Source organism: Arvicola amphibius, chromosome 2 (genome assembly GCF_903992535.2).
Source record: "Arvicola amphibius chromosome 2, mArvAmp1.2, whole genome shotgun sequence".
Classification (NCBI taxonomy): Eukaryota; Metazoa; Chordata; class Mammalia; order Rodentia; family Cricetidae; genus Arvicola; species Arvicola amphibius.
The window spans coordinates 69,484,310-69,628,488 of NC_052048.2; positions in this window are offsets into that span (position 1 = coordinate 69,484,310).

Consider the following 144,179-nt stretch of genomic DNA (forward strand, 5'->3'; position numbering starts at 1 on the left):
GCATTGTCCCTTGGCTTCTCAGTCATCCCTCATTGTCCGCCACGTCCAGAGAGTCCGGTTTGATCCGATGTGTTCTTCAGTCCCCAGTCGAGCTGGCCTGGTGAGCTCCCATTAGATCAGCCCCACCATCTCAGTGGCTAGGTCCACGCTTCGCAGTCCTGACTTCCTTGCTCATGTTCTCCCTCCTTCAGTTCCTCATTTGGGCCTTGGGAGCTCAATCCAGTGCTCCAATGTGGGTCACCGTCTCTATCTCCATCCATCGCCAGATGAAGCTTCTAAGGTGATATGCAAGATATTCATCAGTATGGCTATAGGAAAGGGCCATTTCAGGCTCCCTCTCCTCAGCTGCCCACAGGGACTAGCTGGGGACATCTCCATGGATACCTGGGAACCCCTCTAGAGACCAGTCTCTTGCCAACTCTAAAATGGCTCCCATAATTAAGGTATCTTCTTCCTGCTCCCTAATCCTTCACCCTTCCTCCATCCCAACCATTCCATTCCCCCAGAGTCCGCCCCATCCTCCCCTCCTCACTTTTCACCCAATTAAAAAATGGGGCATTGAACTGAACAGAGAATTCTCAACCGACGAAGTTCAAATGCCAAAAGACACTTAGGTCATGCTCAACCTCCTTAGCTATCAGGGAAATGCAAATCAAAACAACTTTGAGATACCATCTTACAACCTGTCAGAATGGCTAAAATCAAAAACACTATGATAGCCTTTGCTTGCCGAGGATGTGGAATAAGGGGTACACTCATCCATTGCTGGTGGGAATGCAAACTTGTGCAACTACTTTGGAAATCAGTGTGGCGGTTTTCTCAGGAAATTGGGGATCAACCTATCCCAGAATCCAGCAATTCCACTCTTGGGAATATACCAAAGAGATGCCCTATCCTACTACATAAAGCATTATATCCAACGATGTTTCATAGCAGCATTGTTTGCAATAGCCAGAACCTGGAAACAACCTAGATGCCCTTCAATGGAAGAATGGATAAAGAAAGTGCGGAATATGTACACATTAGAGTACTACTCAGCAATAAAAAAACATGACATCTTGAACTTTGCATGCAAATAGATGGAAATAGAAAACACTATTCTGAGTGAGGTAACCCCGACCCAAAAAAGATGAATTTGGTATGTACTCACTCATAAGTAGATTTAGACATAAATAAAGGTCAGTGAGCCTGTAATCGTGATCCTAGAGAGCTAAATAAGAAGGTGAACCCAAAGAAAAACATATAGTTATCCTCCTGGATATTGGAAGGAGACAAGATTGCCAGGCAAAAATTGGAAACTGGGGGTGGGGATGGGGTGGGGGTAAGGGGAGATGGGAGATGGTCACATGATTCTTCACCATGGAAGACAGGAAGTCTTAGCTTCACTGAGCACAGACAAGAGCATTTCCCCAGGGTCTTCTCTCTGAAAGGGCACATTTCTGTAGGGTACAAGATGAGTAAAAGTGACCTCTCCTGGTAAATAGCAGGGCAGACATAAAGGAAGGGGGTAGAGAAAAATTGGGGTGTTCATGCTCATTCTCAATTAAGCAAAGAAATAAACAAAAAACCACCTTCCCCTGTGATTGGCAAGCACTTTCCACAGTTGCTCACCACTGCCATAGACACAATGCCCATCCCTCAACATCTGAAGCAAACTGAGATATTGGTGTCCTAAAAAAAGTATAGCAGTAGGAATCATACCCCTTGGGGCCACTGAGGCAGTTGGTGTGTGGAGAGGACATCTACTTCTGAGAGTCTTCACCTAGGATGTGAGGAGATAAATACAGGGATGGTCTAGTGGAAAGTGGACATTAGGTGGAGATGTAAATTTGGAAAATATTTATGGGGTTTGTCTTTTATGATTGTTTCTAAAATTTTTGACAATCTCTTACTACTTATCTCTCAGCTATTTTTGTTCATTAAAAGTATTTACTTTATTAGAAAATCTTTATTTTACCCTTCCTCCTCACTCTAGGGCTAAAAAGCTGCCACACTGCACTCACTGTTTCACCTCTTTCACACTGTGTCCCTTTAATCCACGCATGGGTGTAAAGTATAAGTTGCTGGTTATGGTCCACTATGCTATTTCCTATTATTAGTGATTTGGAAGAAGAAGGATATGGAAGATACTGCAGACAGTTTTCTGTGTGGAAGATTCCTTTTTATTTGCCACACACGAATCTCAAGAACCTTCCTCTGATTCTTGGATCTGAACATTCTCAATACTCAGTGATGCTAGCAGAGAATCCTAACCTTGACCCTGAAGCAAAGGAGTATAAATAAAGAGAAGCATCATTGAAAACATGTGGATGGAATGCAAGTATCATGCCCCGTGAGAAGGCAATCGTCAACTAAGAGGAATGTGAACAAAAGAAGACGCCCAAACTCCTACTGCCTCTGCCTATTGCCTGTGTGTTCAGGTCTCCTTCCTCTTGGTCCCTTTTACTTTTTCTAATATCAGTAGAGTATTTACTTCTCTCTTTCACTGAGAAATCCCATGTCAAGGAGTTTATTGATTTCAGACTATCCACTTTCTCTGATGATAACATGTGCTTGTTTCTTCTACGACATGAGCTGAACCCTTTCTAGGGTCTTCATCATTCTTCATCTCCTAGTAATCTGACTCTCAATCATCTGGAGTAGTTTGACATCCAGAAAACAGAAGATTTTAATAACACTATCTGAGGAAAGAGTATTTCTGTGAATGATAGGAATGCATATAAGGCCAAGAGTAGGGTTTGTAATTTTTTCAGGAAATTTTTTTTCACCTCCCTTGGGTTTGCTAAGAAGACTTGCTCTTTCCAAATATCATATAAGATTTTTCTTCAAGTTCCATGAGCTTTTGTTTTTGCCTTAGTTTCTTCTTCATTATTTATCTGTCTGGGATATCAAGTCTATAGATGCTTCAAAGTTCATATCAAAATGAATTGCTTCTAGAATCGACCCAGGAAACTTACATTTAATTTAGCTGGTGTAAGTATGTAAATTCTTAGTTTTAAAGTATAGTTGAGAAAATGTGTTAGAAATAGTACCAACATTTAAAGTTATATAGGGAACTGAGGTTTTAGAACAGGCAAGAGTCAGGTATGTTGTTTCTGATGAATAATGGCAAATTGGAGCAACACAGGCAAGACGAGGCAATCTAATGGGGCCACAGGAAAATGATACAGTACAGATGGGAGGAGTAACTGAATAGAGGCTACAGAAAGATCAGAGAGAGCATTGTATAAAATCAACATAATAGTCCATTGTTTATAAAGGACCGCTTTACTTCAGCATAATGTAGTGCCCATTAGACTGCTTGTGCTCTCTTACAAGGTGGTCATTGTCTAGGCTTAAACTATTTCCACCTAATTTTCATTGGAAAAAAGTCAGTTCCATGCAGATGTGCTTAAAAGGGGTCAGTTCTTTGTTTTGTTTCATTTGCTTTTTGTTAGGCTAGGACTTTCTTTAGAATTTGATCATCACACTATTGCTGGTATTGCATAGCTTTCTCTGTAGTGTGGTTATAAAAGTAAGTTCATAATTTTAGAAATAAAGTCTTAAAAGTTACGGAGTCTCTTCAAGTAATCTAATTATAGACATAATATTCATCTTCTAAAAGGATACATGCATTTAAATATAATACTTGAAGATCTATAACGTAAAAACCTTGTATCATTATTAGCTTAGGTAGACAAAGCCTCTTAGGTAGAGGCTCAGTAGACAAATTAACATTTAAAAAATGTCAGAAGACTGACTTCAGAGGATGAAGTTGCAGGGACTTGGAGGTAAATGGTGATAGATATGATCTAATTCATTCTAACCATAGATTAATTCTCAAATTAATAAAAGATACGTGAAGGGCTAGAGAGATGCTCAGCAGTTAGGAGTGTGAGCTAATCTTGTAAAGGAGCAAGTTTCACTTCCCAGCATCCAAGTTGGGTGGCTCAAATTGACTGTTACAACAGTTCCAGAGATCTGATGTCCTTTTTGGCCTTTATACATATCATGCACACACAATGCATGCATGCATGCATACACACACATGCACACCACGAACACACACACACCAATAAAAACAATAAAATAGAAATAAGAAATTCTTCCACATAGGGTGGTTAAGGGTAATTAGGACGATAACTTCCGTATATTTGGAACAAGCTAATACTGGCAAGTGAGCAAAGAATGGAGCACATCTCAAACCCTTGGAAAACACTGTATCCCTGAGGAAAGAAACAGTTTAAAATTAAAAGAACTCAAACTACTGAGTGGTGATAGCTACTCAGTAAGTGCTGCCTTGCGGGCCTGAGGAACAGAGGTTCCAATCACCAGAAGCCCCTAAGTTTGAACTGAGGGGGTTCACTAGTGAGCCAGTGATGGGAATTCAGGGACTGTGATCCCTGAGGTTCTCCATCCAGATAGCATAGCCTATATGAAGAGGCTTTGTCTGTATAAACAAGGATGAGGATGGCATGGCACTTCAGAGAAGCACCAAAGGCTATCATTTTCCCTCTGCATGTGTGTATACTTATTATACCCAGCCACACAGGAATATGGATGTGCACAAGCACAAGCCAAAAATAGACTTTTTTAAAAATGTGAAACAAAATCTAATGAGAAACTTAGAGTTCCATTCAATAAAATGTCTCTTGGAGGACTACTGAGAAACTATAATAAGTACCGATATTTGGCTATGAGAAAATTTAAATTTTTCTATTATGATTATATTACAGATAAATAGTGTTAGCAAGAAGGCTCTGTGGATAGAAAGACTTTCAAGTGGGCCTTATGACCTGATTTGCATCATTGAGATTCACTGGTGGAGGGAGATAACTCTGCAAGTTGTACTCCAACCCCACCACACACAAACACACACAGACAAGCACACACGTGTATGTGTACCCACACTCCTCCTTCCCCATTAAACAATACTATTAAAAATCTATATGTATATATGTATATATATATATTTAAGTAGAGAATGTCTCACACTATTTATTTTTATGATTTAAGTACTATCCCATACTTATATAAAAATATTTTCGTTCTTACGATATTTAGGGTAAAATATTATAAGTTTAGCTTTCAAATAATTAAGAAAAAAATAGGCAAGAGTTAGACTGAAAAGAGAGAACCGAAGCAAGTATTTTAAATTTTAAAAATTAATGACCAAAAAAAGAAGACTTAAGAGCAAGCATCTAGAATTGTTTTCCAGTATGTTTGTTTTTTCCCTAAGGAATATTCTAGTATAGTATACAAGCTCCTATTCAATGACAAGACATGTTGCCTTTCTTACCCCTAACATAAAGAAATACAGAAGATAATATAATTATGTAGAATCACATAATCATATAGGTATATCAAAAGACACTGTGTAAATGTAAGTAAAGCAATGTGTACCAACCGATGATCCTCTGACAGTGATGCTGTCATCCTTCTGCCAGAGCTTTTGAAACTCAATCATACATAATCTCAAAAATACAAGAAATATTTAAAGAAAACCTCATTCTCATCTTGTCTTTAATTGAAATAATATATCTAGTAAACTTTTGACATGTAATGTCTATAATTGCAATAAATAACACCCTTGCTTCACTGCTGACTAACTAGACAAGAAGCTTGCTCAATTTCTCTGATTCCAAGTTGGCCTTGGGATACTTACATCTCATTCTTGGCAAGAAAGGGACTATTCTTGGAAGGACACAAGCCTAGATTCTAATGTTTCCCCTGTCAAAAGATAAGAGATCCTCTTTGTACTTTTTTATCTATCTTTCTCCTTGTGTCAAATAATGTTTCTTGTAATGATATTTAGAATAACTAGTGAGAATTAGGCCCTTTACCCAGAGCCCAGTACCCTTGTTCCAAGTATGGCATATGTGGAGAGTTACTGGAAGATGCTGTATCAGGCTCTACATCAAAAATATCCTGGAGCTCGTGCTTTTTGAACATAGGCCAATCAAACACACTATTTTAAGATACAGTAGGCATATGTCCAGGGTATTACTTTAGCCCTTGCGTCTTATTTTAAGGTGATCAGAAAAAGTGACAGAGATAAAACAAGGTTATATGCTCCATGTAAAATAAGACAGAATGACAGACTTTCAAGTCTCTGAAACCAATAAGCAAAGCTATTAAGGAACTAGAAGCTGATGTTGATTACTGTAATTGAGGCAGTCACATACACTCATTGAACTGTGCATATCTTATGAACTGTGTCATTATTGGGGCCAATAAAGCTTTTATCAGAAAGCTGTCTCAATTTAATTTGATTTCCATCTCACACCTTGAACTTGGGACTGTTCCTTGTTGTACATCATGTTAGCTGCAATGCTAGGAAAAGTACTCCAATTACATATTTTATAAAGACTGTTGTTCATTGTTAATTTTTTGCTTTAGAGAAAACAAGATATAATATAGAATGTTCTTCATTCAGAAAAAACCAAATTTCATGCTTCAGTCTCATTATCCCCATGTTTACTCACAGAGCTTGTTCATGTCAGCCTAACTTTGTACTTCTGAAAATGGTTTCATGCACCTTTTAATAGGAGATTAAAAATAATAAGCACTTCCTTTTGGTTATCAATTATTCTACAAAGGAAAATATAGAGTTATAAGTAAGCATATATTGTCACCTTTTTTACATGGTGCTGGGAATTGAACAGGGGATTCACACACGCTAGGCAAATGCATAAATACTTAAATATCCAGCCTTCTTTTTACTATTTACCTATAAGTCAGAGTCTCTGTAAGTTCCCACAGACCCAAAATTTGTCATACTCCTGTCTCAGTGCCCTGAATAGCAGAAATTATAAGCCTGTGACACTAAGCCTAGCTTATATATTCATTTTTTCAAGAGAAATAAAGGAGAAAACAGAACGAAATTAAGAAATAACACAATAGAAGTCCATTTTTTATTATTGAAAATAACTTTATTTTTCTTTTATTGAAAACATATTTTTCATCTAATATATTCTAATTATGTTTTCCTTTCCCCCAACTACTCCAAGATCCTATCCATTTCTTTTCCCATCCAAATCCACATCTTTCTGTCTCTTGTTAGAAAATGGGAATCTAAACAAAAATAATAATTAAGGTAAAACAAAAACAAAAAAATGAACATGACAAAACAAACAAACAGAAGCAAAAGAGTCAAAGAAAAAGCACAAGAAGCATATAGATGGTGAAGAGACACACATTTGTACCCACAGGCATGCCACAAAAGCACAAAATAGGAAGACATAACATATGTTCCAATGACCTGTAAGGTTAAAACTAATAAATAAATAAGCCTTGAGAAAGCATTATGAGACAAAGAACCTCAAAAGACACCATTGAGTTTGTTTTTTGTTGCCTAAATACTGCTCGGCATGACACCTGACCTCTTAAGAGAGGTTTGTATCTCAAGTGAGACTCCACTGAAATGAACTAAGTGAATGGTTATAAATTGGGATTATCTTCTGGGTCAAGGATCTGGGTTAAGGGTTCGGTACTTGTCAGAGCCCTGGGATTTTATCTAACATAGATTTGTGCAGGACCTTTGCCTGCTGCCTCAGTCTCTATGAGTTATATGTGCATTGGTCTTGCTGTGTTTAGATGGCCTTGTTTCTTTGGTGTCTTTTATCTCCTCTGGCTCTTACACTCTGAGCCCTGAGGGAAAAGGTTTGGTAGAGTCATCCTATTTAAAACTGAGTGTTCCAAGATCTGTCACTATCTGCCCATTTTGTGGCTCTTGGTCTCTGTATTTGTTTCCATCTACCGCAGGAGGAAGCTTCTCTGATGATGATTGAGCAAAACACTGAACTATAAAGTGTAACAGAATATCATAATAAGTCATTTTATTTCTACATTCATTTAGTAGAATAATAGTATTTTTTTTCTTCTTCTAGGTCCCTAGCCTATCTAGTCTCAGATTATTGGCTATCCAAACACTGCCATGAAAGGGTTCCATCCTTTGGACTGGTCTTAAATCCAACTTATCAAGGTATTGGTAAGTTACTCCTATAAGCTTTGTGATACTATTAAACTAAATGCAACTTACAGCCAATTCATCTTAGGAGATAGAAGAATTTGTAGCTGGCTTGGTGTTGACTTTTCTCCTCTGGTAGCATAGAGTACCTTCGGAGTATAACCAACATCTATGCACCAAATACAAGGACACACGTGTTCATAAAAGAAACATGATTACAGTTTAAGTCACAGCTTAAATCACATATTGACCTTCACGCAGTGATGGTGGATAGCTTCATTACCCCATTCTTGCCAATAGACAGGTAAAGGACAAGAACTAACAGAAATGCTGGAGGTTGTTGTGATATTTGTACAGTGTGTGAAGATGTATTTTCTGTGAGTGGTATAATAAAAAGCTGATCTGCCAATAGTTACACAGAAAGTATAGGTAGAATCTCTGAGAGAGATCAGGAATCTAGGTGCATACAAACCACCAGAAGACACAGAAAGATGGGGTAATTTAAGTTAGAAGAGTTAGTTAGGAACAAGCTAAGCTACAGACCAAACTTTCATAATTAATAATAAATCATTATTTGATAATTGGATGGCAAGGCAGAAAAACATTCTGTTATATGAGCTAACTGAAATAAATCAATATGCGTTTAGGATGGTTGCAGCCCTAGGTACTGATATCTGTTCTTGTGGTTTGGGGGTAAATGCTCCATTCCTCAGTTTCTGCCACCCTCTCTAGAAAGTGTGGGGGCTGTTGAGCTGCCTAGTAAGGAATATTTTTGAGAACCTGCTATGTGTAGCCTCTGGGAGTCCTAAGTAGAGTGTGTTTCTAAGTATTAGGAGCTGACACTGAGAAATTGGGATGGGCTAGTATGGGTAGAGTGACTAAGAGGATTCATAATAGGGAGGAAAAATGGGTATATCATTAGGATCTGTGTAGAATCCTGGGAATATGGTCAGAGAGAAAGGTAGGCCTCAACCGGTGGTCTGCTCTGGAACTTGGGAAAAGACTGGGTGATTGGAATTGGAGAACAGGAAAATAATAAAGATCATGTATGTGATCCCAGCCAAGGAGTTCATCTCTTCTTGATCTCTGTTTTATAAAACAAGGGTCAAGAAACATTTTTATAACTAAATCAACCCATTTAAAAATGAAGACAGAAAGTTTAGGTTTTGTGTCCAGTTGCAATATCCCTATATTCAGATCAAAAATTCAGATTTAAGGCTTAGAAAAAACTGTTACTCATTGGAGCCTGGTTCAAATTTGAAAATAATAGTCCAACATAAGACTGCAAAGATCCAAATTCTAATTCCAGTGATTGTATCTAGAGCAGAGGTAGGGTCCATAACCATGTCTCCCATTCACATGCAAGTCCTTGATCAGTATGAGATCCATGAGTGGATCCCTAGTTCAAAGCCGTGGGTGAGTGTCATATATTGTTATAATTCTGCATTTTAAGTTAGTTCTAAGCTTTTCTCCCATATGTTATTTTTTAATTGTAAATTCTTCTAAATTTTATCCTGCCTTTTCCTTCTCTCACTCCAATCTAACATATGTGTATTCCCCAGGATTAATCCCTATTCTTACCTATTAAATTTTTAATTCCTCTTTTTTGATATCTGCTATCTTCAATCATCTAATCTTTCTTCTTTTTCTGCTTCACTGTACACGATTTCTTAAATATCATTATTAGAATTATAAGTTCTGAATTATACAGTTCTCTCAAACTTAGACTCTTAGAACATTTATTTCTATTTTGCAGCTGCTCATAGATGAGAATCAGACCTCAAACAGGAGATCTCACCTGAGTCCACATGCACAGTGTACTCCATGACACAAAGGACAGCACTGTAATGGAGATCCCCATAAAATGTGAACAAGTGCTATTGCACTCCTGCTCAATATTTGATGAACCCTTATCTCATGATTCTATATCCTTGTCAAACATGATTTCTTTGCTCCTTTCATCCATTTCCACATTATATTTATTGATAGACAGGATAGAGAAGCCTTTCATTTAGGTATAAAAGCTTCCATTGGAGGTAAGAAGCCTCTCCAGCTATCTTATCTTGCTGATAAGATAGTGTGGTGACTATTGGAAGTTAGATTCATACTTCGTGCATATGAATAGTCAAAGCTCTTTGAGAACATTGCAGAATAAACAGATGAGACAATAAAACATAAATAATGTTTTTACAAAAGATAAAATATAAAACATTTAAAATGTGAAATCCCTTAAAACAAACCTAGAAACATGCCTTATAATTTATAAACATCATAATATGATTTTTATATCAATTTAAAAATACCAGCAACTCAGCAAGAAAACTTTAAAGGAATGTGATTATATGGTTAACAGTAAAGGAAATACATTTTTTTAAACATAAAAATTCTGGCCAAGTTGTTTAGTAACTGTATAATAAATCTCATAATATAACATTTACAAATTAAGCCACACTGTATCATATGGAAATATTCTATTTTTCTGCTCTGTTTTACTATAAATCTATAACTTATTAGAAAATAGTCTATCAATTCCATAAAACTGTGCTGAGTCTGTCACACTGGGAAAGGTCTAGAGGTCTAATTGCAAACCCATGTGAGAAGGACTAAAGCAAAATAGAATTTCTATACATAAGAGGAGGGCAGATAAATTGGTGTCATACTTGCTCTTCTGTAGGGAAATTTGATCATATTTATCAAATTAAAAATGTGTGCTCCTATTGCCCTAGAATGTTCCCTCCAAGTATTTATTCCACAAATGTAATTACATGCATCCAAAACTAAATAATTATGTTTAAGGTCATTGAAAGACTGTTAGTAATAGGAAAGGAATGGAAACAATGCATATAAACATCAGAAGGAAAGAATATGTACATGGAATCTTTGCTCATTTAAAACCAGGTCTGTGCTCTCTGAAGCAGATGTGTTCTGGAACTCATAAGACTTGGATTAAATGTAACATAACAGTATATTACATGATATTCCTGAACAGAGGCAATTTAGATACTATCTATCAATTACATCAACATTATGCAGCAATATGTTTGGAGAAAGGTGCATTAGATGATAAAACATTAAAGTCACAAATATTTTTTTTCTTCCTGTCAGTAGCTAATCAGTGTATTTAAGACAAGGTGAGATGTTGCTGGTGTTGGGAAAATACAGAGTCAAAGATGACCATTTACTCATTCCTCAAAAGTACTAGCTCTAGATACACATGGTTATGTCTTTGGTTAAAACGACAAAAGGAACTTTACAGATGCAATTAATGTAGTGGACACTCGTAAGGCACTGTGTCATACCATTTCTAGATTGGCCCAATCTAATTTATTATCTAAGAGATTATATACAGAATAGAATTCCTGATCAGAGGAGAGTAGGAAAGGATGACAGACACGGCAGAAAAAAAAAGTCACAAAGAAAGAAACTATATACCTCTTTCTGCCTGAGAGTTGGAAGTTACAAAATAGGACTCCCTCAAAAGAGAATGACAGGCAGCAAGCAACTGAGCTCGTGTACAAAGTAGTCCCACTCTTGCAAGGTAAATGGACAGAATCATGGCTTGACTGCAGAGGTGCCATATCTCTATTTTAAAATGAAAACAAACAAGTGTGTCAAGATGTTTTATAAAGCCATGATTATATTTAAAGGCAAAATACTCTTTTTGTTTAAGGCATTCAGGGGAAATATGTTTTGTACATAGTGGTTCCTAAGATAAAACTGTGGTGCATGATTCTGACACAAGAGTCTGGTAACAATTTCAAAAGCTATTATTCCACACTAATAAAGACCTGATGTATGTTATCCAAGTGTATGTGTGTGTTCTTTCATCTAGGTATAGAAATACAGTTTTAATCACTTACATTGTTAGGTTAGACCTAACCAGAACCTGTATAATTTATCAATTGTATCATTATAATTCTACCAATTGTAGTTGTTATATCTGTAAAGTCCCTCTCTTCATTTAATTCAATAATATAAGCAAATGCAATTCCATGTCACCCTACAAGTCATACTTATGATGAATTAGCTCATGGACATATTTTATTTTTTATTTTTATTATTTTACTACTTTAAAAAATACCAAACCAAATTCCCACTTCCTCCCTTTTTCCAACTCCCCTCCCACACCCTCCATACACCCTTCCACCCACTCTCTCCAATCTTAAGAGAGGGCAAGGCACCCTGCCCTGTGGAAAGTCCAAGGCCCTCCCCACTACATCCAGGTTAAGCAAGGTATACATCCAAAGAGTATAGGATCCCCCAAAGCCAGTACATGCAGTAGAGACAAATGCCAGTGCCATTGTCATTGGCTCCTCAGTCTGCCCCAACTGTTAACTTCATTCAGAGGGACTAGTTTGATCCCATGCTCTTTCATTTCCAGTCCAGTTGGAGTTGGTAAGCTCCCATTAGCTCAGGCACATTGTCTCAGTGGGTGAACCCCTCATGGTCCTGACTTCCTTGTTCATACTCTCCTCACTTCTGCTCTTCAACTGGACCTTGGGAGCTCAGTCCAGTTCTCCGATGTGTTATTTTTTTCCTCAAACATATTGATCTATAACCTTGGTGTACTTGATTAAGAAGGCCAAGTTTAGATCTAAAAAAAGGATATATAGTTAATAGTTTTATAAATACATTCACAGAAGGATAGAGTGATAGATCAATATAATGATAGATAGATGTTGATAGACAAATGATACATCTGAGAAATTAAAAAATATCTGTCTAATAAATGAAAGGACAAACACCACTGTTTTCCCTTTCCGTGATATGGATTATATCAGTAGCCTAGGCTTCTGAGAAGATCAACTTTATGACCGCTAAGCCTTCTTCTTTCCCAGTCTCATTTGGTTCTTATGCTGCAAAACATAGAAAAGAATATATTCACATACTCTGCTCTCACAAAAGTTAAAAGATACTTGACTGTGAAAGTGGCTCACTGGTCCTTGGCCCCAAGTCAATGCTCAATAAAAGCTTGTACCAGTTTCTTCCAATCAGCACTGTAAATCTGACTTCCTCTGCACAATGGACTGTCATAATTTATGCCTACATTCCAAAGAGAAAACAGTCAATATACTGGGCAAGTCTTCCCGTTCATTTCTCATAAGGCATGCATGCAATTTATGACCCTTCTAACTTATCATCACTCTAAGAATGTATTGATTTATTTTTTTAAACTGCATAGCTGGCAGCTGTGATTTGTGATTCCAAGTGAAACTGATATTTAAACACTCCAATTTATTTCAGCTTTCATATTTGTAAGAGGTCAGTGATTCTCATTATCGTACCCTACTTTCAGTAGGCATTCAGTTGAGACAGTCTGGAATTTTCAGCCATTGTGTTGAAGGGATAAATGAGCAACTTTTTATTTACCAAGATTTCTAAAGATTTTTTCAATACAATATTCTCATTCCCTTGTTTCAGTGTCACACTAATTTAGATGATGTAGCAAAGAGTTTTGGAAAACATAATAGAGATTTTCAATCACCTGACCTGGCATGTGTAGTGATGAGCAGTGGGCTGTGTTTCTGCCGCCCAGCTGCCAGCTGCATGGCTAGCTTATACCCCAAAATAACACACAAACTGTATTAATTTAAACACTGCCTGGCCCATTAGTTTCAGCCTCTTATTGGCTAACTCTCACATCTTGACTAACCCATATCTAATAATCTGTATACCACTATGAGATCGTGGCTTCCCAGGAAAGATTCAGCGTGTCTGACCTGGCGGCTGGCTCCATGGCATCTGTCTCAGAGAGGAGAGGCATGGCATCTGACTAACTTCCCTTCTTCCCAGCATTCTGTTCTGTCTACTTCACCTATCTAAATCATGCCCTATAAAAAAGCCAAGGCAGCTTCTTTATTAATCAACAAGAGTCCTCCATCAGGCATGAGAGAGGCAGTAGGTGCAGAAGACAAAGCAATAGACATTTAAAACTGACAGATTATACACATTATTACAGGTGTTGAAAACAGAGTGGGGGGATTAGCCATGAAAACAGCTGTCTTTCAGAAGCTTAACCCAATTCCCAGCTACAGACAGCAAAGCAGTAAAGACCATTAACCATGAGGAGCTAAATTTCATCAACAATAAGGGTGAGTTAAATTGAGTCATTTTGGCATCCATAAAGAGGAATATAGCTCTGTAGACATGTGGTTTTCTCTTCTATTCTTTGACACATATCTCTTATTTTATTTTTTTTACCAATATTCTTGGTTCATTTCTTTGCTGATTACTTGGTTGATGGTTTGGCTTATACAATAAATTCAGAGATACAAAGCTAAAATGCCTGAACATTTTATTCACCTAGGAATAAAAATATGTAATGAGTATCATATTTAAGACTTATTTTATTATAGGTGCATGAGTACTTTGCCTGTATATAAGTAAATTCATTGTATGTGTGTCTGGTGTCAGAAAAGGCAAAAAAAGGGCAGCAGATTCCCTACAGATGGGGTTACATATGACTTCAAGCCATCAGTGGGTGCTGTGAATCAAACTTAGGTTCTCTGCAAAGCTGCAAGTACTCATAAATACAGTGTAATCTTTCTGTCCAATTATGGTCTCTAGAAATTATTGCTCTAGAAAAAAGCTACTTGAATTTTCTATGTGCTCCCTGGATACTTTCAACTCTCTTTTAGTGTCTTGACGGGAGGACTAAGTGTTGGTGATGTGTAATATGTTAGTTCTTGACTTGCTTGGGTGTAGGAGTTAGTAGCAGTGTCTAGAGCAAATGGGTAAAAACGAGCAGCTGGCAGCTGCTAACTCTAATTTGGGCAAGTGCTAAGAGCACTTGCCAAATTTGAAAAACCATCTGCCTGAGAGCTGTATGTGTTCCCCTCATTAGAAGTGTTGGACTACCCAAAAGTTCATCCTCTGAGGAGAGCAAATTACTTTTTTTGGGCAACAAGGAACTGTGAAGTTTCCTGAGCTCCTAACTTTGTCCTGCTGGTTAACTTATCTCAACTGTCATCTGAACTTGCAAACTTGGGTGTCGGGTGTTTTACAATTTTCTAATGTGCTTCATTCTTTTACCCTTTAGTATCTTTGCAAATGAAGAGTCCCAGGAAGCTTAGGCAATATAGGGCTTTATTTCTTAGGAGTTGGTTTATATTAATAAAAATGTACAAAGCAGGTAAATTTCATGTATAAATTTATTTACTACCAACAACAAAGAATATTTATAGATCTTATATATCATTGTGAGTTAAGTATTATTTATAAGGGCTTATTTTTTATTTTAATTATGTGTCTGTGCTTGTGATGGTGGGGGGGGGGTTGCATATACATGCAGTGCCTGCAAGGACCAGAAGAGGGCATTAAATCACCTATAGCTGGAGTTATAGGTGGCTGTGAACAGTTTGACCTGACATGGGTGCTGAAAACCAAACTCCATTCTTCCGCAAAAACAGCATGTACTCTTAACTGCTGAACCATCTCTCTTAATAGTTCTATATAGTTAAGGATATCTGGGGAAGATTTGTTTTATGTGTACTTAAATTTTCAGTATAAAATCAAATTGATATCTCAGGAGCAGGAGGGAACTCCCTAGGGATTTCACACTTTCCTAATCTCTTAAAGCCATTAGACCAGTAAGTGGCTCAGTGAATAAAGGTGATTAAGATGCAATCTTGGCAATCCAAGTTTGATCCTTAGAGTTATGGAAACATGGAAGGAAAGAAACAGCTCCACAAGTTAGTCTTCTGACTTCTATGCACATGTAGAGAGAATGGGGGAGAAGAGAGAGAGAGAGAGAGAGAGAGAGAGAGAGAGAGAGAGAGAGAGAGAGAGAGAGGATAAAGAGATAGAGAGATAGATCCAATTGGGAGAGGATTATAAATCAAAATCTGAATGAGTCTGTAAAATCATTACTTTTATATATGTCAGCTAGAATGTGTTAATTTTTAATTTTCTTTCCCAGCATTAATAATTTGGACAAGTGTGGAGAATTGGATAATCCTGACAAAGTCAGGAAAGCTGATTATTTCCCACTACAGGAAGCTCTGCCCCACCTTATAAGATTTGAAAGTCCTACTGAACAGTTCCCTGGAGAGAGGGGAGCTTACTATCATGACACCATATAAACTACCTGCCAAAAGCATCAATCCCTAAATAACATTGCAGTAAGGGTTCAGACTTCAGCATACTAATTTTAAGGGAGCAAAATACAACCCACAGCATTAGTCACCACTTCTACAGCAATGATAACTTTCAGCTAGTAGTTATGATATATTGACTCCCTTAATCATCGTTATTACCCACTTTCCATTATTTTACAAGGCAGAAAAAGAGACTTGGTGATGCCTTTGTATAAACTGCACAGCTAAGAAGTAAGGGACTCAAGAAGTGAAGGAAGGCTCTCTCAGCAGCATCCCAAAGTCCTTATTTCTATAACCGATTAGTTAATTCAATATTAATACATCTGGCAAACTTTTGAGATCAGCATTTCCATTGACATTGCACCACTGAGGAAACACATTGTAAATGGAAATACAAAGGCCTTCACAGGCTTAGAAGAGAAATCAATGGAAAACTTGATGGACAAACAGAACTTATGTAGTCATCTGATGCCTTAATTTAAGGAAAAAAGTACAAAAATAACTCAAATGGCCATTGTTAACCTCTGGAGGTGCCAATGACCATTAAGGTGCACAAACATACTGCTTTACTGTCCTTGTGTTTCAAAGGTTATCAGGAAACAGAAATTGCCAATAGGAAAAAATAACCTATTTCTCCTTTCAAAACTCATTTGTCTGGGTAGGATTTAGAGGATGTCCTCTGTCTTTCTAGCATCCCTCAGTGTATAGAATTATGGTTATAGGGAATCAGACTGTCCAGAAATATGCCTCAACACACTACATACATTTTCAATGAGCTATGGGTACTTTAACCCAATTGAACATCTCTAGCAATTCATTAAGTGGCAAACACTGAACAACAGTCGCCATTGGTTAGATTCCTTCCTTTGTTAGCCAATCCTCTTCAATTTCACAATCACCTTTGCTGTAGTTAAATGGAGGAGGAGCATATCTGAGCTTTGAAAGAAGATAATGTGACTTTTTATTGAATTTTCTCCAAATGAATACCTACAGAAATCATCTTTCCATTTCATTATCCTTTGAATTGTATAAAATATTCCAACATCCTCTTCACCTGAGTGAGAAATGTCACCTGAGGGAGAAATGCCTGTCACTTCTTATAACATCCATAGCTGTGCTCTCTCGCATCACCAGCTATTCATCTCAAGCTATTAAATGTTGGCGCCAATAATATTAACAGCCAAAGGTTAAGGCTTTTAATTTCTTGCCTATTAATGGATGCTTCGGTATTGAAAGAAATAATAATGGGATTTCAGAAAAGTAGCGCCAGCAGGGATCTCAGAAATTATCAAGTTCAATATCCTATTTTACAAATGAGGACACAGACATCCCAGAGGGCTCGCCTGACACTGATGACTCATGACACACAGGCTCTGGGACTCAGAATGCCATGTTGACCATTTCTGTTTCCCTCCATATTTTCTTGTTGCTCCTGCAATTCTTCCCTCTCCTATGAACATTCTATTCACATACTTGACATCCCTGGCACATAACTCTGAGTTCTTTGCTAATTCCTTGTTAAATAAGAAACTATTCCTAGGTGAACAGCAATGCATCAAGTTGTTCTCTGAACTCCACATGCACAATATGGAGAAAACAACTCCCACCACAGCAATCCATATATGAAATTTTAAATATTCAAAAATAATAAAACCCATGAACATACATCAAAACTTTATGACTTCCTAAACACTTCAAAATGTTTCATTATATTTATAATTAAAGATAATATACGTTATTGATCTTTTTCAGGGAGGAGGACCTTACTCTCCTCTGGTTCTCCAGCCATCTAATGATCTCAAGTGGCTGAAACAAAAGCAAAGTTTTCATTTCCTTTCAAAACAAATATTCACATATAAACAACAGGAATGAAGATTTGTGTACTTCTCTCTACTTCTTTATTTCTTTCTTCATTGATGATTGTGTATTTCATTTTTTAACCCTTATTGTGTGTGCCTTTGTGTATGTGTATTCCATGTCCCATAGCATGCAAGTGGAGGACAGATAACAGCTTATAGAATCCACCTTGTGAATTCTGGGGATTGAACTTGGGTCGTCAGTCCTGGTGGTCCTTATCCACAGAGCCATCTCGTTGGGCTTTCATAGACATTTTTAGAACAAAGCATTCTGAAATTGGATTCTTCACCCTCAGATTTCCCAGACCTGTACTAAGCTAAAGAACACTGAGAGTAAATTCAGCAGTTAGGGAATTGATCCCTTTATAATAATGCAAAATTTAAAAAGAATCAGGATAAATTCCATTCAACCCACTAGTAAAGCTCTCTGATGTAGAACAGCAAAGTCAGTTAATTCACTGCTGTGATTTCTACAAATTTGGGTAAAAACTAACTAGTGCAATTCTCAGTTCATCATGAAAAAGATGGATGGCAGAATTAAAAAAAATCAATAAATAAAACAGAGCCCTAGTAAAAATACTCAATACCCTATTTTTAGTTATAGTGGCAGATATTATATAATATAGCATAGGATATACTGTTGTTTGCTTGTTTTATTTTCTCTTTTGGCTCTTACTTTTATGCAGTCCACTACCCATGTCCCAAATAAATCACACATAGAGACTTATTTTTTCTTACTAAAACCCCACCTGGCATGTTTTTAGCCAGTTTTTCTTAGCTTATATTATCCTGTCTAACTTTTCTCTCTGGGGTTTTACCTTTTTCTATTTCTCTATGCCTTTTCTTTCCTACTAATTCCCTGTTTGTCTGAATGTGTGGCTTGATCTCAGCACCCTCCTCTCCCCCTTTTTCTTACTTCTTGATCTTCTCTTCCCAAATTTCTCCCATTTATTCTCTCTGCCTGCCAGCCCAACCTATACTTTTCTTGCCTCACTATCTGCCATTTAGTTCTTTATTGGACATCGGGTGTTTTAAGCAGTCTGACTAACACAATTTCACAGTTAAACAAATGCAACATAAAAGAATGCAACACATCTTTGCGTCATTCAAATGTCCACAGCATAAACAAATGAAAACATCTTAAAAATAACCCACAACACTGTGCATCCTTTTTAAAATTTATTTTCATTTAAAATATGTGTTTGTGTCTATGTGGTTATGTATGGGGTATATGAACTTCAATATTGTGCCCACAAAGGCCAGAAGTGAGTACCACATCTTTTGGAACTAGAGTAGCGTGCAGCACAAAGTGGATGCTAACAACCAAACTTGAGTCCTCTGCAAGAGCAGTATGCATTTCTTATTACTAAGTCACCTCTCCAGCCCACATCTTGTTTTTCAACCAAAAGAATCCTACCTACAACCAAAATAATCCCATCCACATCTCTTCTCTTACAAGACTCAGCAAAGATTTCTCTCCTGGCAATATGGCATAAGGCATTCTTCAGAGTAACTGTCTGATGGAAAACAACTAAGAATGCCAGATGTCCATCTGAAAACATCTTCCTAAAATATCAGACTGATGACAAAATGATATGAAAACATTATGGCAAAAATCTACATGAAATCTGGAACTCAAGCATAAAAGTCCCTTTATCATAAGGAGACAGCAAAATTCATAAAACAATACGAGAGTGAATATTTCTTTGAAAACTGCTGAACTCAGGAAGACAGAATTTATATCCAAATCCCAGACCAAGCTGAATACAGATTAATAGGAGACCTTCACCACTTTAAACATACAACTCTATAACATTATCCTTAAAGGTACCAGAGACCCAAAAGTGGATCTCTACTCTCTGTCTCCAAGGACTTACAGGGAGAGTGCCTTATAGTTGCATAGTATGAGAAATGAGAGTCTCTGAGATACTGGGAACACCACTGGCACCCATCTTAATCTACAGCTCCATTTTCCACAAGCAAAATTCTTTACAGAACTTTAAAGGACAGTTTCAGCTTCATAGGGAAGCACAAAAATCCAGGATACCAAAAACAATCCTGAATAACAAAATAACTATTGCCAGTATCATTGTTGCACTACAGAACTACAGAAAACAACAACAACAAAAAGCAAACAAAGAAAGAAACAACAACAAAAACCCAGCAAGGCATTGGCATAAAAACAGATACACCGATTCATGTAGCTAAACTGAAGTCCCAGGAATAAGCCCACATAGTTTTGGACACCTGATTTTTGAAAAAGAAGCTACAAGTATGCACTGGCAAAATAAAAGCATTTTCAACAAATGGTTATGATCAAACTAGATGGCTGCATGTGGAAGAATGCAAATAGATCCACAGTTATCACTCTGCATAAAATTCAACTCTAAATGGATCAAAGACCTCAACATAAGACCAGATAGACTGAATCTGATGGTTGGAAAGTCATTGGCACAGGAAAAGACTTTCTGAACAGAAAACTAATAACATAGACACTAAAAACCTCAGGAAATTAAAAGCTTCTCTATGGCAAAGGATACCATTATTTGGACAAAGTGGCAGGATGGAAAATGGGAAATGATTTTTAGCAACTACAAAATTGACAGAGGACTAATATCTCAAACATCTGAAGAACTCAAAAAAATAGCAAAGAAACAAACAACCCATTTTTAAAAATGAGAAACAGATATAAACAGAGAATTATCAAGGGAGGAAATACAAATGACTGAGAAGTACATAAAGAAATGTTTAGCATCCTTAGTCATCAAGAAAATGCAAATCAAAACTAGTTTGAGATTTCATCTTACACCAGTCAGCATGACAAAGATCAATAAATCTCTTGCTCATGCTGGCAAGGATGTAGAGTAAGGGAAAAACTCAACCATTGCTGGTGAGAATGCAAACCTGTACAGCCACTATGGAAATTAATGTGGTGATTCCTTAAGAAGATGGAAATGATCTACCTCAACATCCAGCTATACTTCTCTTAGGTATATAACTGAAGGATCCTTCAGCTTACCATAAAGACTTATTCGATTCATTCCAGAAATTAGAAACAACCAAATGTCTGTAAATGGATAAATGACTAAAGAAAATGAGGTACATTTATACAATGGAGTATTACTTACTTATTACGAAAACAAATTATAGAATGTATGGGTAAATTGATGGAGCTAGAAAAAAAAAAAAACCCTGGATGAGATAACCCAGATCTTGAAAGACAAAAATGTATGTTAGCTATTAAATATACAATAAGCAGTCTATAGTTCTTATAACCACGGAGTCAAGGTATAAAGTAAGGAATTTGAGAGAGCATTGGATTACACTAGGAAGGGGAAATAGATAAATACTTATGGATGGATGGGGATTGACTGGAATGGAAGGATTAAATAATGGGGGGGGGGGTAGGAAGCATGCCGAGTACCTTCTAATACCATGAACATGTTTGTGGGGCTGAAGGCTCTAGATAGATACCTACTTACCAGCCCAATTTCTCCATGTTCCATGAATTGTATAGGTTTTATCTACAGCAATATGGCATTATGGTATTACTGTCACTTTTTGGGGAGCAACCAATAGCCTTGGCAATAATTTAGACTGCTCAGGGTTCCCATGGAGCCTTTTTGGCCAACAAGTAGTTTATATGTAACCTATTTTCAGTACTGGAAGCGTCGTTTGGTGATGAGAGATGTCCACGTGTGGCCCCATCTCCATCATTATTTGGTAATTACATTTAGATCACCTTCATATATGCATATTTTTAAGAAGCGTCTACTTTATTAGGTTTTTATGAGACTCCTCAAATAACTCTTAGTTTTTGCTGTTCCTGCCTGTATGGCTCCTAAACCCCACTCTTCCTGCCCCCATTATTTGATTTCAACAAATCTCAGACTGCTCTGAGCTTCTGTCTCCCTCTGCCTTATATTACTATCTTCACTCAGTCATATCACTCCTATCTCCACCTCCCTTATGCTGGAATTAAAGGTGTTGGATCCCAAGTGCTGGGATCACCTTTGTGTAAGCTCTGTTTCTATTTTAGATAGATTTAATCTTCTGTAGACAAGCGTGGCTTTGAACTAACAACAGAGATTCCTTTGCTTCTGTTTTCTGAGTCCTGGGATTAAAGGTGTGTCCCACCACTCCCTGGCCACTAGTGGCTTAGCTCTGCACTCTGATCTTCAGGCAAGCTTTATTTGTTAAAACAAAATCTCACTGAAAATTTGTTTGTTTTTATATTATCAAATTTTATTTTATTATTATTTTAGATGTCTGCTTGTATCCTAATAAAAGAGAGAAAAAATGAGTTGATTCATATGGTAACAAAATGGGAAATATCTGGGAGGAGTTGTGGAAGAAAAAAGCATAAACAAAAGATACTTTATGAAAAATCTATTTTCCACAAAATATGTTGTATATATTTTAACCAATTATAATCTATAAATTAATAGTTTAATAATTTATAAAATTAAATTCAACAATAAGGGAATGAACTAAACACAAAGATCTTTGAAGAATGTTGTTTCTGACCTGGTCATGAAGTTCAAACCACAGTTAGCAAACACAGTTGCTGAAGTGTTTTTGATGAGAAATGGCTCTGTGTAGACTTTCTGTGGCCAGCCAAATAGGATCTTTGATAGAAAGACTCTTTTTAAAGCACTGTCCATCCCTGGTGACACACTGGCGGTGAGGAAGAGTATTGGGAAAGTTGGGGAAGACATACAGGGACTTCGAAATCTTCAGCATGACATGGAGCTCTGAAGTGCTTCAGGAAGACCTCCCTAGAACATAGAGAACATGATTTGAATGGGGAGGGTGTTGTATTTGACCTAAGCTTTAATTCCTAAGAGATTTCTTAGCCCTTCTGTGTCCTTGGAAAGGGCTATGCCCAAGAATCACTCTTCCCTCAAATGCTTGGTAACATACAGGGCTCTCTCTGTACTAATTATACTTTCCGTTCTGTTGCTGTGATAAAATACTGTGACAAAAAACAGTCTAGGGAAGACAAGGATTTATTTGGCTTACACCTTCAGGTAACAGTACATCATTGAAGAAAATCAAGGCAGGAACTCAAGCAGGAGCCTGAAGACAGTACTACATGCTCTTCCATAAAACATTACCTCTAACTAGAGAAAGCAAGGAATTCCAGGAGAAACTGAGGAGGAATGCTGTCTGATGGATTGCTTGCAGCCTTATGCTCAACTAGATTTCTTAAGTAGCCCATGGTGACATGCCTAAGAATGATATCACCCACAGCTAGCTGGGCCCTCCTACATTAATTAACAATCAAGAAAACCTTCACAGATATGTTCATGGACCAATCAAATCTGGACAATCCCTCAATTGAGGCTTTCTTCTTAGGTGACTTTGAGTTATGTCGAGTTGACAATCAGTCCAAGTAAAATGGTCTTTATCTTTGCCAACCTGTGGTGGGTATCACACCCATGTCTGTCTGCATACATAAGCCCCCAGCTTTCATTCCTTTTTACAACATAACCAACATTAGTGATTACTCCATTTCTCCTATGGTAAAAGACTGACTAAATGCATCTCCTGAAATATATTGTATATTTTCTTTCATGAGTAGTGAATAGCAAAATTCTGTAAATGATATAGAGACTTTTAAGACATATATCAAGTTCCTTAAACAATGGGTTCATCTCATACAGATGGAAAGGATATGTTTTGCTAGAAGTAAGTAGATTCAATCCTCAGAACAATTTTTTTAGAACATTTCCATATATATGTGTGTGTGTGTGTGTGTGTGTGTGTGTGTGTGTGTGTGTGTGTGTGTTAGTGTGAAGCACATCTTATTGGTTAAAAAAAAGAGGCTACAGTATAAGAAAGAATATTGAAATGCATGTGCACTTGGGATCAGGCCAGCATTAAAATATCTGTCTCTCTGGCTAACCTGCTGAGGGATTTGGAGTGGGCTAATATAATTGTTCTTCCCAGGAGAACTTTGTATTCCTTCAGCTGAGTCCTGGCTGTGTTTCAAGTCACATATCTTCTCCCAGGCCTTTTTCAAGTCACTGAGTGTTTGGTTCCAATCCAGGGATCTCTCTTCATTTTTCCCTCCTGGCAGAGCAGAGAATAAGCTGTCACAGTCTGCCTCTGAAATCATGGCTTTGTTAATAAACTATGTGGAATCTAATTTGTGAATCCATGATGTGGAAAATGGGTTGATCAGGAAAGTGTGACATTGTGTTAGTCACTTGTTTCCTCATTTGATAGATCCTTGTAGATCATAGATATTTGTTAGGAGTTCTTCCTGGAAGCATATATCAGTGGTACTAGAGTGGACATGAGAAAGATCTCTGAGATGCACAGCAGCAAATCTAGGAAATGTAAATTAATAATAAATATTCTGAAATCACTCTAACAAGTAAAATTCTAACATGGGAAAATCCATGTTGTCTGCATTATGGCCCACCCTCTGCATGATCAGATTTCAATGTTTTACTCTCTCTAAACAGTCTTTTGACTTTTCAAGTTAATAAATCTGAATGTTCTGTCTAGTCCAGTAGAATACTGATTGACTTTCCCCGTCTCATGGAGAAATCAAACTTGCCTCAATGTCCAACCAGTTCTTTTACTCTGTACCTGCTTGTTGTTTTGATTGTCTTTATTTTGACAACTTTATTTGGATGTATTTCACATATTAGGACAATCTAACCCCCTTAATGCATGCACCTCAATACACACATGGTTGCGCAACTATCTCCAGCCACAATACAGTTTCAGAATATTTTTCAACCCAGGACCCAATAGTTCCCCAGACTCACCAAGCCATTCCTCCTTCACAGACAACCATTTATCTTCTTACATTTTTGTAGATATGTCAATTCCAGATGCTTTGCTTGAACAACTACAAAATATATAGTTCTGGGACAGGCTACATTTCTTTTTCTTTTTAAAAGATGTCCTTCTTCCATAGGCACAAGCACATATGTAACATGTATATATACACACACACACATACACACAAACAAAATAGTAAATATAAAATTGAACATTCTTTTAACAGGTAAAAAACATAACTCTTACTATTGCAACTGTGAACATGTTAGGTTGCAATTGACTGCTGGAGTAAGAGAACCAGGAAGCTATTATAACCAATTTAAAATAAAGGTCTTTGTAGCATCCATTTCTATTTTCTCTTTCCAAAGTCCAGATATTAAATTTCTGTAAGATGAGCACATCTAGTCACTTCTTTAACTCGAACATGTACCAGGTATACACCCAGCATGTTTAGTGAAAAAGGGAGAAAAGTATCACTAGTTAGTTGGTACCTCATAATAAGAAAACCCCTAAACTCTTGTTAGCATTGGGCATTTTAAAAGATATTTCAACTTTATATTGCTTGTGGCTTCATCATTTTACAAATCAAAACTTTAAAACTTACAGAACATGAGGCTTAAGGCCAGAGTTAATACTACTCAGGTCTCAGTCAAGCCCGTGAGATTTGAGGAGTAAGTTGTCTGTGGGGCCTCAGGCCTCCTTCACAGGCCCGATGGCAGGAAGTGCAGGGACCTGAGAAATTGGGTGAAAAAGCTAGAGTGTACCTCATCAGCTGGGTGCTGGACTCTACTTCACTTTCAGCAATACCCGAGTCAGTTGTCGGGGGGGGGGCGGGGGAGTAGGGGAAAGTACTTTGTGTAAGCTCAAAAATTCTTAGAGGGACACAGTAAGACTGAGTCAGAAGATTCTTGGCTTTGTGAAATGTGCTGATGATAATTTACCTTTCATTTGAGCAGAGACCATGACATTGGGTGCAGAACCTACACTGCACAACCCTACAAGAATCTGAGGTCATCCAGATGCCCTCACTGTCTGAGCAGTAATGAACAAGTTAGTCCTCTCAATCCTCTCAAATGCTTCATTGATCCCAAGAAGTAAGCAAATTGCCAGGATTTTCTCAAAGCTACTTCAGCTTTTGCCCAAGTCCAAACACTGCACGTTTTTCTGGCCTCTTCTCTGAGTCACAGTCCTTCCTGATCTTGAACAAAGATTGAGCATGAAGCAAATTCCAAAGAAGAAGCTTAGTTTTACTACCTACATACAAACATCAGGAAAATAAAGAGCCCTTTCGTGCATTTTGCATGTAGGTAAGTATAGTTTTTATTTATTACTTGGAAATTTCCTATACAAATAGAATGTGCTTTGATCGTCATATTCAGCCTTATTTACCCTTTTCTTTCCAACTCCTCACAAACCCCCTCATGTTTCCCTCCCAACTTTATGCTCCAGTGCATGGCCCTACACTTATGCACATACTGGCAGTACTAATTAGACTCAGTTAGTTATAATTATGTGTGTACTATTTTAGTTTATTTTTATATCATGAAAATTTTACCATGATCATTTTTCACATATACTAAGAAAAATACCACTTTTAGCAACTAGCCAATATTCTATTGTACATTGACCCCACTTTTCAGATGATCAACATTTTATCACTGGACATTAATTTTTCCATTTTATCTAATGTTATAAATATTGAGAAGAAATAGTATTTTCTAAAACCCTCACAAAATTTAAACAGCCAACAAAACCCAAATATAAATTTAATAAGAAAAAAATGTAAGCTTAAGAAAGAGATTTGCTTTCACCCTGTCCAAGAGAGTATCCACTACTCAGCTGTGACCACTGAGCTCTCTTTGGACTGCTGATTCAGATACAGAATGAAAATTGTCACTATCGGGCTTTTTTTTCTGAATGTTAATCAGTTTAATAACTACAAGTGGTATGTAGATCCTGAGGACACGGCAATTGCTAGCTAAAAGATCTGCTTGTGTGTAAATATCCCCATCTTGTGGCCTCTCAAAATATTGCCTCTAAGTGAAGTGTTTGAAGCTACTGATTAGCATACTTTTTTTGTCTTCATTGCCTCACACTGTGCATGATGACTGTAGTTTGTAGAAAGTATCTGCTCATCTGAAGATGAATATTTCTGAAACATAGTTATTGCTCATGTGTAAATGAGATCGCCATAGGTAGGCAATGTACATGAGCGTGTCGCCTTTGCTGTGTGAGGTAGTGTAACCTTTTTGGTGACTCTTCATTAAACTAATACATAAAATTAGGCTTTTCTTCCTTAGTCCCAGTATTCAAAAGATCTTTGTTTTAATTCTTAAAAATATATTTTTAAAACTCTCATCTCCCTAGGTTACTCTGAGTCCACAAATACATATGTTGACCTGCCACTTCTACAAAACCATTCAGTGACTTCACTAAGTTGTACTAGTTTATCTACACCGTTGATTCAGCTCTTCTAAATCCTTCCTTCAGTTGCCTCACACAATTCTGAAAAGCATCTAAAGAAGGAATTCATACACAAGCACATGCACACACACATATCCATGCACAAATACATATGTGCATGTTCAAAAATATACCTACAGAGAAGCCCTTTCTCAAAAAACATATATATATATATATGTATATATATACATACATATGTATATATACATATGTATGTATATATATATATATATGCCTACACGTGCTTACACCAAAACACATCTATAGACATATATATCCTTATGCATTATGCTGTCAAGGTATGTATAAATATTCACATGCACATTTAAAATTAAAATTTTAATATTTGAATTACTTTTGATACCTGGCAGGAATAAAGATCTCTTTTCTCCTTAACTTAATGAACTTGGAGCACATTAATGACTGGCCAGAAAAGAAGACAAGCGAACAAAACAATACCTGCTTCGCTACTGACAAAACAGCTCCAGAATGTGGCTTTGTGATACATTAGTGATGAACTTCCAATATTGAAGTCAGAAATTGACTTTTACTAAATCACAAATTACTATGGAAAACTGTAAGCCTCTTGGCTATGACTTGTCTCTGTAAGAGAAACAAGATACAGAAGCCAATTAGAGGGTCCAGAGTGTTGGCAGTGAGTCCTAGAGAGAAGAACCAGCTGAAGGGTAGGAGGGGCACGCATCACAAGCCAACCATGAGAGACTCAACGCTCTCTAAAGTTTCTACTTCAGTAAAAAGAATGAAATGTGGGTCATATTGCTTGATGAAACCCCTTCTAGAAACTGAAAAAAAATAGTCATAAAAGTAGAAAAGAGTCAGTCGCATCCTAAGGCACTAGTCAGATGTTCACATCTGGGGCAAAGTGGATGAAGATTCATCTACAGGCATTCAAAAATGGCTATTCACTCATCACCAAAGCTCTACAACACAGCTCATGGTTCCCAACTGAAAGATATTCAGATTAAGTCATGATAATCAAAGCTACGGAAAAAAGAACATAATAGTGTTGTCAACCGTGTTCTCAGAAAGTGCTTGCTTTGGTACTGTGGGGACCTCTGCAAACCCAGTGGCAACTTGTTGGGAAGACAGGCAACTGTTACGGGAGGATGTGGGTCAAAGAATTCCAAGCTAAGTCTAAAAGATTCCAACCTCAGGTATGTAATGCAGAAACCAGAGAGTGAGCCCTGGGTGGTCTAGCAGTTTTCTCTGGGTACCCATATGGTCATGGCCTAAGCTGGTCCAACTTCTTAAAGGTCATTGTTTGATGGAGGTACCTCATCAAGAAACTACATAAAGGAAAAAAAGAATCAATAATTATGTAGCATCATTACATCAATAATAATGTTATAAAATACAAAATATAAAACATTTCATTCACAGCAGCAATGAAAATACCAAATCTTGACTGTAGAAATCCACCCTGAGGGTTTTTCTCCATTTCTGCTAGAGATTTTACTACAGGGATATTCATTGTAGAGGTGTTACAGCCATCCTCAAAAAGATGGTGATAGATTTCTCTACACGTATTATCTCAGCAATTAAAAATAAATGAGAACTTTTTATTGTCTCTTCTACCAGTCTTCAGGCCATGAAATAGTATATCTCAGACAATGTTATTAGCTTTACCTAGGTATCACTCCAAGACTTGCAATTAGAAGTAACAATTTACATACAGCCAAAATGCAGGCAACTCAGCCAGTTGTGATAGTCTTTCCTAAGAAAAGTCACCAAAAAATCTGCTTTGATTTGAGTCATTGAAAGTGAGCATTCACTACCAGTATGCTGGGAGGTTCACCTGACAACCTGTGCTTATGGAGGGCTTAACACTCTATGAAAGATTTAAGGTGTGAGTATGTAGTTCTATTTTTCTATTTTTTTTTTGTTTAAAAACGTGGTGGGAGTCTAAGAAGATTTCTCAGCAAGAATTTTTTGCTGTGAAAACATGAGGACTTAAGTTCAAATCTCAGACACACATGTAAAAACCATGACAGAGTAATGTATATGCCTATAAATCTAGTGTTCTTGAGGGTAGAAACAAGAGGATCATGGGAGCTTTCTGATGTTCAGCATAGCTCCAGGTTCACTGAGAGACTCTATGTGAAGAAAAGGAAATGAGTAATAATAGATCAGGAAACCTGGTGTCTTCTTCCACAAGAGTGCATGGGGATGCACAGTCCAAACACATTCATAAACATGTATCACACACACACACACACACACACACACACACAAACCACATTCTCATCTATCTATCTATCTATCTATCTATCTATCTATCTATCTATCTATCTGCCTGCCTGCCTGCCTGCCTGCCTGCCTGCCTGCCTGTCTGTCTGTCTGTCTGTCTGTCTGTCTGTCTATCACCTATCTATCTCTATCTATCTAGCTACTATCTATCTATCTATCTATCTATCTATCTATCTATCATCTATCTATCATCTATAATCTATGTATCATCTATCTACTTTTGTGTGCCTGTCAGACAGAGATAAAGAGAGAGAATACAAAAGAAAAGGAAAAATAAGAAAAATTATTTAATTGGGTGTGTTCTGTGTCACGTAATTAAATCCTGGAGTAGTCTAGTCCATGTCATGGATGTTCAGGGAGAGACAGAGAAGTGAGATCCAGCCCTAGAATAGTGATCTGAGAATTGTAGCTTCTCTGTCTAAGAATTGGGAGTCAATGCTTACTGTTTCTTGCTTAAAACTGGCATCAAACAAGCATCTTATAAAAACAAGCATCTCAATCCATCAAACGAACAATACAAAGGTTGTCTCAAGCTTAGTGTATAGCAGAGATAGTATGGGCAGTAAATATGTTGGGTCAACTATCCATTTCCTGAAGGTTGCATTTAGCCAACCAGCAGATTGTTTGTGGCTCTTGAAAGAGGCAATGAGCTAGTCCTCTTGCAGAGACTATTAGAAAATCTGGCTCAGGTAAGCATTCTCTATGCAGAATGCTCAGGTCTGTTGTGTTGCAGGGTCAAATCAGCAGTAACGCCTCAGAGCAGTGAAAGGCAAAGGTGAATGTGGGAGAAAGTGAGGGTGACCTCATCCAACTCTCCCTAGATCCTTGACGTCCTGCTTACAGAGAAGACGGAGAGCCTAAAAATTATCTAGGAAAATTAGAAACAAGATTGTGCTTAGGGCATTTGTATCATTTTCAAATATTTCCCCTTTGTCTTTTGTTTTTCTTCCCTCCCTTTTTTCTTTAAATTTCTCTGTTGTCTTCTCCACCTTCTTCTAACTCCCCTTCTTCTCTCTGTCTCCATTTCTTTCCAGCTATGTATTATAGCTAGATACTTGAAATGTTCACTCCCTAACTCCTAAAGTGGTGGTATTAGGAGGTAGACTCTTCTGAGAGTGATTGGTGATAGGAACTGAGCCTTACGCATGACATCAGTGCCTCCTCAGCAGAAATCTCAGCATTGTCAGTGTATTTTTCTGCAATGTAATGACACAATGAGCAGACGGCAGTCTACATTAGGAAAGATGGCGTCATCAGCGTTCGAGCATCCTGGCGCCCTGATCTCAGACTTCCTGCCTCCAAAAGTGTTTAAAAATAGTATGAATAACCACTGTTTATAAGCCACTCTGTCTATTGTACTTTGTCAAAGCATCATGAAAATACTGAGTCAATATATTTTCCATGATCTGTTTCTGTATTCTTTCAGGATATACATTGTAAAATATTTGTTTTCAAACTGGAGATGCAACAGAATGAAAACTATGTACCTTCAATTTCACTCAATGTTTGTTGAGCTTGGGAAATTCTCTCTTCCTCCCTCCTATCTTCCCCTCTCTCCTCCCTTTCCTCCCTCATTGTTTATATCCCTCTCCTGTACTTACTAAAGCTACTTTAATTGATCATGGAGCACACCAAGGATAGACCTTTGTCCACATATCCATTGAATATTTCTATGTGTTTTGCCCTCAAACCCTCAACTTGTCAGTTTTTGACATCCAGACATTCGAGTGCAACAATGTCAGCTGGTAAGAGAGCTAAGCAGACAGTTGGTGGCACTGCTTCTCAACAGAAATCCCTATGCATTAGGAAAGGAACACTTCTTGCTTTATTTTGAAAAGATTGTATAAACCCCAAGGACATGACAATTGTTGCAGAAGTTGATGTCTAAATCCTCAAAAGAGAGACAAGTAGAGTGGGTCTTAGAAGTTACAAGTTTAATTAATATTCCAAATAGCTTTACTTTGTGATTTCTTATATTCCAGTGTATCATTTAAAAGAGAAGACAGAGTAACAGGACTTTGAACTTGAGCATAGCTTTGGATAAAAATTTCTTTCATACTCATTTCTCTGTTCTGAGAGACTCTTGGCTGTAACTGTTCTTCTGCCAGCTCTCCTTTGAATTTCTAATTGTTGTGGAGATTGTCAGTCTGTTGGAGAATTTATTGTTATGTGTGTTGATTTTCAGAACAGTCTAGAATTTATTATTAATCTATTTCCTATCCAAGAGGTATATCAAAATGAATCAATAATTCTGGCAAACCAATAATTGGTAGAAAGATAGAGAGCTAAAGAAAGGTAGAAAATCAAGTAGATAGGGAGAAGCTAGATGGTAGAAAACTAAGAAATGAATGTGTTTATTGACTTGTTTCTAACGTTTGCTAACATTTCAGTCTTACCTACTGATGAATAAGGAGAGGACTTAGAATACATAACCTAACACCCACATCCTGGGCTTTATAGTTAGTTCTTCATTTTTTTTGTTGCATCAACACATCTATGCATTCTTTTTTTTTTGGTTTTTCGAGACAGGGTTTCTCTGCAGCTTTAGAGCCTGTCCTGGAGCTAGCTCTTGTAGACCAGGCTGGTCTCGAACTCACATAGATCCGCCTGCCTTTGCCTCCCGAGTGCTGGGATTAAAGGCGTGCGCCACCACCGCCCGGCTATGCATTCTTGTATTAGAGATTAATCCATATTATATTTTGATAAAGTTCAGTGTGAATTAGATATATTTATGCAAATACTTCACAATACATTCAATAACTGAAGTGCAAGGTTCATTTATGATTTTAATGTAAACTATATGCTGTATGACTCTCTGTCTACCAGTTCTCAGCAAGCCAACTTGCGAATAAATATGTAGTTGAATAACCCAATTCTTTGTCAAGATGTAGACCATAAAAAAATCAATAAAAAGGAACCAAAACAATTTAGTACAGTTCCTTCTCCCACGAAATTCCCCATTACTATAATCATTCCCAATTAAAATTAACCCCCCATCCTAACATGGTGCTTCATTTTGTAAACTGCCATTTTCCTATGTGCCAACTCTGTCTCCTTTCTATTCAGAAGAAGATATTTTTCTACCATCTAGCACCAATGAATGTTCTAACAGACTGATAATCTCTGCAACATTAGGACTTTAAAGGGGATTTACTAGAAGTACAGTTACCGCCGTGTGCCGTGAGATATCTTGAGAGATAAACCTGAAAGAAAATGTTATCCCAATCCATGTTCAAGTTCAAAGCCCTGTCACTCTGCCTTCTCTTCTAAATGATACTCTTATATTATAAAGAAACCCAAACTGGAGCTATCTCCTGTCTTTATCTCTTATTTCCTGTCCTCTGTCTCTCTGGAACAAATTAAAAAAAACTATATACTTAGAACCTGGTCTTGAGGTCCAGAGCTGATATTTTTACTTTCAGTAGATATAACATATAAAATCTATGTGGCTAAAGCCTCACTCAAGTTATCACAAAATTTGACTGAAAATCATTATTTCCAAGGTTCAACTGCCAGGGATGTCTTTTATGTGTAACTTGGAAAATTAGTGTTGTTTGAGTTATAGAATAAAGTAAAACCATGAGATTTGCTTCCAAAGGGAAAACAGCTTGAATGAGATTCTAACTTTAGAAACAAGATACAGGAAGAAGAGAGGGAAATTCTCCCAGATAACCATCTGTGGACATTAGCAACACCCAGTAAGGCATTGACAGTTGTAACAACACTGTGAACTCTGGTCCAAGATTCATTTAGCTAGCTGATTCTCTTGCTACATCTTTACAGTTAACTTTTTTTCTCAGTTTTAAACTTGTAATAGAAAATTCAAGCCAGTGTCTTGATCTCTGATTAGATGACAAAGCTTGACTCCACATAGGAAATGAACAGTTTCCAAACTTCAAGGCTTTAATTAGGGCTCAGAAGCAGCATGGGCAGTTCTCTTGGCACAGTTTAATAGAACTGAAAGAGTGAAATCACTTTACTTTTCTTTAACAATGAGTGTTATTAGTGACTACAGTTTTCTCCTTACTTTTCTTGGAAGTATATATGTGGTGTACATGAGAAAAAATATCCAAAGCAAATGAAGCATGTGTAAGTTTATGGACTATCTTAATCTGGAGCCACGTGAGAAAGTAGTCTCAATTGAGAAATAGCCCAGATTAGTTAAGTGAGTGGGTTTGTCTGAAGGGGATTATCTTGACTGTTAATATGGGAGGGTCCAGCCAGTGAGATCACAGTCTATATTAGAAAGCTGGCTAAGCATGAGCCTCCGACTACATCAGATATTAGCATTCCCGTGTGATTTCTGCTTCAGGTTTCCCCTTGGCTTTCTCTAAAGATGGACTGTGACCTGGAAGTGTGATCCATAACTTTACTTTAGATAATGGTATTTGTCACATCAAATAATGAAATAGTTATTAAAGAAATTAGACTCAGTAACTTGCAGTTTTTTCATCTCCTAGTCTGAGGTAATAGCAGAACCAAACACTGAATTTTCAAGGCTTACAAAGCATAATGCACATGTAAAGTCATCTTGGTCTATGCCCTAAGGTTATGAAAAAATTCGCAGCATGGGAAAACTTATAACAAAAATAAATTCATGATTCTGGATGGTGAGAAGCTAAAAGCCTTGAACTCCTTCATCTGATGGGAGACAAGAGGAAAACACTAATAAAATGTCTCGACAGTAAGTGAAGGCTAACTTCACAACTTCACAGAGACAAGTTCTTGCAGTAGGTAAACCATGGTTGTTAGACCACAAATTCACACACACACACACACACACACACACACACACACACACACAGCCACACACATACACACTTACACACGCAATCATCCATCTTTTGTTCCAGGAACCCTCCTAAATGGTCCATTTTCATTAATCCTCAACATGAATCTTGGTAGAGAGAAGTCATACTCAAATTACTACAGGTGTTTAACATATTTGCTACCTAAACTACCATTGGGCATTCTTGGTACCCTCTTTTATCAAACTGGCCTGCATTAACTAAAACTTCCCTGTATTGTTTCTACATTATAAGAATTAAATACAGAGATAGAAAGATGGAGAGAGAAAGACAGAAAAACACCACTGAGTTCAGGTCCAAGAATTTACTGGCTTGGGGGTATTATAGTCTTCACTATTGTTCAGTCGATACCACATGTGTTTTTGCAGTTTATGTTTTTTCCTTTTTTAAAAATAAAGTCTGTAAATTCTTTGCAACATTTTACTCTGGATAAAATGAGCAACTCTGACTTATTCTAAGGCTAATATATGTTCAGACTTCATGCCTGACAGGAACATTGAACAAGAAGTTAATATTGTACTGGGGGATTTTATGATAATATGAAGATGATTGCCAAGTTCATAGTAATTGCTCTGAGATGCAGGTAGTATCATCTTCACTATTAAATTTCATGAAACATCAGTCTGTGTTTAAACCTGTAGCCAAGAGTTTTGTCTATGTGAAAGCAGGACCATCCAGCTGCTCAGATGCCATGCTCTCAGGGAATCTGAGGCAAAACCATTCTTCTCAAAATATTAAATTTCCATCATACTCTGTCACATCTCAGGTTGCTAAGTAACGATAAGGTGAATTGTGTTAAGGTCTGGAATGAACCACCAAGTCTCATGTATTTAAGGTGTGGTCCCAGGGCAGCAGTGTTAAGAAATTAATGTATACAAGTGCTCTATCCTCTAATCAGAGGTGCTTGAATTTTAAGGGATTTGAATCATGAATGAATTAATACATTTTTGGAGTCATATAATAATGGGCTATCTGTGGATAAATTTTTAGGTGGTAGAACCTTATTAGAAGTGAGTTTGAGCCGGGCGGTGGTGGCGCACGCCTTTAATCCCAGCACTCGGGAGGCAGAGGCAGGCGGATCTCTGTGAGTTCGAGACCAGCCTGGTCTACAAGAGCTAGTTCCAGGACAGGCTCCAAAGCCACAGAGAAACCCTGTCTCAAAAAAAAAAAAAAAAAAAAAAAAGAAGTGAGTTTGTGGAGATATGGCTTTGAAGGGTATATTTAGTCATGAGCTCCCTGGCACTTCCTTCATCTCATAAAATGAGCAGCTTTGTTCTATCATTGCTAACTCCCAGTGTATTTTACCACCTGTTGATGGGCCAAGTGACAATGAACTAAGAACCTTTGAAACTAGAAAAAATAAAGTGTTCAACCTTACAATACATTTTGTAACAGCAATAGGAATAAGAAGTTGTATGACTTGAGTCAAAGCAAATCTGGAAAAGGTGACCAAGACAAGACTGTCAGAGCTTAGAGTAAACTTACTGAACCAATAGGTCTGCCCAAGAGAAGAATCACCTTTAGAGGATATTGTACAAAGGAAAGAAGCCTCTTCTAAACTCAGGCCAGCACATACAGCTCAGGCTGAATTTCTAGGTTGGTGCAACAAATACCATTTCATAATGTATTTAAAGTCTGGAGGTAGATTTGAAGATAGAGATTGTAAATTTAAGTTTTAGTCTATCATTTGACATTTAAGTAGACCCAGAGATAGAATTTTTAGAACCTGTTTGTTCTCTTCAGTATAATTGGGGATATTTATTTCTGTTGATTCTGAAATTTATAATGTCAGGAAGGCAGTTATTTCTATCCCTATTTTCCATATGATATCAAAACGACTAAGCATAGAAGTAATCCTTTGCAATATTCTGCATGTACTGTGAACCCCATAGCATGGACAATGTGAGAAAGTTTTTGAATCTGCAAAAATGTGGTACACACAGAAGAGTGCAGACTCATCAGTTATTAGTTGCTACTAGCAAAATGTTGATACAAGGCAATTAGGAAATGCAGCACAATAGTCCATTAAATTCCTAGGCATCTGGAGGGAGCTCTGCACTGAGACACAAAGGGCAGAATATTGAAATACTACTCAGAAAGGAGAAGATACAAAGCATACTATGTTATCAAACATGTTTAAACTTCATAGCCCAGACAAATAAAATATTTGGGATCCTACATGTAAATATAAATTGTAAGAGAAACAAAATATTATTGGTCTTTGGAAAGCCACATTTTCAGAGTTATTGTTTATTTCATCTGACATTAACTGGTTGGTTAATCAGCTTTCATATTTCTGAAAATACATGATAAAATATCTCTCATATCTCTCAGTTCACTAGTGCAGTCAAGATAGACTGCTGAGATTTCTAAGACAAATGAATCAAGTACCTTATTAAAAGATTGAAAGATGCTTCCCAACGGGGGCTAATTGATGGACACAGATCCATGAGAGATGAAGTATATGTGGTTTGTGGGTTTAGAATAATTATCAAAACAGCCCTGAGCATGAAGAAGTGAGGATAGCTTGTTAGTCTTGAACATTTTGGATCTCCTTTGCTGTTTTACTCCTGGTTGTCCTTTCTCAGAACCAAACTTAGGTCTCTTAGCCATTCACATTTCTGTAATGATCCTCCATCTACCAACTTCCATATTCTTTAGTTTTAGTTTTCTGGGTTCCAGCCAATTTAATTCCTTTGGTAAAACACAATAATTTTTGTATAAATAGATAAATTTGTAATAGAACTATTCCTTACTCTCAATAGTTTCTTAATGTTTCTACTTGTAGAGAACTAAACTCTAGAAAACATTGGGAAGAGTCCGGCTGGAAGGCTGTTCCTCCACTGCCATCACCCACTGGATACTGTAACCTATAAGACCCACTCAGTCACCCAAACCCACTGAACCCATCACCTTCCTCATGGCCAAACATGCACTGCAAAATCAGTAGGCCCTAGGGACACAAGCAGGGTCTGCACCAATTGGAAAAAGTCCTGAATGACTGATGTCTCAGCTAAACTGCCCCAATCCCTAAAGCCCAGGGTACATTCCCTGTTTCTCCCCCTCCATCTCAGTTCCAGCAGCCAGTGAACCCACTACCTTCACGTTGGCCAAATATTCCTGCAAGATCAGCAGTCCCTAGAGGCACATGCACCATCTACAGCAATTGGAAGAAGAGCAGCATTCTCTCAAAGAGCCTTCTACAGAAATATCAGCAGACCCTATAGGTACAAGTACCACGCACAACACCTAGAAAAACAGGGACATGTAAAGGCTACACCAGTTGTAAGAAAGGCACATCCCACACGAGTTGGAAGAACAGACCACATAGAAACAAGTAAAGCCCACACCAGCCAGAAGAACTGTACAATATTCTGGATCTAGACAACCCTAACCTTACAAACCGCAATTAAGACAATCCTACTTGACCTGAAAACCAGCCAATCACATGAACCGTGGTCACTCAGGGAAAAATACAATAAGAAAACAGACAATAAAGGAATTAAAGACCCGTTTAACAAAGACTTCACAAAGGTCAACACCTGTAACACTAATATTCCAAACAGCAATATAAAAGTACATTAAAGAGGCATGGGACTGAACCAGCAACCTGGGTCAGAGCAAGCCTCAAATAGAGAACTCTATGAAAGCAAGAGCAGATTTAGACCAGGGTCATTTGTGAAAGAAGGGCTGAGCCAGCAACCTGGGTCAGACCAGACCTGAGACAGCGAACTCCACAGAAGCAGGTACAGGGGAGCAACCGCTGAGTGAGTGGGCCAGAGACAGAGACTGCTGCAGGTCCAGATGTGAATCTGGTACCTTCAAGGGAGTAGGCCTGAGTCAGGACATCTGTGGGTCCAGGAATTGGTCTGGGACATCAAAGGAAGTAGGCAGGAATGAGAAACCTCCACAGGCCTGAGCATGAGTCTGGGACCTTTGATGGAGTAACCTTGAGCAAGGTCCTCTCCAGGTCTGGGCATACCTGAGCCTGGGAATTTCTAAGGAGTAGATTGGAGTGAGAGTCCTTTACAGGACCAACCCCAAGCCTGGAACCTCTGCTGGAATGGATCCTGACCAGGGACATTTACAGAAAGGTCTGAGCTGACAACCTAGGCTAGAGCAGGCTTGAAACAGCAAACTCCAAAGGAGAGGACCAAAGCCCAGAAGTGCTGAACGACCTCCAGGAACTCAGAGTGCCTAACAGGGTAACTAGAACTGTGGCACTGACTGTACCACCCTGAGAAACAACCATCTGAGCCTTGGATTCACTGGCACCTAGAAGATTAATCAACAAACAGACAGCCCAAACAATACCTATTAGAGGAAAATATGAGTAATAGAGGTAAGAACACATGCAACACCACAAAGAACAACATGATACCAGTAAAACTTAAAGACGCTACAACAGCAAGACTTGAACAACCAAGTATAGATGAAGCAGAAGAAAATGACCTAAAAAGTAACTTCAGGAGAATGATTGAAACTCTTAAAAAGGAAATGAGAAATTCCCTCAAAAAATGGAGGAAAAGACAAATAAAAAATTGAACAACATCAGCAAATCCCTTAAAGAAAACTAAGAAAAAAACAATCAAACATATGAAAGAAACTATTCAAGACTTGAAAACTAAAATAGACACAATAAAGAAAACACAAGCTGAGGGAATTATGGAAAAAGAAAACATGAGAAAACCATCAGGAACTACAAACACAAACATGAACAGCAGAATACAAGAGCTAGAAGAGAATCTCAAGTGTGGAAGATACAATAGAGGAAATAAACTCATCAGTCAAAGAAAACATTAAATCTAACAAAAGCTTAACACAAAATATCCAGAAAATATGGGACACCACAGAAAGACCAAACCCAAGAGTAATAGGTATAGAAGAAGGAGAAGAAATTCAACTCAAAAGCACAGAAAATATATTTAACAAAGTCATAGAAGAAACCTTTCCCAATATAAAGATATGCCTATGAAGAAACAAGCAGCTTATGGAACACCAAACAGACTGGATCAAAAAAAAGTCCCCTTGCCATATAATAATCAAAACACTAAACACACAGAATTAAGAAAAAATATTAAGAGCTGCAAGGGAAGAAGGCCAAGTAACATATAAAAGCAGACCTATCAGAATTACACCTGATTTCTCAGTGGAGACAATGAAAGCCAGAAGGTCGCAGTCAAACATTATACAGACATTAAGAGTCCACAGATGCCAATCCAGACTACTATACCCAGCAAAACTGTGAATCACCATAGAAGGACAAAACCAGATATTCCATGACAAAACTAGATTTCACCAATACCTAGCCACAAACCCAGCCCTACACAAAATACTAGAAGGAAAACTCCAACCCAAGGAAGTTTGTTACATCGATAAAAACACAGACAATTGATGGTCTCATAGCAGCAAATCCCAAAGAAGGGAAAAACACACAAATTAACATCACCAACATGAAAACTAAATTAACAGGAGATAGCACTCCCTGGTCATTAATGTCCCTTAATATAAATGGTCTCAACTCACCTATAAAATGGCACAGGTTAACAGATTGGATACAAAAACAGAATCCATCCTTCTTTTAAATACAAGAAAAACACTCAACCTCAAAGACAGGCATTGCCTCAGAGTAAAGAGTTGGGAAAAAATATTCCAATCAAATGGACCTAAGAAAAAAGCTGATGTAGCTATCTTAATATCTAACAAAACAGACTTCAAACTAAAATCAAGCATAAGAGACAAATAAAGACATTTCATATTAGTCACAGGAAAAATCAAGAGGAAATCCCAATACTGAACATCTATGCCCCAAATACAAGGGCACCCTCATATGTATACGAAACACTTCTCAAGCTTAAATCATACATTAAACCCTACAAACTAATAGTGGGAGACTTCAACACTCCACTTTCACCACTGGACTGGTCAGTCAGAGAAAAAATTAACAGAGATATAAGGTATCTAACAGATCTTATTACTCAATGGACTTAACTGACCTGTATAGACTATTCCATCCAAACATAGAAGAATATACCTTCTTCTCAGCACCTCATGGAACCTTCCCAAAAATTGACCAAATACTTGGTAACAAAACAACCCTCAACAAATACAAAAATTTGGAGTAACCCCATGGATCTTATCAGATCACCATGGCTAAAAACTAGAATTCAACAGCAATATACTAATTCTAGGAAGCCCACAAACACATGGAATGAAGGCGTATGTCACAAACAATCCCACACCAGTTTGGAATTATGATTAATAGAATGGTTATTTATTTAAAAGGGAAAACTTACAGATCACCATCCCAGCCAACAGCCTTCTGCACAATCAGGAAGGGAGCCTAGTGGCCGGAAGCAGAGCCGGAAGCCAGAGTGTGAGTGGAGGGAAGTGGTCACAATTTTAAAGAGAGAGAACCTGCCCCAATGGGCTGGTATCTCAGCAGCTATTGGCTGAAGGAGCAGAAGGAGCTCCCGCAACAATGGAAACTAAACAATGCTCACCTGAATCATCAATGATTCAAAGAAGAAATAAAGGGTAGAAATTAAAGACTTCCTAAAATTCAATGAAAATGACCACACAACATACCAAAATTTATGGGAAACAATGAAAGCAGTGTTAAGAGATAAGTTCATAGAACTAAATGCCTACATAAAGAAGCTAGGAAAATCCCAAACTATTGAATTAACAGAACATTTGAAAACTTTAGAACAAAAAGAAGCAAACTTACCCAAGAGAACTAGATGGCATGTAATAATCAAATTGAGAGCTGAAATCAACAAAATAAAAACAAGGAAAACAATACAAAGAATCAATGAGACAAAGAGGTGGTTCTTCAAGAAAAACAACAAAATAGACAAATCTTTATCCAAACTAACCAAAAGGCAAAAAGAGAATATCCAAATTAAAAATATCAGAAATGAAAAAGGGGATATAACAACAGACATGTGTAGTGAGAGGAACAGTGGGCTGTGTTTTTGCCCAGCTAGCTCAGTTGGTAGAGCATGAGACTCTTAATCTCAGGGTCGTGGGTTTGATCCCCAGGTTGGGTGCCATTCTTTAGTGAGAGGAGCAGCGGGCTGTAATCCTGCCCAGCTCCCAGCCACCTGGCTAGTTTATGCCCCAAAATAACAACACACAAATTGTATTCTTTTAAACACTGCCTGGCCCATTAGCTTCAGTCTCTTATTAGCTAATTCTTACATCTTGCTTTAACCCATATTTAATAATGTTTGTAGCACCACAAGATGGTGGCTTACCGGGAAAGATTCAGTATGTATGACCTGGAGGCTGGCTCCATGGTGTCTGTCTCACTGAGGAGAGGCATAACATCTGACTAACTTCCCTTCTTCCTAGCATTCTATTCTGTCTACTCCACCTATCTAAATCCTTCCCTATCAAAAAGCCAAGGCAGTTTCTTTGTTAACCAATGAGAGTCCTCCATCAGACATGGAGGATATACAGAGAATCATCAGGACATAATACAAAATCCTGTACTCCACAAAATTGGAAAACGTAAAAGAACTGAACATTTTCTACATAGATACCGTATACCAAAATTAAATCAAGGCCAGGTGAGCAATTTAAATAAACCTATAAACTGCAAGGGAATAGATGCTGTCATAAAGAACTCTCAACCAAAAAAAGCCCAGGGTCAGATGGTTTTGGTGCAGAAATCTACCAGAACTACCAAGAAGAGCTAATACCTATAATCCTTGAAGTGTTCAACACAATAGAAACATAAGGAACATTGTCAAACTTTTTATGAGGCTACAGTTATCCTGATACCAAAACCAAATAAAGACTTAACCAACAAAGAAAATTACAGGCCAGTCTCATTCATGAACATAGATGCAAAAATATTCAATAAAATACTGGCAGATTGAAGAACACATACAAAAAATTATCCACCATGATCAAGTTGGCTTCATCCCAGTGATAGAGGGCTGGTTTAACATATGAAAATCTATCAATGTAAGCATCATGTAAATAAACAGAAAGAAAAAAATATGATCATTTCATTAGATGCTGAAAATGTATTTGACAAAATCCAGCACCCTTCACTATAAAGGTCTTGGAGAGATCAGGGATACAAGGAACATATCTAAATATGATAAAAGCGATATACAGCAAACTGAGAGCTGACATCAAAGTAAAGTAGGGAAACTCAAAGTGATTCCACTAAAATCTGGAATAAGAGAAGGTTGTCCACTCTCTCCATATCTCTTCAGCATAATTCTTGAGGTTGTGAGTATAGTAATAAGACACAAAAGGAGATCAAGAGGATTCAAATTAGAAAGGGAGAAATTAAATTTTCATTATTAGCAGATGATATGATAGTATATATAAGTGACCCCAAAAATTCTACCAGAGAATTCCTATAGCTGATAAATACCTTCAGTGATGTAGCAGAATACAGAATCAACTCAAAAAAGTCAGTAGCCTTCCTATATACAAATGATAAAGAAGCTGAGAGTAAAATCAGAGAAACATCACCTTTCACAATAGCCACAAATAACATAAAATATCTTGGGGTAACATTAACCAAAGAAGTGAAAGACCTGTTATACAAGAACTTTAAGTCTTTGAAGAAAGAAATTGAAGAAGATACCAGAAAATGAAAATATCCCCCATGCTCTTGGATAGGTAGGATCAACATAGTGAAAATAGAAATCCTTCCAAAAGCAATTTATAGATTTTATACAATCCCCGTCAAAATCACAACACAATTCTTTATAGACCTTGAAAGAACAATAATCAACTTCATATGGAAAAACAAAAATCTAATGATAGGCAAAATAGTCCTGTACAATAAAGGAACTTTAGGAGGCAATACCATACCTGACATCAAGCTCTATTACAGAGCTACAGTAATAAAAACTGCTTGGTTCTAGCATAAAAACAGAGAGGTTAACCAATGGAATCGAATCAATGACATAGATATTAATCCACATAACAGTGAAGACCTTATTTTTTAAAAAGAAGCTAAAAATATACAATGGAAAAAGAAGCATCTTCAACAAATGGTGCTGGCATAACTGGATATCAACATGTAGAAGAATTTAAAATGGCCAAAAGATACTTAAGGAATTGTTCAATGTTCTTAGCTATCAGGGAAATGCAAATCAAAACAACACTGAGATACCATATTATACCTGTCAGAATGGCTAAAATCAAACACACTAATGATAGTTTATGCTGGAGAAGATGTGGAGTAAGGGGGACACTCATCCATTGCTGGTGGGAATGCAAACTTGTTCAACCACTTTGAAAATCAGTGTGGTGGTTTCTCAGAAAATTGGGACTCAACCTACTTCAGGATCCAGCAATACCACTCTTGGGTACATATCCAAAAAAATGCTTAATCACACTACAAAAATATTTGTGCAACTATGTTAATAGAAGCATTATTTGTAATAGCCATAACCTAGAGACAACCTAAATGTCTGTCAATCAAAGAATGGATAAAGAAAATGTGGCACATCACACATTAGAGTACTACTCAGTGGTCAGAAATAATAACATCTTGAATTTCCCATGTAAATGGATGGAATTAGAAAACACTATCCTGAGTGAGATAATCCAGACCCAAAAAAAAGAATATGGTATATACTCACTCATATGTGGATACTAGATATAAACAAAAGATATTGAGCCTAGAGGAAACAAGTTCATGAGCCAAGAGAAGCTAAGTAATAAGGTGAAACCTAAGAAAAACATATATTGATCCACCTGGAAAGTTGAAATAGACAAAATCACCTGACAAAATTGGTAGCATGGGGGGGGGGGAGAAGGGAGAGTAGAAGGGGAAGAGGAGGAGAGAAGGGGAGGAGTGAGGAGAACTTGAAGGAATGGGATAATCGAGATGGAGGAAGGACAGAAATGGGAGCAAGGAAAGAGATATCTTGATTGAGGGAGCCATTATGGGGTTAGCATATGTTATAAGAGTTAATAAGAAGCCTGAGCTAATGGGCCAATCAGTTTATAGTTAATGTAGACCACTGTGTGATTTCTTTGGGACTTAACAATTGCAGGAACCAGGCAGGACAGAAACCCCGAAAACAGGAGGGCCTTAGACCTTCCCCAAAGCAATGTGCCTTACTCTCTCTGAGGACTGGATGTGGAGGGCAGGATGGGTTTGTGGAGGGACTGGTAGGAGGGCATTTATTGGGAACTTGGATTGGAATGTATAATGAAAAAAAGTAGTTTGTTTTCTTTTTTAATAAATAGATAAGTGAATAGAAAAATATGCAGCAAGCTGACAGCCAACATCAAATTAAATGGAGAAAAACTCAAAGCAATCTCACTAAAAACAAGAAAAAAACAAGGCTATCTATTCTCTGCATATCTATTTAATATAGTATTGGAAGTTCTAGCTAGAGCATTAAGACAACAAAAGGAGATTAAGAAGAAACAAATTGGAAAGGAAGAAATCAAACTCTTGCTACTTGCAGATGGTATGATAGTTTATATAAGTAACCTTCAAAACTTCTGCCAGGGAACTCGTACAGCTGATAAACGCCTTCATTATTGTGGCCATATACAAGATTAATTTAAAAAAATCAGTAACCTTCCTATATGCAAATAATAAATGGGCCAGGAAAAAATCAGAGAAGCAACACCCTTTACAATAGCCACAAATAATATTAAATATCTTGGGATAACTCTAACCCAAGAAGTAAAAGATCTATATGACAAGAACTTTAAGATGCTAAGAAAGAAATTTAAGTAGATTACAAAATATGGAAAGATATCCCATGGTCATGGAAAGGTAGTATTAACACAGTAAAAATGACAATCTTTTCAAAAGTGATCTACAGATTTGATAAAATTCCCATCAAAATCCTAACACAATTCTTCACATAGCTCAGAAGAACAATACTCAACCTCAATGGTAAAAACAACAACAAGAAAGTCCTAGGATTGCTAAAACCATGCTGTATAATAGAGGAATTTCTGGAGGTATCAACATCCCTGACTTAACGTTCTGCTATAGAGCTATTATGATAAAAACAACTTGGTATTGGCATAAAAACAGACACATAGATCAATGGAAGCAAATCAAAGATCCTGACTTAAATATACACACCAATGAAAAACTAAATATTGACAAAGAAGACATAATTGTATAATGGAAAAAGCAAAGTGTCTTTAACAAATGGTGCTGGCATAACTGGATGTCAATATATAGAAGGTTAAAAATAGATTCATATTTATTGCCCTGCACAAAACTCAAGTTTAAGTGGATCAAAGCCCTCAAAATAAATTCAGTAACACTGAAACTGATAGAAAAGGAAGTGGCAAGTTGCCTTGAAAGTGATGTCACAGATGACTACTTACTGAATATAACATAGACACTGATAATGTCAGTAAGTGGGACCTCCTGAAACCGAAAAGCTTCTGTAAGGGAAAGGACACTGTCAATAACACGGCAGCCTACAGAATGAGAAATGTTCTTTTCCAACCCCATATCTGACAGGAGCTAACCTCCGAAATATATAAAGAATTCAATAAACCAATAAAAAAGGGGTTAACAACCTTAATGGAGAATTCTCAGCAGAAGAATGTCAAATAGCCAAAACACACATACAGAATTGCTCAACATTCTAAGTTATCAGGGAAATGGAAATCAAAATGACTTTGAGATAACTCTTATACCTATCACAATGGCTAAGATCAAAAACACTGATGACATCTTATGTTGGAGATGCTGTGGAGGAAGGGGAACACTCCTCCACTGGTGGTGGGGTTGCAAACTTGTACATCCACTTTGGAAATCAATATAGAAATTTCATAGAAAATTGGGAATCAATGTACGTCAAGACCCTGCTATTCCAATTTTTGGCATATATCAAAGGATGCACAATCATACCACAAGGACACTTGCTCAATTATGTTCACAGCCAGAACATGAAAACAACCTAGATACCACTCAACCCAAGAATGGATAAGGAAAATGTGGTACATTTACACAATGAAGTACTGTAAAACACAATGACCTCATGAAATTTGTAGGCAAATGGATGGAACAAGAAATAAATCATTCTGTGTTAGGTAACCCAGACCCAGAAAAACAAACATGGTATGTACTCACTCATAGGTGAAGTATAGGATAACCAACCTACAAACCACAGCCATGAAGAGTCTAGATAACAAGGAAGGCCAAAGAGAGATGCACAAACTTCCCAGAGAAAGGAAAGTGTAAAGTTTGCCAAAGAGTTGGTAAACTGAGTGGGAGTTGGGAGAATGGAGTGATGGGAACTAGGGGGAACATTTTCGGCAGGCTGGGTGTGAAGGGAGGGTTGGAGGCAGTATGAATGGGGAGAAAAACAAGGGATATCTTGGTGAGGGGGAAGCTGGGATTTTGGAAAAAACCTGGTTCCAGGGAAACCTCTAGGAACCCACAAGGATGACCCCAGCTAAGATTCCTAGCAATAGTGGAGAGAATGCCTGAAATGGTCATCTTCTGTAAGCAGATTGGTAACTTTCCTAAGTGCAGAGATATTCTGACCAGTAACTGATGGAAGCAGAGGCAGAGATCCACAGACAAACACTGTGCTAAGCTCTGAGAGTGTTGAAGAAGAAAGGGAGGAGATTGTATTTGCCACGGGTGTCATGATGGGGAAAACCACAGACACAGTGGACCTGAGCTCACGAGAGCTCTTGGACGCTGAACCAATAGTTAGGGAATCGGCATGGGACCAACCTAGGCCCTGTGCATGTGTGTGACGATTGTGTATCTTGGTTTCTTAGTATTACTTCTAACAGTGGGAGCAGTATCTCTCCCTGGCACTTAGCTGACTTTTGGTAACCTGTTCCCTATGCTGGATTACCTTGCACTGCGGGGACATAAGGGAAGGTACTCAGTCCTACTTCAACTTGCTGTGCCATGCTTCCTGCAAGTTCATAGGAGGCCTGCCCGTTTCTGAATGAAGATTAATGAGGAGTGGATGGGGAGGGGGTAAATGGCAAAAGAGAGCGAGTGGGAAGAGAGGGATGAAGGGAAATGTCTGATATGTAAAATAAATGCAAAAAATGTTATTTAAATAAAAAAACTTAAAAAGAAAACTCACATTGGTCATTTCTTATAATTAATATAATAGTCACCCTATAAGACATTTACTAACCAGAAGGGCTTGTGTTCAACATTTTACAAATGTTATAGCATCAGTTCAGAGTTGAATAGTCAGAAGTCCCACAAATGATTGAAGAAACTACAGCCCTGATGCCAGTGATATTGGAGGGAAAACAGCAATTTTAAAATGACTTCATGCTGAGAAGATGATGACTAAATTTGAAAAGTATGTGCATGATCAAAGAATTATAACAGTTTGGAGCTTTTTTTTTCCCCTTGTTTTGTTTTTTAGGTAAAATGGCTGTCAAAATAGATTTATAAATCAAGTTATCAAATGCAACTTGAAAGCAATTTATTTGAGGAAGAGTGGGCAAGTTGAAAATCACTAATCTGGATAATTAAGAAAAAGTAGTTTTCTGTTTTCAAATAGTTAATGGGCTATTAAGTGGCATGGGGGATTTCATTCAATCTCTGTATTCGAGAGAGAGAGAGAGAGAGAGAGAGAGAGAGAGAGAGAGAGAGAGAGAGAGAGAGAGAGAGAGAGAGAAACAAGAATTAAGTCTCAGAGAAACAGATTTTAACCCAATTCAATAAAAAGTCTCTAATCAATGGAATGGTCAAAATATGAAGCTATTCTCTTCCTTCCTACCTTCCTTCCTTCCTTCCTTCCTTCCTTCCTTTGTTCTCCCTCCCTCCCTCCCTCCTTCCCTCCCTTCCTCCTTCCTTCCTTCCTTCCTTCCTTCCTTCCTTCCTTCCTTCCTTCCTTCCTTCCCATTTTTCTTGTTTTGTTTTGTTTTTCAAGACAGGGTTTTTCTGTGTAGACTTCCCTGTCCTGGAACTACTCTGTAGATCAACCAGGCTGGGCTTGAACTCACAGAGATCCACTTACCTCTGCCTCCTCTACTTGGATTAAAGTTGTGTGCTGCTACCACCACCCAGCTAGGATATTCTTTCTTTAGTTCATGTTTGTTGGGTTTTCTACTTCCCCAAGTGCCCAATTTCAGCATTTAGGACTGGCTGACACCTACAAAATTCCAGTCTTCAATCACATTTCAAATTCCTTTGCATTTTTTCCTATTGTTCTCATCCTAACATTAAACACAACAAGTCTATTCTGTGCCTCTGGAGATCTGCCTGCTCTGTTGATTCCTCATCAATAGAATCATGTGTGATATGATTGGTTTCTTTCACTGTGGTTAAGGTTTTTGGGATTCAGTCACGCTGTATCAAGAATCAACACTTCATTCCTTTTCAGATGTGTACTATACTTTCAAAAGAACACTCAATTTTTGTTTATCTTTTATTAGTTGGTGAAAACTCAAAATTGCTTGCATCTTCTGGCTTTTCAAAATTATGAAAATTCATGTATTTTTATTTTCTTATATAAACACATAGAAATTGAATGGCAGGTCCAGTGGTAATAATTTTAACCACTTGAAAAAGAGATTATCTATTCAAATGGCTACATTATCTCCCAAACCTTTATTGTTATTTATCTAGTCATCTTAGTAGGTATAAAGTGGTAATCCATTTTGGATCTCCACTTTGGAATTTGGATTTCATGTTCCTAATGGGAAATTGTTGTGGCATTTCATTTGTATTTTAATGAAAAGAGCTTGCCTGAAAAACAAAAAAGTTAAACAGCAACATTTGCCAGCCTTACAGACCAGGCAGCAATGACACACACCTTTAATCCCAGTAGTTACAATGACACACAGTTTTAGTCACAGTAGGCACACTACCTTGCCATAGAAAACAAGTGGGAGTGGCATACACCCTTAATCCCAAAACTATAGGGAAACAAAGGATGGGAGGACACAGCTGTCAGTCTCAGTCCTATTCTGAGGGTCCTGAAGGCAGTATAGCCATTTCGGACTGAGGTAGAGGTAAGAACTGTGACTGTTTTGTTTTTCTGACCTTCAATTGAAGGTTGAATCCCAATTTCTGTCTCTGAGTTTTTATTAATTGTGCACCAGTTAATGACATCTGGAATCTTTTTGTGTGAGTTTTATTAAATATATGCCATTTGCAAAGAAATATATATCAGTCTCTCTGCCCATATTTTGCTTTGTTTTTTCTCAGCTCTAAGCAACAAATTCATGGTTCTGTGCATGCTCAGACCCTGTCAATCTTCATTAATTTTACTGCTGATCTTTTTTGTCAGTAAGTTGTATATATTCTGGGTATAAATGCACTTTCCTACACAGGGTTTGCAAATAAATTTCCCTTTTGGAAAGTAGCATCTCCTCTTTCCTGATAATATTGTTTAATATTTAATTTTTGCTGAAGTTCAATTTGATTGCACAGTTGTTCAGACTTTGGGTGTCATATATATGAATTAATGTCAAATATTATCTCACTGAGTTTTACTTCTCTGTTTTTTTCTTATACTTTTCAGCTCTTGAATTTTAATCAATCATCTATTATTGAATTAATTCTTATATATGAGACAGTACTGTGGTTGTATTTGATTAAAAAAACCTATTAGAGAGTTTATTTTAAAGTAAGACTATGTAAGTCAAAATATGGATCTGTTTAAAGAAAAATTTGAAATATAGCACAAGCCTCTTTGTATGTAACAACAAATGTGAAATGATATAATATAATTTAATTAATCATCTCTTAGGTTTTCTTTCACATCGAGTCATGTTGACTTATACAATAATAGTCACTAGGGTGAACAATGAAATTGTTGGCTTTAGAAAATTTCCAAATGTATGATGAATTCATAGATTTATCACCTCAAATTCACCAGCGGTTCATCCTCGACTGCAGCTCACCTTTCCGTGTAGTAAAGTGCTTGATGTGCCGTGGACCACACTGTTTATGAGGCTTGGGATATGTCTAGGAGAAAAGAATTTGCTGGGCCAGTGATAGGGCTCATGCTTAGTGACTAAGCATAAGAAGCAGAGTTTAATCCCCAGGATCCACATGATGAAAAGAAAGAAGCAACTCTTTATCCTCTGATCCCATATATATGTTTTGATACACACACACACACACACACACACACACACACACCAAATTAACATTTTTTAACAAAAATGACTTCCCAAGGGTACAAAAGGCCAAAGAGAGAATTTAGCAAAATACACTGTAAAACATCATTAAGGTCAGAGAAAGAGAGAGAGAGAGAGAGAGAGAGAGAGAGAGAGAGAGAGAGAGAGAGAGAGAGAGAGAGAGAGAATCATATGATCAAGAGGTGCAAAAGTCTTTACCAGAAACAGAGGAGGAAGATTATTGCATGTGGTCAGTTTCTAGATAGATAGACGTCTGACTTTGGTTCTGGCTCTTTGAAGGTGACCTCAAAACCCTTACAATTTCCTGAAAATGTCTTTCATACATCAAAGTCCCTTGCAGCATATCTTACGGTTATGATGACAAAGTTGATCATTACTGTCGGAGATTTAGGGTTCTGGGTCATGTGATATCAGTACCACTTTTGAAGTAAAGGTGCAAGAGATTGAATCCTAGCAGATCTATTTACAGCAGGTACACAACAAAGCTGAGTGAAGTGCTGAAGCATGGAAGCTCAGGTGTGCCTGACAAGTTGACCTCACTTTGTATGTGTTGTCATGCATTTATGCCGGGAGGGTAGAGCATCCTAAGGACAATGAAAGCTTTATTTTGTAAACCAGACTAGGTCTTGTGCATTTATTTTTAGTTAAGTCCTTATGGAAGTTCTATAGAGAAACAGACATAAGTACAAAAGGCATTAAATGGAAATTGCCTCATTCTGTTTTGAGACTCTAAAGTCTCATGACCTGTCATCTGCCCTCTGAAAAGCTTGAAAAGCCAGTGGAACAATACAGCCACAGACTATAGGGATAGATAATGTGGGAAGTAGGAGTGGGTGCTACTCCCAGTCCAGCATGTTAAGTTTAGATATGAAAGAGTTTCTAATGTAAGTTCTGGACTCTAAAGTCCTGAGAATCTGGGGTCATTATCAGAGGGCAAGGAATATGGGTATTCCACCTAAAGAGGATATAAGTCGCCCCTCTGTTTTTTTTTTTCTATACTAAGTTGGTCCCAAATAGAGTGAGTAGCAGGCATGTGATAAAGATACTTTCAAGCATGCAAGTACTCACACAGCATAAATTAATAAATATTTTCAATAAATTCAAGAATATAAAAACCTAAATAATGTCTTCTGAAATAAGTGTGTTTTTCTTTGCCCAATCTATAAATTAAAGTATCTCTCTCTAACAGAAGCATCTAGAAATGATGTCATAACATGTCTTGGGTATCACTTAGCATTTTTGTCAGTAGGACCTCACTCTGAGCTAAATCACTGGTCCTTTATCTCTGTGGAAAGATGAGACAGAGAGAACCTGCTAAAAGATAGAAAGTTTACCGAGGGGGAAAGTATAGTAATCTCAAAGAGTGAGAGTAGACTATGGTTTACTTGCATTTTAGGGCTTTATACTATTTCTAAAGTCTTTAGATATGGAAACTTTTCATAAGAAGTATTTTCATGTCTGGGTGATTGACAGCTCATATGAAAGAAGCCAGTGAGATGTCCTTGAGGTTTTCTTACCAGAAAGCCTTGAGCTTGATAGCAATATTATGACCTTCTAGTTTTGTCAATATCACATCTCCACATAAGGCAGTAATAGACTCAGTTCTCATTCTTTTGGCCAATGATCAGATCCTACACTTTTAATGGGTGGCTTTTCAAACTGCTCATAGTGAGGCAGACATCTATCGCTAGTAATCCTGAAGCCTGCTAATATCTGACTAGCCACTTAGCAGTATCAAGTTAAAAAAGAAAAGTTATTACAGGCCACTGTAGTTTGTGGGCAGAAGATTATTCATAAAGGTAAAAGCAGAAACATGGCAGGGGTCTGTAGATGGAGCAACGGGGCTGTGTCCTGCCACCCGACTAGCACTACCCAAAATAATTACACAAAAACTGTATTCATTTAAACACTGCTTGGCCCATTAATTTCTGCCTCTTATTGGCTAACTCTCACATCTTGACTAACCCATATTTAGTAATCTGTGTAGCACCACGAGGTGGTCGCTTACCAGGAAAGATCTTAACCTGCATCCAACTCAGAGAGGAGAGGCATGGCTACTGACTATGGTGACTGCCTGAAGCATCTGCCTATAGCGATGGTCTATGGTGATTGCCTGAAGTGTCTGCCTGGCTCTGCTTTCTTTCTCCCACAATTCTGTTCTGTCTACTCTGCCTACCTATGTTCTGACCTATCAGATCAAGCAGTTTTCTTTATTAATTAACCAATGAAACAACAGATATACAGATGACCCTCTTCCATCATTTCCCCTTTTTCTGTTTAAACAAAAAGCAAGGCTTTAACTTTAACATAGTAAAATTACATATAACAAAACAGTTATCAAGCAAGAATTACAGTTACAATATTTAAATCTATTTTATCTTTATCATAATAATGGAAAACTATAACTATAACTAACCATTCTTCAACTCCATCAAAGACTCCAGAAGGATATAATACTACCTAAGTAAACAAGAAATATGTAACTTTCAAACTCTAGAAATGACAGAGACAACTCTCTGCCTGGACAGTCACCCAAAGCTCCTCTGTACCGTTGGGGCATCCATCTTCGGCCTATAGGCCCATAGTATCCAGCAGACATTTCCATGAAGCAGGAAATTTCAAAGACAGTTCAGTCATTTTCTGCTGTGTCCTGCAGAATGTCTCGCAGACTCTTTTACGAATCTGGAACGCCGAAAGACCATCTCACCTTTAGGCAAGTTTAGCAGTCTTCTCTCTGAGGGTTCTCTGTGTCCAGTTTATGCAACAGTCCAGGCAAGAGCAGTTTGTTGCCCAAATGGCTATCAAACTCCATAAGGAGCCTCTTCAATGCCCATCTTCCTCTTGAAGTAGATTGGAGCTGCCAGGAGCAAACGTGTCTCATTGTCATGAAAAGCCCTAAGTTATTAAAACATTAAAATGCCATATTCTGTAGTCTTTGAAAGATATGAAGAATGCCTATCTAATTGAAATATATCTCTATATATCTAGAAAATCTAACTTACTTGACTATTATCAATGATTATCCATTAACAACCTATATTTTCTAATTAAACATTGCATTGTCAAATGAAGCATACAATCACAATACCCTAATCAAGATCAGAAATACATATACATATAAAAATTGACCTTAAAATCTATACCAATGCAAATTATTCATATCTACATCATATCCCCCTTTAAATGTAAAAGAACATTTATAAGCAATATTTGGGAATATGGGCACAGTTATTTCTCTTCAAACTGCTTCATGCTGAGTAAGGGTGCTGTTAATCAGATCTTTCATGGTGTAACCTGTCTGCCAGGTTCATCTCAGTAGGCAGTTGAGTGAAGTAATTTTTTGAAGGTGTTCACGGTGACCTTTCAGGAGGGTGTGGTCTATCATACCATATTGGGATAGAAGCAATCCACAGGGTCTCATCCTCTGTGAAAACAAAAGAAGACCCTCTCCAAAGCATCATATCCTTAGATCCAAATTCTGAAATCAAGATACCTTTAGCAAATATATGCAGGTTCGGTTTGGCAGCCCATTTAATGAAATGGTTTTTGTTCTTAGCTACTTCACAGTCAAAAAATTCAAAGAAAACACAATAATACACAGAATCCAGGCTCTTTGAGAATTTTCCAATTTTACATGGCTTATTTTGTTTACTCTGTCTCTTTAAAGACTTTACCCTTTTTTAAGGCATTAACTTTATTCTCTATATTTTTTTCTTCTCTCTCAAGCCTATGTACACTCATCCAACACTGTGACCCATTTAAAGGTCTTTTATGTCTCAATCCATGCTATTGTGAATTTGTAATTCTTTACTGTTCAGGAGCACTTCTTAAAATGCTAAACGCTTCATAAAAACTTAAGTTGCACCATGTAGAGGTTATACTGTACCGCCTGTGTCCTGTCCAGTCTAAACCTTAACTGCCCTGTTATTATGGTAATTATGATAGTTCCTGCCTGAGACCAGCATAGTTCAGCATGGCGGAGCTTCTCTGCTGGTGCCTCTGAGCCATGTGCATGGCACTGCTAACATGGCCAAGCTGCTTGTGCCTCTGAGCCATAGCATGAAATGACCCCCTTTTAGGCACACAGTGAGTCTAGTTGGCATCAAACAAATTGTAGCACTTTACTCCAAATGCTCCATTCAAAAGCTCTGTCTCCCGCAGGAGCCAGACAGAGATCACAATGGCGGCACAGCCCAGAAACTGGTATTTCAAAACCGCCACTTCTTAGTAGAACTTATCCCACGGCCTATCCAGGCAGAAAAAGCTGAGCCAAAGGCATGGTCTCACCTACTTTGTTCCCGACCCCTAATGGGCCCAGAAATGCTCCATAGCCGGAGTTTGCACCAGCGGCAGAACCCAGGAAAATGCATTTTAAAATGACGGTGGTTTTTTTCTGCCACTATTGCTGAATAAGGAAATCTCTCTACAGCACATCCTAGCAAACAGCAAAAAGCTGTGTTAAACTCTCTCTCTCTCTCCTTTTTAAGCCTTGTCAGGTTTTTAAGTGGATTTAGTCCATCACGTTGGAGCGCCACTCTGTAGATGGAGTGGCAGGGCTGCATCCCGCCACCTGGCTAGCTTTACCCAAAATAATTACACAAAAACTGTATTCATTTAAACACTGCTTGGCACATTAATTTCAGCCTCTTATTGGCTAACTCTCACATCTTGACTAATCCATATTTAGTAATCTGTGTAGCACCACAAGGTGGTCACTTACCAGGAGAGATCTTAACCTGCATCCGACTCAGAGAAGAGAGGCTTGGTGATTGACTATGGCAACTGCCTGAAGCATCTGCCTATGGCGACTGTCTATGGTGACTGCCTGAAGTGTCTGCCTGACTCTGTTTTCTTTCTCCCACAATTCTGTTCTGTCTACTCTGCCTACCTATGTTCTGACCTATCAGACCAAGCAGTTTTCTTTATTAATTAACCAACGAAACAACAGATATACAGATGACCCTCCTCCATCAGGGGTCGAAAGAATTGTACACTCCACAGCCCACTTTGAGACGAAGAAAAGTATCTTCTTTTGAGGATCTCATGAAAAGAAAGGTTTTGTTTGTACGATGAAGAAGGATAAAGAAGAAACACGCTTGGTTAATATGTGACTTAGGTTGTGTGTTCCTCTAGGTAGATAAGTTGGACCCACTTAGTATGTGACATGCTTTATGTGTCAAAAGTAGAGGAAAGATATATATATGTGTGTGTGTGTGTGTGTGTGTGTGTGTGTGTGTGTGTGTGACTTGTATTACATATGAGTCACTCTTTTTCTGAGTAATCGAGATCATCTCACTTAATATGGGATCTACATTACATGACAGAGGCCACTTAAACCTGACCTTAGTTAACTCCACCATTTAAGGTCTAGTTACTTGAATAACTTATTACTGGGAGTGGTGAGCTTTTTTGACTATGTGTTATGACATTTATAAGAACTATTTGGGGAAATCAAATTTGAAATTGATGTCAGAAGTAAGAAGAGTCTTGATGGGACTTACCTCTTACTAGCAGTTTGTATGATTCCTCATGCTACCTGAGAATAAAATCCTAGTCCCTCAGCCATTTCATAACTTCAGCGATCATGTTCTACAACAAGAGAGTGGCCTGACACAAGAACAGATTAAAATTATCTAACATATAAACATATTGAAATAACTCCGATACTAGGAGGGCTCTGGCTTCTCCTCAACTCCCTGCTCCTGTGATCACTGTCCAAAGAATTCAGATGAAACACACAGAATAAAGTACAGGTAGACTATAGACTGAGTTTATTACAAAGTAAATAGGGTGTACACTTATAGGATGAGAGTAAATGGTGGTTAATGGTGTTCTGACAAAAAGTAAATAAAATGAAATGAAAAACCCCAAATACCAAAAACTCAGAAATGGAGTGAGAATAAGCAGTGACCAGAGAGACCATCATGCTAACTGAGGTTAAAAATCTTTCTTGAAGTTTCTACAAAATATACATTTCCTTAGGGGTGCTTTTCTTTTTCTCTGTCCTTTTCAAATTCTTCCCTCATACATTATATTCTGACAACAGTTTCCCCTTGCTCCAGTCTTTCCCTACCTCTTCTCTCCCACAGATCTACACCTTCTCTATTTTCCTTTAGAAAAGAACAGGTCTCTCAGGGATATCAACATAACAAGATATGGGCACAAACCTTCATACCAAGGCTGGATGAGGCAATACAGTAGGAAAAAAGGGTGCCAAAAGCAGAAAAAAGAGTCAGAGACACCCCTACTCCCACTGTTAGGAGGCCAAGAGCACCAAGCTATACAACTATAACATATATGCAGAAGATCTAAATCAAACCCATGCAAGCTATGTGACTGTCACTTCATTCTCTGTGAGCCCATATGAGCCCCACTTAATTGATTCTGTGTATTGTATTTGTGTTCTTGTGGTGTCCTCAAACACTTTGACTCCTATGGGAGTACAAATTTGCTTAGCCACTATAGAAATCAATATGGTTCTACAGAAAATTGGGAATTGATCTACCTCAAGACTCAGTTGTATCACTCTGGTGATTGAACTTTCATTGATGAGGGAGATAGTAGTGTATCTTTTCCAGAAATCTTTTTCTAGATGAGAGTCTTGTCATCTTTGGGCAGTTTTTAATATTGGATCTTCAACCATGATCAGAGTCATTATTCAGATTCTTTGCTCTATTTCTTAAGGAAAAGATATTTAACTGAGTAGATTAAAAAGAATAAAAGAAAAATGAAAGTCTGTAAAATAGCTATACTTTACAAGGAAAAAAACATCTTTCCCTCAGAGGGCCTCAGCACAGTCATGTTATATCTGCCTATCATCCCTATGATGGGTACACTAAATCTGAAGGAGTGGCAGTTTATTTAAATTTAGCATAAGATTGAGAGATTAGTACAGGGGAAGTGTGAGATCTAAATCTTAGGTTCTCAGATTTCATAGAAATGCTGTGTTGGTCATCTTGACTCATGATAGAGAGAAAGGAGACAAGCTATGCGTTTGGGAAGAAACTGTTCCACAGTGAAAACAACAGAGAATGATCAGCAAGACACTGGATACCAACTTTGGGCCTACACACACACATTCACACCCACCCACCCCCATACACAAGACAAGCCTGGAAACATTTATGGGCACACACACCCAAAGATGCATACACATACATATTTATCCATGTGCATACCACACACTTACATGTATAAAAAAAAACCTTAAGAGTATTACTAAGAATATAGAAAATAAGAGTCCAAAACTAATTCTGAGGGAGGAAGATTTCCATCCTTAACCTTCAAACTTGATAATTTCTAACTAGTTATGTAACATCGTACTACCACAAAAATATTTGAGATCAATCCTAATGTGTACTTTTCTTTTCTTTATCTAGATTGGTATCGAACTTGAGATCCTCCTGCCTAGGCATCTAAAATAGCTGAGATTACATGGATATTCCATGTCACTTGACTTATAATATTCTGCTTTCTCTTGTTGGTGATAATATTTAAGATGAAAAAGTATAAAATTATATAAAACACAAAACATGATTATGCTTTATCTTTTCTTTATTTTTTACCCCATTTTCTAGACAAATTCTAAAGAGTAGAAAGGTGAGAAGAATGAAGGTATGAAATTATTGGTTTGAGGCATAGCTCCAAAGAGCAAGACATCTGAACGGTTAGTGTAGTTAGGCAAGTAGAGCATAGGTAGTTTTATTGAAAGAAAAGGGTGTCTTAAGGCAGAAAACTCTGTAACTGAGAGACACCAGGAGCTGGGTGTGGTCTATGCCTCAGAGTCTGCACTTTAAGAAACAATGACCCCTTTCTTGTGTTCCTCTCTTCAGCAATCACAGTATCACATTTTCTTTCCCTTGCAAAGTCAATGCTTAACATAAATTTCAGGGTATACCTGCTGAAGTTGATCTCCTGGGAAAGGATTTTTAAAAGGTGCCAACTCTCCACCTATTAGGGAAATAGAGTTATAGACAAAAACAAAACAGAACAAACAAAAACTCTACCAGGCCCAGAATGGGTGGCAATTCCTTATACAAGAAACCCCCAAATCTTTTCTTTTTTCCAAGTAGAACATCTTCCAGGTCATATTTTTCTATTTTTGTGTTTGAATATTATTTCTGAAGACAATGTGAGACCCATTCAGGAAAGGTAATATTAGCTTATCTCAATCTAAACTTATACACATTCTAACCTTTATCTCATAGCTTTCTTAAGCTGTAAAGTAGATACAAGCTTGACACAGGGGAAATATTTTACACCCTCTCTTTAATCAATTCACAAAAAAATGCATTTTACCCTATATTAATTTGTTTTCTAATTTCTTGTAATGCATAGGAAAACCACATGCAGAGGCATTAATAAGTCCAAATATAACTGGAATGTGGTAATCCATGATGCTTGTCACTACAAACCCAAGGAACAGAGCGAATTGAATTTTTAAAGTATAGAATATTCAGTGGGTAAGTACCTGGCAAGCTAGTGGATGCTATCCCCAAATCTTCTTTCTTAGACCAGCTGTAGTTAGTATGTCTTATGGAGAATGTAAACAAAAGTCCCAGAAAAGAAGTTGCAACTACAAATACTAATTGACCAATTGGAACATCAATGATGAGAAGGTGCCAAGTCCCACATCACAAAGCAAATCATCATAGGCTATTGTTATCGTTCTTAGCAGACACTTATTGTCCACCTCTGTCTGTGATGTAACATCTGTATGGCTATTAGTCAGAGAGAGACTAATCATGCCACACCCACTTGCAGCCCTCTCTCTCCACCCTCATGGTTGATTCCCATCCCTGGGTCTACAAGAGAAACAGACAACCTACAATGGAGCCCTTTTGTAAATCTGCTAGCCTCTAGTAGCCTAATAGACTCCTTATATGCCTGGATTCCAGGAGAATGGCAGGCACCCAAATTCTTAGTTTCTGAAAGGATTTTGAAGACCTCAGGTTAGCAGACACTGAGACATCAGAAGGCTTATAATATAGAATCTAAAAGTGAATATAGAATATAGACATTCCCCTACCACTGCCTTTTGTCACTTATTCTAAATAGTCAACAATACTTTTAAATAATAAATTGTTTCTTTCTAAGCAACGTCTTTTACTGTGGAGGATACAGTGTGTGAGAATGAAAATTATGGAGATTTCTGAACGGTGTTCCTTTGGTTCTCTGGTTTTGTTTTTAGCAATAATTTCTTGAGCCTGTTCTGTGTGCTTTGCATTTTCTAGGTTGTTGTGGGAATATATGCATACACCAGTTGTTGGGTCCCAGTGGTGAAAACATAGGTAAAGTTTTCCCTGAAATGCATATTTTAAAATGTCAGTAACAACAACAAAAAGAAAGAAAAAGAAAAAATCCCACATTGAATAATTATAGAAACAATCCGTTTTTGAAGTTAGGATTGTGTCTAGAGTTTCCTTTAATGAGCATCTTAATGAGAATCATTTAGTTTTCTGTAAACTGAAATCTACCACTCAAGTTTAAGTTAGAACATGTATAGGAGGAAAGAAAGAGAAATGGGCCTACAAAACAAACAACAGAAGACAAAAGGAACCTTCCCATTTGGAAGGGTAAATATTCAGCAGGAGTGTTTTATTCTTTGTCTCTTAGCTCTTGCCCAGCTCCTACAATTTCCTTTTGCTATAATGTGCCTTTAATGAGTGAAGATATTCATGTCCCTTCTTGTGCCATCACACTATTGATATAATAGTCCCCAAGAAATTGGAATGCCCCCAGGAAGCAAAAGGCAGAATCCCTGGTAACAGGCAGAGAAGGAAGTTACCTCCCAAGCAGAATTTCCCACAGTTCTGACAATATGTTAGATCAATTTGCCAAGATAATAATAGGTTCATAGTAGAATCAAACACATCTTACTTTAAAAAGAGAATGAGTTATTAGGAAAGAGAGATTCAGTAGTGAGAGTAAGAGTCCCTTCAAGATGTGTCTCAAGGAGAAAGAAGACCCTTCTTTTCAGTCTCAAGAGGTGTTGCTTTAGGCACTGAGACATGGTGGGAAAGGTGGGGCAGGGGGCATTTAAAGAACCTTCAAATCTCAAGAGCAAAGGTAGCGTCTGATTGAAAGGTTTTAGGATGTCCTGGGAAGCTTTATAGCACAATACTTAGCCTGGGCTCCCCTATGTGCCAAGGGAACCAGAGACAGATACTAAGGATCACAAACTTACTCTATAATTGAGAGTCAGGAGTATATAAATTATGTTCCTTCCAGGGAGAATCTGAGCCCTGATCTACCTAAGAAGGACTATGGGAGGGATTATATGATAAGCTTTAGCTTTGGGGTCGTGTGTTTGGTTTAGATCCAAATTATTTCCTTTCAGGTGAGTGATACTTTAACTCTTCCTCTCAGTTCCCTTCTATGTGTTATCTATATGAATGATTGAATCTACCTGCTAAGTTAACTTTTTGTTGCTGGGTAGATACTCCCAAGGTTGACCCAGCTAAGGACCTTTTTTAAGATTGTAAGTTGCAGGTTTGTTATGGTTTGAATATGATCTGAATGTGTCTGTCTCTCAAGTATTTCAGGAATTAGCAGGTGTGGAGACCATTGAGAATGTACCCTTCCCTCATGATCAGCTCTAGACTCCACTTCCAATTTTCCTGGTAACAATAGAGAGGGAAATGTTACAACTGATCCTCCTTAACATTTAAAAGGCTATATGAAAAGGTAGAAATATCAAGGTATTGTTGAGATTCATTAAAAGAAAAATACTTCTTTTTGGGGGGAAAAAGGAATCAGAATTCTGCTTTTTACTATGGGTAGAAACTGGGGAATCTTACCTGCCTTAAAGGCTAGAGTCTCTTCCTTAAGAGTTAATTCATCTGGGACTGTCAATCACCTGGCCAGAAGACTACCCTATAGCAAAGTTGCTTACCTTATGACAAGCTAAGCAGATAGGAGAAACAATTTTTGCTTAATGAAACAATGTTTTCACTCCAATATGGTGCTTACACAGCTTCAGTGCTAACCCTTCTCACTTTGTTGAGCTCTAACTCAAAAGACACTACTTTTTCTTTTCCTTCTTTCTCTTTTTCAAATCCAGACTGAAAGCTTAAACAGATTTCCCCTGGCATTCTGGGATTTCTCACTTGTTTTATTAATCTCATCCTCCACTTCTACCAATGGAGCAGACCTTCATTGCTGAATATGTCTGAGTTCTTGGACCTTTTCTCACAAGTCATGATTTTCCCTCTTTCTCTTCATCTCCTTTCACCCAACAGATGACAAGATTTATAGCTTTCCTGCCCTGACAATTTTCTTTCCCACTCTAAAAAGAAGAGTTCCTTTTTAGTCCAATTTTAATTTTTTTATTAGTGAGACTAAGAACTCATCTAGTAGAAACTTAAATACACCAATAACCAAGGGTTCCTATGTTGCAGTCTTGTCTCACAATATGGCATTGTGGACGGTATGAACTTTTAAGTGGTGGGTTCAATACAGATAATTGAGTCTCGGAAGGTATAGATTCAGAAAGGATTTCTTTAATTTTTATGAGAGAGTGATTGTTATGAAACAGTAAAACTGTCTTCTTCCAATTCTGATTTCCTGCCTTAAGAACACTTCTATACATGCTCCGTTGTGATGGTTTTCACTATCATCCCTATATGAGGGTACATAAGGGGCACCTTAGTCTTGTGTTTTCAGCCTCCCAAACTGGAGAATAAAGAAAATCTTTTTCTTCATAAAGTATCTAACCTCAGGTATTATTATAATAATGGAAAACAGATAAAAATAATATCTGAACTCTGGTCCTGATGCCATTTCATTCTATTTACAGTCAGAGATGAAAGCCACCTCTGATCTCCATGGAAAATGTTCAGAGAATTTCACCAACCTCAGAGGGAATGAATGCTCTTGCTTCTACATAGACTCCAATTCAGGCTCACTTTTACCACCCATGATAATGCTGAACCTTATTATTACTTTATCCAGCCAAATGTTTTTGTTCCATCTTTTAGTTTTTCTAAATGTAGATTCTGCTACTGCTGAAAGAGTGTTAGAGCAGAAAATATGAAACCAAATTCCAGCTACCTGAACTAGCGTTTTTCTCTTCTCAGTGTTGAGGATTCATACTTATGCATGTCAAGCAAGCACACCATCACTGAACAACAACCCCAGGCCTTTCATAAATTTTGTATGTCATAATAGAGCCTCACTGAGTTCCCTGGGTGAACTTACCCTACATTTCAGTCAGCTTTGAACTTCAACTCATCCTGCCTCGGCTTCCTACATAGCCAGGATTATAAAATATACCTCCAGATCTGGCTTGCAGCTACTCTTTTTTCCAGCTTCTCCTGTCTCATGTCTCTCTACTTACGTGAAGTTGAAGAGCACACTGAAGGCGTAGACCAGATAACCTTTTAAAAAGTTCCTTCAAGTCATCCTTCTTCCTGAAATTTCTTATGGACTCTACACAGATCAGAATATGCTGTTTGATTTTTTCCCATTAGGAAAACAGTAGATCTTGTATTTTACTATTTTTACTTAATTTTCCTCCAGTACTGAATTCATGTCCTTTTTATAATAAACAAATGACTGTCTACACCAGACACTGTCTGCATGTGATATGTAGTTTTTCCTCACTACCTGCCAAACTGTCAAAACAATCCTCATAAATTAACTGTCAGTGCCTTCCTTGGTGTTATTAACAAAGTACCCAGGATGAAATCTCCAGAGATTTTTGCTCAAGGATGAAAGTAAGAGGAAAAAAGCAATTAAGTGTCTAAGGAAGACTCAGTGCTCATCAAATTTGTAATTCCAGGTGGTAATTACATCACACACAGAGTTGCAGATCAGTTGCTGTTGGTTTGCCTTCCCAAAATTTAATAAGACACATTAAGAGTGGCTCCCAATAATTCTCTTCATTGAATGAAAGGGAAGAAGTCACACCTTTAAGGATGATGGGAGAAAGGAGTGCTCATGATCTCTTTGGCATGGCACTCATACATTTCTTTTTTTTTTTTTTTGGTTTTTCGAGACAGAGTTTCCCTGTAGTTTCTAGAGCCTGTCCTGGAGCTAGCTCTTGTAGACCAGGCTGGCCTCGAACTCAAGAGATCCGCCTGCCTCTGCCTCCCGAGTGCTGGGATTAAAGGCGTGCGCCACCACTGCCCGGCACACTCATACATTTCTAATAACATCAATTTCAGTTGAGCTAGAAGCAGGAAAAGCACAATACCCTGACCCTTGTGAAGGGAGGATAAAGACCTTGGTTACACAGTTTGAACTGTAGCATCCGTGGTAACAGAACAGTGAGTACCAGACCTTCATGTTGGGGCATGAATCACTCACCAGACAAAATATTTAGTGATCTCCAGGTACTTCTATAGCAACAGACATGAAACCTGGTATAGGTGTGGCATGACTGAATTTCATACTGAGGTTCCAAACAGGATAAAAACAAACTGTGTCACCTTCTAGAACTATTGCCACATTAGTCAGCCATTTCTGTCACTGCTCTAGTTTGATATCTGTAGCTGTGATGAAATATTCTGACCAGAAAGAATTTAAAGTTTACTTCAGCTTAGAATTCAAGATCAGTGTCCATCATTGAAAAAAGCAATGGTAAAAACTCAAAGGCTGGTCTAGTTGCTAGGACACACAACATAATTCTGACCAAACAACTCAATTCACAGCCAAGAAATACAGCAGGCACCAAGGAGAGTCCTCCTTACTAGATAGTTTGCAGGCAGGCTTATTCTCAGTTAACTCCCTTATATAGTCTAAGACAGTGGTTGTCAGACTTCTTAATGCTGGCACCCTTCAATACAATTCTTCATGTTACAGTGACCCCACTATATAGCTTTTATTTCTACTTTACAGTTGTAACTTTTATGCTGTTATGAATTATAATGTAACACATAGGTTGAGAGCCACTCATCTAAGAACACCTGACCAAAAAATGGTGCCACCCACAGTGACATAAGCCATCCTATATCAATGAACAATTGACACAACTCTTCACAGACATGCCCAGAGGCCACTCTGATATAGGCAATCTCTCAATTAAAATACCATTGTCACATGACTATCTAGAATCAAGCTGACATTCACTGTGGACCAAAATCAGGTTAATTGAAAACAACTGACTTTGGTCTATAGTTTCATAGGTTTTGACACATGCTTGGGTGAGTCGGTTAATTTTAGGCTTGTGATAGATAGGACAAGTATATCATCATGGCAAAAGCATATAGCTAAATAATTGTTCATCTTGTTTAGATAACAACCAAAGAGAGAAGATAGTTTTCATTTCAATATCCCCTACAAAGTCATATCCTATTACTTATCCATTTCAAATAAATTCAAATAAAAGACTCCCCAACTTTTATAGTGTCTCCTAATAACACCACCTTCTATGAACCAAATGCCCACAGATGAGCTTTGGGGTCACTCAAGATGCAAACTATAGCTCCTCATCTTACATTGGTATGAGAATAGTTTCAGAAAGGGCTTATAGACATTGAAATTTGTAGAGCAGGACTCATGAGACCCTATGTGATCTTCCATTTACAAAATGTGTGATTTCCCACAATTCATTTTGGTTCCCTGGTTTCCCTCCAGCCCAGTCTTCCCCTACTTATTTTCTCTGCTTTTAATTTTTAGTCTAAAACACTTTTGACTTTCACAGGAATTGGTAGCTTCATTGGATTTTACAAATATCAAATAAATTAAAAATTAAAAATAAATCTGAAAAATTTAGTAAATGCCATATTTAAGATGCTGTTGAGTTTGCTTTTGCCACACTTTAGTATGTGAATATGCTCCAAACTTAGTTTAAAGCATTGTAATTATTATGTTTTCTCCCTTGCTAAGTCAGTACATCATCTTTCTTTGCCTCTACTACCTTCTCACACAGTGGGGCGACAATATTTAAATTAACCTCTTCTGTTCTGGCCAGAAGCCCAGAGAATCCTTGTTTCTACTGGCAGTCCTCTCTTGATCAGAAGTTCTGTCTTGGATAGTGGCCCAAAATGTCAGAATTTTTTTGGCAAGGGGCATTGGTTCATGTCCTGAATTTTTGACATGTTAAATGTCTCTTCTCTTTAATAGCAATCTAATGAACACATCTGCTTGAAAGCTATATGTGAGAAGATGCTTTATTGGCTTTTAAATATGTATGGGGACAACTGAATCAAATTACTCAGGTGAGAAGCTCATAGGCTCCTCATGATTGGGTCAGCTGAGAGCACTATCTCACATTTCCACATCTCAGTACAGTTACTTCAAAGAACAATATTTTGTTGGTGGAAAGGATTATACCTCTAAACAAATGTCCTCAGAAAGGAAAAGATACTTTCTTAGGAGCACCCTTCAATTACCCAAGAATCCTAACCATTTGGGGAACCCTGTCTTAGGACCTCCATATTTTCTGCTTCTTTAAGCTCTGTCTATAATAATACTCCTTTAAAAACCCACCCTTCTTTGTCCCTAAAGTTTTTGTTAGTGGGTAATTTAATGAGCATGAATGCCCATTATTTTCACCCATGAATTAAGGCCATAAGTCCACCTGAGACATGAAAATATTCATGATATTATGATTAACCAATAAATCTGGCTACTATTAATAAAAAAGGGTTTGCAGATATGATTAAATTAAGACTTCTAAAAGCATGAAGTTAGTCTACTTTATCCAGCTGGAGTCAACACATAGCTGCCCAGTGTCCTTATGAAAGGGAATAAGAGAAAGATTATACAACAGCATGGGATGTGACAGAATATGAGCATGATTAAGGACGTCATGTTGCCTCTTCAAAAATGAAGCTGAGAGAAGAAACAAAGAGACATAAAGACTATAGTCCTAGAAGAATGGGAAAGTGAACAAATGGATCATAAATGGACTGTCTACAATGGAGTGAAGTAATTTCAGAAAATTGACCTAATGAAAGATAGAAGCATAAGTTTATATTATGTTTTGCCCCCATTGGGAGTAATTTCTTACAACAGCAATTCTGAAACTCAAGGCAGCCTATACATATGATTCAGAAGTTGTATTTATTCCTAACCAGCATGGTGGATAACCAACTTCTCTTCTGAAGGATGATCTTTACACTCAGTGTAACATGACTACCTCATCTCCACATTCACCCTTTCCCAGTTGGACCAAAACAAGTACCTTACTTTGTGAGGGCAATTCAAGGTCAGTTACTTCCTGGTAAAAGGATAAGCAAGGTTGCCTGGCAGTGGTGTCACAGTGTCTCCAGCACTCTGGAGGCAGAGACAGGCAGATCTCTGTGAGTTCGAAGCCAGTCTAGTCTACAGGAGCTAGTTTCAGGACAAGCTCCAAAGCTACAGTGAAACCCTGTCTCAAAAAAGCAAAACAAAAAAAAACAAAGAAGGATAAGCAAGGTGAGCTTAGATTACTGATACACATAAACAGAGTAAGGGATAATACATCCATGAAGCATAATGTCAGAAAGAAATTACTATTTGCTATCTCAGATATATGAATGATGGGATATATGTATGCATGAATCTATGAGATGCATGTCCTTCCTATACATCTTCCCAACCCTAAGCACAGGTCCATCCTGTATTTGATAACAGTCCACTATCAGTCAGAATAATGATCAAACTGGATTGCTGCTCTTAGGAATTAGCATCTTTCTCCACCTCTTCTCATAACAACCTTGTCCACATATGCCATCTTGCCATAAATTGCTGTTCTTTTTATTATTATAATTAGAGTTTTCCTTATCAACTTGCTACAAGTTGTGGTGATTTGAATAAGAATGTCCCCCTATGTTCATATATTTTAACATTTGGTTCCTAGTTTGTTAGACCATTTAGGAAGAATCAGGAGGTATGGCCCTGTTGGAGGAGTTATGTCACCATGTGCCATGTGTGTATGTGTAAGAGAGAGAGAGAGCTTTGAGGTTTCAAATGCCTATGGCAGTACCACTCCCCTCTTTTTCTTCTTGAACCTGTGATCACTATGTAAGCCCACAGCTTCTGCTCCAGTGACGTGCATGCCTAACAGCGGCCATGCTTCCAACCATGCTCTCTGCCATGATGGCCATGGAATAACCCTCTGAAACTGTATTCAAGTGCCCAATTAGGTGATTTTCTTTTATAAGATGCATTGGTCATGATATTTCTTCATAGCAATAGAATAGAAACCAAGATGCCAGTGAAATCTTGGATTCCTTTTGAGTTTGCATTCTTGATGAAAGAATTTTAAGATTAATTCAAAAGGAAAATTGATAATTTTATTATCATTTAAGAGGAAGACAACAGATCATGCAAGCTATAAATCTCCACAGCTACTGAGAGGAAAGAGGTGGAGAAGAGAGAAAAATAGGGGGCTTTGGATTCCTGTTGGTGGAGGCTGCTCATTCATTTTCCAGCTGTCCAGACTAAAAATAACCATACAAAACTGTATTAATTAAATCACTGCTTGGCCTATTAGCTTATGCATATTTCTAGCTAGCTCTTATATCTTAAATTAATCCATTTCTATTATTTTATATTTTCCATGAGGCTTGTGGCCTACCAGCAAAGTTCCGGCTGGGTGCTTGCATCTTTCTCTTCTGTTGGCAGCATGGCATCTCCCTGACTCCATCTACTTTCTCCCAGCATTCATTTTAGCTTTCTCACCTAACTTTACTCTGTTAAGCAACTGGCTGAAAGCAGCTTCTTTACTAATTAATGGCAATAAAACCTATCCACTGCATGCAGAGAGGAATCCCACATCACCTCTCCTTCTCTGTTTAAATGAAAAGGATGATTTTAACTTTAACATAGTAAAATTACATATAACTTAACAAGTACCAAGCAAGAATTACAATTATAATATTTAGATCTAGCCAGGCGGTGGTGGCGCACGCCTTTAATCCTAGCACTCAGGAGGCAGAGGCAGGCAGATCTCTGTGAGTTCGAGGCCAACCTGGTCTACAAGAGCTAGTTCCAGGACAGGCTCTAAAAAAGCTGCAGAGAAACCCTGTCTCGAAAAACCAAAAAAAAAATATATATATTTAGATCTACTTTATCGTGTATCATAGCTAAGGAAAACTATAATTATAATTATCTGTTCTTCAACTCCGTCAAAGAACCCAGAAGGATATAATATTAAATAAGTTAACAAGAAGTGCATTGTAAGCAACTTCCAAAATTCTAAGATTGACAAAGACATCATAGTGCCTGGACAGTCACCCAAAGTTTCTCTTCAATATTGGGGCACCCATCTTCAACCTATAGGCCCATAGTATCTGGCAGATGTTTCCATGAAAGCAGGAAATTTCAAAGACAGTTCTTCCTATATTGGCAGTTTGTCAGTCACTTTCTTCTGTATATTGCAGAATGTCTGACAGGCTCTTTCATGAAGAAGAAACCCCAAAGGACTGTCTCACCATTAGGCAAGTTTTCAACAATCAATTTTCTGTGTGTCCTGCAAGTCCAGTTCACACAGCATACTGTCAAGAAGCCCAGGCAAGAATAGGTTCTTGACCAAATGGCTAGCAAACTCCATAAGGAGCCTCTCCGATGTCCATCATCCTCTTGATGTAGATTGGTGCTGCCAAGAGCAGATGTGTCTCATTGTCATGAAGAGTCCTAAGTTATTAAAACATTTTAAATGCCATTTTATGAAGGTCTTTGAAAGATTTATATGTTGTCTCAGTTTTCTGTCCCACCAGGTCCCCTCACCATTTAGTCCCAAGAACACACAGAGGTCTACATTAGTTATCAACTGATTGGTCAAGTAGCTCAGACTTCCTATTAACTCTTATAATTTATATTAATCCATTATTCTTGTTTATGTTAGCCAAGTGGCTCGGTACCTTATTCAGCAAGGCAGTCACATCTTGCTTCTTCTGTGACTGGTCATGACAGCAGATTAGGACTTTCTTCTTCCCAGAATTCTCCTGTTCTCACTGACATGTCTCTACTTCCTGTCCTGTTGTCCTGCCTATACTTCCTCCTTGGCTACTGGCCAATCAGCATTTTATTAAAATACAATTGACAGGGTACAAACCATTGTCCCACAGCAGGGTTTAGCTCTATACTATTCTTAAATCCAGTTAATCTGACATTCAAAAGCAACCATCACTGGAATAGAAGTAATGAAGTCTCCCCTTCCAGTGGTGTTCAGGAGTCAGAGGATTTATCAGGAATTCAGTGCTCATCAAACACATTAGAAAGTAGCTATACACTGGTAGAGATCCAGTCTCTTTTTGTGCTAAGTCAACTAAGGTGGATTGGGAACATTTTGACTAAGTTGCTCTGCTGATAATGATGGAATATGCCTCTAAGCAAACACTTAGGAAAAGAGAGACAATAGCATAGTTACTTCAAAACCATTCTGAGTTCCACCATATCTCAAACAAGTAAAAAATTTGAAGTGCTTCTGAACCCTCATCAAGTTTAAATTTATTTCCTGAATTATTGCAACCAGGTTGGAATGGAATTTTTTAAAATAATTTTTCTATAATTAAATATCTTTTTGCCTAATAATGCGGTACTTAATTTTCTGTAAATCCAAAGATTTTAAGTTTTAAGCTTCAGTATTTATAGTTTTCAATATAACTTCTATTTTTCATATGAAATTTTGATATTACTACAAGACTGAAAATGTACAATATGATAGATATAATCAGATTTTTTATCCAAATTAAACCAATTTTGTTACACCATTTTCTGAGCATTCATTCATTCTTCCTAATTTATCTGGAATCATTATAAAGCAGAGTTTTACAAGTCTACATTCTCCTAAGATTGTCTTGTCTGATTTTTGTTTTGATTTGATTGTTTTGATTTGGTTTTGAAACAGGGTTTTATGTAGTGTGGACTGGCCTCAAAATCACTATGTGCTCAAGCATGACCTTGAACTTTTCATTCTCCAGTTTCAAACTCTTAGGAGCTGGGATAAAAGGCATGAGTCACCAACCTCAGCTCAGAGTCCTCTAAATTGGGCTGCACAGTACTTTTTCACTCTAGATATCTGGTCCCTGATATGATCCAAGTCACTTTGTTTACATCATTGTAATAATATGAAAAGTTTATAATGTATTTTGTAATTGACATGTCAGTGTGTCCCTTATTGCTCTCATTTTAGAAAATGTTCTTGTTTATTTTCTACTTTTTTAATGGACTTTAATTTGGTTGAGAATTGACAGTGAAATTCAGGTCAGTGTGACTGAAAAACCTGATATGTTTAATCATTACATAATATTAATTCTATCTCCCAGTTCTTATTTCTCAGCAATGAACAGAGAGAAAGTAAAGTTGGTGGGGCATGTTGCCTTAAGAGAATGCATATTCTAAAGTATCCCTTAATGTCACTGTAAGAGAAGTGCAATGTGCATATGCATCTCTGTGTGTGTGCACCCAACTCTGTGAAACATGTATATGTGGATGCTTGATTACCCATATGTGAAAGCAGTCACACATCCATGGCATATGTGTGGAAGTCAAAAGCAAGAGTGAGTTCTCCCCTTTCCATCTTGCTTAAAATACAATCTCTAGGTTAGCTGGCTTATGAGTTTCTAGATATTTTCCATGTCCACCTCCAATCTCCCCATAGGGTTACACTTGTATTATAAATACTAATTTTACTTTGATATAGGATTTCCCTCTATATACCATTGGTTAATAAAGAAGCTGCCTTGGACCCATTACAGAACAGAATAGAGTAAGGTGGGAATTCCAAGCAGAGATAGAGGAGAAAGTAGGCAGAGTCAGTGAGAAGCCAGGTAGCTGCCGAGGAGGCAGACACCTGGGAATTTTACCGGTAAACCACGAGCCTCATGGTAAAATATAAAATAATAAAAATGGGTTAATTTAAGACATAAGAGCTAGTTAGCAATATGACTAAGTAATTGGCCAAGCAGTGTTTAAATTAATAAAGTCTGTGTGATTATCTAGGGTCTGGGCTGCCAGGAATGAATGACTTGTCTCAGTCTACAGTACTTCATCTGGTCTTCTCTGCTCTAAACTCAGGCTGTTAGGTATGTATAGCAAGCACTTTTATCCACTAAACCATTTCTACAGTACCAGAAACAACACATTCTTATTAGTCATTCTGGAATCCCAGATCTGTGGTGTATGACTTGGCATTCTTTGCCTCAGTTCCTCAATCTTAAATTAAAAATGCTTGCTCAGATAACTTGCAGATGTGACTTATACATTTGATAACTCAGTACATTCACAAGTAGAAGAAAGGAGGCAAATCTCCCACATTTGTCCTGGTCATAGGTAGTTAATTGATGTGTACTGTGGGAATATTTATTGCCATTAGAAAGAAATAAGCTCTGCATAACACAGCATTATTATGCATTTATACAAACTCTACTAATTAGCATGAACAAACAAGAAATGCATATCCTGGGAAAAGACTGCCATTTTTTTCTCTCAGTAGTGTATGTTAATGATCAAAATAATATTTTCAAATTGCCCTGTATCTCTCTTCCAATGTTAATATTATAATTTGGCAAGTTTTTAAACAGTTGATCTGTATTTCTGTGCAAGTAGGCTTCCAGGGAACCCAATGTAGGTCAAAAGTATCTAGTGATTTAAGACTTGATGGCAGATATTTGTCACACAGTGTGTATGTGAGGGGGATACTTAAATGGACAAAAAGGCAAGTATTGGTGTCATTTACTTTATATTTCAAATTATACCTTTGTTCAAATTCAATTTTCGAATTCTTAAGGGAAAAATAAAGTATGTCTTCATTGGTAACAGGACATCTTTGATCATTCTCTTATTAATTTTGCTTGGAAGAGATGAAGAATACGTACATTATCAATAATAAAATCCATGCCTATAGTTAGCTGAGTTTCTTACTTGTCAACATCTGTAGAGGTTTCCTTTAGAAGAAGGAATGCATTTATAGTGTATGTGTTGATTGGAGGATGACCTCATTCATTTTCTCACACTGTGATGAAACAGAACAGTGAAAAATAACTTGGGAAAAAAAGGGTTTTGTTTATCTTACAAGTTCAGAGGTACAGAATTCATCATGTCGGAAAACACATGGCAGAAAGGTTGCTGATAAAATTTCCACCTACACAAATAAAACAAAGAGAGAGCTAGCAAGGCAGGGGTGAAGCAGGAAGTGACATGAAAATATATCTTCTCTCAAAGCTCAATCCCACTGACGTACTTCCTCTACATTGTGCCCCTTCTTAAAAGTTCCATAGTCAACCACCCAAATAGCACTGGCAACTAAGGACCTAATGATCGAGTACATGAGCCTATGGAAGACATTTCTCATTCAAATTACAACGATTAAGATCAAGATGTAGATATTTCAAAAAAGAGCTCATGGATTTATTCAAAGTCAAACTTTTGGTATTGCGAGTTGATTTTAGGAGAAATGGTCTTTACCAAACCTCTTTAACGTTAGGCCCTTGTTGGATATTGTCTTAGAGTTTCTATTGGAAAACAGCATAACCAAAAGCAACCTGGGGAGGGAAGGGTTTATTTCACTTTACAGTAATTAGTCCATCTTCCAAGGAAGTCATGGCCCAAACTCAGAGGAACTCAAAGGCAGGAACTGATGCAGATACCATGGAGCAGTGCTGCTTACAGGCTTTATGCCCAAGTCAAGTCTAACTCAGCTTTTTGGTTATATGCTTTACATCACCTGCCACAATAGACTGGCCCTATCACATCTGTCACTAATTAAGAAAATGCACCACACACTTGTGTGCAGACCTATCTTGGTTGTAACATTGTCTCAACAGAGTTCCTCTTCCCAAATGACTCTAATTTGTGTCAACTCGGCATACAATTAGCTAACACAGAAAGTTTCTTATTAAAATGTAGCAGAAAAGCATGATGATAGTCACTTGGGGGCCATGAAGGCATGTATCAAGCCAGAAATTGTGCAATCCTGTTCCTATCAGTGGCACAAAGTAAATTGCATGGGGACTGATTCTATTACTTGTACATCAATTACATACTTCAGACAGGAATGTCTGTAGGAAAAATATCTCCACCAGAAAGGTCAGAGCAAACATATGAATTACCAACTTATTATGGTTGTGATGACAACATTATTTATATAATAAATGATAACCTACATTTAATACAGTTTTTCTTGTTTATAAGTTGGAAGAAAATTCATTGAAGTTTTCCTTACTAGGGAGAGTTATCATCCTCAAAGGAGATAAGAAAGAATGATATATTAACCTCATGGCTTACGAATAGTCATCCATTGTTTGACTATAGAACAATCACTTCATCACATGTACTATGGTCTTATCTAAAAGAAGCCCTAAGACATAAGAAAAGGACATTGTAAAAACATGAATAAACTTTTCACTTTAAAAAAAGCATTTAATTATTTGAGAATTTTATGTATGAGTACATTGTACTTAACATAATTTTCACTCTTCCATTTTATCTCTCAGCTCCTCCCATTGTCCCTTCCCACAATCCCTTCTCAAATTTATGACTTCTTATATAACAATAATTATTATTGCAATGCACACACACACACACACACACACACACACACACACACACACACACACACATATATATATATATATATATATATATATATATATATATATATATATATATATGCAAATCTAAACTATTGAGTCCAATTAATGTTGCCCATAGGTACATGGGTTTAATGGTGACTACTCAGAGTTGGGTGACTTATCAGTGGTCCATCTCTGAGGAAAACTTATTGTCCCTTTCTTAGCAGCCAGTGACAGTTTATATCTCTTTATCTAATGTTGGGATGTCCTGAATTTTTCACCTGATCATATTGGTATGTTGCCTGGTGTCATCCTGTGTAGATATTGTGCAGGAAATTTTATTTTGAATGTTCATGGTAGCAACATCCTTGTCAAGTCCAGAAGACAGTTTCTCCACACAGTCCTGTGGATTCCTGGCTCTTTAATATTTTTTCTGCTCTTTCTTTGATGCATCTGAGTCTTACGTATAGGGGTTATGTTATAGATGACTTATTTGGAGCTGGACACTCCATGGTTATTTATTCTCTGCACTTTGGGAATATTTGGTTCTTTGTAATAATCTCCATCTACAGCAAAGAAATTTCTTCGATGAGGATTAGGAACTTCACTTGTATGAGATTTTAAGAATGAGTATTAAGAAAGAATTGGAAGTGATTGTTGTAGGAGGATCAGGCTGCATCCTGCTACACGGCTAGCTTAGCCCCCGGAATAACCACACCAAAATTGTTTAATTAAATTACTGCCAGGCCCATTATAGCTAGCCTCTTCTTGGCAAACTCTCACATCTTGATCTAACCCATTTCTCTTCATCTGTGTACACCACAAGGTCATGGCTTACTGAGAAAAATTCTAAACAGTGTCAGTCTCAGGCAGGAGTTTCATGGTGTCTCTCTGTCTGCCTTTTTCCTCCCAGCATTCAGTTCTGTCCTCCCCACCTACCTCAGCTCTGCTCTATCAAAAGGCCAAGGCAGTTTCTTTATTCAACCAATAAAAGCAACACAAATACAGAAGGACCTCCTACACCAAGTGATATTCATTTAGCAAAATGATAGTAGTAGCTTTTACCTGGGACCTATAACTTATCCAGACATAGGTACTTGGCTAACTGGGCTTACAGTAGCAGGCATGACTACTCTCTTTCTGAGGGCATCTTAAGTTCGATCAAATAGCTACTGGTTTCCCCAAATGTGTAAAAGCCTCTGTGGCACTGTTAGAGATATCTTACTAATCCAGTCATCACTCAGATTCTCAGGTTCTACAGCTCAGTAGGACTGTTAATAGCTTTTATCCCTTGGTAGTTTGCAGAGCACATTTGAATACAATGAGATCCAGCCCTTATGGAGGAAGATTCCAAGTCAGTACACTGATTTCTCCAAGTGTTGTGACATCAGTATGGGGTGTTTTCAGCATGTGATCATATACTCAAATTCAACCCCAAATCACTTGTTTATATCCATAATAGTCATGCCACTATTGTGGTCTGTCTTGGATTATGAAAATAAGGTATTGGCTAGGAGAAGAAATGAAAGAGAAAAAAATACATTGTCACAGATGTAAAATTTGGGCGTATGTGTACCCACTGAATAAAGACACAAAGATAGTGGAATTATAGTTGGATAAGTGTCAGGAAGAAACAAGAGGCTATATATTGAAAAAGGGATTAGTGAAAAATTTAGATATTTTAAAAAATTGTTATCAGTACTTCACTATTTATTGATTTATTTTGATCATGCTTTAAGTTTAGCAATATAATTTCCATATTAAATAATATAATAGAAATAACTGATAATATTTTGATAAGAAGAAAAATGGGAAAATTCAGGTTACAAACTACTCTTCTCAGAACACAGATTTTAACCATCACATTTTTTCTGAGTTGTCAGTGTGACATGTATATTCATTACTAGTCAAGACTACTTCAATTGTGTTAATTAGTGGTCAATGAAATAAAAAAGCCCAAAATTTGCAGTCACTGCTTCAAAGAGATTACATGTTGGATCTTTTGAGTGCAAATGACTTTTGCTACTTCAAGGCACAGAAAGTTATATCCACACATCTACCTAAGAAGCAAAGCAATTTTGCTGGAGTTGAGCAAGGTTAGTTTTAAAGGAAGGAGTTCCAGAGGAAAGTGGGAGCAGTTTGGAGCATACAAAAACCTGTGAGGCAACAAATCTGCTCAAATATCTTGTATACAAATATTCTTAAATTCTCTTTGTGTTACTAAACTCAGACCTATGTAACTCTCAGGAGATCTGACTACAGAATGTCTATATAATAAAATGAAAAGAGCTTCTCGCTTTCACTCCACAGTCTAATAAGGGTTTGTACAAATTCAAGAACCAAGTGTCAAAAGACTATGTTGTATTAGTTAAGAAGGAAGGCTCTGGAGAAAAAAAAAAACAGTAGGCCAGGAATTCTATACCATTAAATTCAACCTGAGCATCACGAACTGCAAAATGAAGATAATGCTCATGGTTATCCTGGAGGTGGAATGGCGTCTTTATAGAAATTAAATAAGTAAATCTCTGGCAAGGACCAGGACACACAACTACCATATCATTTGTTACAGATGTTAGTGTTATGAATGGGTAACATATGAGGTAAGGGATGGAGGTAAGTGACTGTCACTGTGTGTCTGATAACTCGTGAGTTAAGGGAATAAAATATATTTTAAAAGTCATGCAAATTTCGCTCTTTCATATTAATTCACAAAGGAGTCCTTTGCAAAATGAAAAGTTTTATATGATGGTTTAACAATTCCTGTTCCAACTCAAAAGTATCCTTAGAGTTTAGTTTACAGATGACAGTCACTCATAACTATAAACTGGATGAGTGTGTGAATTTATTAATGAATAAAAGTATAATTAAACTCTGTTATTATAACAGATGCTATACCAACATCAGAACACTAATAAATAACTGATTTAATTTTGAGGAAGAATACACTTTGTTGTACAAGATATAGTCACATGACTATCTAAACCAGCAGCTATATTTCCTATCTACTACTTGCTCAAGAAAACAGCCCTGTCATAGTTGTTTGGGGGAGTAAATGAATGAAGTATTCCCTATGTCATGGAAAGAACGCCTGCCCAAACTCAGCAGCCTAAATCCAGAACTGTTCAGGGATCTGTCTAATTATTCAACCTGGCCTAGTATCCCATTTTTATAAGCCAAATGCTGCTTATTAATAAAATGGGAGATGGTAAAAATGGTCATTTCTTTCCCTTTGTTTACCTTTCATGTGTGCATGTGTTGTACATGCTTACATATGGATGGGGTGCTGGTGCCTATGGAGGCAGATGACTAGTGTCAGGCATCATCTTTGATAACTCTTCCAGTTTATTCATTGAGGTAGATATAATGATTCAGTCTCAGAGCTCACAGAAATGGCTACTCTCCACAGATAGCATCCTCCAACGGTACTCATCTCCACTTTCCAAGGATGGTATTGCAAGTGTGTCATCATGGCCACCTAGTCCTTTCATGAACTCTGGCCCTTACCCTTGTACTGTGTGTCCTTTAACACCAAGGACATCTTCATAAGCTTCCAAAAATAGCTTAGTTTTCAAAGTTTATCACACAGTGTATATCATAGGGTATTTGTTCAGAAAAGATCTGTTGCTTCATTTATAAAACATCACTGACATGTAGAATACACAGACAATAAAAAAAACAAAAAAAGCGTGTATGAAATAGGACAAATTTAAACACTCCCTAGAGAATGGATGAATTGATGATTATTTTAATTTTAAATTTACTACTAGTAGTAGTATTAATATTTCAGTATTTTGAGACATTGTGTCATCATGTATATTTGACTTGCCTAGTGAAACTCTCTATGTAGACCAGACTGGCCTTAAGCTCACAAAGATCTATCTGTCTACTTCTGACTCTCAAGTTGTTGATAATTATTATTTATATGTGTAAGGGTAGTTTTCATGCATATATGTCTATGCATTGCCCACTGGAGGCCAGAAGAAGGGGTCTAATACCCTGGAATTGAAGTTAAAGAGATTTGTGAGCCACTCTGTGGGTTGTGGAAACTGAACTGGTCTCTGCAAAGCAGCCAGTACTATTAACCAGGCATCTCTCCAGCTCCTTTTTCAATTTTTTGATGATATCATATTTACATCTTTATGGAAATTCTTTATTGGCCAGAAATACAAAGTGACATATTAACTGATGGTGAAAAACACTATCTTGGATATGCTTCAACATCGGGGCTGAGAGTATTCCTGAGGATGAAGAAAAATGGATTAAAGACTACTTCAGATACTTGTTCACAGGTTTCCTGTCATCTTTGCTTCCAGATGTGTTTGAGATTTTCCATAGTGAAAGTTAAAAGGAAGAATCAGTGTGCCACACATAAGCCAAAGAGATATTGCTGGGAGACCAGGCTTCTCATCATCTCTCTCATCTGTCCTAATGTCTACCCCACACTAGGCATTGTGTTCAGTGAACGGCAGATGATAAAGAAGTGCTTCCTGAAAAATAGGAAGAGTAACTCAGATTTATTTGGGCTTTGTTTCGTCATGTGTTTTGAAAAAAGTGGGGGACACATGTCATATTCTTCTAACCATTTTGCTTATCACAATCACAAATTGTAAGTACCTTGAAAATAGCACAAGTGATAAGCAGTGACGGAGGAGGGGACATGCAAGCAGAAAACTTCCCTCAGAAAGGTGAAATTTAAATGAGGTATTGAAAAATCGGTTAGGATTTCAAACGAAGTCATAAAAAAGAGACAAAAGGAGAAATGAAAAGATGAACCATGTCACACCAAAAATACATCAAAGAAAGCCCCAATCAAAAGGGACACAGATCTTTAAGGAGATAAAAAGGACGATCAAGAAGAAGTAAATGATTCAAATTATTTTTGAACTGCTGTAGAAATGATCTAGGAAGGTATCTCCTTGAGTTTCCAGATTCCTCAAACATCTCTCAAAGACGTTGATTGTAAGGCATCTGAAATTTGCAGTTTTAAAGCTTGGCAAGAAATCCAAAGTCAAGGTTTTGAAATGGGTATGTCCCAAGTGAAGCCTAATGACAATCCTTGCATTGTAAAAACTTCTAATTGCTTGTTGGAAGTGTTTGGTATTTCTTGCTTTGTAGCTGCGCAAAGTCAGTGCCTTTTCTTCTGTCAGAGAAGACAGGACAATAGTAACATAAGATTAGGATTCAATAATCTTCAGTGGCACTACGCCATGAATGTACTAATCTCATTGATAGGAATCTTATTTACACATTTAAGAAACTGACTTCATAAAGTACATGTCTTGAAAGCATAAGGGCCACAATTTAATCCTCAAAAACCATATTAAAAATTCTCACGTGGTAGCACATGCTTTTAATCCCGATGCTGGGGAGGTGAAGACAGGGGGCTTCATGAGCAGTCAGCCTAGCCACTTAGCCTGGTGAGTTCCAAGCCAAGAGTCAATAAAAATAGTGGACAGTACCTGAGGACTGATTCTTTTTTATATCCTCTGCCCCCAAGGCATACACACATGTGTATATTTGCAGCCACTGACTTAGTTTCATTCCTGTCACTGTGTTAAAATATCCTGAAATCAGAAGCTTCAGGATGAAGTCCACCATTGTCAGGAACTAAAGGCTATAGATAGACACTTGAAGCATCTAATCATGTTACCTCCACTCTCAAGAGCAGAGAACAATAACTTAATGCATGCTTGTGCACCAGCTTGCTTCTTCCACTCGTACACAGTTCAAAGTCATCTTCCTAGTGAATGGTACCACCCACAGTGGAAAAGCCTTCCTATTTCAATTAACAGAATCAATGTAATCCTCCATAGACATGCATATAGCCAAACTGAGCTAGACAGTATCTTGTTGAACATTCCCTTCCTGGGTGCTCTTAGATGGTGTCAAATTGACATTATAAGTAACCATCACAACCTATACATACATGTGCCTACACACAAATGAATACACACACACACACACACAGAAGGCATTATAATGGAAATTGATCACTGTTATATTTTGTTTTGTATCCATTTGTCTATTATCCCTCCTCTGCATGGGTGAGTATGTATGGCAGTGTATGTCTGTGTGTGTGGGGGTGTGCATGCACCCGTGCTCGTATACATTACTGAATGCCCATGGGTCAAAGTTTGCATGCAGAGGTCAGAAGACAACTTGCAGGAGTTAGTTCTATCTTTTCACCATGTGAAAGCCTGTAACTCAAAAGCGGGTAACCAGGACTTGGCATTAAGTTTCTTTATCCACTGATCCATTTCACCAACCCTCAATCATATTATTAAAGATGAGAGTAAGATGTTTTCACTGGTAACAATGCTAAAGCAGAAATCTTTCCAAAGTGAGGAGCATGCTGTCACGTAACACATCTCTTGAAGCAACTGGACTGTTTGGGCTCTATCTATAGCTTGTCCAATACTCATCCAGGTAACCAATTTATGCAACTGGAAAAGCTCTTGAAGTATGAAATAAAAGTAAGTTTCAAATACTTTGAAAACCCCAGCTCTGGATTCCAGAATATCTTTTTTTTTTTTTTTTTTTTTTTTTTTTTTTGCCAGTCATCCTACCATTGATATTTAATTCACTGGTCCAGCACAGATCAGTTGGAAATCCCATGACTGTTGTGTGGAAAGTTCTCTGAATGTGGCTGTAACTGAGTCTGGCAGCCAAAGTAGGAGACAGCACCCACCTTTCTTCTTTGCTGTCAGCTGGAGGAAGCATTCGCCTATAGCCTCCCTCCTACTCAGTAGCTCCCTCTTCACTTTCTTCCCACCATGCTATGCAGCAAATCTGTTCGCTGTCTGAGTGAGACCACAATGCATGAGTGTCTTATAAAAGGAGTGGGTGATGCTTTTAAGCAGAGTAAAGACAGTCTAATTACCTCAGAAGTGTCTCAGGAAACCGAGGCTTTCTGTCTGCCTTGAATATTCACTGTTTCTTAATCAGTAGAGTCTGGTTGGGAGAAGTTTCTGAGTTTCCAACCACAGAACTATTACTGTTTGTGTAATCTAAAATGATTCCAGAAGCACAGGATTTGCGACAAAACTTTGAAGGTCTGTTGTTGTTTTAAGTTTTTGAGCCTAATAATTAGTTTGCAGCCCAGTATGGTCTCTGCCTTATGATCTTCCTTGTGCCTGGCTTTTCTGAGTCCTGGGAATACAGGCATGAGCCTCTATTTTGGCTCCAAAATATTTTGAAACCAATTTTTCCCACTAAACACTGTGGAGTGTTTTTACCTCTGTAAAAAAAAAAAAAAAAATGATCAAAAGTCTATCTCAACGGTCCACCCAATCCAGAGCCTGATATGAAGAAAGAATTCTGTCACTTAACTAGCTTAAATTTAAGAGATGAACTCAACTTCATCATAACATACTAAATACCAGTACTAAATAGAAAATTGCTATAAACTCAGTGACTGAGTAGCCTTTATTCTCAGTGCTTACTACTTGTCACAACTGGGCATTGATATGGACTGAAGATTAACCCTGGTTTAATTGCTTTAATTATCAACTTAATATAGGTTAGATTCACCTGAGAACGGACTCTTAACTGAGAGATTTCCCGGGTTAGACTAGCCTATGGCCACATTTGTAAGAAGTTGTTTGGATTATTCAGTGGTGTAGGAGGGCCCAGCCCACTATGTGTGGCACAGTTCCTCTGGCAGACAGTTGAGGCTGGATAAGAAAGCTAGCTAAGAACAATCACGTGATAAGATACTCCATGGTCCCTACTGTATAACTTAGCTGTGAAATGAGTTCCCTGATTGGAAACAATGGCACATGAACTAGCAAGTGGTTCAGTTCATAGGTTCCTGCCTTGACTTTCTTCATGGTAACACACGACACAGAAGTATAAGCTAAATAAATCATTTCTTCTCCTAAGTTGCTTTTGGGCAGAGTTTTTATCACAGCACCAGAATGAAACTAGGGCAGAACTTTACCTCAAAATATGAGACAGAAAAGAAAACAGAAAAGAGGAAGTTGACCCTCTCTTCTCTACATCTCAATGTAATGCCTTATGGAAATACATAACAAGAAGTCTGGAGACACTGATATTAGAAAACTGTGAGGAAATCTACCCAAGCATGTTGAGAGTAGATGTGTTAGACTTCTCATTTCTGTGACAAAAACACCCGACAAATCAACCTGAGGGAAGAAGCATTTATTTCAATTCCTGATTTCAGAGGCTTCAGTCCAGGTCCTCTTTGACCCATGTCTCTGCACTTGTGATTAATCAGGACATCATGATAGAGGGAAGCTCTTTAGCCTACAATGACAAGGAAGCAGAAAGAATGGCTGTACCAGGAGACTTTATTATCCTTCTCTTTTTCATCCATCCATTCCCCCGAATATTTGATGGCCCACTCATATTCAGGGTTAGCCTTCCCTCCTTAATTAATCATCTCTGTAAACATTCTCAAGAGCACACTCAGAAGTGTATGTCATAGAGGTGCTTCAAAATCTAGTCAGGTTGACGACTAAACTTACTTGACAGACAAATAGATCACCACAAAACATATATAATCTCCAATAAAAAATAGTGAAGCATTTAAAATTCTGCCCAACATGATATCAATAATCTACACTTAATTAAAATAAAGCCAATTTCTTTCCCAACAGCTTAACATTTCAGCAAACCATGAATGCTCAAACCCAGGGTTTCTTCTGACATTCCAGAAGGCTTAGGCAGTAGTAGCATGAAACTAGGTCGTGGGCAAGATATCAAACCCTTGTTAACTACTCACGTTCCCAAGGCCACAACAACAAAATCTGACACTGTCAACTTCTCAGGGGTCAGAGTGGTGAACTCTGAAAAGGAAACCTGGTCCAGACATTTTTCAAGCTGTGTTCTGTAGTGATTTGCATAGTGACACAGCTATCAAGGAAAGATCTCCCAGGAGCCTCTGTGAAGCCAAGGCAGTCGCTCAGGTGTAACCACTAGTGTGTGAAGAGAAGTGATCCCCATAGTCAGCCTTCCAGTAGATTCTGCTTCACCTTGTCAGAGTCTCTCACATTCATCACGGAAAGCTCTGGCCCTCCTTCCTGGGACCATATGCTATGCTGCTTCCAAGCCCTCACACTGCATTTTTCATTAGGCTTTTAAAAGATCTATAATAACAGGATAAGGAAGACTTAGCCTCCCATCCATATTAAAATGCTTCAAGCAGAGTGGAATTGAACCTTGGGGAATTGTTCTAAGGAAGAAACCAAGTGCAATTTCTCTCACAGCCACTTAGGTCTTCTCTGCCCCCAAATTGCCAGCTGAAAACAAATTCACCAGTCACCACAAATATTAGCAACAGATAACATGCAGCATCTGGCGAGGGGCCAGAATACTTCACAAATCTGAGTCAGAAAACTCCAGGGATTCCTGAGGAGATGAGCTGGAATGCGCAACCCAAACAGGGAAGCGAGAAAGCAACTCCATATGGTGCCAAGATGGCCAGACAGGGATTGGCTAGGAGTGGGGGTGGCATGGGGCTTTTCTTCTTAGTACCATCCAGAAATCACTGATTCAGAGAATGCAATGGCTGGAAAGACTCTAGCATCAGATAAAAAAGAATAACCTTGGGGTTGACCCTTTGTTACATTTCAAAACAAGCCTGTATCCCAGGGATGCTCCTTTTGTCTCTGCTAGTAAATGTTGGTACTATCATTTGCAAATGGGGATATGCCATGACACACAAAATGTACAAACACAGAGACAAACAGACTGAGCTAAAGCCAAGAGTTTGGCTCATTATATTACATTATAAACATTTTAATGTTTGAATTCAAATGACCTCATAATCACAGGCAAGGAGAATGAAAATAATTCTGGTAGCCACAGCAAATTCAACTCGATCTTTACAGGTGACTATAAAATTGTACATAAGGTATATATTTAATATAGTGTGTCTGGATTCAGCTGTCTCTGGGCACGAACAAGAACTTCAGTGAAGCACAGTGGTTGGTTTTGACAAGAGTTTCCTTCTTTTCCTTTTTGTACTACTCTTCTTATTGCTGTGGCCAAATACCCACCAAGCTGCTAAAGAAAGGAAGGTTTTGTTTTGAATCACAGTTTCTTGACACAGTCCATCATGGCAGGGAACTCACTGCAGTGGGAGCTAGAGGCTGCTGTTCATATTGGAGCTACAGTCAGGCCATAGAGAGAGCCCAGGCTGGTGTTCAGCTTGCTTTCTCCTTTTTTACTTCTTTTCAGTCTTCAATTCAGCCCATAAAATGGTGCTTTCTACATTTAATATGGGTCTTCAACTAGCCTAATGAAGAAACCTGTGGCTTGTCCCATGGGGGAGCCTAGATATTTTCAAGTTGATAATCACTAACCATCGCACTATCTTGGTTTCTTGCATATTTATTTGTGTGTCTTGAGCTTACATTCCCCGTAAAAGCTCTGACTCAAATATTTACAGCACTTACCTCTCAGAATACTCACAAGAGTGAAAGTTCTAAGAGATGTTCAGTATATAAGTTTGATCACAACCAGGATGTATAGAAGCACTAACCCCACAGTTGGTGATGAGGGAAGGCAAAGAAGGTCACTGGCAGGCTGTCACATCAATGTGACTAACACCTGATGAGGTCTGGGGCAAAAAGATGTCCCTGATACCTCCAGTATATGAGAGGCATGACAATAGCCTCTTGTGTGATGCTAAGAGCTATGAGGATCCCTGAAAAAAACAAAAAAACAAAAAAAAAAAGAAGGGAAAAAAAAACCCACAAAATTGGGTCAGACAACATCACATAAAAACAACACTCTTCAGGACTGCACTGAACTAGACTCATATTTCAGATAAACTGAAGACTATAAAATAATTGCACCTGACACTTCAGCCTAATACCTCGTTTTGGAGATACAGAGAGAGTAAGCCCTAGCAAGTCTCCTATGCTACAGGGACGGCCCTGCTGAGAAAGAGTGGGACCTTGGATGCGGGAAAATATTCAGAACTATCTGTGCTTGAGAACTTGGAACACATGTACTCATCTGCAAGGAGAGTGATCTTTGCCCTATTCCTGGATCCTGGCAGCCTTTCTCTTCCCAAGGGGTTCCTAGGAAAAGACTTTGTCAAGACAGGTATTACAGTTAAAACTCATTACCTTAGAAGCGTCAGAAGTGCATGTCTTGCAGTTATACAGGTGCTGGCAGATTCAGTGTTTGCTGATGGCCCAAAATCTGGTTCTGACCTAGCAGAAACCATTGCAGAGTCAGAGCAAAGCACCTTTCTGAGGTCTGTGTAATAGAGCACAAATCTTGTTTGTGAGGGCTGCTCTTTCCTAACTTACTTATCTGAAAAGGCCCCATCTCATAAGACCATGATATTGGGAGTTAAGTTTAAATAGCCAAGATTAGAAGACACATAAATAAATAGTGAGATCCAGAAGATAGTTGCTGAGACGTTAAAAAATATAGGTCCTCTCTACATAAACTGAAAACTAGGGTTACATTTCAGCTTTGGTTGTGTGAGTAATTCATTGTTTACCATAAAACTATAGCACATGCTTATGAAATTGCTAGGATTGAATGTGGGGGATGCTTGACAGATATCTGGTAACATGATAGAAATACAACAAAAGAGAGTTTATTATCATGGGGCAAAGTCCTGTGATGTCCCGGAAGATGATCCAAACCAGTGTTTGAGATGGCTCCTTGGAGCTTAGAGGGACAGGGGTGTTTTACAGGACTTGTGATGGAGATGCAAGCACTTTCTTCACACAATGTCAGGGAAAGGTTCAAAACCTTCTGAGACAGGGATGAGTCAACAGGGCATCTATTATCAAATGCAAAAGATTATAAATAGCCTCTTAAAAATTAATTAATTAAATTAATTATGTAAATGTCCTCCTTAAAAGCTCTAATAAATTAATTAGATTCATTATGGAGAGAGGTGTTCAGCAATATTTAAAGATCAAGAAAACTGTCACTGGTGATTTGAAGAGGGAAAATCATTCTTCTTTGTGGGTGTAACCTTTGGCAAGTTCCTATGCTTTGTTTAAGGCACCATGCCTGTGCACATATAGATGTTTCTAACTATTGAGCAAGACAGAGGCTAAGGAGAAAAGAGGAAGAGTTAATTTGGAAGAAGACATGTTTTGGAGATGGAGTAAATAAGAGGTGGATATGATCATATTTATTGTGTACATGCATATTGTTAAAGAGAAAAATAAATATAATTTTGAAAAGGAAAACTAAAAACTAAATGACTTCATGCGAAGACTTTAAGCCCTGTACAATAAAATCTAAAGATGTTTCTCCTTTGCTTTCTCATTTTCTGAAATGTTCATCATCTTTCCTTATCTCTTTCATTCATCTCTCAATTCAGACTATATTACATATTTTTCTGTTGCTGTGATAAAATGCTGATCAGAAGCAACTTAAGGAAGAAAGCTCTTTGTGACTTATGGACCCTGAGGGCTAGAGGCCATGATATCAAGTATAGCATGGCAACAGGAAAGGAAAACTGGTTAATTACATTTTTAACCACAAGGAAGCACAGTGCATTAAGTAAAAGTGAGGAGAAGCTACAAACTCTGAAAAACTGCCCTAGTGACTCTGATGCTCCGGATCCTGAAAATCTGTAACTACCCAAAACCGTGACACAAGCTGGGGACCAAGAATTCAAACACATAGTCTCTGGGCACATTTCTCATTCAAACCACAGCACTTGTATTATCACACGTGATAGCTGCTAGTCCATGGAGCACTAGCCTGGTTTCTAGTCATCGCTTGCCTACACAGTTCTTGGTAATCTGGTTTACCTGCCCAAGTGTTGTTCTCACTGCTCTCTCCCCACCCAATCCTTAATGTGCAGCAGCTATACTTTACCAGAAATGAATCCACTCAGTGATGATTGACCTTTACAGAACTGTTGTTTTTTTCTATGCAGTTCCTACCTCTTGAGGCTCTGGTTCAGAAGAACGTCACACTCTAGGTGAGAATGATCTATTGTGTCCCTCTGTGTGTGCATGCACTGCACAATATAGTTCACCATCTCAGTTAAGTCCTTCACAGATGATCAGTGGTTTGGCAGAACATGAAAGAAGAATAGAATGCTTATTCATAAAAGGCATTTTCAGGGCTGTGGAGGTGGCTCATTTGGTGAAGTGCCATTTATGAATAGTATCTGAGTCTGTATGCCCAGCACCCACTTAGAAAGCATATTGGAATGTACCTATAATCTTTCAATTAGGAAATTACAGTCAAGACCCCTGGTGATTGCTGACCAACCAATGCAACAGAGCAGTAGACTTCAGGTTCAGTAAGATAGCTTGTTCCAAAATAGGAGGTCCAGATTGCTTGAGAAAGGCAGCTTCTATCAACCATTGTCCTCCACTTGCATGGCTTACATGTGCTCTGTACCCAAACATATGTGCATACATACATGAACATGTCCAGTCATATCCCTAAATTATTTTTAAAGATTTATTATTTTATTTTATTTTATGTGTATGAGTGCTTTTCTGCATGTATGTTTCTGTACCATGTGCATGTCTGGAACTATCAGAGGTTAGAACACCATGTCTTATCCCCAGGAAATAGAATTATAGACAATTATGAAGTACCATGTTGATGCTCAAAGTCTAACCTAGGCCCCCTGCAAGAAGAGCAAGTATTCTTAATTGTTGACCCATCATTTAACTGCAGCCCCACCAAAACAATTTTTAAAAAGCTTTTTCATGGCCAGTATAGTAGCCAATGCCCATTATGCTGATTCTTGGAGACTGAAGAGAATAGATTGTTATACATGCCTTTAGGCCAGTTTGTGATACAGACTGAGATCCAGGCCAGCATGAACAAACAAAACAGAACAACTCCTCCCCACATAAATGAGAAGGAGAGAGTTGTCAAGTGTTTTTTTCTCTCAGAATGAAGAGATGAAGTACAGTCTTCTCTTTACTTCCTAAGAACCTAGGTCTACTTGCTACTTTGATTCTGATCACTCCTTTCTCCATAGGGATAAAACCAGACTCCCTTAAGAAACAAGAAAACTGGAAATTCTTCAAAGTTTTCATATTAGAAACCTGATCCAGTCCGCAAAGGGGAATGGGCCATGTCTCTGTGGATTGAGCTTGCAGCTGGGGAGGAAGGTAAACTGTGGCTGGTATGTAAAATAAATAAACAATGACGGAGAAAAAGAAACACTTGAGGAAGCTGTCAGACCTTGATGGAGCTTTGTAGCATGAGACAAGTATAGGGAGAGAAATCAAAAAGGCAAAAAAAAAGGCTTTTAAGGAAGTTTTCTGTGAAATAAATGTCTCTACCAGGCTGTTCCTCTAATAAGGAATGGCTGCTCTTTTTTGTCTGTTTAGTGAGTGGACTATTATGTAACAATAATAATTATTATTGTTGATACAGCATGAAAGCAGAGCTACGAGAAGGAGGTGAGCTCTGTGTGTGTTCCAGGAGCATAGCTACTATTCCCAAGAGGGTGAACATTCTTGATGTGCACACGTGAGTCCCTGAACCCAGAATGAAGAGTGACTGTGACGTAACAGATAAAGAAACAGAGTTCCCGGAGAAAAAGATAGAGAATCATTTATTGGATACTACATGGGGAGACAAGAGGGAAAATCAAAGTGAAGAGGAAATAACAATTTATTACTTATGAAGTGGCTAATGTGATTAGCTTTTGGGTAGTGTGTGTGTAGAGGCAAGCAGCTGGAGACGGCTTTTTGATCTTTGGCTGCCTGTCTGGAAGATCACACATAGGGTGGGGGCAGCTCTCAGATCTGCAGCTCTGGGCACAGAGCCTAGCTCTTTGAAGTGATTCCCTTTCCACATTTCCTGCTAATAGACAGTGAAGAAGGAGGCCGTGTCCCTGGGGGTAAGAGGGGCCTTGAAGTTTCCTCAGTCATGGGAAATTAACAAAGATGACCATAGGCAAAGTCGTAGGTGGTGCAATCTGCCTTCAACTTTGCTCTGATTCTTCTTGCCTCTATCTCGACTTGGGTGAATAGAGGGCTTTGCTAGGCTTTCTGATTGTGGATAGATCTCTAATCAACCTAGATTTTAGCCCATGCCACGGCTTCCTGCTCTTCTGTCAAAACTGTCCTGAATGCTGTCCACAAGGGGCTTGGTATGAACTGAATGTGTACTCTGCTCCAAATACATACAAAACCTTATGGAAAGTAGCTATGTGCCACTTCGTAGTTTAGGGCTTTATCTCTGTATTTACCTGTTCTAAAACTGACAAATCAATTAAAGAATACAAATGACTACTAGGATAAGTATGGGGCTGATATACAGGCCAGAAAACAAGAATAAAATAGTAATTCTTTGCAAATATTCTTTATATTCCCCACATCTGGGCTGCCCTCTTTAACTTCCAAATCTCTCCATGCTTATGTGCCTGTCTTTTGCAAAGGGGGTAGGTAGAATAAACACATATCAGTTCCAAACTGTTAAAAACCAAACATTAGGGGATGTGCACAAATGCACCCTCTAAGAAGCTGCACCTTGCACTAAACCTTTTGCAGGCTGTTTACTTATGAGAACTACCATCATTTTAAAGATGCTTGGATTTGTAAATCCTGAGTCTAATAATACTTTATGTTAGATTATGTTTAGTCCCCTAAATAGCCAGTCCTTGCCTACTTCTGTATCTGATATAACATCCAATAATAAACAGATAAAATCTTTTGGAATATAGTATCTTAACAAAACTCTAGTTTTCACCAATCAGAAGACTAAGAGTGTTATCTGATAGTGTCTAAGACTAATAGCAATAACTTTCCTCCTTGACTGACTGCAGCCCTTCTACCTAGTATTTCCACCAATGTATTTGAAATGTGCCTTGATTTATTACTTCCTCTTTTCTGTTACTATAAAAACTTCTTTGAATTATTACTATATTGAAGCTTGAAATTTGAGAAACCCCGAATTTGTGTTCCTGGGCCATAGTCATTGATATTTGGCTTCAGAATAAACTATCCTCATCGCTCTTGAGGGGATATGTGTTCTTTTTGTACTGTCAGGGATATTGAAGAGTCATTTGTCAATAGTATATAGTGCATTGTCTTCCAGGAAAAACAGGACTGATGCGCATATGAATTCAAAGAGACTGTGGCAGTATGCTCAAGACCTGCCCAGATTCCAGTCAGATAAGATCCCAGCAATGAGAGGAAGAAGGACCAAGGAGCCATTTGCAAATGACACCTACTGTTAATGGAGTGTCTCCAGAATATCAAGCCCATTTCATAACAAGCACCATGTGCAGGAACATTTGACAACCGAAATCCAACTCTATATTTTGTTTTGTTTTTGTGTCAGTTTTTGTTTTGTTTTGTTTTATCTTGTTGGGTTTTTTGTTTTGAATTTCACTGTGTTTATGGTTATTAGAGAGAAAGAGGGGGAGAGAAAGAAAGTGAGAGAGAGAGAGAAAGAAAGAGATAAGAACACATAAAATTAAGTGCGTAGGGAGATGTGGAAGAACTCAGGTAGATGAGAATGGGAAAAACACAATTTAAAAATGTTGTTTAAAAATATTGTATAAAACGTTTTAAATACTAAAAGAAAATATCTGTAAATAAATAGTAGATAATAAAACTTTTATCACTTAGGTGGACCTCTTTTTTTTGGTGAGATGTGTTCTATGAACATTGTTGTCACAGTGTTGCAGGGAATTGTGCAGTGGATGACAAGGGTAGACCTAACTTCTAGTCCTAATGAATTTATGATTTAGTGGAAATTTCTTTTTTTTTGTTTTGTTTTGTTTTGTTTTTTTTTTTGGAGAAGCAAACACTGCCTTTTTATTTTTTTTATTTTTTTCCTCATTTTTTTATTAAAGATTTCCATCTCCTTCCCTCCTCCTTCCCCTTCCCTCCCCTCCCTTCCACCCATACCCCCTCTCCACCCCTCTCCAAGACAAAGAGCCATCAGGGTTCCCTTCACTATGTTAAGTCCAAGGTCCTCCCAGCTCCCCTTAAGTCCAAGAAGGTGAGCAACCAAACTGACAAGGCTCACAGTGAGCCCATCCATGCTGTAGAGTTCATGTTCATTGCCGTTGTCCTTGGTTTCTCAGTCCTCCTCCACCGTCAGCCACATTCAGAGAGTCCGGTTTGGTCCCCTGTTCCAACAGTCCCATTCCAACTGGACTTGGTGGTCTCCCGTTAGATCTGTCCCACCGTCTCTATGGGTAAACGCACTACTCACAGTCCTGACTTCCTTGCTCATGATCTCCCTCCTTTTGCTCCTCATTGGGACCTTGGGAGCTCAGTCCGGTGCTCCTATGTGGGGCTCCATCCAATGCCAGGTGAAGGTTCTATGGTGATATGCAAGATATTCATGAGTATGGCAATAGGATCTGTACATTTCTGGCACCCTCTCCTCAGCTGCCCAAGGACCTAGCTAGGGGTGTCTTCCTGGATACCTGGGAACCCCTCTAGAGTCAAGTCTCTGCCAACCCTAGAATGGCTCCCTTAAGTAAGATATATAATTCCTTGTTCCCATATCCACCCTTCCTATATCCCAACCATCCTATTCCCCCAAGCTCTTCCCATCCTCCACTTCATACTTTTCTCTCCCTATCCCCCTCTCCCCCCATCCCACCCCACCCCTATGTTCCCATTTTTTGTCCGGCAATCTTGTCTACTTCCAGTATCCAGGAGGATAACTATATGTTTTTCTTTGGGTTCACCTTCTTATATAGCTTCTCTAGGATTTTTTACGAATTATAGGCTCAATGTCCTTTATTTATGGCTAGAACCTAATTATGAGTGAGTACATCCCATGTTCATCTTTTTGGGCCTGGGTTACCTCACTCAGGATGGTGTTTTCTATTTCCCTCCATTTGCATGCAAAACAGACAAAGGTCTGATCTCCAAAATATATAAGGAACTCAAGAGACTAGACTTTAAAATGCTAATGAACCCAATTAAAAAATGGGGCACCGAACTGAACAGAGAATTCTCAACAGAAGAAGTTCGAATGGCCAAAAGACACTTAAGGGCATGCTCAGCCTCCTTAGCAATCAGGGAAATGCAAATCAAAACAACGTTGAGATACCATCTTACACCTGTCAGAATGGCTAAAATCAAAAACACCAATGATAGCCTTTGCTGGAGAGGATGTGGAGTAAGGGGTACACTCATCCATTGCTGGTGGGAATGCAAACTTGTGCAACTGCTTTGGAAAGCAGTGTGGAGGTTTCTCAGGAAATTTGGGATCAACCTACCCCAGGACCCAGCAATCCCACTCTTGAGAATTTACCCAAGAGATGCTCAATCATATTACAAAAGCATTTGTTCAACTATGTTTATAGCAGCATTATTTGTAATAGCCAGAACCTGGAAACAACCTAGATGCCCTTCAGTGGAAGAATGGATGAAGAAAGTGTGGAATATATACATATTAGAGTACTACTCGGCAGAAATTTCTTTAGAGTACTAGATATAGTACCTTCTTATTTTTCCAGGGCTTTTTTCTTTTCATCTTTTTAAACAAAATGTATAGTAAGCAGCAAAACAGATAGGATTTTATCATTTCATTTTAAATAGTTTTCTGTCTGTTTCTTTTCATCTACTGGTAGAATTTTATACAGGTTTTCACTTGTTTGTTTTCTTTTCATCCACATGTTGTTATTTGGAAAATCAACTTTTTAAATTATTTTTAACTATTTGCATATGTAAGAACATTGTACAAATAAGTGTGGGTAGCTGCAGAAGCCAGAAGAGTGTGTTGGATCCCATGGGACTGGAGTTATAGATCGTTGTGAGCCACCCTACCTGGATGTTGGGTACCAAGACTGAGTCTCAAATAGCAGTGGGTTCCATAATCTCAAAACCATCTTTTCATTCCCCTCTGGTGCAGGAGAATTGTCTGTAATCTGTCAATCATGTTTTAAATAAATGCTGATTGGCAAGGCAGGAGGTAAAGGTAGGAAAACCAGACAGGAAGGAGAAATGATGTAAGGAGAACAGGGGAACTCTGGGAAGGAGGAAGTTGATTCCTCCCACTCCTACCCAGATCACCGAAGCAGCAGGATGTGATCTGCCCCACTGAGAAAAGGTACTGAGACACATGGCTAACATAGATCAGAAAAATGGGTTAATCAAGTTCTGAGAGTTAGCCAGTGAAAGGCTAGAGCTAATGGGCCATTCAGCTTTATAACTTATAGAGATCTCTGTGTTATTTTCTTTGGGGCTTGCCGGCTGTGGGGTACCAGGCAGAACAGAAACCCAAACAAGCAGGCCTGGCCCCCTCATGTTACACCCTCAGTTGTGAAATTTAGCCATCTGTTCTTACTGATACTTTGGCACTACTCCTATAAATGTATTCTTGGTTTCCCTTCTGTTCTAGTCCAGCTCCTAGGACACTTTCTAGAAAAGAACTAACAACTGGACTAATTTTGATATGGCTCATAAAGGCAGTTATTAATTTAATAAATATATAAAGTTAGGGGTTCAAGGATTGTTTAGCTTTTTCTACATTAAACTTATTTACTCTTTCTTTTATGGTTGCATTTTGGTCAATTAGGACAGTGTCATTTTATTACATAACCACACTTCAAACCAGCAAGGATTAACAAGTAATATAATAGAACACTTATTTTGCAACAGGATGATTCCAGAAACTGTGACTACTGGCTGACTTCATCCTCATAGCAACATAGAAGGAGGTGAGGGGTCAAGAACATTCAGCTGCTTTGTGTCTCCTTTTAAACCTGAATATAGAAATGAGGATGCAAACATGGAAAATAATTAAGAGAACATTAGGATAAAAAAAGAGAAGGGGTTGAACACCCAGGTTGTCTGAGAGCAACTTCCCACTTGGTGAAAGCCCACAACCTCTAGGTTTGACTTCTGTTCATTTTGGTGTAAATATCTCAGAAGTTGTCTTCTTGTCAGTCTATTCTCATTTCAGTTATTTTTCTGCATGGATGTTTCTCTCTTCCTTCTGCTTCCTGAAAATTGCAGATATTTCTGACTCGGTATGACAAGCTTGCTTCCCACTGTACTGTGGACTGCTATCCTTCCAATATTGAATGTTTTCTGAGAGTTGGTGAGATTTTGGATGAGTAAGCAGAATGGTTTGGCTCTCTGTCAACCTTCTAGAAAAAAGTCAGCCTTACCATTTTAAACATAGTATACAAGCCAAGAAAGAATCTCAGTGCTCAGCTCCATCAGCTTGGCAGAGTGAGGGGGTTGTCACTGCCACACGCTACAGAGCAGATGCATGAGAGCAATTCTGGGCTGGGGCTTCAGCTCCCTGCATCAGAGGCTGTCTCCAAATATTACGTTTAAAAATTGAACAGTTGTTTTGGTTTGCTTTGGTCTAGTTTAACTAAAACATCTTGTATATCCCCAGGGTATACCTCTACTATAAAGCTTGTGTTAATTATAGACAAGCAAAACAACAAAATAAATAATGTACTGTCTTAACATTCAGATGAACTTTTTTCACTTTTTAAGGTATCAAGACTTTTTATGAAATGATGTGAAAAATTAATTAAGAAAATTTTTGACAATAGGCACACTGTATTTTAATCTACTTTTAGAAACATTCAGCCTTATGAGATTTTACTGTGTGTTATATATGAACTCTTCAAAGTCACTTCAATGTCATTTACTGTGTATTATATATGAACCCCAAAACATATATATTATATATGATCCATCTATGTTGAGTATGAATGAATAACGCTGTTTAAAGATAGATATTTTAGTCGTTTCCTTTCATTTTTTGGACTTCATTTATATGTATTGTGTGAATGCATGCATGGGGTGTGTGTGTGTGTGTGTGTGTGTGTGTGTGTGTGTATGCACACATGTACTGCAGTATGTGAACAGAGGCCAAGGGACTCTTGCTGGAGTTGGTTCTCTCCTAGAATGTGAGTCTTTGGGATCAAATCAGGTGGTATGGTCAGACATAATAGCAAGTGTCTTTACCTAGTGAACCATTCACTAGTCTCTTTAGTAATTTTATTAAGTTCATCTTTCCCCTGTAGTTTTTTTATAATCTATGTATCTCTTTCCCCTGAAGTGAAGATTTTTCAGACTAAATAAAATTATGCCATCATTTTTACTATCTGTCTGTTTTTCTCTCTTAAGAAAAGGAAATTCTGGGTCTAGATAGGAGGAATGATGATCAAAGGCACTTGTTCTTCCAGAAGACTTGAGTGTCGTTCCCAGACCTACACCAGGTAGATCATAACCTCCTTTAATTCAAGCTCCAGCAGATCCAACACCATCTCCCAGCTACTACAAGCACTATACACACACGACATACACTCCCATGCATATTTATGTGTATATATATAATATATATAATAAATATATGATATAAAATATAACAAATATATATTATATATAATATAATATATTATATAATATATAATAAATATATATAATAAATGAAGAATTAGAAAGAAAATCTTTCTTAAGAAAGCATAGAAAGATCTTTCTTTAGCTCATAATTAACTATCAGTCCTAAGGATGTTCATGGGGAGTCAGCCATTCACACTCTAGCATACTCCCTACTCATATGAAATGCAGAAGAAGTAATTTAAGGAAAGAAGGGTTTATTTGAGCTTACAGTTCTAGTGGGATACAGTATATCATGGAGGCAAAGAAATAGCAGCAAAATTGAGAGAATGACTGGTCACATTGCATCCACAGCCAGGAATCAGAAAGAAAAAAGAAGAAAGGCAGGAATATGAAACCACACCTGCCCCCACTTATCCAGTTCCTCCAGGGATATTTCACCTCATACATGATGGACAACCTTTCCAGTGTCACCAGCTGGGGAACAAGTGTCAAATGCATGGTTCTATGGGGAATATTTCATATTAAAGCCACAACATGCATACACACAAACTGTCTACACTCTGAAAATCTAGTGCTGGAAACTTCAGTCTAGTTGTCTGTATTGGTGAATCTGATGCTGTGGATCTTAGGAGCTATCTCATTAAACAAGCGAAAAAGTGGTTTATTATCTTAACACCTTGGTTCTTTAGTCTCTACTTTCCTCGTTCTCACACCTGTTTGCAAGAGCAGCTAGCAGCCCAGAGGATGTCACATATCTGAAAGGAAACTGCATAGCAAGCAATTCTTTTATTTTTTTTGTTGAAAACTATCTTTCTTGCAAATTGAGCATATGGTTGATTTTGCCTTGCTCTGTGAATCTATGAGAATCTCTGCTTCTCTCTGTGTATTTATTAAAACACCATGCCAGCATAACCCACAGGTAGGCCTACACACAAGGCAAAGATCCTTTGTGATAATTACATGAGGATTTCAGGACACACAGGACGTAATTACCACCACTGCTGGCTTTATTAAAGGATTTGGAGGAGCCTACTTTCTCTGGGCATGCCTCTGTGAATATGTGATGCTCCTGAATTTTTACAGAGAGCCTCCCATAGCAATGTTATAACCATTCTCATTTTACATGGAAAGAAATTGAGTTTTTCAATACCTTGTTGGGAGATAGAGAAGTGTCTCAGTGGCTAAAAGCCCTTGCTGCCAGGGAATGTAACTTGGGTTCCAACACCCAAATTGGCTGACTCACAATTCCTGTAGCTCCACTTCAAGGGGATACAATTCCAATGCCCTTTTTTGCCCTCTTCAGACACTGCAACATAAATTATATAGATAGATATTTATATATATATATATATATATATATATAGAGAGAGAGAGAGAGAGAGAGAGGAGAGAGACAGAGATAAACACTCACAAACACTTAAATAATAATTTGCTTTCCTGAAGATTTGGAGGTGGGTGACAGGAGAAATTCCTGGGGACAGTTTCTAATATTCTCACAGCTTTTTTTTTTCTCCCCAGGAGGTAAGGTGGGGGGTATCTGGGAAGGCAAAACTCTTTCTGAATGATTCTGGTTTAAAACTACGAACTTCCAACTTCTGGTCATTATCACTGACAGAAGAGAAAGGATGCAGTTTGTGGGATACAGGAAACAACAGGGAGTTTAGGAGGATGACAGTAGGAGTTAGTTCTGCACATGCTAACTGTGTGAAAGAAAACTGGATTCTATATAAGTGGATAACTGTGGAGAGTTGTAAGTTAATTTGGTGGAATCTTGGGGCATATTTTAGGAGCTTAGAGCCAACATTCTTTAGAAGCCTATCTTCCTGCTGACTTTAAATGTAAGAGTTTATGTATGGATTTATAGTCCTTTTTTCTGGAAACTCCTGCTTTCATTCTCAAAGAACACTCCATTCTTCCACCTTGTATTTTTGATGTGGCCATTTCAGGTTTAACTAGAATTTGATTTCCTTGGTGGAGAACCTCAGGGAAAATTTCTCAACTATATTCCAGGAACTCAAGGCTAGGATTACCCAGCTAACTTACCTTAGCTTCTGCTAAACTGGTTGCTTGAGCAAAACTTCCTCCTGCAGTTGTTGAGCAAGATATCAAGAAGTGGTTTTTGTCTTTAAAAGTTCCATGGTCTCCTTCTAAGTATTCAGGTCTATAGGTAGGTCCCAGATACTTCAGTGTAGTCCCAGTCAACTAGAATAAGCACTTTCAATTGTTTTAGTAAGCTTTGTGTTACTTTGATCATAGACTGAGAGATAACAAATTCAAGAGGGAAAAGCATTTGGGTTTTATTTATTTGTGTGTGTGTGATTGTTTTTATTGAGTTGTGTTGTGGAGCCATGTGGAAGAGGCTTCTTTCCACGCTGCAGTCAGCAATGCAGAAGGGTAGAAAGAAAAAGTGAGAAGGAAGGGCGGGAAAGATCCAGGGGAAAAACATATTACTTGCCCAGTTACCTACTTCCTCCAAGTAGGTCCCATTTCTGCCTGACAGAAACAAAAATAATCTAGAGACATTTCTCTGTCTATCAGACCATTGAAATGATGGACCTCAGCTAGACACAAAACCTTTAATAGGTACTTGGGATGTAGAGACAGGCAGATCTTTGTGAATTCTAGGCTAGCCTGGTCTACATAGTGATTTGAAGGACTGCCAGGGATATAGAGAAAAACTTGCCTTAAAAACACAAACAAAGAAATAATAGATCCCAAAAGAAATGGAAATTTCCCTAGGAATCTCATGCTGGGAGAAGACAAAGGTAGCAGTCAAAAGACTAGCTTCCCACCATTGAATACATCTCTTTTTTCATACTTTTTACTATCAATTTGGATCTTTTAATTGGCTTACTTAGGAGAGGAGTTGAACATGACTTGGGGCACAGTCTGTGACCCTCAAGCTCAGTAATATCACCTTTTAAGAATTTCTTCATATATTAACTTATCAAAGGGTTAATCCATTGATGAACTCAGAACCTTTAAGATCCAGTTACCTTTGAGAAGTGCTGTGGTATCAAGCTTACCACACATCGACTTTTGGGGGAAATTTCATATCCAAACATTAACATGTGCAAAGATATTACCCACCTTGGGGTGAAATGTGGAGTGACAAAGACAATCATCCAGCAACAGGGTGTAAGCATTGCTATGACACACACTACACTTGGTGGCTTCCTTTTCTCCTTCAGCTTTAGTCTATATAACTGAAGTGCATAGATTTCAGTAGTCACAACGGTTGGTATATTCCAGTGATGGGCATTCCACTTTGTGCAGTATAGGGAAGACGGGATCTGGGTCTGCTAAAATGTATTCTGCAAAGAAAGAAAACTGTCTGGGTACTGGGGATTTGTACCCACCAGCACCAGCACCACCAGCACCACACAAGGAAAACCAGGAGCCAAAACATATAGGTACTGCCCTGTGAAGTCTTGTTGAAATCATGATGAGGTTCTACTTCTCTCCTCTGGTTCATGCTGAAGTTATTTGCAACATGACTTTCCCTATGATAAATTCTTAATTTACTTTCCCCTCTTTTCAGTCTTAGCTGTTAGCATTCCTGACAGTTTCCAACAGCAGCGCTTAAAGTATTATTAGTGTGCACAATCTCAACTCACGGTGTCCACCTGGGGAATGAGAAATAAAAGAAGCATCAACCTACCACAGTCACATACAAGCTCCTCTGGGTTGTCAGGGATGGTGGCCACCACAGAAACAATGGACGCAGATATGCTCACCAGAAAGAGCAAAGGCCAGCAAGCAGGTGCACTGCTTTCCCACCATACCTCCTTATATCCTGACCACCACTGGATAGTGCTGTCCATGTGGCAGGATGCTCTTCCCTTTGTATAGCCTTGTAGTCCACCAAGAGGCATGTGTCTTAGGTGGTCCTGTATCAAATCATTCTGTAAACCAATACTAGAGTTCTGTTTATACTGTCCCTTCACTTCCTTCTTTTTGCCTATGTACTTCTAACAAATTATTTTCAGGGTCACATTATCTAGAGTTACTTGTGATTAAACACTCAACAAACATGTCAATCAAAATAATGAAGAGGATTTTCTGGACTGTGAGTACTCTGAGGTCACATTTGATTATTGCATGAGTATGCCCCTCTTAATGCTAATGTGTTGTTCTCTGTAGTGATGTGGCGAACAAGCCTGCTTTTTGTCCCGCCCGGCTCCGGCACGGCTAGCTTATGCCCCAAAATAGAAACACACAAATTTTATTCTTTTAAACACTGCCTGTCCCATTAGCTCTAGCCTCTTACTGGCTAACTCTCATATCTTGATTAACCCATTTCTATTAATGTGTGTAGCACCATGAGGTGTGGATTACCAGGAAAGATCTTAACCTGCGTCCGTCTCAGAGAGGAGAGGCATGGCGACTGCCTGACTGCCTTCTTCCTCCCAGCATTCTGTTTGGTCTAGTCTGCCTAGCTAAGTTCTGACCTATCAAAAAGCCAAGGTAGTTTCTTTATTAACCAATGAAATTAACACATAGACAGAAAACACACCTACATCAGTTCTCTGTATTGCTCTACACATTTCTACAGGATTCCTGCACTTGACGTCCTTCTGCTTTATCTATGCCTGTCAGAGTTTCTAGAGTTAACAGTTAAACTTTTAGAAACTATCAAAGATAATGGTGCACACTTGGTCAGCATTTTGTTTACCAATGCCCATGTTAGCATCAACCATAACAAGACACTGCAGACCTCTGCACTTTGTATTTGTGAGGTTAATAGTTTTGGCATGGTTTCTCTGAGCACATCGATTTTTAGAGCCAAGGCATCTGCTATGACTTCCTATGATTGAAGAACAAATCATGGTTAGCTAATTTCTCAATTTTCCAGTGCTATTTTGAAAAATCAAACCTAACATCTAACTTTACAACTGTAATTTTCAGCAAGTATTTTGTTAAAACTAAGAATAGCAATGATAAGCCCGGCGGTGGTGGTGCACACCTTTAATCCCAGCACTTGGGAGGCAGAGGCAGGTGGATCTCTGTGAGTTCGAGACCAGCCTGGTTTACAAGAGCTAGTTCCAGGACAGGCTCTAAAAAAGCTACAGAGAAACCCTGTCTCTAAAAACCAAAAAAAAAGAATAGCAATGATAATAACTTTGGTTTTTAATACAGGTATTGCTATATATTCCAGGCTGGCTTCAAACTCACAATTTTTCCTGCTTATTCTCCTTGGATTATAGGTATGCACTATAAGGATCAACTAGCAAAAATTATAGAGAATCTTTTCCTTCCCTTCCCTTCCTTCTCCTCCCCTTCCCTCCCTGCCTCTCCCCTTCCCTTCCCTTTTCCTTCTCTTCCTCCTTTCCCTTACCATACCTTCTGTTTCCATTCCTTTCCTATCCCTTCCCTTGTCTTTCCTTCCCCTTGTTTTTCCCTCCCTTCCTGTCACTTCTCATCCTTTCCCTTCCCTTCTTCTCCTCCATTCCTCCATCTCTCACTCCCCTTTGTACTTTCTCACCAAATGTTCCATCTTTCTTTGCTTTCCTTCCCCCTTCTTTTTCCTTTTCATCCCCCATCCCCACTTTCTCCTTTTATAATCTTTGTTTCTTTCCTCTTGCCTATATAGGAACACTTAGAGCCATGAAGCTACTAGATATAGGTAAACTCTAAATCGACAACTGGAAAAAAAACTGGGTGGGAATGAGAGGGAAGAAATGGAGAGAGAGAGAGAGAGAGAGAGAGAGAACCCTGCTAACTCATGAATAAAACTAATATAACTTAATTTCAGGCATTATATTTTATGTGTGGGAGTAGATAACTAAAGCAAATGGAAAATTTGGAAATGACCAAATGGGACCAAATGAATCTAATTTTAATAACTGTAGTTTTTATTTATCTGTTTGCTTGCTTGTTTGTTTTGTGTGTATGGTTGCTATGACTAAAATATCTGAGAAACAATGTAAGAGAGGGGAGGACTTTTTGACTTATGAATTTAGAGAGTTCCAAACTATTATCCTCTGTTGGAGGAACATATGTCAGAGATGCTCAAGATATGGTGACAAGAACATGTGGTGAACATTCTTTACCTCACAGTAGAAAAGCAAACAGAGGGCCATAGCTGCAATCATGGATTGAACTTTTATCATAAAGGCCTGTTCCCAGTTCCTACCTGACTTCCCTCAGTGACGGAGTGACTGCGGCCTTGAAGTATAAAACAGAATAAACTCTTTCCTCCCACAAGTTGATTTGGCAAAATATTTTATTACAGCTATCAAAAGGAAACTAGAGCAAGACATCTTTCCTATATGTGTTACAGCTCTGAGGGGAAGATATGCTGACAGTCAGGAGCCAAGGAATACCACAAAGCCATGCCTCACAAAAAAACCTCACACAAGAGATTTATTGGGAAATATCCAAGAGAGAGGGTAGCTGTCCCTGCTTGGGAGAGAAGTAGTAGAGAATTGTGCAGAAGAAAGGCTTTAAATAGGGTTTCCTGGGGGTGTAAAACTTTCCAGAGTGGTCTGAAATTGGAGGGATTATATGACTAGATCATTGGGGTAAACTCAGGGATTGGATAGTGTCAGGGTCTGGTGCTAGCCCGGATCAAAAATTATTTCTCTTGATGATACCCCAACAAAAGCTATCTCTGTGGACTGGCATGGAGGCATGTAAGTAAAGGCACAACTCACATAGCTTTGTTGAGAGGGAGATTCTCAGTGGTCCCTCATGAAGTCCTGAGTTCACATCCTGAAGAATTCCCCTTCATTTCTTCTCCAGTTTTTATACCAAAACTTAACTGCGGGGAAATACATTAGCATTCTGTTTCCTAGGTAACCAGGTGAATGGCTTTTAGTCACATCCACAATTACCTGTGTGCTCTGTATGCTACCTGGCATATGGGCTTGAATCAGCATCTCTATCAGGCATCCTCCAAATTACAAGGAAAGGAGCAAAACAACATCCTGTCCTGTTGTTAGGTAGTGACAGCCTGTCTGGAAGGTTATGTGACCAACTCAAGTGTGGCTGATGGCTTTAGAGCCTGGCTGCCATACCATATAGAAATATGGGACTACAGGTGGGATTTTTGTGGCCTGATCTCAGGATTCTGGCAGTGTAGGGCCTGTCTACTCTCCTGCCCCAAGTGCCTGGGAATAGCCTACTGTTACAGTCTTTAGGGGATAGCCCTTCCAGCCATTAGGGATGTCTGGGGAAGACCATTAGGGTCTTCCATTTGAAGTTCCTCAAAGAGTGGCCCTGGCTACTCCCACATTTTGAGGAGCCATGTCTGGCTGCCAGAGTAATCTGGGTTTGCAACTTGGTGGCTGGAGTTCTCCAGGAGTGAAGCCTACAAGGGGAGCCTCTCTTCAAGGCAGGGAAAGCTGCCCCCACCACCCAAGTTAGTGTGAGTAGCCAACAATCCCACCACATAACACAACATACCTTTTTCATGACATTATGGTTTCAGTCAACAGATTTGTTTTAAAATAGACTTTTAAGGTCTAGAAGCTGTGTCTTCGAACTTCCATACTGAAACATGTCTTTGTACAACAGAAAAAAACAATCAAACCTCACTTTCTTAGGATGGCGTCTCAAGTCTTCAAGCCCAAGGTATTTGTTTGCCTTCACAGTGGGCTGACACATCTCAGTATTCTGTCATGACTGTTTCTGTGACTCAAGAGAGCAGAGTATATACTCCACCTCCTCAGTTCCACACAGCCGAGATGCAGAGAATGACAGAGAACCAAAAGGCAGGGAAAACAAACAAGGTGCTTTTCTCTTGCATGTTTCCTTAGAGGGTTGTTTTATTTGGTTTTGTTTCTGTGAGCTGTCAGCATGCATTTCATATGGCAAATACAGATTTAATGATAAAGATGACAAAAGATGTGGGTGTTTGTTAATAAGAGTAGAAATCATTCTAGTTTCCTGGGAATATGTGTGAATGGTGCTGGGATAATGAGTTGGCTTGGTTAGATTTCTGCATTCCTGCAGCCAAAACTAGTGTGGAAACTCCCTGGGGTCCATGTTTCATGGGGGAGGCACTGCACCATAACATACCACACTCACTATGAAAGCAGTGATGGGGTCACCTAGACGGTAACTTCTCTGAGTATGCACTGTGCAAATTTGGATAATGTACTGAACTTCTATGTCTGTATTTGTTTTCCTTTGATATAAGGACTTGTAAAACCCATTTGTGGTTTTATAATAATGAGATAGAATAACTGGCAAGATATGTGTGACCCTCCAAAACCTCCAAGCAATCAGTAGTATTCAAGATGACAACTATTCCAATTCATGCCTTCAGACTTACCTTAACTCCTTCCTTAAGCTGAAGGGGCTAGAAATGCAGAATTTGGAAAAGATTGCAGAAGAAGTTACCAACAACTGAAAGTGGGTTCAAAGTTAATGAAATGTTGAGAACATACATTAACTCCTACAAGAGGATCATCCTGTAACTAGAAATTGATCCCCCATGAGGCACTAAGCCCTATAAGTGCATAATATCTCAGTAATGGGGGCACTAGCTGAGGTCAAAAGAATGACAGCTTTAATGCAGGAAGTATGCTCAGCAGAATTTTCTAGAGACTGACAGGAGGATAGAGGTCATGTTTTAGTACTGGACCCTGGCTTAGTCTCTGCCTCAGCTTCAGGGAAAATCAGTTATTTTAACATCAAAAATGAATTCTCCTCTAAATTTTGGAATCAGAGAAGATGTAGAGTCTAACCTAAATATGCTGTCTGGATTAGACCTTTTTATTACATGGGCACTCTATTTGATTTCAATTTTCTCCTAGATTTTGTTTGTTAAGAAATGTCAGTATAGACAGTGCACTGAGTCATCCAAGCTCTCTTCCCATTTGAATGCCAGGTCATAGGAATGACAGAACCAAGGAGAACCATCAAAGACTGATAGAGATTTTCATTTGTGTGCTGTGCTGTCTGAGACACATATGCCCAAGGCATGACAGTAAATGTTGCTGGTAAGAACAGAGGATATGCAAATAACCACAATTTTTAGGTTCTTTACGATAATAGCAGGTGCCATTTTGTTTTGCTCTGTTTTTAAGTTAAAGATTATCTATTGTTCTAAAGGATTGCTATGGGTTTTAGATTTTCATTTGTATTTGTGTATGTGTGTGTGTGTGTGTGTGTGTGTGCACGTGCATGCGTGTGTGTGTGTGTGTGTGTGTGTGTGTGTGATCACGTATATGTAGGTTCATGTGAGGATGGTGCCTATGCACTCATGTGCATTCCTGTACAGGCCGGAAGACATGGTTTGTTGTTGTTCCTCAGAAATGCCAGTCACTTTGTTTTTGAGACAAAGTCTCTCCTTGACCTAGAGCTTTAGTTCCTTGGCTGCTTGCTCAGCAAAGTCCAGGGTCTGCCTATCTCTACCTCCCCAGCAAGTGCCAAGTATGTTTCTCCACATTGGGCTTTTTAATACAGGTGCTGGGCATCAAACCCAGGTCCTTGTGCTTGTAAGGCAAGCACTTACGGACTAAGCTGTCTCCCTCTGGTCACTGTTACTGGTTTTTAAAAATTAAGATCTCAGACACAAATCTGCCACCATACAACCATGCATTCACACAAAGCAGCTCCTGGAGTACACTATTCTCTACACTTAGGAATGTTCTCTAGATGTCATTTCATATGCTGTCCATGTGCTATGGCACGTCTGACTGTGATAGACACAGAAACATTCCAGAAACAGGAGTCTATGTCTTTCTGTCCACCTTCACTAACTGTAAAGCATTTGAAGACATGTCAGGTCAGAGCAGGACCAAGAAACGCAAGGCAGATTTAGGAGTGCATCATTCTTAGCTGCCCACCAAGTATTTGTTTGATTCTGAGAATGAGATGCCTTTCAGCTCTCACTGGACATCCCTAGTCATCCCAATTCATTATAACCCACACCTGGGAGTGTTTACCCTATGAACGCCCAGACTTGGTGAGCCTTGATTAGGAGAGCACAGGTCCTGTACAGAGAACAGAAGTCAATAGTGACATTTCCCCCAGATATTGATTCCTTGTGTTACCTATCATTGGACTGTAGATTGTTGGTTTGAAAACTGATCTGAAAGCCAAAATAGTAAATTACCTCACATATGCAATACAGTGCATTGTTTAGGGTTAAGTATTTTAAATCTAAGGACAGGCACTGTAAGAAATGCCTGACGAGGCCATCAGACATATATTGGCCTCAAAGAAATTTCCAGAAAAAGAATAAGTACGTATGTGTCTAAGGATAGCTTTCATCCTCTTTCATACAAAATATTTTGATATACTTTATTTCCTGAATGAGTCTGTTGGGTTGAGGTAACCTGACATTAATTTTTACATGAACACCAAGATGCCTTCATTTACCTTCTTATTTTATGTCTGTTATTTCTTCTTTATTTCCAGTTACTGAGGGGGACAGCTTGTACTCTAAAACATGACATGCTCCTATTTATGTTCCTCTTTTTTTGGTAATACTAATCTTTGTCTCAAGGAAATGAATTCACAATGTAACTCACTAATATGTCAATGATTTTGGCTACATTGTATATTAAGATTCTCCTTCAATACAGTGAGTTAGATCCTGGAAATATTTTATCTTCTGAATTTATTTTTATATTCTGCCTACTTGTTCAATGATAGGCTATTTACCGTTATGTCTCCATGGTTCCTATTGCTATGGCAGCCAAGGGATTGTATTATTAATGTGAGTGAGTGTGTGTGTATGTGTGTGTGTGTGTGTGTGTGTGTGTGTGTTGGGGAGCGGTATACACTGGAAAGTGACTGAAGACCCTGGAGAAATAATTTAGATAATTAGGGTTTTCAGTGGGCAGAGTTTACCTGTAGGACTTGATGATTGGCTGTCTTTTGACTCATATTGAAGAATGAGAAGAAAAGATGAAAGGAAATGGTATTTCTACAGGAATTCAGCCCATATCTTTTGGGGTTGGTGCCCTTAAAAATAGTCCTTTGCTTTCTTAATTAAAATTTGGAATGACAGTTGCCTTTGTCAGTCATTACTGCTGCCCAAGGTAGCAATGATGGCTCTGGATAACAAGGGCTGCACTCCATTCCCCAGAGCTGAAATGGAATGCTATTTACCTGTCCACCCGAAGGACATTTTCTATGCTGAGAGCTCTATTTCACTCTGCAGTCATTGAGGGCTGAGAGCGTTCCAGCTGATGCTTCATCCAGTGGCTTTTCTTTGAAAGGAAAGCTGGAAGAGAAGCACAGGCTGAAAGACAGGGACTGAATAGCATCACCCATCACCGAGGTGACCCACTGCTAGGCTTAATTTCTCTAAGAGGCTGAAAGGTGAAGCTTTCTTTTAAAATTACCAATTAATTTTACCAGTATGTTTTAGATGCTAGAATATGTATAAGTACGTCATATCCCAGGGTTTGTTAATAAGGCCCAGATTGAAAAGGAAAGTAAAGAAGGAAGGAGAGAAAAGAGAAAACAAAATAATAACAGTTCCAATTTTGGATAGAATGAGGATCACAGCTAGAAAACTCTTTTTTTTTTCTTAAGCATTTCTGGCTTCAGTGTAAGAACTGAACAAAAGCATATCGGTTCCCATGATCCTCCAGCTTCCTTGTGCTACAGCACTTCTGAGTGGGAACATTGTTCTGATCTGGGAGTATCTCACTGGGTTAATCATTGCTTTCTCATGAGTACTTCCTGTTGTAGTCACCTTAATATTATGCTTTATGGCACAGCCCGCCTTTTGTAACTAGCCAAATTCTGTCACAGACCTCCCTGAGACCCATTACATTTTCTTCTCTCAGCTTGAAAGTTTCTTTGGTTCAATCCCAAATTATTCTCCTAGGTGACTTGGCCATATTCCCTCAGTAGTCAAAACGAAGAATGTCTTTCTTGAGGCAGCTCTTGAAGCTGACCTCCTCTTTGAGACAATAGTTTGCATTCATAAGACCACCAATGACATCAGCAGTTTTGCACCATGGAGCTACATTTTGGAATTCACCTAGAAGCTGTGCAAAATTTAAATATTTTTCATGAGGTATGTAGGCCAACTTCTCATTCAGGAGGAGAAATACTGTGATTTAAGAAAAATGGAAACAGAAATTGACAGAAAGCCTGCTCCTCAAGGAGTTTGCACTATGTCAAGAAGAAAAGTAATATAAAGCAAATATGTTATGAATCCAAACAGCAGCAAAAACAATATGGACATTACATGGGTTTAAAAGTATAGAAAATGGAAATATTGAAAAAGATTTTGCAGAGGAAATTACCTTTAGCTGAGTGAGTGTTAAAAGATAATAGAATCTGCACAAGATCGTTTATGTAAATTAGAAATGTATATATAAATAACACTACTTATTTATAACTTGCTTCTAAATAACATAGTGACAACGACCCAGTCTTCATCATATAGAAGCTATCCTGTAGATGGTGAAGCAGCTAGGCAGAAAGCCTGTGTATGAATGCAACTTTTTCAGGAAGAAAGTGTAAGTTCTCTCAGCGAACCACTGTTTTTATTGTCTAAACAGTCAAATCAGTACTCATGTGATACATGCTGTTTTAAATTTTTCTTTGTATTTAATACTGTATTTAAAGTTATTTTATTGTGGCCCCACATAATTTTTATAGTTAAGGAATATCTCAGGTATAGAGATAGCATATTTTACAAAGTCTCTAACATTATTTCAATTTTCTGTGATTTACAATATTGCAATGAAATTCTAAATGTATACATACAGAAATATATATATATATATATATATATATATATATATATATATATATATGTATATATATATATATATATATATATATATATATATAAATCTCCCTTTTGCAAATATTTTTTCTCAAAATAAAAATGAATAATTTTGAGGACAGAAAACTGTGAAAGGAAGCAAATACGAGGTAAGGAAAAATGAAGGCAAGAGAAAGACATTTTTATAAGTAGTCAATAAAATGTGTTATGAAATATAAATAACCGTATTTCATTTCACATTTGATATTGATAGGAATAAGAGGAAGGAGATCAGGAACAACAAAACAGCAAATTTCAAACAAAAACAAAGGACATTCTGAGGTTGTATATTGTGTCCTGTGCTGTGCTAAACACCATGACCAAAAGCAACTTATAAACGAATTTATCAGAGTTTACAATTCCAGAAAAAGAGTTCATAATGGTAGGGAAGTCATGGCATCAGTAGGCTAGAGCAGGAAGTTGAACGATCACATCCCAATTGCCAAACAGAGAGCAAGCTATAAACTCTCAGAGCCCACCCCCATCTTATTTGTTTTGAGACAAGATCTTATACTACATTAAAAGCTCACAATTCAGGTAGACAGGCTGTCCAGACAACCTCCAGGATCTCCCTGTCTCTAACTTCCAGTGTTGGCATTATAGGCATGGACCACACAACTGTCCTCTATACTATCCTGGGAAAGTAAACTCTTGTCATAGCACTTGTGAAGCAAGCACTTTTTCATAACATCATCTTCCCAGCCTCCTCAATTATTTATGTCTTCTATGTCACAAGAGCCACGTTGTGAAGACCAGTTATACTGCTTGAAAACATCAAGCAAATCAAATTACATTGTATTCTGAGCTCATCCTAATTCTAAATTTTGACTGAAAGGGGGACTGTACTCCAGAGATGCTGAGTTAAGAGAATTCAAGTAGTTAGAGGAAAACATTTATCATAAGGCACAAGTTCATACAATTTTGGAAGCTGACTCATCCCAAAATGTATTGCAAGCAAACTAGTGTCTCAAAACAAACAAAAGCATAGTTCCAGTCTGAATCTTAGCAGTCCTGAGAATCATGATGAGTGGACAACACACTGCAGAAACTATCTGACATCCCAACTCAAGGTAGGCAGGCAAGGAGGAGTGCTATCTATCTTCAAACTGGAGCAGTCGTTTTGAACTAGTCAAACTCACTGACTAGGTTAAGCTTGTTCACAAGAGAGAGGTCAATCTGTTCTGCTCACACTTCTCTCAAATGCCTGACACTGAGAAATACTCTCAAAGCCACAGCCCAAACAATAACTGAGCAAATCAATGTGTGGGAATCACATTAAACAGTCTAGTCAGCTCACATAATTACACATGACATATCTTCTGCTTCTCAGCATAGGAACCTGACACATTTCCTCATAAAACAGTCTCAAAATAAGCTGAGTAACATGGGTATTTTCAAACAGGATATAGAGAAACATGGCACAAAAAGGTGAAGAAAATAACAGAGGAAAAGGTATTTAAAAACCGATGCTGAACATCAGAGAAAGTACCTCACATCATTCTGGAAACAAGGCAGATTAACCGAAGATCCTTATTCCCTTCTGTTTTGAAGAAACACCTACAGGACAAGGGAGGTCGCTGCCACCAAGCCTGATGACCTGGATTCTGTCTTTGGGATCCACAGAGTGGAAGGAGAGAACTGACTCTTGTAAGTTCTCTTCTGACTTCCACCTGCTGTATGTAGCATATGCAGGCTCTCTCTCTCTCTCTCTCTCTATCTCTCTATCTCTCTCTCTCTCTCTCTCCCCTCTCTCTCTCTCTGTCTCTCTCTCTGTCTCTGTCTCTCTCTCTCCCCTCTCTCTCTCTCTGTCTCTCTCTCTGTCTCTGTCTCTCTCTTTGTTTCTATCTTTCTCTGTCTCACTCTCACACACAAAATAAACAACATATTTTTAAAAAATAGTTTTTAAAAGAAAAATAAACACATTTGAAAAGCCTTGTTTCTTACTTCTTGGTACTTTGAAAGAGCTTGGACTTGGCAAGAAACAGATATGACTTTCGACTTCACCCCCAGTCTTCAAGAGCTTGAATAAATCTCTAAACTGTGTCTTTTCATTTTTTAAAATTTTAGTAGTTAGCCTGCAAGATATTAGATATCATTATGGCATTTTGGCAAAGTGTATTTTAGTAGATTCTCCTAACCACTCATTTTCTTGACCACTCCACCCCATGCCTTCCAATTCCTTGTTACCTCTCCTCATCTCCTTTCAGGTCAAACGGCTCTCTTCCCCACTTCCACAGCTTCCATGTCTACTCTCTTTTGGTCATTTCTAGGTTTCAGGGTTTGCATACATTTTATACCCATTTGCACATCTATATTCATACATTAAATGCTACAATGTACATAACACAAGAGAGTATGCAGGCCGGGCGGTGGTGGCACACGCTTTTAATCCCAGCACTCGGGAGGCAGAGGCAGGCGGATCTCTGTGACTTCGAGGCCAGCCTGGTCTACAAGAGCTAGTTCCAGGACAGGCTCTAAAAAAGCTGCAGAGAAACCCTGTCTAGAAAAACCAAAAAAAAGAAAAAAGAAAAAAAAAAGACAGTATGCAGGTCTTGTATTTCTCAATTTAAGTCACCTTGCCTAATGTATAATTTCCAAGTCCATCTATATTTCTGAAATGTTCATTTTTTTCTTACAGATACATAAAATCCCATTGCACACATAAACACGATCTGTTCATCTGTTGTAGGATGTCTAGGCTGGTTGCAATTGCTTGCTATTGTGAATAGGGCAGCAATAAGCATGGACACATGATTGTCCCTGTGGTAAGACGGAGTCCTTTGGGTAAGTGCCCAGAAGAGTTATAGATGGCTCACATGAAAACCCATTTTTGAAAAGGCAAGATTCATAGGATGATAATAATGGAGAATATAGAGAATTATTTGTAGAATTGAATAAAATGGTATGGTACTGCTGATTTTAATTGGTGTTGTCTTCTATGTTTAAAAAACGAGTATAAGGGGCTAGAAAGATGGCTTAGTAGTTAAAGGCTGTAACTCCTATGTAACAGGATTTCATTTTGGGCTATCAACCAGCTCCCAAATAATGACAAGTAGACATTATTAGTTACCAATGTTCAATCTTGTTTTATGCTCGTTTCTTGCTAGCTCTTATAACCTGTTTTTCTTTGTCTTTGGTTTGACTCAGGGCTTTTTACCTTTCTTTCATTCTATATGCCCTACTCCTTGTTGGGCTGGCTGGTGGCTCCCCGGCTGGCTGGTCCCAGGTATCTCCCTCATCTCTCCTCCTCTTGTTCTCTCTCCAGTCTAGATTCCTCCTCCTATTTATTCTCTCTTCCTGCCCACCCTGCCTATCCCTCAACTGTGAAGCTATGGACTGTTCAGGTTTTTATTAGACCAATCAAGTACCTTAGGCAGGCAAAACAATATATCTTTATATCATAAAAATGCTGCATAAACAAATATAATACACCTTTACAAAATTAAAGTAATATTCTGCAACATAAACAAATGTAACACACCTTTGCCTCCTACTGCAGAGGATTCAATTGTAGATTCAAATCTGGTTTGTAGAGTCCATACTTGGTGGCTCAAAAATAACCTATAACTCTAAGCCCTAGGTAGAATACTTTCACAGTTCTTTAGAATGTAAAGTCCAAAATCAGTGACAAGTTCTTTCCTGCTCAAATATGGCAAAAAGTGGTGTGTGTGTGTGTGTGTGTGTGTGTAACTGATATATGATAGATCTTCCATCTTCCAAGGCATTAATTCTGTAGTATAAAGTCACATTTTTTTATGATCCTTCAACCTTGTAGAAATTTTTGCTAACCAGAGAAGAGAACTGGGTGTTTGGGGTTTCACAGTGAATTGGGGGAGGGGAACACAATTCAGTCCACAGCAAATATTTAGCATAGCTCCTGAAAGATGGCAAGTATTCTAAACTAGTTGTCTTTTCCCAAAACCATTCAATCCCTTCCATAATTCTTTCCTCTATGGTGCCAAGCCAAGAGCAGAATATCAATTAGGGAACTTGGACTGAAAAAGAACTAACAACACCAATTTTACAGAATGCCAGAAGGATTAAACTCAGTTTGAATTTTGAATAAAAAGTCACTTACTCTTTTCATGTTGTTTTGTAGTCTCCATTTTCTATTCATCATGTCAAGAACACAATTGTCCATTTTGCTAAATGTAATGGTGGGCCTCTTTGTTGGTACAGAGCATACTAGTTTTTTTTTTTTAAATGACTCTATAATTTATTTAATAGTTCTCTTTTAGGAGATACCACTTACTGATTCATTCTTGTATTAATGTCACATTGAGTACCCAGGTACATTCCTCTCTCTCTCTCTCTCTCTCTCTTTCTCTCTCTCTCTCTGTGTGTGTGTGTGTGCGTGTGTGACACTTATACGTGTTCATCTTAGTCTTGATCAGATAAATTAGTGAAAGGTCATATACAGAATTCACTGTATAACATTTTGAATCATTACTTTGAAAAAAAATGTTCTTTGATGTTCCACTGCTCTCTCACCCAGGACCTTTTTTTTTTCTTTCTACAGGCAAAGGCCACAGTTGTTCTTTTTCCAGGCTGTTACTTCTGCGAATAACCTTGGCACTTATCTTGCTGGGGAAGAAACCGTCCTCTCCTGCAAAACCATTAATTCAACTTGCAAATTTTTCAAATTAAGCCCGGGAAAGGAGGGGATCAGGCTGGTGTGCTAGATTCCTCATATTAAAAGATTCAAATTAAATGCAAGCTGTAGGCCAGAAGTAAAAGGCCACCAACAAAGAGTATCAGGGAAGGTGCTTTTTCTATACTTTCCTTGCTTTCTTGTTTTTTATTGTTGCATACCTAGCACCCTAGCTCCCAACATACCTTTCCCCCTAATTGTGTCTTCTTTCCTAGCCCTACTCATATGCCTCAGAAAGACATTGGAGCTTAAAATCCTTTTTTCTTGACAAATGCAGATGTATAAAGTAGCTGGAGAATCGAATAAAATCACAAATTCTGTACTTTGAAAGTAACTATGGGAAAGTACCCTGGATCCCAAACAGCCAGGCAGTTGGCCATTGATCTTCAAAGCATCTTCAGGAGGAAATTTTCCACCTAGCCATAACCTCATGAAACACATCCACAGATAAATGACTATGCATCAAAAGTCTTTGCCAAATGTTTTGTGAGACATGAGTCTTATTTTTTTCAAAAAAAGTGTTTCCAAAGAGAAATGTCTACTAGTCTCATTTGTCATTTATCTCTTTCTTGTCTTTCTCTACCTCTCTTCCTCCTCCTTCCTTTTCCCTCCCTCCATATCTCCCCATCTTCTGTGCCATACTAATAATTAATACTCAGGTTTCTAAAACACTAGGATATACATTGGTAAGAGTGCTCAGTAGATTTCTGCCAAGCCTTTCCAACCTGAGTTTGATGCCTAGGAACCCCTGGTAGGAGGAAAGAACTGATTTGATTCCCATAAATTATCCTCCGACTTCCACACATGTACCTCTGCCCAAACCTACACACAAATGAAAATGTAGTGAATAATCAAAATGGTAATGTGTCACCAGTAGTGAAAAGATAGAAAAAGACACAGGCTTATTAGCTTATCCTAAATAGCTTTAAATCTCAGTGGATACAAACACAAACATAACAAATTTACAGATACTTTCTCCACAGAAGATAACTGGCTACCACCATGTTCCACTATGGAAGGGAGACAGCTCAGTTGACTGCTTTGCTCAATAGGGGCCACTGTCCACTGAACTCTTAATTTATAAAGAGTTTATAAACTTTTAATAGCTTTTGTAACTTTGTAAGCTCTTGAGAGTTTATGTCCACATATACATTATGTCAGGAAAGTGTTACTACTTAGTTAAGAAAACTTCCTTCTGGTTAAACAGCCCTTGAATATATGCTGTGAGTTTTTCTTACTAAGAATGGTTAAGGTTTTTCTCTTTTTATGCCTTGTTTTGTTTTGCAAGTCTCATTTATACTTTATGCATAGTGACAGTGTCAGGTAGCATATTGAGCACTGAGAGAGTTGTTACAAAATAAACAAGGAACCTATGTTCCTTTTGTTTACTGCATCCAGAAATGGAAATTGAAAATATATGTTTATACCAACCACTCATGTCCACTGATACCTTGAATTTTGTTATTACTGGAAGTGTTCAACTTCTGAAATGATATGGACATTCCCCATCTTCAAGAAATAGCAACTTTTCTTTTCTTTATCCCCTTATTTGTTCATTTGTTTGCTTGTTTGTTTAGGAAAGAATGTTTAAAAAAGTTCCCAAAAGACCAATTCCATAACCGTATCAATATTATAGACACCTGATGGAGGATTCCTCTCTGTATGCTATGAATACCACTGGTTGATAAAGTACCTATTTTGGGCCTATTGCAATACAGAATAGGGAATGGTGAAAATTACAGATAGAGGAGGAGAGAGTAGGCAGAGTCAAGGAGCCACTATGTAGTCACCAAAGGAGAAAGATCCCCATGTGTTGCTGATGCCAGTAAACCACAAGCCTCATAGTAAAATACAAAACAATAGAAATGGGTTTATTTAAGATGTAAGATATAGCTAGAAATACACTTAAGCTATTGGCCAAACAGTATTGCAACTAATATAGTTTCTGTGTGATTATTTCATGTCTGGGAAGCCGGGAAAAAATGAGCACCCTCCATCTACAGAATGGTTTGCCAATGTGGGATAATTATATCCACATAAAACTTGAGAGAGCATGAGAAGGAATTCTAGACACACACACACGCGCGCACATACACACACACACACACACACACCAAAAAATAAAAAAAACAAAGTTAAGCACAGCTTTTTGGTAGCAGCATTTTCTCCAGTGGGCTCTGTTTGCTAGCAGCAAACAGAGGCATGATTCTTTTAAGAGAAGGCTTCCTGACTCAGCAGTAGCAGCAAAATTTGTGCATCTCCTTTAAGAAGGTTTCCTGGTTTGTGCCAGTTGCATGAACAGTTCTGACTCTTTCAGGAGGCTGAACACTTGAAGGGAATTTGTGGGTGGCATGCCACAAGTAACTTGGTGGCACCATGGAACAACTGCTTACCAGAGTTGAGATGGTGAGTGTGGTTCCCACCCAGTGATCCCACAGCTGGCAGTAAGGCCCCTCTGCCATATTGAAAGCTTGAGAGAAGCAGAACCAGCATCCAGGGCCTCTGTGACCAAGCTATTTACCATTTTAAAAGTGCTCCTGGTCTGGCAACTCTGATGGAGTAGGCCAAAGCCAGAGAACTCTGCATGTCTAGGCATTAGTTAGGGACCTCTGAGGGAATAGGCCTGAGCCAGAGACTTTTACTGGACTATGTCCAAGACAGGGACCTCCTACTGAGCCAGCCCAGGCCAGAGATATCTATAGAAACAGGCCTAAGCCAGTGACTTTTGCTAGAGCAGGCCTGAGGCAGCAAACTCTTCAGGAGCAGGTACAAGGAAGTGACCACCAAGGGAGAATGCCCAAGTCAGAAAACTAACTCTGCAGGACCAGGACCAGGAACAAGGGAGCCACCACTGAAGGAGAATGCCTGAACCAAAGACCTCTGCCAGACTGGCATGAACTAGCAGCCTCTGAAAAAGCAGGCCTGAGCAGCTAGCAACATCCACTGGAGTAGGCCCAATCCAGTAACCTCCACAGGAGCAGGACTGAGCCAGTGACCTCTGCAAGAGCAGGCCCAAGGTATCAATCTCAACATGAAGAACCCCAAGCAAGCAATCTCTGTGGGAGCAGTCCTAAACAACCTCTGGTATTGCAGAGGGAACCCTGAGAGCACAAAGCAATCTCCAGGAACATGGAGTAACCAAAGGGAGACTGGAACTGTGGCCCTGACAGTACCACAGAAGTAACCATCTGAGCCTCAGATCCAATGGCATCTGGAAGATTGATCACTGGAGTCACACAGATCCAACTACACAAATCAGAGGAAAAGATGGGTAGACAAGGCAAAAACACACATAATACTACAAAGAGCAACACAACACCAGTAAAAACTAGTGGCCCTACAACAGCAAGACTTGGACAACCAAATACAAATCAAGCAGAAGAAAATGACCTAAAAAATAACTTTAGGAGAATGTTTGAGGCCCTTAAAGAGGAAATGAAATTTTCCATCAAGGAAATGGAGGAAAAGACAAAGAAAAATTTGGAAGAAATCAACAAATCCCTTAAAGAAAACCAAGAAAAAGCAATCACCAAATGAAAGAAACTATTCAAGACTGGAAAACTGAAATAGAGACAATAAAGAAAACACAAGCCAAGGCAATTATAGAAACAGAAATTATGAGAAAATGATCAGGAACCAGAAGTAAAAGCATAACCAGCAGAATACAAGAGATGAAAAACTAAATCTTAAGCAATGAAGATACAATAGAGGACACAGACTCATTGGTCAAAAGAAACATTAAATCTAACAAAAGCTTGACACAAAATATCCAGGAAATATGAGATACCATAAAAAGATCAAACATAAGAATAATAGTAATAGAAGAAGGAAAATAAATCCAACTCAAAAGCACAAAAAATATATTTAACAAAATCATACAAGAAAACTATCCCAACATAAAGAAAAATATGCCTATGAAGATAAAAAGAAGCTTACAGAACACCAAATAGAGTGGATCAAAAAAAAGTCCCCTCACCATACAGTAATCAAAACACTAAACATACAGAATAAAAAAGAATTTTAAGAGTCACAAAGGAAAAAGGCCAAGAAACGTATAAAGGCATACCTATCAGAATTACTGATTTTTCAATGTAAACAATGAAAGTCAGAAAGTTCTGGTCAGGTATTATATAGACATTAAGAGACCATGGATGCCAACCCAGACTACTATACCCAGCAAAACTGTCAATCACCATAGAAGGACAAAGCAAGATATTCCATGATAGAACCAGATTTAACCAATACCTAGCCACAAACTCAGCCCTCAACCCCAAGAAGTTGGCTACATCTACAAAAACAGATAATTGATGATCTCACGGCAACAAATCCCAAAGAAGGGGGAAACAGACAAAATAACATCACCAACAACAAAACTAGAATGTCAGGAGACACCAATCACTGGTCATTAATATCCTTTAATATAAATGGACTCAACTCACCTAAAAAGAGACACAGGCTAACAGACTGCATACAAAAACAGAATCCATCTTTCTGCTGCACACAAGAAACATACCTCAACCTCAAAGACAGATATCACTCAGAGTAAAGGGTTGGGAAAAATTTTTACAAAACCTGGTGTAGCTATTCTAATATCTAACAAAATCAACTTAAGACTAAATAAATCAAAAAAGACAAAGGACATTTGTTGTATTAAGGCTATTTGTTGGTTTCCAGCTGCTCAGCCCTGAAATAATCACACAGAAACTGTATTAATTAAATCACTGCTTGGCCTATTAGCTCTAACTTCTTATTGGCTAACACTTATATCTTAATTTAACCCATTTCTGTTAATCTGTGTATTACCATGGGGCTGTGGCTTATGGGGTAAAGATTCAAGCATCTGTTTCTAGTGGGGATACATGGCTTCTCTTTAACTCCACGTCTTCTCTCCCAACATTCAGCTTAATTTTCACCACCTTCCTAAGTTCTGCCCTATAAACAGGCCAAGGCAGTTCCTTTATTGACCAATGGTATTCACAGAGTACAGAGGGGACTCTCACACCAGACATTTCATATTACTAACAGAAAAAAATCCATCAAGAGAAAACCTCAATACTGAACATCTATGTCCCAAATACAAGGGTACCCTTATATGTAAAAGAAATACTTCTAAATCTTAAATAACACATTAAACCCCCCACACTAATAATGAGAAACTTCAACACTCCACTCTGACCTTTGCACAGGTCTGTCGAATTAAGTGGCTTTTAGACGTAAAGCAAAGAAATCCAGCCTACAGTTCACAATCTCAGAGAACCTAGACAACAATGAGGACCCATGGATCTAATCTACATGGGAAATAGAAAAAAGACAGGATCTCCTGAGTAAATTGAGAGCATGGGGACCATGAAAGAGGGTTGAAGGGGAGTAGAAGGGAAAAAACGGGGAACAGAGAAAAATGAAGGCATTAGAGATATTCAAATTTCCTGCTTCATGGAAAAAGAAAAGTCTATCAGATATTATGGGCCCGTAGGCTGAAGATGGGTGTCCCAAAGTTACAAAAGAACTTTGGGTGACTGTCCAGGCAGCAAGATGTCTCTGTCAATTCTAGAGTTTTGGAAGTTTTTTTACAACATACTTCCTGTTTACTTAGTTAATATTGTATCTTTCTGGGGTCTTTGATGGACTTGAAAAATAGATAATTATAATTTTTCTTAGTTATGATAAAAGATAAAGTAGATAAAAATCTTGTGACTATAATTCTTGCTTGATAACTATTTTGTTGTATGTAATCTTGCTATGTTAAAATTAAAACCTTCCTTTTTATTTAGACAGAAAAGTGGATATGATGTGGAATTACCCTTTGTATGCTGTCAATACCATTGGTTAATAATCTACTTTTGGCCTATTGCAGTGCAGAATAGGGCAAGGCAGGAATTGCAAACAGATAGAAGAGGAGAGAGTAAGCAGAGTCTAAGAAATGCCATGTACCTGCCAAAGGGAAACAGATGCCCTGTAACCTTACTGGTAAACCACAAGCCTCATGGTAAAATATAAAATAATGCAAATAATTAATTTAACATGTGAGAGCTAGTTAGCAATACACTTAAGTGATTGGCCAAGCGGTGTTGTAATTAATATAGTTTCTATGTGATTATTTGGGGTCTGGGAGGCTGGAAAATAAATGAGCAGCCTCTGCCTACAGGTACCAAGGGTCCTTCTATCACCTCAGCTGTTCTCTGTCTCAGAGGATGCAGCATATCAGGTTCATCTGGATGTTTATAAACGTGATGGGACAATGCAGCACTTGGATTTACCCTCTGACTTTGCCTCACATTTAGGGTTATTCTAATTATTTAGTGCCATTCTCAAGGTTACATAAGTCAAAAGAGTTAAAGCAACTAGTAAGTTAAGAAAACTCTGACTGAGTCCCATGAAAAGTCCACAAGCATCGTACTGGTTAATTGAATTTTTATAGATTAATTCTCTGTTCTGGATTTGAAGAGGTTTTTCATGTGTGGTGACCTCTGCCAAAGCAGTGATAGGTGAAATGAGAAACTCTAAACTATATACATCATCTCTGCATCATCTTGGGGATCACAATGCTCTAGCATAATACAGAAACTAGCCAGGGAAGACACAGAGTGAAGTTCTGGGGGCATTTGGGTGTATCAGTAAGAATTCAAGGTAAACATCTGACTCAGTAGTACACAGTCAGTCAAACAGGCTTTATAGACATGATTGCTAGAAGACATTTCTACAAATTTAAAAATTCTAGCGTTTTCAGCAAAATTCCAAATTTTCTGAGTTTTTCAGATTTAAAACCCATGCATACCAGATTCCCTTGGGAAACAAGTTCATAGCGCATTTAACCTGGGAATGGTCTATGGTGCCAATTCTCAAATTCAAACCCATGCAATGGAAAATGTATGTTTAATATATTTAATATAATTTATTTTTAAATTTTAGATTGACAAAAAATGGGGAAAGGGTTCAGACAGGCCACATGCACACTTTCTTTCTTTGATGCATACATTTTCTTCTGTTAACATTTTGTGTTTGTTTTTTGTCTACAGTTGAATTAAAATTAAACATTAGATTAATCAAAGTTCTTACTTTATATTAGCATAGTCATACTGTGCTGAACATTCTCTGGATTTTGATAAATACATTATGATATAAATACAACAAGACAGGATCCTACAGAAACACCTCTTTATCCAGAAAAAAAAACCTGCTGCATTCTGTCTGTTCCTCCCCATTTCCATATCCCGTGCTCCAAGTAATGCAGGATGTCCTCATCCATAGTGCTGCCTTTTTGAGAATGCTATGGGAGGAGAATCACATAAAAGTTTCTCTGTAGTTCTGTGTCACAGGTGTTGGGGTGCACAGGTGTAGATTAATGTGAGTCCCTTTAAAGAAGGCTCAGAAATACTTTAAGAATTAACTTAGCCTTTTGCTGGTAAAGAGGTCACTAGCCTCTATTTTCTAAAACACTTCCCCTTAACCCAGGGCATTTTTATTTTTCCAATATTTAAAATTATACAAATTTCTTTTCATATGCTCACAACAACATGAATGAAGCTTCCAAAAATACAACACCAATTAAAAATTCTCAATTCATTAGGTACCCCAGTTTTTCAGGTTCCCCCTACAATGAGAAACTCTCAGACAAGTTTCCCCTAGGGCGACAAAAGGTATCTGCTAAACAGAGGATGGATTAGAATTAGGTGTCAACTCCTGTGCTAGGCCAGGTGAGGCCCAGCGGGGTTAAGGCTAGTTGTTAGTTCTCTGGGACCAAGCCAACAGAAATTCTGCTATAGTTCTGACAAAATTTATTTATTAATATGATTCCATTTCATTCTTACTTTATAAATGAAAACCTTTAAATAATATTTTATCAGCACTTTGATAATTTCTTACAGTGTATTTATTCATGTTCAAACCTAACTTTTCCAAGTTCCATACTGTATTTAACCTCCAATATTATATTCTTTTTTATTTATTTTTTAATATTACACTTAGTTCAGTTTCTGCTGACAATCTACTTATTCATGAGTGTGAAATTATGCACTGGAGTGGGATGTACCTACTAGGAACAACACACTTACAGAAAACTGACTCTGCCCTCCCAAGAAATCATCAACCATCAAGTTCTCAATGAGTCTATCTCCTATTCCAGAATAAATTGTTCTTTATACAGCTAAACAATACACTACCATATATAAATGCATAATTTTCAGTGAGACAACAAAATGCTGTCAAAACCTAGGGACTACCCTGAAGAGTCAGTCCTTTCTTTCTTTTTTGCTTTGGGGATGCACCATATCAAATTCGTTTACTGAAAGAGGACTGATTTGTGGATGCTAACTTTTTAGTATATGATTAACAGAATATTGTTTAGACTTTTTATTGATTCTTTGTAAATTTAACTTCATGTATGCTGATCTCATTCATCTCCCCACCCCATCATGTCTACGCTTTGCCCTTGAAACCTCCCTTCCAAAATAACATGCAAACACACACACACACACACACACACACACACACACAGAGAGAGAGAGAGAGAGAGAGAGAGAGAGAGAGAGAGAGAGAGAGAGAGAGAACAAAGTTTTAATTATTATTAACTTCTTGTCTACCATTAAGTTCCCTGTGCTCTTATTAGGAAAAGCATAATTCTGCCAGGTGGGGCACAATGACCCTGCTATTCAAACAACTATTTTAAAGGAACAACAATGGTGTTCTCTATATCACTGGCAAGAGTATCACTATCTAATTCTTCTATGCGTGCTAGTGGCTAGACTCGCAGGCTCCTGTCTCTGTTTAAATTGTTCAAAGTGTAACCTGTTTCTGGAATCTAAGAAAAATTTAAGGATGACAATGTATGTGAAAGTGTAAGCCTAAGGCCTATATAAGTCAGTAAGATTTTCTATTTGAGACTACTTCCCTTCTGTGCATTAACTAGAAATATGTGTGAATTAGTATTAAAGAATGTTTTCCTTTATTAGGAGGCATATCAATTCTTTAACATCTTTAGAAATAATGGACACTCAGGCAATAGAATTTTCTCCAGTAATCTCCTGATGGAAGAAATAGGTGAAGCCTCGTGTGCTTCTGAAGGAGGACTCAGTCTCCTGGAGAAAGCCTTACAGCTTCTCAGATGACTTTGCAGGAGAGGATTAGACATCAGAGATGGAGGTCACTAGACCACACCATGCCCAACTTCTTAGTCTTGAGCATTCCTTGCTTTCTATTCAGATCCCACCCTTACATCAGGACCCAAAAGATAGACTAGGGGTGGATTCACTGGATGTCTTTTTCTTTCCCAATATGACAAAATTGAATAAATCTCCTTTTTTCACTTTTTAACTTTTTTTTTTTTTACTTTTTTCACTTTTGACTGTTAATTTAACTCTTTTAATTAAGTTATGGGGATGGATGACTGGACCTAGCTTTTTGAGGCAGAGGATGTAACTCCTAAGTCCAGAAACAGAACTCTTTTTTACCTCTCTGCTTTTAGCCATTACTCTATGGTATGAAATAATCCTTTTGTCCACTGTGAACATTTGTCACAATGATTGGTTTAATAAACAAGATGACTGGCCCATAGCTAAACAGAATAAACCGAGGCAAAAAGAAGCCAATCTGAAAATGATGGGATTAAAAAAGGGCAGAGTCAGAGGAGTTGCCAGCCAGACACACAGAAAACAGGACACATACAAAATTAAGTAACAAGTCATGAGCCATGTGATAACACACAGATGAATAAAAATGGGTTAATTTAAGTTTTAAGAGCTAGTTAAAAACAAGCCTGGCCTATTGGCCAAACATTTAGAATTAATTTTGAACTTCAGTGTGTTTATTTGAGAGCTACTAGCAGGACAGAAACTTCTGTCTACAACTCCCTCCCAATGCTGCTTCTTCTCCTTGCTCTATTCATCATTGTGATGTGGAGATGTTTTAAGTTGTCTCTGAATGTACCAGGTATTTATGTACTCCTTCCCATGAAGTACCTTTTCCTTCCTCTGATCCGTCATTGGTTGTTATTGATCTCATTCTTTATTTGGCTATTCTTGCACATTTGCTTTCTTCTTCCTTTTTGTTCCTATGACTGTATTACACTTCCTTCTATTCAGTGTCACCTCACAGTAACAAGTCAACTTCACTTTTCTTTGTTTTCCCAAATTATTTTCCCTCTACTCGCTATGTCTGGGGTATGTTGTCTTGTGATGTATTACAATGATTTCCTTGTCTCTGCTTTTGCACCTTCTAATTGCATCATATAAAATCACCTTACATCTACCTTCATCTGTCATTCAGTATGCTGCAGAACATAATTTGGTTTAGAGTTGTAGATGCCAATGAATTGAATAAAGGGACAGAATTTAAGGCCAAACTATTTCTTTGGTGTGGGAGAACTGACTGTATTCTGTCAATCATGTTTTAAATAAACGCTGATTGGCCAGGCAGGAAATACAGGTAAGTCAACCAGACAGGAAGTAGAACAGGAGAATGCTGGGAAGGAGGAAGCGCATTCCTTACCAGTTCTGCCAAGACCACGGAAGAAGCAAGATATAATCTATGTGGCGGAGAAAGGTACCAAGCCGTGTGGCATAGATAAGAACAATGGGTTAATATAAGCTACAAGAGTTAACAAGAAACCTGTGCTAATGGGCCAATCAGTTATATAACTTATGGAGATCTCCGTGTGATTTTCTTTGGGGCCTGCCGGCTGTGTGGTATTGGGTGGGTCAGAAACCCCAACAAACAGGCCCTCCATGTTACACTTCTTGACTTATCACTGAGTAGGGAGAGCTTATGGTTGGGGAACTTGCCTCTTCCTGTGCAGAAATATTTTTTTAAATGTAGGTATCTTCTTCCCTGCTCCTATATCTGCCCTTCCTCCATCTCCACCCTCTCACTCCACCAAGCTCTTGCCAGTCCTTGCCCTCTTCCTTCTCTCTCCCCCTCTCCCCTTCTCCCAGCCTCACCTCCATGCCTACCCCCACCCACATGTTCACAACTTTTGCCTAGCAATCTTGTTTGCTTCCAATTTTCAGGAGGATCTATATATGTTCTTCTTTGGGTTTACCTTGTTATTTGGCTTCTCTGGGCTTGTGAACTATTGGCTTAATGTCCTTGGTTTATGACTAGAGTCCATAAATGAGTGAGTACATACCATATTCATCTTTTTGGGTCTGGGTTATCTCATTCAGGATAGTGTTTTCTATTTCCATCCATTTGCATGCAAAAGTCAAGATGTCATTGTTTTTTACTGCTGAGTAGTGCTCTAATGCGTATATATTCCACACTTTCTTTATCCATTCTTCCATTTTGGGGCATCTAGGTTGTTTCCAGATTCTGTATCGGGGATCCCAGGTATCCACGGGGATGTCCCCAGCTAGGTCTTTGGACAGCAGATGAGAGGGTGCCTGAACTGTCCTTGCCCCACTATCACACTGATGATTATCTCGAATATCACCACAGATTCTTTGTCCTGTGATGGATGGAGATAGAGACAGAGACCCTCATCAGAGCAATGGACTGAGTTCCCAAGGTCCAGTTGAAAGACAGAAGGAGGGCGAATGAGCAAGGAAGTCTTGACCGCTAGGGGTTGGTCCACCAACTGAGGCAGTGTGTCTGTTCTAATGGGAGCTCACCAAATCCAGCTGCACCAGGTCTGAATGAGCATGTGATCAAACCAGACTCTCTGATTGTGGCTGACAATGGGGGCTGACTGAGAAGCCATTGATAAAGGCAATAGGACTTGTTTTTATGGTATGTTCTGGCTTTTGGGGACCCTAGTCTATATGGATGCACAGCTCCCTAAGCCTGGATGTAGAGGGGGGGCCTTGGACTTCCCACAGGGCAGGGAACCCTCAAGCAGGGAGGAAAAGGGAGGAATAGGTGTGGGGGAGTGGGAGGGGATTGGGAGGAAGGAAGTGTAAATATTTGAATGGAAAAATAAAGTAAAATAAAAAAAGAAATACTTTTTTAAAAAAAGATAACAATAAAGCCAAACTGTTATTTTCAATTATGTACACACACGCACACACGTGCACATACATATGTGTGTGTGTGCACGTGTGTGCGTGTGTGTGTGTGTGTGTGTGTGTGTATGTGTGTGTGTCTGCTGGAATGGGGCTAGTTGGGTATATGCCAGGAGTACAGTGCCTGAAGAGCACAGAAAACCTGTCAGGTTTCCTGAAGCTGGAGTGAAAGATGGTTGGGAGTTGCCCAATGTGGGTGCTGGGACTCTGATTCAGCTCCTCTGAAAAGCCATTTACTGAGTCATTTCTCCACTCTCTAACTGTGGATCCTTGCTTTTAGGTTGGCTTATTTATTCTATGCATGTGAATATCTGCTAGTGTGTATGTAAGTGCATCAAACTCATGATTTTTGTTCTTGAACAGAAGGGGGCATCCGATACTTAGCTGCTAAATGATGTAGGTGGGTCTTCTTTCTATGTGTTGCTTTCATTGGTTAATTAATAAAGAAACTGCTTGGCCTGATAGGTCAGAACATAGGTGGGTGGAGTAGTCAGAACAGAATGCTGGGAAGAAGGCAATGAGTCAGTCGCCATGATTCTTTGACCCGAGATGGATGTAGGCTAGAATCTTTCCCAGTAAGCCACCACCTCGTGGTGCTACACAGATTATTGAAATGGGTTAATCAGGATGTGAGAGTTAGCCAATAAGAGGCTGGAACTAATGGGCCAATCAGTGTTCAAATAAATACAGTTTCCATGTAATTATTTGGGGTAAAGCTAGCTGGTGGCAGGGAGCTGGGAACCAGGTGGTGGAAAGCAGCCCACAGCTCCCTCTACAGCAAAGTTACCATTTAGACCTCAAGGTGTTGTTCTTGACAAGAAAAGTCTGGGATTGTAACAACGACCATCAAAGGGGTCAGTAGACTTTGATGCTTCTCTTAGGGATCTTTGGACTCTGCTTCCACATCTACATATTAATTTTTTGTCATAAACAGCCCTTTCCCACTGATTATACCCTCCCCTCCCCTCTGTCTTCCATTCACTACAGACTGACAGTCATGCTGTGCGGCTGAATTGACAGGAGATTGTTTTCCCATTCCTCACCTGGCACTTCCATAATTTAGAGCCTTGAGATATAGACGTTTTCATTAAATAAGAGCCTTTGTTTTATTGATTGGAAAAGACATAATGGGATCAGCCTCCAACCCATAATGCTCAGAGTCCAAGTCTCCACTTTCCTGTTCCTCTCTGTTTTCTACCTGGCCCAAGGTCTTCACTTTTTTCCCCCTGGGCAGAGCTGGACATAAGCATTGATCCTTTCTCCAAGAGACTGTTTTCTTTGTGTTGGAGGTCAAACTAGATCAGCTCAACTCCACTTTCTTCTGTCATTTTATTGACAAGAACTGGAAAGAATGTGGAAGAGACAGAGGACAGCTCTGATGTCTTTGCTTCGCTCACAGAGTTGTTTATTTAAGACATTTGCCCTGTTTTATTCCTCTGGCCAGTAAATACTAGAGATTTTCTCAGTGAAGACTGAAGTATTTGATGAGAGGGCCTCTAATAAACGAGGCAACATAATTTGTCATAATGGGGCTTCTTTTTGAAAAAGTACCCTTTCATGTCCTATGCAAATAAGATCTGCTTTCTGGTTTTTAAGGGAGAGAGGAACTCATACTAATCATTTGTTCAGTGCCAAGCATAAAACTTAGAGATTTGCATAAATAGCTATCATTTCAATTTTCTCAATAACCATAATAATAAGTTTGCCAACATTTATCCAGCTCTAATTATATGTCAGGACCTCGACTAATAGATTTACTTGAGTTATCTAATTACAGCCTCACAATCATACATAATATAGGTACTCTGAAATTATCTTTATTTTACAGATAGGAATGAAACATACCAAGAAGTTAACCAGCTTGCCCACAAAAACATAATTAGTAAAACAGGTCCGAGTTTTCTCTTCAGGGCCAAATGGATCTGAGTCCAAACACAGAGGTAATATGCTGCTCTTGAGCTGTGTAAAATGCTTGTTAATGATATTGGTCCAAATATACTGTGTAAAAGCCTAAAACGCAGCTTGAAAGCAGCAAAAGTCAACCTGTAAAATGCACCTTTCTTCATTGCTAATTCAAGGCCTGTGATCCAGATTGTCCTAGTTTAATTTCTGTTAATGTGATAAAATATCCCGATGGAAGTAACTTGTGGGAGGAGGGGGTTATTTCAGCATGCAGTCCTTGGTTACAGTCCATCAGTAAGGGTTGTCAAGGCAGGAACTTGAGACAACTAGCCATATCACACCCACAGTCAAGACCATAGAGAAATGAATTTAAACACACTTGTTTGCTTTGCCTGTGCTCATTGTGAATTTTCCACTCCTATACATTTTAGGGCCCCCTGCTTAGGGAATGGTGCTTCCCATTCTAAACTATGTCTGCCCGCAACAATGAATTCAATTAAGACAACTCCATATAGACACATTCACAGGACATCCTAGTTATTATTCTGTATCTGTGGGAAGATACCATGACTGGGGAAACTCTTATAAAGGAACACTTTTAACTGGGCTGGCTTATAGTTTTAGAGATTTAGTTCATTGTCATCATGGCAGGGAGCAGAGCGGTAAGCATGGCAGACGTGGTGAACCAGCATACAAGTCAATCCAATGTAAACATCTATCATTGAAGCATTCCTCCAGGTGATTGCATGGTGTGTTACACTGACAAAACTAAGCATGGTATGTATACTTTTCACAGCGTGAGATTAGGACCAGTTTCCAACAATTCCCAAAATGGCCAAAAATGTACTTTTGTGATTTTGTACTATGTATTTATACAAAGCAGTGTTCTCAGAATCAATGGTTGTAAAATCAAAATATCAATCAACTTGGAAGAATGTCCTGTAATAACAAATGATCAGCCAAGATTTAATTCTTTATCAGAAAATTTAAAAAGCAATGTATGTCATTAGTAGGAAAATTTATTTAGTCTTTAATCAGTGGTAAAATTATATATCTAACAAAGAATATTTTAAAATACATTTATGTTTAATTTTTTATTAATAGATATTTGATTTGTATATGTATTGTTAAATCTATATGATCACTATAATTTAATAATTTTACAGACAATAAAAGATCAAAAGTGGGATAAGTTTAAGAAACCAGATCAGCCTTAAAATCAGAAATATACAGGTAGCATTATATGGACTGAACAACTGGAATCTGTGTATTTAGAAATATATGTGTGAGTGTGTGTGTGTGTGTGTGTGCATATCATAACAAAGAAAAATAAGCCATATATTTGAGAGAGAGCAAGGGGTGCATTTGAGAAGTTTGAGGGAGAAAATGGAAAGGGGAAAATGATATAACTGTATTATAATTTTAAAGTTGAAATAATGAGTATCTGTGGTTTAGATTGGCCAAAGTGCAGACTTGATGAAGGTAAGGGGCTGTAAACTGCACACGAGAAGGCTAACTGCTCTCAGAGTGGACAGGAAGGCATGTGAAATGATGGAAGTTCACCTCATACATGTATTCACTGTGGAGACAGGGTGAAGCAACTGGTACTTCCATCCAAGAACAGGCTTTCAATTTGATATCTTCACAGAAAAACAATTTCTATTTGTAGTTTTTACTCATTTTAAGGGACTGTACTTTTTAGGCCTGCCTGGGTACAGCAGGCAGAATATTGCTTCATGGATGAAATATCTGTGAGAGTCTTCTGGGTGTTCAGATAAACTGCTGGTGTGGATTCTGAAAGCAAAAGCCAAAGTGCACGATAGAGAAAAGGGAGCAGTTTCTTCTCAGTGATTAATTTTCTTTTTTAATTATTTACTTTTATTTTTGCTTTTGTGTATTGATCTCTCTCTGTGTCTCTGTCTCTCTCTCTTTCTCGGTGTGTGTGTGTGTGTGTGTGTGTGTGTGTATGTATGTGTATGCCATGTATATGTAGGTATCTGTGGAAGGCAGAAGAAGGTGTCAGATCTATGGGAGTTAGTCTTAGAGATTTTCTGAACCACTGGACTCTAGTGCTTTTGTAATAGAAAAAAGTGATCTTAACTGCTGAGCCACCTGTCTGGCCCCCATCATCACTTTTCTATTAAAATAAATTGTATTATTTCAAGATATTGATAAATATTTTTCTCAAGATTAACTAAATATTTTTATAGAGATTAAAATATTAAGAACATTCAGTCACGTGAAAAGTTTTAATCAAAAATGAGACACATGGGCTGCTTGTAAAACAGCACCAGGGCTCATAGAACTCCAATGCAGTGAAGAACCCTAAAATTCCCAAGGTGCTTTCAACAGATAATAGCTGACTTAACCTGCCATCAGTATGTGTGAACAGAAAGTAAACAATCCAGTGAGGTTTTCATCTTTGCGGAGAAGTCCAGAGTGGTGCAAGCAAAGATGTCAAGGAGAATTCAATGCAAAATATCAAGGGAATGAGTACCCACACTCAGAGATAGTTCACCTGCAGAAGTGCACAGCACTGCATCTCAGATAATCACAGGGATTAAAGAGGGAAAATGTAAAGTTATTTCAAGTAAAACTTAAGGAAATGAATGCCAAATAGGAAAAGGTCAACCAATTTTTTTTTTTCCTCTTTGGGTTTTCGAGACAGGGTTTCTCTGTGGCTTTGGAGCCTGTCCTGGAACTAGCTCTTGTAGACCAGGCTGGTCTCGAACTCACAGAGATCCGCCTGCCTCTGCCTCCTGAGTGCTGGGATTAAAGGCGTGCGCCACCACCGCCCGGCCTACCAATTCTTGAGTGTCATAAAAATACAATACCCATTCACATCCCTATGGGTATGTATATATATATATATATATATATATATATGTAAATTTTAAGTTCATAGGAACAAGTTGATGCTATTCTTAGTGTGTCTGGTTCTTCTGTCATCAATATATGCATGGTATATCAATGTTTTCTTTCACTTTACTTCATTTTTCCAAAACAATTCCATTTCTCTCATGTCTTTTATCTGTACTACTAAATGAGTAATTTCATATACATGGGCATTTTGAATTCCCCAGGCTACTCCAGCTTGTTTCTTACTGCCACATTTCTACAATGTGTAGTAAGTCTTACCATAATTCCAGTCCACTGGTAATTTCCATTACTGTGTTACTTATTGTTTCATATCACAAACCTGCCTTTTTTCAGTACAGTGCTTGCTCCCAGACATATCCACATCGCTATCTGTCTGCTTGTCAAAGATGGTCAGTACATGCATTGAGAGAAATTAAAATTAATTCCACTAGCTAATTAACAAGACGTGGAGTCCTTCCAAGATAACACATTTTAAAAATATTTAATGATTTGCACGTTGTGTGTCTGTATGGTTATGTGCATGTGTTAGAAAAATGCTCATGGGAGCCAGAAAAAGGCAGCAGATACCCTGGGGGTGGAGTTACAGGTACTTATGGGCTGTCCTACATGTGTCCTGGAAACCGGAATCAAGACCTATTTAATGGCAGGAAGCATTACGTTTTATTGAAATAGATTCTTCTCACATCCTACCACAATTTTCCCTACCTCCATTCCGTTAAGCTCCCTCCATGCAGTCATCCAAGCCAGGCTGACTGCCCCTCCATTTCCTCTTTAGAGAAGAACAGGCCTTGGAGGGACAATAGCCCAACAGGACAACTATTAACTACTGACTGAGCCATCTCTCCAGCTCATAAGTTAAAGCATTTTTGACAGATAATTATTTGTATCTATTTCAAGTAATGGCTTGATGAATATTCTTGCCCATTTATGCATATTTTTGTTATAAATGTGACACTTTTAAGTTTCCATATCAAATACTTGATATATGAATATTTAATTTTTCTATTCCATCAAATAGCTCTCTAAACAATTGCCTACTTTAGTTTATAATCCGTTTTTTCAGTGTTCTCATTAGAGTGTGATTTTATCTGAATTCAAAATTTTGCTAATTAATTTTCTTCTTGGACAGTTTCACATATATGCATAACGCATTTGGCTCATTCTCATCCTACCCTACCCCATCTTCCTATCATCCCGTTCACTCTGCCTTCTCCCCATAAAGCTCTTTGTCACTCATGTCTGTTTTTTTTTTTTATTTTGTGATTCACTTAATTTAATCATGGTAATCATATAACTATGGGTTTAGGGCTCTTTTTTGGAGCTTATTAGTATCAAAGCAGAGTCCACAGCTAACAACATTGATTGACCCTCTCTCAAAATCTAGCAGTAGCCAACAGTTCAGTGGTACAAAGCAGGGTAACCCCACAAGTTCTTCCATCATCCATGACTAACTGTTCATAGAACCAGACTTCCAAGGGCCCAATACAAACAATGGCATTTGTTGCAAGTTACTGATTGCAAGGGTTGTATCAATCATTATCTAGAGCATCACATTTCATAGCTCTTCAATTTGTGATAATCAAATGGAAATATGGTGATTAGACAGAGGATCTCCTTAGATGCTCATTTCTCACCACACTTCTGTCTTTGGGTATTGCCTATTTTTGCTTTGCCAGATCTTTGATTCAGTGATCATCTTATTTTTACTGATTTGCATACTTCCCATATAATCTAGAACTGGTCTTTAATTAATTATATATATAAACATTTTTCCACTCCCTTTACATTTACTTGCTATTTAACTGTGTCATGTTGAAAACTAAAAGCTATATAAGTAGTTTTTGCTTTAGTGTCCAGTTTATAAAGCTCTTTTTCCTTTCCTATATTTTTATCACTAAATTTTTTCTACTTAACTTCAATATATAAAACTTATTAATATTTACTTTGGTTTGAGTATAATAAAATTTATCATTTTTGGATTATAAACAGCATCTCCATATCACTTATCAACCAATCCCATCCTTGATTGGTCATGTCTTCTTTGCCAATTTATAGGACAATTTTGTTTTAGGAGTTTCAGGATTTTCCAGATGGTTTATCTTTCTGTCTCTCTGTGACCCATTTCTATAATGTCTTAATTACATGGTCTTGGTAATAAGATATACTAAGTCATAATATTGATTGTTCTAGTTTGATTTTCAGTTGCTGTGATAAAACACTATGGCCAAAAATAGTATAGAGAGGAAAGGGTTCACCTAAGTTACACTTCTAAGTCACAATCCATCAGTGAGGGATGTCAGAGTAAGAACTTAAACAGAAACTTAAAGCACAGAGCAATGTTGTTTGTAACACCATCTATACTGACTACATTTCTGTTTGCTTAGAAAGTTCTCAGGCCCACAGACCTCTCCACCAACAGTCCGATTTGGCTTGCAATATATTTGGGATTCCCATGACCCTGACCATGGTTCAGATAGATTAACTAAAATAATTAATGCTTATCTAAATTGAACAGAAACTAAAATAGTGGAATAAAGTATGAGTAAAAAATAACTTCCCAGCCGGGCCGTGGTGGCGTACGCCTTTAATCCCAGCACTCGGGAGGCAGAGGCAGGCGGATCTCTGTGAGTTCGAGGCCAGCCTGGTCTAAAAGAGCTAGTTCGAGGACAGGCTCTAAAATAGCTGCAGAGAAACCCTGTCTCGAAAAACCAAAAAAAGAAAAAAATAATAACTTCTCTAGTATATCTAAAATAACCACTATGTTCTTCCAAAAACAAATGTTGCCGGGCTATCTTAACCCTCATCTAACATTAAAGCAATTCCATTTTTGTAGATGTTCCTCTTAAAATGCTGTACCCCTGGGCTTTCTCACCAAGAAACTCTGAGGTATAATCTATTTTTGATTGCTATTCTTAATTGAAGCACTAATGATCTATATTGGTTTAATAAATGCAATAACCTGTATCTTTCTTGAGTGAGTCATTTCAACTGTCTGGCTCTCTGGCTTTCTTTGTGGCTTACTCTCAGCTTGTTTTCTTATTCAGCCCAGGCTCACTTGCCTAGGGATGATACCACCCACAGTGGACTGGGCCCTCCCCTATAAATCATCCATCAATGCATTTCTTCAAATTGGTCAATCTGATTTGAGCAGTCTCTCAATTGGGACAGTCAGATGACTTTAGGCTGTGTGTCAAGCTGGTAGCTAAAGCTACCTGAGGTATTGCTCATTCTGAGTCTTTTTCCACTCTTCAGATGGCATCTTTGCCACTAGCATGGCAAATTAGATTGTCTAATTCCACTTATCCACCTTCTCAAGTGACAATTAAAGTGGTGATTAACAAGGAAAATTGACATATTTTCATCATTAAGTCCTCATACCTATAAAGTAATTTTTCTCTCTTATTATAAAAATGCTTCTTGCATTTTCTTTAATAATATCTTTTAATTTTATTCATAAAATGTCACATATTCCAGAGAATTTCCTAAAGACTTCATTATATTTTTGTAAGTACTGTCATCTTTTAGTTACAAGCCCTACCAGAAATTGACTCTGCTCAGCAGGTAGAAGGCACTAGTCATCCAGCCAGAGAGCCTAAGTTTGATCTCCCAGGATCCATATGATGGAAAGAGAGAACTTACTCCTGCAATTTGTCTCTGATCACTACCTGTGTGCTGTAATGTGTGTGTGTGTGTGTGTGTGTGTGCACGCGCGCACATGCACTTCTGCTCACACTTACACATGCACACAAAATAAAGCAAATGTGAAAATGTTTTAATTGCCTATTTGTTAGTTTTTAACTAATAACTTTTTTTACTTGTTTAACAACTGTTGATTCTCTTGAGTTTCTATGTAAAGGATTACAAAATATATAAATTAAATAATTGTCTTTCTTCCTTTCAAGCTTCTCTTCATGACGGTCACATGACAGGAGGATCTAATTACATTAGATAAAACTTTTAATTACATGGGGGAAAGTCACCATGAGACTTGACTTGTTCTCAAGTTAGAAGAATGATTCTAAGCTTTCTTTACCACATTTTTTTTTTTGCTTTTTTGTAAATAACTTTTAGGGTATAAAATTCACTGCTGAAAATTTCTTAGTGTTTTTATTTGACAGTCCACACGACTTACATCATACACATATCACAGTATGCTTCCCCTAATCAGATTCAGACTATCCTACGTTTCTGTCGCAAATACTCCCAGGCATAGCATAACAGAAATATTCAGAGACTAGGCGTTTCTCTTCCACATACTGTTAGATAAACCCAGCCAATACATACCATTGATTAAGACTTCCAGAAGAGTATCTCCAGCAATATTGGCAGACTGTCTTAATGTCTGTTTTTTATCTTTTGCATTTAATTATTCATTTAACTTGTTTTGGAGTGCATGCATGGGATGAATCTGTGAGTCAGAGGACAGCTTTCAGAAGTGGGTTTCTCCTCTTGTCTTGTGATTTCTGGCTATCAAATTCAGGTTGTCAAACTTGACAGCAAGCATTTTTAACTACAGAGCTATCACAGGGTCTCTGCAATGTCTTATTTTTATGAGTAAAATGGAAGAGACTGATCTCCATTTTCTCCGATTCTCAGTCTCTATGTTTCCTTGAAGTGGACACCTGAGCAAAGGCTGGTACACAAGTGGTTCAATTTCAGGTAGACACACTTCAGCTTGAGCAGTCTTGATTTCCCTACTTGTTACATTCGAGTCATGAAGCAAGTAGAGAAACTAGAATTTGAATTTATGCATTCTGTAGAAAAGCCTCTTGTCAGTCTGTTTCAGTCATCAACTACTTATGAAGGACTGAGCCTAACTTGGATGTGGTTGCAGAATAAAGTTAACAGAAACAATTTCCATAGGCCTTTTTAGTGTTTGTGTTCTATAATTGCTTCTAGGAGCTGGTGACAAAATAAGTAAGAGAATAAATATGTCAGTTTCTTACACTTACAGAAAAAGACATGCCTCAACCTCCCCTTAGTAGTTAAAAAGAATCAGCAACTTCCCAGGACTGGGGAAAGTGGCTCAGGCAGCAAAGGGCTTATCCTGCAAGCAGGAGGACCTGAAATTGATTACCAGAATCTACTTCCAATCCCAGTGCTGGGGAAGAACAGTCAAGTGGACCCCAATGGCTCTTTCACCATACAGCCTAGGATAGTGTGTGAGTTCTTCACCCACAAGAGGCCCTGCATCAAAAGAACAAACAAAAAATGTGGACAGTGTTTGAGAAACATTAATCAAGATTATTTTTTGTCCCCCATATGTATGTGTGTGTGCATACACACATACACACACCCAGAATCTCGCTTTGAGTCCCAGTCTCCAATCCTCAGTTGGCCTCAATTTTACCCCATCTTCAAGCTTTCCTGATGTTTTTATATCTGCCATAAACTCTGCTCACGTCCCCACACAAGTTTTTCCCTTCCAGTCCACTCTATCTCCAAAAAAGGTCTATCCATTGGCTTTTTAAAAATACTTTAATTCTGTTTTATTTTAGATACATGTGGATGTTTCACTTGAATATGTTTGTGTGCTGCTTGCATACTTGGTGCCTACAGAGTCTGGAAGGGGGCATCAGATCCCCTGAATTACAAGTCCTTATGAGTCACCATGTAGATACTGGGAGTTCAATTCTGGTCCTCTGGAAGAGCAGCTGGTGCTCTTAACTACTGAGAATGGGTCATTTACAGAAGCAATCTTCTTTCCTTGACACATGGAGAAATTCTATCAAGTATTCCTGTGGAGGGAGTTACCCCTATCACATATTCAATAATTTCTACAAAGGTTGTACTGTTATAAACAAATCTGTAGAACTGTGCTTCTGACCGTTCACAAAATGTGTATCTATGTTCCTCAACATTGACTCATATATACATTGATAAAGAAGTGTTCAGTGTCATCGATTTACTCACTAATTAAATAAATATTTTCTTCCTTCATTTCAAGATAGGGTCTCATGTAGCCAAGAGTAACTTGAACTCTTGGTCCTCCTACCTCTACCCCATGAGTGCTAGGGTCACGAGTGTATGCCACTATGCTAGCTTTATAGAGTAAAGAGACTCAAGCCCAGGCCTTCCTGCATTTTAAACAAATGATAAGCTAGAACTGTACCAACTGAGCTAATTCCCATTCTCAATATTTCTTTAGCCATTTATGTATAATAAATTATGAAATTATAATGTGATTCTCTTAAGTTTTAGATTGTGTTTAAATCAAAAAATAGCAATATTTAGGACAAAACAATCTTCATTCCTTTCCTTTTTTCTTTCTTTCTTCCTTTCTTCTTTGTATTTTTTTAAGAGAGGGTCTCACACAGAAGTCAAGGCTAGCCTGAACTTTATGAAGTCCAAGGTTATGGTGATCCTCCTGCATCAGCCTCCCAAGTACCAATATTCTAGACATAAGCTACCTTGTCCCCCTAGAAAAACTATTTTTAAATGCATTTGGATCCACTGAAGGTAGAAGCTGAAGTCACCAGATAGTAGATGAGGCCTATGGTAAATCAAGTGTTCCACACTCAACTTAAATAATGCCGTCGACCTTCATCCGAAGGGCAAAGCATTCAACTAGGTGTTTGTCAGAATTCTAATCTCCTTGCAAAAATGGGCTGCATGAATCACACTTCAGTCTCATCGGAAAGGTTGGAAAACAAAGATATGGTTTATTCTGATGGATTTCCCTAGCTTAAATTCAATCACTTTTATTTCATCACCCTTCTTTCTGAGAAATGAGTTCTTAAAAAAAAAGAACAAACAAACAAACAAACTTCTAAACGCCCATGTACAACTAGCATTAACTTTATCTTCTTGTAATTAGTGTTTGTGCAGGAAGCAATTAATTAGATTACAGTGTTGGCCATGTTTTCCCCTCACTCTAGAAACTAAAGAACCAAAATGCTGATGTCTTAAAAACAAAAATAATTACTTCACCGACTTTGATTAATTAACTATAAATTATTCCCAAGCCCTTCAACAGACAGAGTACATCATGGACTTACCTACCTTCCACATTATGTAATTGGGCAAGCTTCAGGTATAGGTATAATTGTTTCTGAGAAGAGCTGTTGGTATGCCAGTTTGGAGTGACCCCTCTAGACCATGGTTTCTGATTTTTTTCCCTCAAACATGTCAGTTCCATCACATGCCACAATAGGTGATGCATTTCACTTATTATAGAAGTGAGGTCTTTCTTTCATAGTCTGGGCTCTATAGGTGGTCTGGAGAGGCTATGGCACTTTCTTGCACAAGGAGGATGCAGGATCACCCTGCCTCAGTGCGTCTACCCCAAATGGAATCACCTTCTATGTGAGTGATCATACTTAAATGGGATAGTCTTATAAGGTCCTTGCCTCTCCCAGGCCTGCAGAACACTCGGAAAGAGGAAGTGGAAAGAATGAAGAGTCATAAATGAGAAGTTCTAGCAAATGCTGTCTTTTGAATATGGCACGGCTACTGCACACATTAACTGACAGATGTGGTGTTATGCTCACATAACAAAGACATCTAAAAATCCTTGCAAGGATTGCAGAGGAGCTCATGAGGTCCCACGCCTAGCAGGACAATGATTGACAATGGAAAACTGATGGGAGAAAGAGAATCATTCCTCTTTGAGCTGGGTCCCATTCTTAGGTACCCTATGCTCTATTGAATAGTCCAAGACCTATGCACATATGGGCAACAGTAATTGGTCTCCGTCGGTTCCTAAGAGAAGGAGGAAGAAGAGGCCAAATGACATAAAGTTTGGAATGGAACTTATTGGTAGGAGATCTAGTTAAGTTAGAGGGGCCAAATAGAATTGCATATGATCATATGTAATTATATACACACATTTTCAAAGAATACCTTTTATTAAAATATAGTTAACAGCTGCTCTGTGGTACCGAGTGTCCCAGGGGGAAGTACAGTTTCTCACAATATGGGATAAAGTAGAGCAGGGATAAGCCTGACATCTACAGAATACTGAGAGCCACAGAGAAAAGGGAGTTCAGTTCTCTCCTAGGTTTCCCTGAAGTTGATACTGTTGGATTCTATGTTGGAAAGTAGAGATGCCCCTTACTGTTTGAGTCAGTTGACTTCAACTTTCAGCTCCCGATAATGAAGGCATATTAACTATGCCCTGCTGTTTTGTAGGACTCTTGATGGCAGGACACAAAGTAATGACTCTTGAACAGATTAGAATTGGAACATTCTGTTGTTAGCCATTTTAAATGAGAATCCTGTCAGGCAGCTACATGTGGTAGGCTCCTCCCAGGGTCAGGACAGTGGTACAATGGAGTTTTAAGGAGTAGCTTAAGCTTGGCAACCAGGGAGTAGACTTATCTGGATTTCCAAGCCTTCCTTTGCATTGACTACAGTGAATAATTACCCTACTTATGGCACAGACACTGCCTTAGAGTCTAATACTTAATCCCAGAGAGTGAAAGCTGGTGCACAGTGGCTATATGAAGGGTCTAAGAATGGCCTAGAGTGGACCTTCTCTAGAACATGAATGAATTAGTTTGTCACTCACCAATGCCTCACACACACTCTGTCAAGACAGCACAACCCAAAACAAAAGTGACTATAACACCTTGTTGATCAAAAGAAACAGCAATTGCCATTTACATTTGGCCAAGCTTCCAACGCAAATGAATTTCTTATTTCTGTGCCTCCAGGAGCTCTGGAACTCAAAGAAATTCCAGACAATCTTGAACATGAAGTGTACTCATATACACCCAGCCACATTCATCAAACACATGCATTCACACACACATATTCATACACACAAACTCATGCATACAGGAACACACTCACATGCCCGTATGTGTGCACATATGCACATACATACACAGAGAGTTTTGCTCACATCCATACACTCACCCATACATTCTTATACTTGCATAGAGACACATAAACATACTCTCCCACACATGCACACACACTCATATGCACACATGAAACTGGCTCATGCTCACACACACTTTTAATAACATACACAATGCATGCACATACCTTATATACATACACTCATGTTCATGCCCACTCACACATTTACAGATATACTCACACACCACTCTCTGGCAGCAGTTCTCAGTGATGAATACTGAACATCCTTATCCTCTAGTCACCCCATTCCTTCCCTCCCCCAAGCAAGGTAAGAGACAGTTCAAGGAGACAGTGACATAGCCAGGAGTGAAGACAGCTGAGGAACAGAGGTTTCCAGTCAGAGAAATAGGCCAGGACCCAGCAGTCTGACACTGCAGCTGAAATGGAGCCCCAGAAATCCACCACTTTCCAATAGGACTCAAATCCCTGCCTGCCTTCTGAGTTACTTTAGAATGCTATCTTTTGAAAGATAAAACATGGTCTCCTTTTTATTGGAAGATTAAGATAAGAGATTAGTTCAAAACCTCCTAAAATCTCCCTGAGGTGCAGGCACTGAGTAGAGAGAGCATCAAAAAGGAAGTGTGCCAGAGAAATAGGAAGAGGTGTATCAATGGAGGAGAAATATCAAGGCCGCTTTCTCCCAAAGCTTCCTGAGGCTCAGATCTTATAGACAGTGGGATTACCTTTTCAAACCATTTTAAAGAAGTGTTCTTTTAGAATAATCATTCAAATCAAGTCTGCCTGAAAGCAAAGACGGCAAACTGTAACTTCAGATACCGAGAATCTACATAAGAATGAGTGCCATTACCTTCACCATCTTCTTCAAAGAACATTTCAGAGTTTGATGTGTTGCTGGTAGGACTGATATGCTAAAAATTAGGGCTTCTAAATTCTTTTCTCTAAGTAACTTACAAAACAAGATACTCCTGGTCCTAGGTAAAATTCAATCAGAAAATACTCTTGCATTCAAAGTCCCAGTAGATGGCGACTGTGGTAGCAATGGAGTAGTGCTATGAAGCAGGCATTGTGGCCAGGTTATAATTTAATAGTCACAGCAATGCCATATCTTGCAGGTGGGCAACTTCCCCAGGCTCCTAGTTGCCCTCCCACTTCTATTACACTACATAGTTTTCCTCTCAGAATTGCTACCCTGAATAGCACAATAGCTTCCAGAGCGACAGCCATGTGGCTTATGAAGTCTGTCCATTATAACTTTGCATGTTTTCCTTTCTATTTCTGTTCTGACAATTCTTTCTCTAACACTTTGAACTCCCTTATTCTATGTCTACTGCTCTCTCCACCACTCTGGGCCTGCTTGTCCACCATGCAGTTGTCTTCCACACCTGCTTAACGCTAACACCGTGAGTCTCCCCACGCCCCATCTTTGTTCCCTTCTCCATGCAGCTTCCTATCTACAGTTTGCCTCCCCTGATACTTTTCTCTTTAACTCAAAATTGTCCTCCAGGTCTGTTTGAGTTCAATTTTAAATTCTTTTATTAGTAAACCTAGGAGAAAATTCTTTTTGCTTGTTACCATGGGTAGACACATGCTCCTTTTTGACACCCCACAACAGAAAGTCAAATATCAGGCTGAATGAAAAAAATAAAAGCCATGTTGCGGAAGAGAAAGGGTCTCTCCATAGGTACCTTTTCATCAGTTTCTGTCTGAAGGACAGTAACAGTGAGACACAACCCACATTATACAAGAAACTTAAATGACTATTTCTGAGGCATGTTGTCACATGTTGAAAAGGAATGCAAAGATACCTGGGGTGGTAGAGATTACCAAGATGATCCCATAGAGATATGGACACCAAAATCAGACCTGCTCGTCATCTTCACTAAAGCAAGGCATTTAGTTTTTTCTTCATTTTGGTTACTGCTTTTTCTGTTTTCAGTCCATTTGCCCTTGAACACATATTGCATTGTCAGCATATTCTACTATAAAAATTAAGTCAAACTTTTTTCATTGGCAACCTGACCATGTATATAAGCAAGCAATGTGGTAGTATGGCTCACGGATTGTGGAGATACTTCAAAAAAATCGCACAGCAAAACTGACATGGGATATATGGAATCATTTCTAGAGTTCAAGAATAAAGATTTGCTGATGCTCTGGGCATTTCTTTTTTGGAAATTGATTTACCACCACTGTAAAATGAAAAAAAAAAGCTCATTTTCATTACAATAAGTTTTGAGAGGCTTGTTTTCATAGAAAACAAGCCCACATAAGATGAAAGTTAAATAAATAAAATATCTGAATTTTAAAAGAAGTTCAGAGACAAAAATTAAGAATGGCTGTTGTAAAGCCACTTGTTCATTTCCCGGCTGCTCAGCAGCTCAGCCCCGAAATAATAACACAGAAATTATATTAATTAAATCACTGCTTGGCCTATTCGCTCTAGTTTCTTATTGGCTTATTGTTACATATTAATTTTACCCATTTTTATTGATCTGTGTATCGCCACATGGCTGTGGCTTATCAGCTAAAGTTCTGGCATCTGTCTCCAGTGGAGCTACATGACTTCTCTCTGACTCCTCCTTCTTTCTCCCAGTATTCAGTTTAGGTTTTCCAGCTTACCTCTATTTTTTGCGCAGGCCCAAAGCAGTTTTTTTTTTATTAACCAATGGTATTCCTATCATACAGAGGGAAATCCCACATCAAATGGAAACTCAGATCATGAGCTTTCACCTGGATTCTGACTGAGCTCTAATGAGTAAATAAACAACACAAATTGGACTTGGTATTCTTCCTCCCTCCCTCCCTCCCTTCTTTCTTTTTTCTTCTTCTTTTCTTTAGGAGAGGTCACAAGGGAGGCTGGGTGGACCTGGTTGTGAGCTACCATATAGTTGCTGTGAATTGAACTTAGGATCTTTAGAAGAGCAGGCAGTGCTCTTAATCGCTGAGCCATGTCTCCAGTCCCATGTGAAACTTTCAAGAAATAAAAATACTGTGTTGAAAAATAATTAAGTATGGATCCTTTAAATAATCAGATAAATGGACACTTCCAAAGAATAAAGTCTGCACACAATAGGTTTCCTGATAACACTGAGCCCAGCTAGCAAGCACAGCTGGTGAGACATGAGCCTGCACTCAGTAGGTCTCCTGGTAATGTTGAGTACAGCTAGTGGGACATGAGCAATCATTATCAACGTGGAAAAGACAATCAGTCTCCAGACTTAAATTGAGAAAATTCATCAGAGGAAACAGACCAAAATTGGTACAACTTTCAAATTTAATCAATAAGTAATGAGTCCCACACAAATCCACAGAAAGAAGGCAAAAATACTTTCCTAATCCTCCCCCAAAGGAAGGAACTTAGCTTGGCTGCTGCTCTGCCTTCACCAAATCTTTCAATTTTATGTGTATAATACAGAAAGAAATTGTGACAGACTCAAAGCATTTCTCCTAAGAATTCTTCTGGCAACGCTACCCAAATACATTCTCCAAACTCACATAAGTGTTAAGAACTTAACATAGCTGGAAAGATGGGGAAGAACTACTGGTAATTATTTTAAAAAAATACCAAAACCATCTCATCTACACTTACTAAGTTAAAAACAAAATTACATCTGTGTTATAATATAGCACTGAAAATGAATGGTGACCTGGATATGTAATTTAATGGTAAAATTGTCCCCAAAGCACAGGAAAAAAAATGGACATGAAGGAAGCTAAATCTCAAATGTGTATATTTCTTAAAGTATAAAGTAACAAAATACAACAGAGATGAAAGAACTTGTTCATGAAATAGAACTGCCCCAGCTAAGCAGCCAAGGAATCCCTTTCTAAATGATCACACTTTCCCTCTTTGCTATAAAAGGAAGTTGCATGCCCATCAGATAATGTGTAGGGTTTGAAAATCAAATAGCAGTTACAGGGGAGCTTAAGACAAGGGACATAATAAAGTACTACTCAAGGTCCTTCTACTTTCATTTAGACTATGTACATTCCGAGAGCAGGGCACATCGAGGAAATAAAAGTCAACTATAGGCAGTAATTCTGGATGTAGTTTGAGGTAATATAGAATTCACAATAGTGAAGGGAGGGAGAGAGGGAAGAGAGTGTGGCAGGGGGTAGTAAGGAAGGAAAGCATTACTGGAGTTGACACTGCATCAGTAACAGTCGTCCCTTCAGGGAAAACTTACTCCCTCTGGGCAGGAGGATAGATTGGTGTTCTGATGGTGACATAGCACTTCACTAGGAAAGGTTAATCCCTTGGCCAGGGGACCATCCTTGAGGTAGGAGGACCATCCGAAGGTAGATTGGCTTGCTTCTTGCCATAATAGAGAGATAAGTGGAATAATTATCCCTTTATTGAGATATTGTTCTTTCCGTTTGAAAAATTTCTAGCCTCTAGCACAGCTCCTGCAACCCTCCAGGAGGTTTTCTTGAGTCTGTCCATATTTCTGAGTCCCACTTGGAAAGATGCAGTTTTTCCTTTTAATTTTTGTTTGTCTTTGCTTTGAATGCTGACCAGAACTGACATATGTTTTCTTTGGTTCTTTGGTTTCCCTGACTCTCTCTCTCTCTAAAGCCAGGCTCCCACCACAGAGTTGCTTACCCATCCTGGGTCTGAGCTCCATGCCTGCTTAACAGAAACAGCATGGCTTCTTCAACCTTCCCTTCTCATCTTTATTCTCCACCTCCAGGCAGCTGCCTTCAAGATTTACAGCTTGTCTGCCCTGGGGTTTGCCTTTTAAAGTCTAATAAAATTACCTTCAAGTTTCCATTTGACTCTGTTTATAAATTATTTCATTAAAGAGGTTAAGAACACTAAGAGGAGACCCAGAGTCCGCCAAAAATCATCTGGTAAAGAGGAAGGAACGCTACACAAATTTCTAAGGGAACACTGGGATCAAATGTCTGCTATTGGTTGTTTACAAAAAAGCAAGCAAGCAAGCAAGCAAAAAAGAAAGAAAGAAAGAAAGAAAGAAAGAAAGAAAGAAAGAAAGAAAGAAAGAAAGAGCTACAATATTTGCATATATGCATGGACAGAAAGAGGTTTATTTCCACTTTGAGACAGAACTAGGGAGAAAATATTTTTCAGCTTTGTTCTGCTTTGCATGTAGCAGTGTTGCACTTTATGGAAAGGTGAAAGACAAGATGTACTAGGAAATATTCACATATAGATGTAGCTGTGAGATGAGAGTTAGAACTGTTTTCTGAAAGATGTCTTCTCTTCTAGTTTTCTACTTTCAGATTTCACCATCTGGCACTACAGTAGTGTTCTACTGGAGAAATTTCAATATTTGAGGGTCTCTCTCATTCTGTTACAGAATATGAAAGAAGGGAAAGCGAGGAGAAGACAGAGGGAAGCAGGAAGAGAGAAGACAGAAGGCAGAAAGGAGGCATGTTTCTGCTTTGGACACTGAGGTGTTCTGTACTCATAGAACAGGATGCTGAAGTCAGCTGTACTCATGGGTAAGAGATTTATTGGAAAAGTTATTAACAGGATGGACAGCATCATGGCAGAGGCATTCAGGAGACTTCTGTGCCCTGTGTCAGAGTGGGAGTCACTTCCTACAAGCTTCAGAAGGAATGTGAAGGCTATTTGCCTTGTCATTGATGAATAGTCCTCAGTGCAAACTTGCAATCTTGCTATCTCGGATTTCTGAGACACATAAGGAGACTTGCATTTCAGAAAAGGGATGTGTGAGCTTGAGAATTAGAGAGGATGTTGGGAGGAAAGGCAAAGCTTAACTAATATATGATGAAACCACAGTTAGACCCCAGTAGTCCTCCCCAACACATGATTAGCAACCAGTCTGGTGACAAACTGGAGGAAGAGAAAGGAGAAAGAAAAAGGAAGCCATCAGGATGGCTACAGACTTCATCAAGGAGGAAGTGGCATGGCACACAGAGTTTTAAATGGCAAGATGTGATCAGATAGGCAGAGAACAGATAAGGTAATATAAACCATGTCTTCTTCAGGCTTTAGAATACTGGAAGACAAAAGCCAGGCAGTGGAGGTACTGACCTTTAATCCCGGACATTCTGGAAACAGAGGAAGGCAAATCTCCAGAAGGTGCCTTCAAGGTGTTTTTTTTTTTGTTTGTTTGTTTGTTTGTTTGTTTGTTTGTTTTTGTTTTGTTTTTTTAAAGGTTGAA